This window comes from Tachypleus tridentatus, chromosome 5 (genome assembly GCF_004210375.1).
Source record: "Tachypleus tridentatus isolate NWPU-2018 chromosome 5, ASM421037v1, whole genome shotgun sequence".
Lineage (NCBI taxonomy): Eukaryota > Metazoa > Arthropoda > Merostomata > Xiphosura > Limulidae > Tachypleus > Tachypleus tridentatus.
In genome coordinates, this window is record NC_134829.1 from 21,993,369 (window position 1) to 22,137,547 (window position 144,179).

The following is a 144,179-nucleotide window of genomic DNA, read 5'->3' on the forward strand; positions in this document are numbered from 1 at the left end:
AGTTGCTCAATGTGATATCTGTGCTGTGTCCACTGCAGATATCGAGAGCCAATTTTGACATTATAAGCCTTCGAACTTACCGCTGTGCCATTGGTGTCTGTTTAGAATAACTGATTAAATTTCAGAAACACAAATTAAGTTTACTGTTTCTGGTCGCTTGTAACTTGTAACAGCTTGAAATGGGCACTCAAGAATGATACTGATTTTCTTCATTTCAGAGTTAACATGTTAAAATAGCTAAATGCCATGAATTTAAGGTAAATATGATTAATTATATAAAGAGTTTAGGCTTAGTGATGGATAGTTTAAGTAAAATGTGTTTTTAGTAACGTATACTAATGAAAGTATGCAATCGACTGATGTCATTGGTAGATTAATTCACTTCCAGAAAAATATACAAATTTACACGATTTCTTTACGTGTGAATACCACTGTATATGTATACCACTGTGCAAAAGTATTAAGACAAGAGAATATTCTCTCATTCATTCCATTTATGGGTCTAATTTTTCCATGTCATCACAGAATGTAAATTTCAAAAGTATGAGAAAGCTTCACTGATTCATGTTAACAACTGAATCAGCTTGGGTGAGAATACTTATCATTCTTTAGAATGTCTATATATTTGTACCAAGAGATCGTTGTTAATATTTTGCTTGAATGATCAAATCTAGGGTGTTAAATAACTGTCATGGTACTCCATGCAGTGTCTTAACAATACAGAAAGAAGCTAACACTGAATGATACTAAGTATCTTCGAGACAGAATGAAGACTGTTACTGATCTCAAGCAAGGGATAAACGATCAAGTACCAAATGTCAGAAAAGTATCCAGATCAACAGTATCAAGAAAACTCAATGAGAATAGGATATCTGGCCGTGTATTAGTTAAAAAAACCTTACTTCGATCACCAAATATTATTAAGAGACTGGAATTCGCTGAAAAGTACAAAAACTGGACTGTTGATGTTCGCGTTTCGTTGTCGTACTTTGTGGGTGCGTTACAAACACTACGATCATATTCAACTTTTAAATTACAGTAGTCGAACAGTAGGAAATATGTGATGTTGTCTTATGGTTTTTTCCCTAGTCCACCGGTTAAAAGCAGGTATCTATGATGTATCTCTATGTAAATATTAAAAACAAACTATTCACCTGATAAGTAACATGTTAATCTGCTGATCAAAAGGTTTAAAGTTTATACTTACAAAGCAACCCACGAGGTGTCGCTTACCACGCTCCATGTTTCCAACTGAGTGGTCGCTTAAAAGTGGGTAAGAAATAATTTATTTTTAAATAAGAATTTCGAGGTGTTGATAGTAATTTTGCAGAATGTTCCGCAGATGTTTCAGGAAGAGATTACAGTTGCTGTATTAGAACAACGAATGAATAAGTTTGTAAAATAGGTTTATGTTTATTCCATAGATATTTCCAGTTATATGATCCTATTAACTTTCAAGATTTAAGATATTCTACAATTCAGATTGCTTATTTACAATATAAAACTAAAGACTTCACATTTAAGCTTAAAGCAGGCTTAGGACGCCAGAAAGTTTCGATACCCGTGGTATTTCAGTGTCATAGAGAATGTTATAATCAGTGAGAAAAACAGCAACAATGGAGGACAAAAATTCGAGAGATTGCGTGTGACAATAACAAACGTGTTGCATTAAAACCACCACGAGCCAATGACAGACAAGAATTCGTTCGTAATGCAACAGGTAATTCTCTTTCTCTCGAAGATTAACATTGGCTATTGTTTGTCACGCTAATTAACGTTTATTTCGTTTAATCAAATATTACTTCCATATTTATATATTTGTGATTGGCCTCTACATAACAAATCAAAAGTTCTAAGAAGTGCTTGTAAGGCTGTAAATAATAACACTTTAAATGTTTCCGTAGAATTTTGACTTCACCTAGTTTATCGTGTAGATATGTATTGATTGCTTTTAGCTGTGAATATTTATTTGTTCTTCAATGTGTTAGAGGTGGTAAAACGTTTGTCATATACTCTGAGTTGTCTGCTATAAGTTTACATACTTTATGCAACTATCTTCTATTGTTTATAAAGTCATAGATCCCTAGTAATTCAGTTATAAAGCAGAGAGCTTATGTCTTTAAAACCCGGACTTTGATACTCGTGGTGGGTATAGCACATACAGCCTATTGCGTAGCTTTGTGCTTAAAAACAAACGTAAAGTTGTAATATATTGTAAATAGTGGAATTTTTTTCAACCAAGAAGTCATCCGCTAGTACAGCGGTTAGTTTACGGATTTATAATATTACAATCAGGGGTTCGATTCCCCTCAGTGAAATCAGCAGATAATCCCATGTGGCTTTGCAATAAGAAAACACACACATACTCAACCAAAAAGTATCTAAATGCTTGCAAAACATTGTGATTATACGAAAATAATGTAGCGTTAAAAACTGCAGGCCAGGACCCATATCAACTTTGTTCTCTTTAAAACACAGTATTATAATGTTATGTTTCTAGTAACATGAATAAAGAAGACGTTTCGCCGAAATGTAAGCATCGGTGGAAAGTAACAGTTGAGAAAAAAGTTCAGCAAGCTTAAAACACCAGAGAAGTTATTCATTCGTTAGTTGGCCAGGTGGTTAAGGCACTCGATTCGTAATATGAGGACCGCGGGTTCGAATCTCCGTTCCACCAAACATGCTCGTCCTTTCAGCCGTGGGAGCGTTATAATGTGACGGTCAATCCCACTATTATCTGGTAAAGAGTATCCCAAGAGTTGGCGGTGGTTGATGATGATTAGCTGCCTTCCCTCTAGTCTTACACTGCTAAATTAGGAACGGCTAGCACAGATAGCCCTCCTGTAGCTTTGCGTGAAATTAAAAACAAACAAAACCTTTATTATCAAACCTCTCTGTGTTTAAAACGTTTCAATTCGTGATTTACAAGCTGAATAGGATATCTTATTAAATAAAACATTTGGGGAAACAGGTGTCACTCATAGTTTCGTTTATTCTTCAATTAGGATCGTTATTATCATAACTTATTTTGTTTACACAACTAATAAACTCATTTAAGACGGCAATTAAAATGTGCAACAATTTTCCAATGCTGCCTATATATATATATATTTTAGCGAAAATAATTACATTTTAATTATAGTAAAATAAGTAAATTGATAAGGAAGGACTGCGTTATAAAAGCAACTCCAAAATAAGTAAAATCATAAGAAAGGGTTGCGTTAAAAAAGCAAATTTAAACCTCTGACTAATTATATTAGTTTATTATAACTTTTTTAAGTTATATAAAAAGTTGTAATGTGTGTATATGAAAGACTCACAAAGTCCAAACGCGAAGTACTCCATGAAAAGTGCAATCATTTTTATGACTCAGGTATTTAAAATGTGGTCGTAATCAACTATCAATAAGAACTAAGTAACCTATTACCATAGATTTTCGTTTAACCTCCCAAATTGTAAAATAAACAAGAAATAAAATATTTGTCTTCAACGCTTGAAATTTATGTATTTTAAATATTATGTTTAGCAACCGAACAAAGCAAGACGGCCTTTATAAATAATTGAAAATCTACAAAAATTCAAAAACATTCATATTTTAAAAGAAACATCCGGGTTTTTCATATGATTTACCTAAAAGTTAAGTTTCTCTAGAGCAACTTGTCAATAGTTTGGTTCGGCTGTTTTGGAGAAAAGCAGGCTGATATCAGTGAAGAAAAATTGCTTTTCCATTTTCCAAGACTTTTATTACTTCGAAACCTGAAGCAACGTATTATCGAGATTTCGCGTACTATTGTAGCTCCTTTATACCTCCCTTTGTCTACACTTGTCTAGTGAGCTTTACAGTTTGTAAAATAATGTTATAAAACGTTTCTCAAAAGCGAAATAAAAAAAGATTCGATTCCTCTGAAGCAGGTTTAAAAGCTGTAATTTTCTCACACGTTTGTAGCCATGATCGATATATATTATCAAAAGATGTACGTCAAGCCAGCAACTGATCCTTTAAGGTTGATAGTTATTATTAGAGTGCTGTTAGAGAAAATAGCGAATATCCACAAGCCTTTTCCTAACAAATCACGCCAGAGAATTTTCCTTCACTGACCCTTTAACGGATCCAACGTCTATATCTTCACGTTTCTCTGTAAGACAGTGAAATATTTATCAAAATACTATCATGTTATCAGAAGTTTCTGCTTCACTCGATGACTTGTGCTTGATATGGTGACCAAAAATACAAGTGAAACAATAACAAGGCCTTGCTTCATGCTGTAAAGAGTATGTTCAAAAAGGCGGTTTATTTGCCAGCCAAGCATGAATTAAAACGAGAAAATACATAAAAAATTACTTTGATAATATATTTGTTGATAATCGTGAAGCTGGTGTTAGAGTGTCTTAACACTATTTTTCTCTCTTCAGTACTCAATAGTATTGTTTATTTTCAAAATTGCTAATAAAGCGAAACTAGGGTACTGAGTCTGTATATGATACAACAAATACACAAGCAGCAAACTGCCATTCGAAGCTCACTTGAGTCAGAAATGATTCAATTCAACATATCACCAAAGCTTTTCAGAATTTGGTAAGCCATGTTAAGTTTATTAAACTGGTACAAAAGGTAGATATTTCCTTTTTTTAATCTGTGTTTGTGTGTTTTCTTATAGCAAAGCCACATCAGGTTATCTGCTGAGCCCGCCGAAAGGAATCGAATCGCTGATTTTAGCGTTGTAAATCGGTAGACGTACCGCTGTACTAGCGGGGAGCTTTGTTAATCCTCAAATGCTAGTATGTTAAACGTAAAAGTCACAGATATTTCAAAAATAGAATTATAAAGGTGATGTGAAAAAGATATAAAACATATCATGAGTACTAAGAAAGGGAAAAAGTTAAAAATGATTTTAACTGTCTAAATAAGAACACGCATTATGGTAAATCTTTTGTAGGACGATCTAGAAGAGAAATAATACGTTTATTAACAGATATAAAGGAAAACATAGTCAATAGTTGTAAAACTTTGTAAAAAAACAACTTCGGAACAAAGTGCAACTGTTGACGTCTGGAGTTGAAAAGACCCTTCCTTTGCAAGGTTTTAGTAACAACCTATCAAAGCAAAATAGTAGAAAAAAATGGTTGAAGAAATTTCCATTACACAATACACGTTCCTTCTGATACCTTTTAACTTTGTCCCTGTGCACAGGATACTGTGGTTTTTAATGGCTAAAAAAACTTTATAAAAACGTTTTCAAAAAGTGCATTTTCAAGCGCTGTGATACGAGGAATACCCTGTAATAATTTGAAAAAAAACCTCCCAGGCTTCATGACTTCCAACTTGTTTCTGTACAAGTGAAAGTACTGGATTAGTACACGCTCTATCTAGTGTCATCTTTAGTATATTAAGATGTTTATCTCAAGATACACTGCTTCGCAGAAGATATAAAAAAAACCAGTCGCTGTCGCAGATAACCAGTCTGCGTCAAAATGTAAAGAAACTTACAGGCTTTGAAGAAGGAATGATTTAAGAATGCACCAGTGATGACACTTCAGCCTGTCCACTTGTATTAATATAGGCTGGAGCGAAAGTCACTCTACAGTTTTTTTAATTTATAACAGTTTTGAATTTTAATCGTATTACTTTGAAGCAAACAAGAATTAAAGTGGTTTTAATTGAGTTCGTAACGTTTTTTTTAGTGCCAACTATATAATATTAGCTACTGCCCTATCCTCTAATAAAAGCAACCATGTTACCAACATTAATCATTATTTGATTCATGGAAGCTTTGAAATGTTTTCAAAACGATACCAGACGTTTAGTGTTAAATTAGTTAATCAGTACGTTGATTTTGATTTAAGGCTACACACTAATATATAAAACGTGGAAGGTTTATTTGTTCGTTTCTTTGTTTTTGAATTTTACACAAGCAGCCAATAGTGGGATTGAACTTCATTTATAATGCTCCCCCAGCTGAAAGGGTGAGCATATTTTGTATGAAAGGGATTCGAACCTGCAACCTTCAGATTACGAGACGAATCCCTAACCACCTGACTATGAGGAAGGAGTTTTGTGCCTTAGATCGAAATAGAGACGGAAAACAATGACAAAAGAACGTCATCTGAGACGATAAATAACTCGATATACCTCAGGATTTACAGTAACACAAATTTGAATGTCACAGTTTCGTCCCAGCCACAAGGGGTGGCGAGGCTAGTAACACGTTATAGGTTTGTTCTTGTTTTTTTGGCCTGAACTACTTGCAATAGTTAATATTCTGAGCAACAGTGTAGTACATACGTTGATAAAACTAAAAAAACAAAAAACTTCTTTCAGTACGATAATGTTGTATATCATACTGCATCAAGCATGACATTAGAGATACCGAAAAGTAATATCATTTTTGTTACCTTAGATTTTGTTTGTTTATGTGAAGTTAAGCACAAAGCTACACAATGGGATGTCTGTGCTCTCCCCGCCAAGGATGTCGAAACCCGGTTTCTAGCGTTGTAAGTCCGCAGATATACCTCTGTGAAACGTTTCTAATTATGAGCTTTCGTTTCTTTTCAAGTGAATCTGATTGGACAGGCAAAAAAACCTTCTTATTCATCAATTTTCTGTTACTAAAAATAGTTTTCTTCTAATCAGAGAAAAATGACTGACCACATTACTAACGAGAAACACATTCGATATTTCATGCTATATGAATTTCGTAAAGGTAACTAAGCAACAGAGGCAACCAAAATAACACATGGTGTTTTGAAAGATGTTTTCAGTATCCGCTAAAGGTGGTTCAGAATATTTAGACCAAGTAATACTGATCCCTCAATTGTCATTGTTCAGGGAGACCAGTCGTTGGACAATGACATTCTGAGGTCAAAGGTTGACTCAGACCTCCATCAAACCGTTCAACAGTTGTCAGAAAAACGTGATTCTTCATGGTCTATTATTCAGAAACATCTTAAAGGAAGGCCAATAGACAAGGATTTCGGGTTCTACACAAAATGCCAAATGACAAAAATCCCATCAAAGAACAGTTTGCATTCCTTTGATAATCAGACATGAGAGACGACAAAAGGGTTCTTTATTTCAACGCCATTTGAAAGAATCTGTGACTTAACCCTAGCCTGAACCCAGTTTCGGCAACCAAACCAGGTCTGCACCTGCAGAAAGTCTTGTTGTCTGCTCGATTTGACAGAATTACCAAAATTCACTATAAGATACCTGAAACTAAATCAAACTACAGCTGCAGACCTTTATTGCACGAGCCTTTCATTAAAAAAACGTACAACAACAATTATTATAAAAGGGGCCATTCTGTAGCATGACAGTGCAAGACCACATCCTACAAGACTCAGAACAAGACCACAGATTTAGATTGAGAAGTCCTGCCTCACCCTTCATACCCTTCTAACATTGTCCCTTCAGGAGACCATTTATTCAGATTTCTGCAGCACTTTCTCAACGATAAAACCTTAAGAATTATTGATGACCTCAAAACTGCTCTCCGAGAAATTGAAAACTTGACTGAAATATGGAGCATTGCTATTAATAATAATGGAGATTATGTAACTGATTGACAAATAAGTACCAACCTTTAAAACGATATTGTACTGTACAAAGTAAAAAAAACAAACTTATTTTCCGGTACCCCTAATGTACTTTGTTTGTTTGTTTGTTTTTGAATTTCGCACAAAGCTACTTGAGCGCTATCTGTGCTAGCCGTCCCTAATTTAGCAGTGTAAGACTAGAGGGAAGGCAGCTAGTCATCACCACCAACCGCCAACTCTTGGGCTACTCTTTTACCAACGAATAGTGGGATTGACCGTGCCATTATAACGCCCCACGGCTGAAAGGGCGAGCATGTTTGGCGCGATGGGGATGCGAACCCGCGACCCTCAGATTACGAGTCGAACGCCTTAACACGCTTGGCCATGCCGAGCCTTTTTTCAGCCCACCGAGGGGAACCGAACCTAATGTACACCCTGGGTAGTCCAGAACCCATTTTTAATCTTAATAAACCGTTGTTGGATGTTTAGGAGGACTGTCTAAAGAATAGGAAAACGAACCCCTGAAATATTTTTTGGAAATTACTTTGTAAGATAAGTTGTGGTCTATTTTAAGGAAGTGTGCCAATAATTACTACCAATAACTTTTCTTAAAATGGGTCTTTTACGATGTACCATGACACACATAGATAGAGAACATACATTAACACATGATTCTGATACTAACCAGTGTTGACCGTTATATGTAAAACAGTTTTAGTCATGCCAAGAATTTCTAAAATATAATAACGATCTCCAAAATTATTGGAATAATTAGTTAACCAAAAATAGTTTTAAGTACTAAAACCATCACTGAATAACTACACGTTTAAGTTTTTCAGAGGGTTACTTAATAACGTGAATATTGTTAATTATGCTGAGAATACTTATTTCTATTGAGACTCTCTCTCTTTCTATACCCACATACGTGACGTAACTAATCTTTAGATTAGAAACATTTAATCAAGTGTCTTACGTACCATATCACGCTTCTCAACCTCAAAAAAACACGAAGGCTATTGAATTAAGCTGTCCTCTTATTTTAGATTTAAATAATTAAAAATGTAATATATTTTAACGATAACGCAATCCATAGGGTCAGAGTTTGACGTGCGTGCAATAACATTCCTTATTCACATAAACAGACTAAGGCGATACTGTAATATGTATGTCCTCGCTTTTAAAAAACTAATAATTAAAAACGCAATATATTTTAACGATAAGGAAAATCCAACGGGTTATAGTTTGAAGTGCAAGCAATAACATCCCTTATTCACGCAAACAGATTAAAGTGATACTGAAGTCATACTAGAAACATCAAATGGTTCATTTGTTGTGTACTCTGCTATATTTTAGTTTTTAATTACCTTAAAATTACATTGTTAAGATAATTCCTGGGCATACGTAAAAGATAATCAGAAGTGTGAACCGTACAGCTACTTTGATCTTCTCTCAAGAGCTCCTAACTTTTGAAAGTTATTAATGTGCAGACTTTTAAGCTTGTTAAAATCATCAATGTGCATAGTTTTAAACTTCCTGAAAGGATATCAATGTGCATAGTTTTAAACTTCCTTAAAGGACATCAGTGTGCATAGTTTTAAACTTCCTTAAAGGACATCAATGTGCATAGTTTTAAACTTCCTGAAAGAATATCAATGTGCATAGTTTTACACTTCCTGAAAGAACATCAATGTGCATAGTTTTAAACTTCCTTAAAGGACATCAATGTGCATAGTTTTAAACTTCCTTAAAGGACATCAATGTGCATAGTTTTAAACTTCCTGAAAGGATATCAATGTGCATAGTTTTACACTTCCTGAAAGGATATCAATGTGCATAGTTTTACACTTCCTTAAAGGACATCAATGTGCATAGTTTTAAACTTCCTGAAAAGTCATCAATGTGCATAGTTTTACACTTCCTGAAAGAACATCAATGTGCATAGTTTTAAACTTCCTTAAAGGACATCAATGTGCATAGTTTTAAACTTCCTGAAAGAACATCAATGTGCACAGTTTTAATCTTCCTGAAAAGTCATCAATGTGCATAGTTTTAAACTTCTTGAAAGGACATCATTGTGTGTAGTTTTACACTTCCTGAAGGGACATCAATGTGCATAGTTTTACACTTCCTTAAAGGACATCAATGTGCATAGTTTTAAACTTCCTGAAAAGTCATCAATGTGCATAGTTTTACACTTCCTGAAAGAACATCAATGTGCATAGTTTTAAACTTCCTTAAAGGACATCAATGTGCATAGTTTTAAACTTCCTGAAAGAACATCAATGTGCACAGTTTTAATCTTCCTGAAAAGTCATCAATGTGCATAGTTTTAAACTTCTTGAAAGGACATCATTGTGTGTAGTTTTACACTTCCTGAAGGGACATCAATGTGCATAGTTTTAAACTTCTTGAAAGGACATCATTGTGTGTAGTTATAAACTTCTTGAAAGGACATCATTGTATGTAGTTATAAACTTCTTGAAAGGACATCATTATGCGTAGTTTTAAACGTCCTGAAAAGTCATCAATGTACATAATTTTAAACTTTCATCGACGATATTAAAACGTTCAGCAATATTTGCTTACTAGTTGGTATGTTCACAAATCAGCAGCGTCAAGGCTAAACTTAGGTTTCACAGCATTGCGTACACGGTTTTCTAAATCACACATATCCGAATTATGTAACGTAAAAGATAAACGGTCAAATCAAGACTGATATTTTTTAACAGTAAGTTGAGAATGAAAACAATGGCTCAAAATACTTTGTTGCTTCAAAGATCAAAGATCATATTTACAGTCGGTAAACGCCTTAACAACGAGATGGGAAAAAAATGGCTACCGTACACAAACTTGACAGCTATCGTCAGGTTAATTCACACTTCTCTCACCCAGTTCTCTGGTGTAAACAGACTTATTGAGGTCCTTGACCTTTGCAGCTGTCGCTCTCTGTGTTAGTTGTTTCGCTACTATCACGTTCTTTAGATAAGTATCCACTTCCATTAAGTATAGGTCACTGTTCACAGTTTCTTTCTCGGTTTTATACTATATATAACTGTTTCATGTGCTCACACTCCTGTCTTATTGTTTATTTCCTCTTTTGCGCTCAAGATGTGTCCAGCCCAGCGCACTCATCTGTAACTAATAATAGATATGCTAGTCGAAGCAACTCTATTATATTTTCTTTTCAGTTGTTGAATCTCACTAGCACAGACTGGACTACAGATGTTCTCGAGACAGTTGCTTCAATTCAAATCATCCTGGATCTTCGTCTAAAGTTTTTGTAACGTTTACTGTTTCCACTGCATGTGTTGAACCATGTTTTTCTGAACTAGCATTTCCATTGGTTGAACTAGCATTTCCATTGGTTGAACTAGCATTTCCATTGGTTGTCTTGTCTTCCCAGTGCCCCTCTTCATTTGTCATTTGTCATTTTACTCTTTTCAATCCAAACTTATAAAACATGGAGAAAATGTAAACGGCCTCGTTTAGCTCTCTTCCCACCCTTTCATTCATTTTTACATTGAATTACTGTTTCTATACAGACATTCAATTACCTTCGTTAATTCTGTAGGAATTCCAAAGTTTTAAAAATATTTCATAGGTCTATTACTCTAATATGTCTGTTAAAATCGATAAACTAGTAGTGACTTTCTTTGTCATATATCCATAACTATTTCACATAACTGTCAGTGCGAGAATATAAGACATTGTTGACCGTCTTGTCTAAGATCACATTGACATTCTCCAATTATATGTTATTGTTTGCAAATTTTACAAATATCTTATAATGCATAATAACAGTGAGCTTGGAGGATAGTTTTCACACACTTGTTTTTGTTTGTTTGTTTCTGTTTTCATTTTAGAGATTGGGATGGTTGTTGGTTTCCATCATTCTTTCAAGTTACTTTACGTCTTTCCTACCTGCTATATCAAACCCAATATTTCTTTACATTCTCCTACTTACAAGGAAAAGATATTCCAGTCAGCTGGACGTGTCTGACACTTCTTTCAAGACCTATCTAACAAGGGTGATTTTATTCGAAACAAATGTTTTCCTCAATGTAACTCTTGACGTTTGTTTGTTTGTTTGTTTGTTTGTTTTTATAGCCTAGCGCGTAAGGCGTGCGACTCGTAATCCGAGGGTCGTGGGTTCGCGCCCGCGTCGCGCCAAACATGCTCGCCCTCCCAGCCGTGGGGGCGTTATAATGTTACAGTCAATCCCACTATTCGTTGGTAAAGCCCGAGAGTTGGCGGTGGGTCCGAGACTTCTCAAACACCAAGTCATTAAGCCAAACAATTGTTTGTGGTTTAACAAGAAAACAAAACCTATGCCACTCACAAAGTTATTTCTCTTTCGTTTTGTGGTTTTATTTTCACTTTGGAAGTCAGTCAGTGGGATTCATCATGAAACGTACAAAACACAAACACGAATCTTTTTATCACTACCTCCACCCCATTTTGAAGGTTTGTTTTTGAATTTCGCGCAAAGCTACTCGAGGGCTATCTGTGCTAGCCGTCCCTAATTTTGCAGTGTAAGACTAGAGGGAAGTCAGCTAGTCATTACCACCCACCGCCAACTCTCGGGCTACTCTTTTACCAACGAATAGTGGGATTGACCGTCACTTTATAACGCCCCCACGGCGAGCATGTTTCGTGCGGCGGGAATTTGAACACGCGACCCTCAGATTACGAGTCGAACGCCTTAACCCACCTGGCCAAGGCGAGCCTAACGTCGATTGAACACACAAACTCTCCATCGTGTTCAGGTAACGCTTAAAAGAGAAAAGAAGCATTTTTTTTTTCTATTGCACAAAATGAGTAACACGTATAACAATTTGTATCAGTTGAATCATCACTAACTCCGCTCTTTCACTATGTTTTCTTTGTTTGTATATTTTAATCTATCATATATTGAAAATGTATATGATGAATTTTGTAAAGGTTAAGATTAATATACATTCTCTGTAAACCTATCGTCAACTTTACAAATAGGTGATATGATAAAGAACCAATATTTTTTATGCGCCACGTCGATATTTATTGATTATTCTTTCAGATATTCTTAAATACAATACATCAATCCCTTTAGGGATTTCTTGAAATAAAAATTTTATCTAAAATTATATGCATATTACAAAGGAAATGCGGTAATTTGTTAAAGATGAACAATTAACTAGATCATTAAACTAAAACAAAGCTTTAAATTATTATAAAATATTAAACCTCAAATTTATTAAAAATATTGTACGCTCTCCTTTTATACTGAAACAATTAGAATTTTATCTTTCAAATCGTTGTTCACAAGAGTAAACAATTTACAATAAACTTTAAACAGCAATAACAACTTCAGTTGTTGTTACTGTGACCACATATCAACTTATTTTTATTTATTTTTTATTAATGTTTAGAAGGTAGAATAAAATTCAAAGCTTAGTTTGTGAAAAGTATATTAAACATGTGTAGGGTATTATTAAGGTACCACCACTGGTACAGCGGTAAGTCTACGGACTTACTAAACACTAAACTAAACTAAACGGACAACACTAAAATCAGGGGTTTGATTCCAGTCAGAAATGTCGGCAAATAGCCCGATGTGGCTTTGCTATGAAAAATACATAGATACGCACACTTGTTAGGCCCAACAGAACTTAGAATTTGTAAAATTCACAGTTAACACATACACAACCACTTAAGAAATCTTAAAAACAGTAAAAAATAGTACATTCTTTTCACTGGCCCGGCATGGCCAAGCGTGTTAAGGCCTGCGAATCGTAATCTGAGGGTCGCGGGTTCGCATCTCCATCGCGCCAAACATGCTCGCCCTTTCAGCCGTGGGGGCGTTATAATATGACGGTCAATCCCACTATTCGTGGGTAAAAGAGTAGCCAAGAGTTGGCAGTGGGTGGTGATGACTAGCTACCTTCCCTCTAGTCTTACACTGCTAAATTAGGGACGGCTAGCACAGATAGACCTCGAGTAGCTTTGTGCGAAATAAAAAAAAAAATCTAATGCTAGGCGTTGTAGATATATACTTTTTTTTTAAATTAAATATAACACATACTCTCTCTGAAGTTTGTAATGTTTATTCTACTTCTTCTTGGCAATGAAACATTTTGGTAGAATAAACCTCAACAAAATACGAGGTTGTATGGTGAAAGTTCTACAATTATATAAACATTTTAAGAAATCTATGTAACTCAGCAAAAAAGCTTCAAATGACATAATTTTTATTGTATGTGTAAGTTTAAATAAAACTACGTTTTTAAATACATTAAAAGACAGATTTAGTTCACCAAGTTGAGAAGTTTTAAGCGCATATTTAAGTTAACAACTTAAGCAATTTAAGTTGAAAGATTGTTTGTTTTGAATTTCGCGCAAAGCTACATGAGGACTATCCCTCCTCTAGTCTTACACTACTAAATTAGGACCTAATAAGTGTGTATTTGTAGCCCACCGCAAACTCTTGGGCTACTTTTTTACTAAAGAATAGTGGGATTATTCGTCACATTATGATGTCCCCACGGCTGAAAGGGTGAGCATGTTTGGTGTGACGGGGATTCAAACCTGCGACCCTCGGATTACGAGTCGAGTGCTTTAACCACCTGGTCATCCCCAGCCTAAGTTAAAAGTATTCCATTGTTTTATCAGACTTGCTGGATTATAAATAAACTCTATAATTAGAAATCTGACTAGGATGCTTCAAGAACCTAATATCCTTACTTAGGTTCACTTGTTGATGCTCACGTTGAGCCTGCAGTGGCCATACTGATGTATATAATTAATACGTTGAATCGTTAGTGGCCATACTGATGCTATATAAATAATACGTGGAATCGTCAGTGACCATACATTGCATCAACAATCATACGTTTCCTGATATCTTTAAGTGTTTTTTTCTGCAAGGGGTAAGAAGATAAACTTGGATAAGTGATAATAAAGAATGAATTAACACGTCTAAATGACAGTTTTAATTTCATCATGTCATTTTATTTTTTATTATTATTTATCCACATTGTCCACAGATATGAGAAACTTTAGATAGTCCACTATATTTAAAATGTTAAAAATCTCAGTTTATTGGCTTTATCTGCCAAGGAAAGAGTGAAAAAACTGCCAAAACAATACGGAAGGAAAGTATAGAGTGTATATTAGAGTATAGAGTGTATATTAGTCTAACTTTCATTATTGATGTATCGGTGATCACTCAACTCAAGATTTTTTTTTTCTAATTTCAGTTGCGGGACAACAGAGTAATCAGGAATAGAAAAGAAAGGACTTCAACTTATTTCTGTAAATATAATGAGACAACTAAAATGTATCAATCAAATTGTACTGAGAAAACATTAATGAGATAGACCGAGACTAAAGTGTCCTTTCCATAATCTTGTCGTTGCATTAAATAAAGAACTTCCATTTTCAGTCGAAGTTCAGACGTTTCTTGTCATGATAAATGGCTTTAAGGCGACAGCGGTGATAAAAAAAACTTGATATTTCTCTGTATAAATCTTTAAACTATATTGTAGAATCCTCTACGTTATATATATATATATAACTTCAGCTACAACACGAAGAAAAAATGCTATTTTCAGCTTCTAAATGTCAGAAGCTCACCATTTGTTACAAGGAGGTCAATAAAATTGAAAATGACAAATTTCTCCAATCTTATTACTTGTCAAATAACTTTCTTCATGAAAAGCTATCAATATCTTTCACTTTCTTCTGACTTACATGTGAATATAACTATTAGACAAAATTTAAGAATGCTTATTTCATCAACTGCCTGACTGTCCAGTGTAATCGATATTTATTGTGACTTGTGTTTTAATGATTTATTAGACATTTTATCTACCACTTAAATGTTGTTTTTATTTTGTTGTTGTTTTTTGAAGAAAGAAAGTTTTTTATCTGGATTAATTCAGTTCGTCCATTCTGTAAACATACATGTTCCACTAGACAATCACAGTTGAGTATCAGCTATCTACCAAAATAAACCATAAGACATGTTCATGATTATTTCCACACAATACGTTCTTTGCCATAACATGTTCATGATTATTTCCTGACACAATAGAGGGATGAGAAAGTGGAAGGTGATTGAAGACGTTTGTGATGCTGTTTATAATAAAAAGTGTATGTGGATTGAATACGACTTTCTTCTTGTTTGTGATGCTGTTTATAATAAAAAGTGTATGTGGATTGAATACGACTTTCTTCTTGTTTGTGATGCTGTTTATAATAAAAAAGTGTATGTGGATTGAATACGACTTTCTTCTTGTTTGTGATGCTGTTTATAATAAAAGTGTAGGTGGATTGAATACGACTTTCTTCTTGTTTGTGATAATGGAAAGTGTTGGTGGATTGAAGACGACTTTCTTCTTGTTTGTGACGCTGTTTATAATGAAAAGTGTAGGTGGATTGAAGACGACTTTCTTCTTGTTTGTGACGCTGTTTATAATAGAAAGTGGAGGTGGGTGGAGAACAATTTCCTTCTTGCCATAACACTGCCTATAATGGAAAGTTTAGCTAAGTAAATAGAAACGTTTTTAACATGGCATTCTCTATAATGGAAAGGTTATATGACTAAATAACGACTTTCTTGACATGACATTCTCTATAATGGAAAGTTTAGGTGACTCAATAACGACTTTTTGACATGACATTCTCTATAATGGAAAGTTTAGGTGACTCAATAACGACTTTTTTGACATGGCATTCTCTATAATGGAAAATGTAGGTGCATTGAAGATGACTTTATTTTTGTCACGACACTCTATAACGGAAAGTCTAACAAGTGGAAGACAACTTTTTTGCCATGATTGTTTGTAATGGAAAATATTGGTGGGTAGAAAATAATCGTTTCGCAAAGACTTTCTAACTAATGGAGAATGTAGGTGGGTAGAAAGGGATTTATTTTCTTATCAGGCAACTATTACGGAAATGTAAATAGTTGGGAAAACCAGAGTCTAAACTCATATAGTAATTAGCAATATTTTGGAATCAAAAACATAATTTTGTATCTAAGCCTTTCCATGCTTACATCACACCGTAACAAAAGAAGAACAATGGTCTGTTTAGCTCCAGAAATACGTAACCAAAATGATGGTTTAATACTAGAATAGATAGACAGTTACCTCAGAGGAGTCGCCCTGATATATCATTTAAATATGATTTAATCTGTTGAAGAGAAAATAATAAACGCGCTTTCTCTCCCGATATATATATATATATATACAGTAAAGTGTTTGGTTGTTGTCAAACACGAATATCAAAACCTAGTTTTTAACGTTACTAGCCTTTAGACTTTGGGGCTATACAAAAGAAAGCACCAAAGAGTGGAAAAATTTTTTTTCGACAAAACCAATAATTTTTGAAGTAACAAAATATTTGATATTCCATTTCTTCATGGGGAAGGAAGATTTCACACGAAACAGCATCAACTAGACGCTGGTGAATAGCACTTGTGAAGCTTCACGATATTTCTTCACTACTGGGTAGTTAGAAAGATGCTTAATTCCAAAATTAGCTCTATGGCTGACATAGAATGATTTGCCAAGGTGCTCAAGTTGAAATTTTTGGATTAGAATCTCATCACTAAAGATGCTTGCTCTTTCAGATGAGGGCGCCACAACGTGACGGTGAATTTCATTTTTCGTTGGTAAAGAGTAGCCTAAGAGTTGGCGGTAGGTGGTAATGACTAGCTACCTTTCCTCTCACTTTTCAATTAAAGACTGCTAGCACAGATAACCTTCGAGTAGCTTTTTTAAACAAAGGAACATTCTTTCGAACTTTTCATTATTTAAAATTATTTGTTTTAATGTTGAATGCAGATGTTTATCCTTAATGAACATTTGTGTTGCACATGATTTTTTAAAATGTATGACAACATGGTTATTTATGCACAAAAAACTTCTTTCTAATTCATCTTCATTCAATTCACACTTTTATAGAAATTTCAAATACAAAATAATTATATATGTGTGTGTGTCAACAAAGAGACAGAAATGAATCATATCAGATGCAAAACTTTGTTTTGTACACTTTTACAGAGGGTGTGGTTTTTGCGTCAAGTTCTAGCACGAAGTTACATAATAAGCTATCTGTATTTTATCTGTTACTGGTAATCCAACCTTAGAATTTACCATTGTAAACTAAAGAGACTAAACATTGTAAACTGGGAGACTAAAGGAGAGTGACTGCAGTAGTAAACAAATAGTAAAGAGAAATTTAAAGTTCACTCATTCAAGAGTTCGGACTCAAACTCAATAAACTCCTGCATCGTCAATCAACAACACATCCTTCTCAACCGAACTGCTATTAAGAAGTGGCTTCCGTGTTCACAGATTGTCACAATATATGTATATAGCTTACTTCGTTTTGAAACCAGGTCAACTAAAATATATTTAAATAAATAAATATATATATTATACTAAACATTTACATAACAAGATAACAATATAAATCGAAATATATAGATACAGCCACATGCACTTAACTAAAATATTGGATTTTTATTTGTTTTTGTTTAAAATTTGACGTTTTTTTTTATAATAAGATAATTTGTTCTTGTAACGAAACATTGATAATCTAGTAGCGGAAACGGTTAGATAAGTGAAACTAAATGTAATCTTCCCTTTGCGGTTCAAATACTACATTCATTTGAAAGAAAAGTGGAAGATAAATTGAGAAGCTGTTAGAGTGGATGCAGAAAAATGCAAAATTAATTTTTTGTCGTAAGGGGATATTAAGGTTTAGGCATCAAGACAGAAAGAATCGTATTTCATCAGAAAATAAGCGTAAAATATGTGCATCATTTTTACTAGCTATCCTACTTTACTTAAAGTCTTATAATGATGTATCGGACCTATTTATATTTATCGGAAATCTCTTAAGCTATATGCCTCCCTCCCAAATTTTGAACTTCTGAACAAATGATTAGTATGCTTGATTGAAGTTAAGCACAAATTTACACAATGGGCTATCTGTGCTCTGCCCATCACAGGTATCAAAATCCGGTTTCTAGTTTTGCAGGTCCACAGACATTCCACTGAGCCACTGGGGGAGGGGGGGTTAAACAAATAAATGGTTGCCAGTCAGCAGCATCCTACTACTCAGACCCCACGCTAGAGGATTGACTTCTACTCATATGAAGCAGCAAGTTTTGTGATAACACGTTTCGAATCACAGAGCCTCAGATATCTAGCCCGGCACGCTAACAAATGAACTGCACCTATTCCAATGATTGAAAAAAAATACTGTCACCCACTCTAATTACATACAATGAAATATTTTTTTCGACAGCTAAACAATTTTCATTTAAAATATTGTTGTGTGAGATGATGTATTTAAAATTTCCAAGATGAGTTATCTGAACAGAACACTGAAATATGCACTGAGCAAAAGGGTTCATATATTCTATATCTTGATATTGTTCATATGTATCATTGTACAAATTATCCGAACAAAGTGTGACTAGTATTATATCGTGTTACAAGTTTCTTTTGTTATTTACTGAATAGATAAAGCAGGGTATATGTGATGTGCTACTCGACGACCAGGAGTATTTAGTTTTATCCGTAGGTTATTAAATAACTCGGCTAACCTAGGAAACATCATGTGCATTGCTTTATGCCATGTTGTATTTAGACTCCCTTTGTTGAATTAATAAATAAGTCACTTGTTTTGTTATGTCCGATTGAAACATTCAAACACAATATAATTCAGTATCTGATTTGTTATAACTACGCTTTTACAATCCTTTCTCTCTTAAAGACTAAAATTATAAGAGAATAGATTGTTACTTTTACGTGTAAAGAATTATAATTGTGGCACTTTGTGGTTGTTCTTGCTGTAAGAAGAATATTATTAACTCTATTAATGTCAAATATATATATATTTATTTATTTAGAAAAGCTAAAAATTAAAGATTTTTTGGTTTGTTTTGAATTTCGCGCAGAGCTACACGAGGGCTATCTGCGCTAGCCGACCCTAATTTAGTAGTGTAACAATAGAGGGAAGGCAGCTAGTCATCACCGTCCACCGCCAACTCTCGGGCTACTCTTCTGCCAACAAATAGTGGGATTGGCCGTCACATTATAACGCCCACAAGGCTGAAAGGGCGAGCATGTTTGATGTGACGGGGATTCGAATTCTCGACTTTAAAATTACGAGTCGTGTGCCTTAACCGCCTGGCATGCCGAGCCAAAAACTAAAGAAGGTAATACATTAAAAGAAATGATACCTCGAAAATTAGGCCCCATATCCAAAAGTTAGAACCCTTAGTTGCAAGATGGTATGTTTGCGGACTTATACCACTAGAAACCGGTTTTGATACTCATGGTGGTCAGAACATAGATAGTCCTTTGTGTAGATTTGTGCTTAATAAAAATAACAGCAACAACCAAACCTTAAATTAATGAGGGAGAAGAAAAATATCGCAGCCATGATATAAACATCCAAAACCAAAGCATAAATCATAAAGTGGGTCATAACATAAAGTCGCCACTTTTTTGACGTATAGGAAAGAAGGTAATCTCAAATTAGGTGGGGTGTACACCATCTATCCAGCTTAGCCTCATCTTTGCTGGTCTCACATAATAAAGAAAAATAATTAAGCAGATGAGGCATCTTTGATAATTTTCTCTCTGTTTAGAAGATTTAGAACAAGAGAGTATATTATCTGTTCCGACTACTATTATGTATTATAATCTATCCCTGTCAAGTTTCTGGATTTTGATACGGGCTTGCTCTTTTTCAGCTTCGATACGGGCTTGGTCAATCAAGATTTGTTTGAGTTTTAGATGGATTTCTAACTTATCTTTATCACTCAACTCTGATTGACTAGTGGAGACACTAGATTATTCCGTAAATGCTTCCTCAGACAACAAATCACTATTGACTAGTATTTCAATAGTATGCTTGTTCAGTTTTTATTTTCAATTGATTTCTTAACTTCTACTTCTATAGTATTGGCAATTTCAAGCAATTCAGTTTTGTTATAATTTTCTAATTGTTCGAGGGAGAATGATTCAAGAAAACTTTGATAATCAGACAGAATCAAATCTTGTTGGCACTGATAAATATAAATTTAATTATGATTTGAATTTTAATTTAGAAAGAAATTAATGTGTGATTCAGAACTCGGACACAAATCCTTTACTATTTCAGACGAGTTTCCGGTTTATTATGTTATAAATTTCAATTTAAAATAGCTTGAAATTTTAATTTACAAGTCAATTGAATGTCGAAATATATCAAATTTATATTATCCAACCCGATTGATACATATACTCTTCTTAATTAACAGAAATATGCAAACAATAATACAATTTATAATAACGATTATTAAAATAATGATGTATGTAGAAGAGTTTTACAAACTTACAAACAATATTGAATTTCCAATCTGGTCTGAAACTTGATCTTTTATTGACGGTTCAAGTTGAGCAAATTAATTCTTTGTTGATACACAGGTACACCTCAATTGACGGAAAACTAGCTTGCTTTTTCATAAGTGCAGTTTTCATGACGAAAATGTCTAATGGCCTCATAGAAATACTAGTGTCCGAAGTTAAAAGGTTTGTAATTTTCTAAATCAATAAACGTAGAAATACTAACATCCAAAGTTAAATCTCTGAAGTTAACTGGTCTTTAATGTTCGAAAATTATAATCGTTTCTGGTCAAATATCTGTAGTTTTCCAACTAATAAGCGTTTATAACAGTTATAGCTTCCGAGGTTTATAGTATACGAACTGTAGAAAATCAGTAACATTGACTGTCCCTCCGTTTGTTGCGTTGTTGCGATTGCTACCTTTAATAATCATTAGGCTAGATTCTCGAAGTTCCAGCGAGCAATAACACTGGCAATCACGAATATTTTACAAATACACATCGAACATTGTTGACTCTTTATGCTGTAGGTATAATATTGTACAACGTCAGAAAATAGGCTGGACTTTCGTAATACAGATTAAACTATACAAATTCAACGCATTTTTAAATAATTAGTTACTAAAACCAACATCGATATTAAAATAATTGCACAATAGTAAATTCGTTACATGACTTTTGTCTTCACTCAGAAAATTTTTATAAATTACAACATATTTCAAATTTATGGTTATCCCCTTCATTTGTTACACTCTATCACAATTTTTAACAAATAAAATAGACCCTATTCAAAGTGACACACTGTTTTAAAATATCCACTAGTATTTGTCACTCCTTTCGATTTCATTCAATAGATAACCCGATGTGGCTTTACTATAAGAAAACACACGCACACACACACACACACACTCTTTTCACTGACAAATAATGTCTTGAACTTAAATATCAAATTTAAAAAAAAAAATAATGGAACCACATTACACTCAAATTCATCTATGTTTAGTTTTTACGTCAACATTCAGAATAAAAATATATTTAAAACCAAAGTTTCTTAGAAGCTTGTTGCTGAAATTTCAATGTGCTCGAGTACGCGTAATTTATAGATGACGAACACTTTTATCAAAATAAGTGACATTGAAGTTACCACAAGTGCCGTTATACACGAATCATGAGTGCATAGGAATGGATAGAAACTATCTGCCTTCCCTCTAGTCATCACCATCCGCCGCCAACTCTTGGGCTACTAATTTACCAAAGAATAGTGGGATTGACCGTCACATTATAATGCCACCACAGCTGAAAGGGCGAGATTGTTTGGTGTAACGGGGGATTCGAAACCCTAACCCTCGGATTACGAGTCGAACGCCTTGATTCACCTGGCCATGCCGGGCCACCGTATCAAATATGTTCTTGGTATTATCGTATTTGTTTAGTATTTATCACAGACCTCCGTTTTCCGCCCAATAAATCAGTTACAAATTATAAAACAATACCGAATATCTTGTCCATAACAACGAAGCATATACAAGTAACAATAGAGGTTTTGACATCGTACTAACGTACATTTGCTACTTAAACAAGAACTTACTGATATAAAGTAAATTAAAACAGATAAAAGTTAATTCCACGATATTTAGTTTTACTGTTAAACAGTTTATTAAAATAAACTCTTTAACAGTAGACAAAAAGTAAGCGATTTTACATCCAGAAAATTCGTCGAATTTATCCTTTACAAATGTTTAAGTGCTTTTGATTTGTCCCCCCCATCTTCTTGGCCATCAAATTTAGAGCAAAACGAACACTTTTTTTTTTTCCTTTTGAGCAGAACGTCTATTTGACCATAATCGCCCCTATACATTTAAACTCAACCTTAATCTTCATTGGTCTGGCAGTACATCAGACAGACCTAATAATATTCACTATGAGAAAGCCAAGCATGGTCAGGTGATTAAAGTGCTCAATATTTAGTGAATCTCAGTTCTAACCCCAGATATAAATACAAAAAATAACGGCCTGGCATGGCCAGGTGGTCAAGGCAGTCGACTCGTAATCCAAAGGTCGCGGGTTCGAAAACCCGTCCCATCAAACATCTTCGTTCTTTCAACCATGGAGGCGTTACTGTGTGAGAGTTAGTCCCAATTTTCGTTGATAAAAGAGTAGCTCAAGAGTTGACAATGGGTGGTGATGAGTGGCTAGGTGCCTTCCTCTCGATCTTACACTGCTAAGTTAGGAAGGACTTGTACAGTTAGCCCTCGTGTAGCTTAGCGCGAAATTCAAAAACAAGCAAACACTACAAGATGATGTGTCTTCTCTTCCCTACCTCTCTTGCTATTATTCTAGTTGTTTTTAACTGAAACTGGCAGGAGAACACTTTTCTTGATGCTTGGCACCTGGCTATTATTCTAAGCCTAGAAAGGATCCCAAAATTCCTTCAAAGTATCGTCCAATTGCATTGATGAAATGTCTCTGTAATATCTCAGAGAGGATGGTTAATGCTCGTCCTGTTTGGTTCCTCAAATCAAACAATCTCCTCTCATCCACCCAGTGTGTGTTCCAGTGACAATACTCCACTGTGGATCATCTGATTCAACTTGAAACGTCGATAAGAAAGAAACCTTTCTCAATTGACAACATCTTGTGTTTGTATTCTTTGATCACAAGAAGACTCACGATACTACGTGAAAGTACGACATTTTGCGAGACTTTCTTCATATGGGTTATATGGCCATTTACCCATTCTTATAAAACAAATTTAATGGACCAGCGATTTCATTTCCAACGCTTTCCCGTTCTTCTGCACAGGAACTTGGAGTACCTCAGGGCTTGAATGTCACACTTTTCATTGTGAAGATTAATGCCATCACTTCACAACTTCCTTCTACTTTTGCAAACGGAATGTACGTCCATGACTATCATATCTCGTATCAGTTATCGAACATGAGGTTTATTGAGCAGCAGCTTCAAATGCTCTCATTTGTTTATTCAAGTAGAACAGAGCAAACAGTTTTATCTTTTCTTTCTCTAAAACCGTTTGCATTCACTTTTGTCATCAATGGGATATTCATCCTGATCCTGATCTCTGTCTTGGAGATGTTATTATTACTGTGGTTCCTGAGGCAAAGTTTTTGGAGCTTATTTTTTATCATAAGCTGATCTTCATACCATACATCCAGCAACTATGCATCAAATGTACAAGGGTATTGAACATCCTCCATGTCCTCTGTTTCTCCTCTAAAAGAGCAAATTGATGTTCTGTGCTAAAGATCTATCATGCTCTTCTTCGATGGAAAGAGCCCGGCATGACCAAGCGTGTTAAGGCGTGCGGCTCGTAATCTGAGGGTCGCGGGTTCGCATCCCCGTTGCGCCAAACATACTCGCCCTTTCCGCCGTGGGGGCGTTGTAATGTGACGACCAATCCCACTATTCGTTGGTAAAAGAGTAGCCCAAGAGTTGGCGGTGGGTGGTGATGACTAGCTGCCTTCCCTCTAGTCTTACACTGCTAAATTAGGGACGGCTAGCGCAGATAGCCCTCGAGTAGCTTTGTGCGAAATTCAAAAAATAAACAAACAAACAATCAATGGAAAATGTATTGTGGGTCTGTGATATATGATTCTGCCAGGACCTCAGCCTTGAAAATGTTGAATCCCTTTCACCATCTGAGGCTTTGGCTGTATGCGGGGCTTTCTGCCCTTCTCTAATCCAGTTATTACACCAAGTCTTCCTAATCTTCTCTGCACCACCGCCTTTTGTAATTTTCTTAACTACCTAGGGTTGCATAATTTTTCCTCAGTGAGCCATATTTTTTTCAGAATAGACTATCTGCCATTGTTCCTTTTGGCCTTCATGTCCAGGAGCAGCTGGTTGAATTAGGTCTGTCCTTGGATGACGTGGCTGTCACACTTTTCTCTATTGGTCAGTCCATGCCACTATGGGTTATTACCATGCCCACCTGTGACCTTTTTTTCAGTTATTTGAGGAAGACAGACACTCTTGATTGGATATACTGTCTGTTATTTGCTGAACATCTTTCGAACCATCCTTTCATTCTTAATTATTCAGATGGTTCGAAATCAGGTGACTCTGTGAGCTCTGCCATAATTATTTGTGGTACAGATGTTGCACTCAAGATCCTCTCTACAGTTTCTGTTTTTGCTCCCGAATTCTATTTCATTTGTTTTGTCCTGGATCATGTAAAAGTTATGTAGTAAACCAATTGTACTATTTATACTGACTGGCTTAGTTCTCTACTGGCTCTGGGATCGCTTCACATGAGTTCTCGCCTTGTTCTTATCGATATTCAAAACCGATTCTCGTCATCTTCCATTTCTATCTAGTTCTTCTGGACACCAAGCCACGTCGGTATTCGCAGCAATGAGCTCGCTGACACTGCAGCTAAGTCCATCTGCTCTGGTGCTATCACTGCCGCGTCTGTCTTGTATATGGACTATGGTTCTGTATTCAAGGCTCGGCTCCGCGCCATTAGGAAGTCGTCTTGTTTCCGTAAGAATTAGAAGGAGGAAGTTGTTCTAACTAGACAACACATTGGTCACAGTTTTTAACTCATCGTTTTCTTTTACCTGAGACAGATGCACCAATGTGTGGCCTTTTTGACTCTCAAGTCACAATATGCCACGTTTTACTGTCGTGTTGTCGTTACGACTCTGAACGACAGCACCATCTAGGCATGTTTTTACGACAGGTTTTTACGTTAAAATTTGTTTTTGAATTTCGCGCAAAGCTACACGAGGACTACCTGCGCTAGCAATCCCTAGTTTAGCAGTGTGAAACTGGAGGGAGAGTAGCTAGTCATCGCCACCAACCACCAACTCTTAGGCTACTCTTTTACCAGCGAATAGTGGGTTTAACTGTTACATTATAACTCCCACAGTTGAAAGGGCGAGCATGTATGGTGTGACGAGGACTCCAACCCGTGGCCCTTAAATTACGAGCCGAGTGCTTTAACCACCTGGCCATACGTGGTCTGCATATTGAGAAAACATTTTTGTAATTCTCTGCAACTGGTATTACTCCGATTATTATTGTTGAATGCCCTGGAAGTACTTATTACATGCATATATAAATATATATATATATCTACTAATAACTTTTATTATCCGTACGCGCAGGACAGGTATATTTAAAGAGATTAGTTTTCGTTATGTTTAATATGTGAAATAAGTGAATGTATATTTATAATTAACGAGACCCAAAGTTTTATTTCAAATATAAACCTGCGAAAATTCAAGAATGTTTATTATTTGATCAAAATATATCAAATAACTATTTTCTCCTAGAAAATTAAGTTTGATATTCACTTCTTATGTCTCTATTATTTTAAAATATAGAATGTTTGTTTTATAGCTCAAAATTTTGTTATTTTACAATGCTTTTTATATTCACCCATTGTTCTCTTATCTTTATTGATAGTTTACTGAGAATGATTGAAAATTGTCAAAATTCTAAGAAGATAATATATACTTAACATTAATTCAACATTTTTTGAAAAAAACAACATATTTTTAAAGGAAATTGTATTTATTCAGTATATAAACTAACACAAGCTATCTGTGCTCTTCGTTTTTTAACAACCACTGTTCAATGTACGAATTGGTTGTGCGACATGTGAAAATTATGTTAACTGCTTTCGAGTAATTATGAAACCAAAGAAATTTTTTTTCTTCTATCTCCTGATTCACTAAAAGCAACAAAAGCGATTTATTTTCTATAAGACTAATAGGCGTCAAACAACAAGGAAAATCTACTTAGCCATATTTTATTTATTCCAGCCAGTGTTCCAGAGAAATTCTTTATTATTCTGAGCATAGAAGTTAAGCCTTTTAATTACATTCATGATGTCTCAAGCAACTCACGACTCCAAGAAGTAAACAAGCATTTATAATTTTTAATTTTTGTCATGTAATCTTACATTTCCATCAGTCCAATATATAATTATAGAATATCTAAAATTTATAATGGTTTCAAAGGCACAAAAATAAATAATCTTAATAAATATTTTTGTTAGAGAAAAAATAACTCTCACAAAAATATGAGAAATCCAAAGCAACATTCTTATCATTAATGTCAACAAAAATTCAAGTATATCAAAAATTTGCTTTTCAAAAAGGTTTACTTGGTTTCTATGTATTACAATTTCAAAGCGATACGCTTAACAATAGTACTGTAGCTGCAGTGTTATTAAAAGTATTACCTTGAACTAGACATGATTTTTTTTACATGAAAACATATATAAAGTCCTTTGAAATTCAATGAATCGTAAGAGATGTTTAATCATTTAAAATTTTGGTTTCCATACACCAGAAAGATTATCTTAGTCGTATTAACGAATACGTTATTCGTTATAAATCTTCAGTGAAACGACAATATTGAATTCTTTAGTTTGTTTGTTTTTTACGAAATTTCTGACGCACGTGTTCCGATAGAAGTGAAAGGAATCATGACATACTGAAATATGTTATCTATATTCAGTTCTTATGTGTCTATTGTATTAAAATATAGAATTTTGTTTAATATTTCAACGTTTTTCAAACGTTTTGACTGTGCTAATGGAACACTGAACGTGCCTTAATCTCATGGCTAAGAACAGACATTAAATGTTTCGTAGTGTTACATCCAATTTAAAGGTTATAATTAGTTATATTACAAACTATTTATTCCAATTTATTACGTACTTTTAAATTTCAAATTGTTTGTAGAAGGTATTGGTACCACTGGAGGGCATCATTTATGTAAACAGGTAAAATCTTATATATATTTTAAGGCGACTTTCATTGCGTAACAGAGGTGGATAATTTTTTATATCATAAATGTGTTACTTATAACCTTAGATAGCACGTTTTTTTCTTCTCCAAAATACTTTTGTTCCTCTTTGTATCCTTCAGGCATTTTTAACCCCCTCACCCCACATATTCACATTCATATCATTCGTTCATCGTAAATGATGGTCACGTATATATCCTCTGATGGCTTTTCCTTCTTTTTTCTTTAAAATCATATATTGGGCCTTGGATTTCAGTCGCAAAACGTTGGCTATTACCATTCTTAAACGCCAATACATTTCATATACATATATACATATACTTACGTTCTTATAAACTGCCTGTATAGAAACAGAATAATTAGTCTACAGCTGAACTTTAGGATTTCACCCTAGTTGTGTCAATGTTTTTCGGAACTGAAAATTTTCACCTTTTCTGATTCACTATGTGCTTTATTTTGCTGTTTCATTGCTATTATTTGTATTTTATTCATTTAATTTATATATCATGTCCATCTTAGGTCGTTAGTTATCAAACACGTAATGGAAATATTTGTGGATTTATAGCTATTGATTTAAAAGTAAAAAGTGTTTTGAATGTTTTTATATATCTGCCTTCCATCAGTAATCAAAAAGTGTTTGATGACGTCGACTACAGTAAATGGTAAGTTAAACAGAATGACTCGTTGATGGCTAACATAGGTATTTTTATAATTACAGCAAGTAATTAGTTAAACGGTTTGGTTTGGTTTGAATTTCGCGCAAAAATACACGAGAGCTATTTGCGCTAGCCGTCCATAATTTAGCAGTATAAGACTATCAGGAAGGCAGCTAGTCACCACCACCCACCGTCAAATCTTGGGCTACTCTTTTACCAACGAATAGTGAGGTTAACCGTCACATTATAACGCTCCTATGGCTGAAAGGGCGAGCATGTTTGGTGTGACGGGGATTCGAACACGCGACCTTTAGATTACGAGTCGAGTGCCTTCACCACTAGTTAAATGGAGTGTTGGACTCGTAATTAAAACAGCATTAGTAACAACTAATAAATAAACTAAGTAACTCCAAAACTGTTTAATATCGAAATCTGAGCTCAAGGGAAGAGAAATTCAATCTACACTTTAATCAATGAATGTTATTAATTAATACTAATCACACTCCTTATCGGTAACCTTGAATTCATGATGATCAGAGAGAAAAATAAGTTGTAGCTATATCATAAACTATACCATAGTGTATTGCCGTCAAGTTGTGAGTTGATCAGTTTAGTTGGATTGCAAACACACTACTGTGCCACTAGTAGAAAACTGACCAATATGGCTGGATAGTGACTATAGCGTTTTGTAATTACATCAGTCTGGGTAACTTAAAATACTATATAATTATATCAACTAATACGTTGATAAAGTTTACTTGGTAATGGATGCAATACTATATAATTATATAAAGTATTAAGTTGATAATGGTGGCTAGGTAATGGGTGTAATACTATATAATTATATCAAGTATTAAGTTGATAATGGTGGCTGGGTAATGGCTGTAATATTGTATCATTATATAAAGTATTAAGTTGATAATGGTGGCTGGGTAATGGGTGTGATACTATATAATTATATTAAGTATTAAATTGATAATGGTGGCTGGGTAATGGCTGTAATACTATATAATTATATTAAGTATTAAATTGATAATGGTGGCTGGGTAATGGATGTAATACTGCTCAGCTATATTGGTAGCGAGCATTTCAGGGTGAATGGATTGTGTCTCTAATAATATGCAGTTAAGTCAAGCTGAAAACCAGTCATGATGATTGGATAATGGCTACAATACGGTGTAATTACGTCAAGTAGTCAGTATTTCATTGTGGATAAGAGGTGACTGCACACACACACATATATATATATATATAAATAGTTATTCATAGCTAATTATATAATTATCACAATTACGTAACAAGATGAAATATCGTATCATACGTATTAAACTTACATTATATAAGAGGACGTTTTTCTTCTATAAAGGTAAAAAAAAAAAACATTCAATATTTTTTGTTCTTCCTCCCCTACTGTGTGTTTTTCTTATAGCAAAGCCACGTCGGGATATCTGCTCAGCCCACCGAGGGGAATCGAACCCCTGATTTTAGCGTTGTGAATCCGTAGACATACCGCTGTACTAGCGGGGGGACTATATTCAGATACATCACTCGTATGTCATAAATGATATATATATATATCTTTTTTTCCCCTTTGATGGCTTTCCATTTTCTCCGTAGCCCCGTTTCTTAAATGACAATAGATACATAGACTACTACTGGCATGATTACGTATTTAAATTTTTAACATGCTAAAACTAATTTTTCGTGTTTGTTTTGATATGTGTTTTTAAGCAAGCAATTTCTATGTTTAATTTGCTAAAACCAAAATAGTTAAGTTAAAATCATTTGTCCCATTTGATGTGGATAGTTTTAACATCGAAGCTTATTTAACTTTATATTTTATTTAACTGTTTTAGTTAAACAAATGTATGTAACATCATGTAGCAGTCATAACAGAGATTCAATAAGTACCATCTATTTTAAAATAAGACATGAAAGGCAGTCATTGTTTCAGTGCTACTTCATTGTTTAACTTTGTTAAATTTATTTTTCATAATAGTTGTTCATTGTTTTTGGGAAGTATCATTGTTTGTTTAGTGATCTATAAAATACGTGAGATTTTCACCTTCAGCACACTTTCTAAACAGAACCGGAGCTAATCCGAAACATATATCAGAGGCGAAAATTTAAGAACTGTTACAAGTTATATTGTCATTAAAATTGCATGCACTCCTAATGTCTCATTGTTAACAAAAAATAAACTGCTGTCAATACATGGCTTTAACACTGTTATCTTTAGATTACAAAAAGTATGCCTAGCTAAGATTTGCTTTATTTTATACGCAATTTTAAATTTAAGTAAAAGAGAACGTATTAGGAAATACATTCAGATTGTTCAAGCAAATTTCGGGTCACAGTTTGACTTTTCGTCATTAATCTTGTATTTCATGTTTAGCCTAAATCATATAATTTTACTTTAGCCACATAAATTTTGAAAATGCGTGCCAACAAATTCGAAACTGTGAAGCGTTAAGCGTTACGCTTCTTGAAACCTATCTTTCAATATTTTCTCCTTACTCTTGTTAAACGCGGCGTTGAGTCAAGGAGCGCGGTCACGGGCCACTTCATTCGCTAGTAGGTTTCATCACGTGCATCCTAGTCTTGTCATGTTGATGTGCGCAAGGCATCACATCAACTCAATCAATGACAAGCGAACGTAGATGCTCGAAGTCAGCCGAATGACCCAAAGCCAGATTGGTGGGAAAATACGGGGCAGTTCGAAAGCATCGTTCTATAGTATAGCCGCTAACTCAGTAAATTCCCTTATAACACTTGGCAATATTAGTATTTGAATTTTGTAAGAAATGACTTTCTTTAGTTACGTTCTTGTCTGGTAAGCATTAAAATGTATTTAGTGATAAACTATTTGGCCCAATAACAATATATAGGTAAGAGAATGTTACACATTAAATTTGTGACTATGACATCTCCTAACAGTTGTGTGTGTATTGTATACTCATAATTTATCTGCATTGTTTTAAACTTAATTCGTGTTTATCTTCAAGTTACTTAAGGCCCCCTTTTAACCCAGAAAGAGTAAATTAATGTCAACATAGAAGCTGAACACCACAGAAACAAGAATACATGTGGAGAAACGATGTCCTTGTTGGATCATGGATAAAACAGGAAATTATATGTCTAAAAATGAAATTCATCATGGTGGCGAGTCTCAGAATTTTGCGACTTCAATTGTCGAAGATTTGGAAAAGGGAGTGGTGGAACGACGCCGAACTATGTCTTTGCCGTCTCGCTCCATTGGTTTAACGGCTGAGTTATTAGAAAGGTATCGAACTGTCCAGAGTTCTGCCAGTTGTACAACGTCTCCACAGAAGGTCACTGAAAGTGATCGGCCAAATTTGACAAGACAGTCTAATCTCAAATGGACGGACCCCAAAAATTCCACAATTCGGCAGCACTACTATCCAGAAGGTGGCTGGGGATGGGTGGTTTGTGCCTGCGCTGTTTTCGTGCACGGTCTTACGACAGGTGTCCATCTATCGTACGGTATGTTCTACGTGGAAGTTCTTAGGAAGTTTGGGGAAGACAAGAACCACGAAGCAGGTGAGTACAAATACCTCCGTCACTTTCTGATACGTCAACGTTAGATAACTCTGTATTGTGAAGGTACAACGAAGCATTAGCAAATGAATCGTTAAATCTGCACAATACAAGAACTTCTAACATCATTAGCTGAGGTTCATAATAGAATAACGTTTCATAGCTCTCATTTTCGACTAATGTACAGCTTGTTAAAAATAAAACATACTTTATACAGTTGCTTTATAGAAGAGAAAACTGTGCAGTAGGTTATTTATGGATTGTTTGATTAATAGAAATGTATATGTGAAATCAGTTTATTTTGATGACCATCAACCCACAAAGTCTTTGGCGTTGCGTTCTTTAGTGTTAAGGAAAGTAACCTTCTAAGATGGTAAGTAAATTATGGAAAGCTTATTTTGGTGACATTTATATGACGAGTTAAGGTACATTCTTAATAGAAATTGTGTTTTAAAAGTAAAACTTGTTGTGTCCTTGAAAACTTAATAAACATTACTGCACATGTTGGGAAACGAATAACGTCTTTAGTTCTGTTTTAGAGATAAATAACCAATAAATATTCACACGTTGTAGAACACAAACAAAATAGTTTTTTCCAATTTTTGGAGCATTCGAAGAAACCATTAATAAATTTTGTGGGAAACAAAATCAATATATATATATATATATAGAAATTAAATAAGTTGCAAATTCGATATCTATTAAACAGCAGATAACACGTAGTTCAACTAAAACAAGAAGACAACTTCACTGACACAACAAGGTCAAGTGTTTGGTACTCGATTTAGTCTCTTTTAAAATGAAAGTCGTGTAACATACCCTTTAATGTTTCTCTATATTACATTGATCCAAACAGCCTCACCTTAAGAAAATGTAAATTAAGTGTTTATGTATTTTAAATAAAGTACGTATGCTTTTGTGGAAATTTACAATTAGAAATACAATTGGAAATTACATTTCTAATTGTAACTTGGAACACAAAAATATATAAACGTGTTCAGTTAGATGCTGCAATACTCTGTGTTAAATATATCCTGCAATAAACCGAACATAATGTAAATACAGTTTGTATCAATTTATTGTCTAATATGATTCGTTCCCACTACCAATATACTTCCCAGTGGATTGGTGTACAAGTTACATGTCATGACACACTGAGAAAAAGGGTAATGCAGTAAAACTATTTTTACACACTGCAACACGTTGAAAGAAATAGGATACTGAAGCAAAGATAGTTAAACAGTATGATGTGTTGAAGTAAAAAAAAACAGTGTACCGTTACACTGTGAAGAGAAACGGTATAAATAAAACAGGAAGAATGATGAGATAAAAGGGAAATAGAGATTTAATGTCATTAAACAACGTGGAAGTAATGTTTAGAAGAAAATCATTCAGTAAACAACTTGGAAGTAATGTTTAGCAGAAAACCATTCAGTAAACAAAGTGGAAGTAATGTTTAGCAGAAATTTATTCAGTAAACAACGTGAAAGTAATGTTTAGCAGAAAACCATTCAGTAAACAACGTGGAAGTAATGTTTAGCAGAAATCCATTCAGTAAACAACTTGGGAGTAATGTTTAGCAGAAATCCATTCAGTAAACAACGTGGAAGTAATGTTTAGCAGAAAATTATTCAGTAAACAACGTGGAAGTAATGTTTAGCAGAAATCCATTCAGTAAACGACGTGGAAGTAATGTTTAGCAGAAATTTATTCAGTAAACAAAGTGAAAGTAATGTTTAGCAGAAAACCATTCAGTAAACAACGTGGGAGTAATGTTTAGCAGAAATCCATTCAGTAAACAACTTGGGAGTAATGTTCAGCAGAAATCCATTCAGTAAACAACGTGGAAGTAATGTTTAGCAGAAAACCATTCAGTAAACAACGTGGAAGTAATGTTTAGCAGAAAACCATTCAGTAAACAACGTGGAAGTAATGTTTAGCAGAAAACCATTCAGTAAACAACGTGGGAGTAATGTTTAGCAGAAAACCATTCAGTAAACAAAGTGGAAGTAATGTTTAGCAGAAAACCATTCAGTTAACAACTTGGAAGTAATGTTTAGCAGAAATCCATTCAGTAAACAACGTGGAAGTAATGTTTAGCAGAAAGCCATTCAGTAAACAACTTGGGAGTAATGTTTAGCAGAAATCCATTCAGTAAACAACGTGGGAGCAATGTTTAGCAGAAATCCATTCAGTAAACAACGTGGAAGTAATGTTTAGCAGAAAACCATTCAGTAAACAACGTAGGAGTAATGTTTAGCAGAAAACCATTCAGTATTCAAATAATATTTAATAGAGTTATGAGCATATTTTTATTAATAGAAGCTTTAAAAATGGAAACATACCTACTGCTATTAAAAGTGTTTAATGTGTGTGTGGTTTGTATACTAACTATCCGGCAATTGTTAATTTTTCAGGCAGTTTCCGATGAAATCTACAAAAAAAAGGAATTTCCGCAACTTTATCAAACTTATATTAAATTATAAAATGTAAGTTTAAGAAATGAGTATTTGTAAATCATTCAAGTTGTTTGTTTTATTAAACGCAGATGACAACCACACACACTTATATATATTTATATATACTACACATCTGTACAGTTTATAGCATAGAATCGATTATTTCCCTTCTTCCTCTTATTTTACGAAATGTATTGTAGCAATAGCGTATTTATTTACCCCTTGTGACTTTATCAGGAACAATGTTGATGAAAGTTTGACCATAAACAGCACATAATCGCACCTTTAAAAGGAGTTTTTTTTACGTTTTCTCCTCTTAAACTACACCTCCTGGTTCTCTCAAGCGTCGTCAATGGATTGCAACTTCAAATACGTGATATCGTAAAATCAACATTAGAATATTAACGTTTCGTATCTTTCAACAACTTATTATGATGCAGATTTCATTGTCATTAAGTTTCTGTGTGAGTGTAACCAATTATAAATATAACCTATTTTCTCACCTTTCTTTTACTATGCACATTTTTAATAATTCGACTTTCTTTTAGCGTAGCAACTAAAGCAGTAACGCTGTGTAAATATGTTTTTCAATATGTTTATTTGATTAATCTGTGCTAATTGAGCTGATTTTAAAATCAATAGCAAAGAATTTACTGTGATTTTAGTCAGTAGCGGATTTTCCCGTTGTGCATCTGAGCAAAATCAAATATAACTGTTCGTGTTACTGGTGCTGCGTAGGCGTACATACAAGTTATAGCACCATACTTATCTCCTGATTAATAACTCTGTTTTTGTATAACAATATGAGAAAAATCATAAACATCTCCTAAGTCCGTTGTTTAAAAGTGACAATAGTCTATTAAGTTAATATATTAAAACAATAAACAATGTCGGGAAAGAAGAGACAAGCCAGTGGAATCCAAAAGTGCACATTTTCTGAAATGAGAAGTTTGCATGAGTCTAAATAGATCAACAAAAATATTGAATCTGTATTTGCCGCTCAAAATGCTCAGTTGAATAATAATGATCAACACTCGGAAAGTGAATCTGTGAGAGAAATACTATATTAAAGTTTTATTTTGTTTATATAAATATCAGCTTGATTATAATATTATTTTGTAACAGTGAAGTAATAACGGTAGTATAATTTCGCTGATAATAATGTTTATTATAGCCCAACATGACAAAGGAGGGCTTTTTGTTTCCAGTACAGATTGAATTCACACAAGACATCATTACAACTGACAAATGTGTTGCAGTATTCCAGTGTGTACCTAGTTGGAAAATAATCGAAATGTTGCTAGTCTTATGCCCTCCCATGACCAAAGTGGTAATGGACAAAGAATGTTCAGTGTAATAGCAAATAGTATTTGAAGATTACAATTTTGATACCAACAAATGTGTTTTATACAGAACAGATGTACGACAGCTTGACAAGGACAGTACAGTTGCAACAGGTAAAGCTCTCATCTGCCGTGGAAGCAAACGTTCAAGTGTGGTTCTATGCACAAGTATTCAATTTATTTGTGATAAAGTTGACAAAGGTATGCGTTGTAGTGATACCATTATTAAAATTGTTGCAAAATGCCGCAGACAACTATACTTCAAAAGTTCCTGCAAGTGAATGGATATGTGGAAAAAGGAAACTGAGATCCAGTTAGGAACAGCTAAATCAAAAAGAATTGAACTGATAGGTGAAATACGTTGTCAAGGAAACTGAAGTGTATTAACAAGCGTATTCGGAACATCTACAGACCACTCTAAAGCTATTCATTCAGATCTCGTCAAGTGTCTGGTTATATTACAGTCACGTGATACTGCTACTAAAACAGAGACTGGAGGAATGATGAAGTGCTCTATGAGAAATGAAACAGTTATCACCATTCATACATACCATCATATCACACCTGTATCATGACCACTCACACATACCATCATATCACACCTGTATCATGACCACTCACACATACCATCATATCACACCTGTATAAAAAAAATCTTAAAATAAGCTGACTTGATTTACTCTAGGCATGGAATTAAATAGAGGAATGTACAGTTGAAACAAGAGGAACCACATGCGAATCGTTGTGTCAAACAAATGACCGAACTTTTGTACAATATTGATTGAATAGATCTGTATGAAATTGTGGACTGTGATGAAGTCAAGGTACTAGCTGAATTTTCTGTATAAAGGAAGAGAAGGCGGAAAGATAAATATGATGAAACAAGATCTGTAGGAAGTTACACAACTGTATGACATATAACTACGTACAGTATGGATACTTTCATTTTGGTATTTAATCAGGCAACAGGAAGTCTGACAAGACAATTTGCAGAATATAGTTTGAAAAAGGGTCTGTTTGTCTGTTGGATCAGTGAATTAGATTGATGAACGCATGCAACACCAAGATCTCACAAAAGAAATATCTGACTCAGACAACGTTGTAAATGTGTATCCACAGTCAAGTTAAAGTTTGGAAGAGTTTTGAAAGAGGTGTTGATTGAAGGAGGTGTCACCACTGATACGCAGGATACTGGCCACAGAGTATGACAAGAGGAGGTTACTTTGTGCAAATTTTTTTAAAGGTGAAAATGATATTTAACATGTGCTTTTAGGTTTCTTTGGAACTACTTTACATATAACAACTTACAAAATGTGTATCTCTTTCTTTTAACACTTTCTATCACTCATGTTCACTGTGAGAGATGTTTCTCGAAACTAAAGATTTAAAGAAATGCCGAGGAGCTCGGTGACAGACGAGCATTTCTAGGTTTGCATACTTATAAGCACTGAAACCACATTCTAACTGACATGTCAAACAGTCGAATCAAAGACATGCTCTCAAAATTATCTGATGAATTCAAACCGCTGATGGTGTATTATATTCATATTTTCAGAAAGTGTTAATACACACAAACACTCAAAACTTACATGTGTTATTTCACGTTTATATACGTATAGAACGGGAACATATTAATATATAAAGTATGCATGTATTTTAATTTTTATGCACACTAGACCTCTGTGTTTGTTTGTTTTTGTTTGTTTTGGAATTTCGCACAAAGCTACTCGAGGGCTATCTGTGCTAGCCGTCCCTAATTTAGCAGTGTAAGACTAGAGGGAAGGCAGCTAGTCATCACCACCCACCGCCAACTCTTGGGCTACTCTTTTACCAACGAAAAGTGGGATTGACCGTCACATTATAACGCCCCCACGGCTGGGAGGGCGAGCATGTTTAGCGCGACGCAGGCGCGAACCCGTGACCCTCAGATTACGAGTCGCGCGCCTTACGCGCTTGGCCATGCCAGGCCCAGACCTCTGTGAAGAACTATAATTTTACACATGAGTTTCGTTTACCACTGAACATACTAATATTATAAGTGTTTGTTATTTTGATTTTAGGGTTAAGGACTGTATTTAAAAAAACGCAAAATTATTCTGAAATACGTAAATCATAAATGAAATGGCCTTAAAAGGGACCCATTTCGCTACTGACATCAGCCAATTACCTTACTCACCTCTATGGCAACTCAAGACTCTAGACTCTCAATAATTGTATGTGAGGGCAAGTTCGAAAACTGCTGAGCAGATCTGATTCAACATTTATATCCTTCCAGAAAATATTCCCATGGGGTACAATGAGAAAATGTGCTTAGAATTATTTTCTTAGTAATGAAGCTGGGTTTGCGCTGTTTCCTTTAGGTTCTATGATTCAGTCAGTTGCCAAGAAGTCATGTTAAATGGTTAGTATATGTATGCAAGCTTCTAGTCGAAAACAGAGGTATCACAGAACCCTGGAGGATTTTACCATTTTAACTGTACAACTAAATGACACTAGTCTGTTTAGTGACCAAAATGCTCTGTATGCATTTGCAAGTAATATTTTAATACAAGTACGATTTATCTATTTGCATTTTTAAATTATTGAATTTAACTTTCAAATTTTATCATGGTTAACTTGATGAAACTTCATTCTTGATCTACAGGTTAGAATTATTTATTATTAGATTTTAAATTGTACTTTGTTATAGACCACTGAAGACAAAACCTGTCGTTGTTGTACGCAGGAAATTCATTATCAACAGTTATTATTTATTGAAATTGTAACTTTTCAATATAACCCCAGTAGCTCAGTTGGTATGTCTGCGGACTTACAACGCTAAAAACCGGTGGGTAGAGCACAGATAGCCCATTGCGTAGCTTTGTGCTTAATTCATAACAACAACTCGTTAATGTAACATTTCTTTCTGGAGTTTGTAAACAAGTATTTACTTAAAAGCAAAACTTTCTTTTGAATATTGTAAAATACATTTCCAAACATTTAATATTTCTTAAAATTATATATATTTTTTTCAGAATATTTTAATATGTCATTCCACTGCTATGTGATCATCGTTTTCGAATATTGCAACATCTTTTGTTTCCATTACGATACAAAAATACAGTATAAAAAATCATTTTTTTAAACAGTATGATTTAGTTGTAAACCTGTAACGTTCTCGGAAATGAGTATTATAGAGACTGTACAACATATGATTTTACGTATCAGTGCACTCATGAACACTTCGCCTTCTGCAACAGTTTTCATTTTGCTTCATATTTTACGAATGTTTTATAAGCTAAAAAATTTTCCCCTTGACTCAAGTTCCAAGTGCTTACTTTTTGTATTAAAAAATTAATGACTAGTTTAACCTGTTTACAGATTCACTGATGGTTGTTGCATATGATACGATAAAAGGAAGCAGAAAAGAATCTTTCTTTTCGTTATCTTTCTCATTTGAAAAACTGGTTATTTGATAAAATGTCTTTGATTAATTATGCCATCAGACTGAGGCTTATAAGCATGTTTCCTAATAGCCGAAATTGTGATTTATCATAATATCCTTATCTCATATGCCTTTATTAGTTTTTTGTTGTTATTGTTGAAGACATCACAGGGAAACTGGGAGCACACACTTTCGTGTGCAAATAATTTAAATGAGTAAATATTTATATATCTTCACAACCTATTCTGAGTGTGTTAAGGAATGTGTCAATATCCTGTGGGTGAATAGTATTTGAAAACTTAGCACTCCACTCTTTACATTCCTTTTGAAACTTAGATAGCACTCCACTCTTTACATTCCTTTTCAAACTTAGATAGCACTCCACTCTTTACATTCCTTTTGAAACTGATATTTTTTCACACTGTTGAAGTTATTACGTCTCTTTTGCTTTGTGAACCAAAGACGAAGGTAAAATGTGATATTTCTTGAAAACACGTCTTATATGGAATATACAAAAAGAGCAATATATTGATATTTTATTTTTTGTAGATATGGTTTGAAGTATATTTTTATTCATCTCATAATTAGATGGTTCACTAACTTGTGTTTTGTGTTTTATAACTTTCAAAAATAGCAACACAAATCCTGTCTGAGCACAGTAATCACTGGGAGTTTAGGCAAACAAACCAAAGTGTAAACAACAAGTGAAAAATGCTTATGGTCAAACACTTGTGTTGAACAAATAGAGGAATTTGGCTACTGCTTCAAAGTGCGGAATTTGTTTTAGACATCTAGGATGCGCCCGACGCTTCCTGTAATTTCAATCTCGCGAAGTTTCTTATCGGAAAGCTCTTGGCATTTATCAATGTTTTTTGTATATCATTCTTTTATATAAAAAAACTCTCTTTTACTGTTGTCAATAGTTATTCAATATTTTCTACGGCCTGACATGCTTAGGTAGTGACGGCGCTCGACTTGTAATCTTAGAGTCGCGAATTCGAATCCCTTTCAAATCAAACATGCTCTCCCTTTCAGTCGTGGGGGCATTATAATATTACCATCAATCGCACTATTCGTTGTTAAAAGAGTAGCCCAAGAGTTGAAGTTTGGTGGTAAAGATTAGCTGCCTTTCCTTTAGTTTTACTCCAAAACAAACAGAATTTCTTTTTTTCATTTTCTGGGTTTATGTTATTACTTAATTTTTAACCTCAGTGTAATTCGCAGTTATTCGTAATTTTCTGTATTTCTGTACAATGTAACAATTCTCGTATAATTAGTGCTTAGTAACGCAAAAAATAACGTCTTTTAAAAACTAAAAATATATTTTAAAGGTATAACAGCCTTGTATGATAGACATATAAATGCTAAAGTTCCATCTAAAATGGACTGAGTCTTAAAATACTGAATTTTTACTGTTACATAATTTACTAGCTTGAACCTAATGCAGAGTAAATTTACAATTAAGTAGTTCTGAAGTAAAAAAAACAACTTTTAGTTTGTAAGAAACCGATATATGAAAAAAAGACTGAGCTATTTTTATCTGGAAATCAAAAATTTTTGTCTGATCTATAACTCAAACATATTCCTATTAAAACGGTCTACACTACTTCAAAGGTAAGATCAAACTTAAGTACATAAATGTGACATCAAAGTTTTGACTAAGTTATGTCTAAATCAAAATAACTTATTTACATAATTTATAGTAAAGTGCAACTGAAGTACGAGTGGATTACGTATATATCGTACCAGATGATTCTTTTAAAGTATTTGATATAATCGGAGTTAAAAAGTTTAGAATATACAACTGTTATCGTTGTTTTAAGTTAAGCACAAAGATACACAATGGGATATCAGTGCTCTGCTTACCAAAGGTATCGAAACCCGATTTTTAGTGTTATAATTCCGCGGGCATACTGCTATACCACTATGGGGTGGTATACATCTGATGTAATTTGAGTTTCGCTCACACTGTAATGGCTGATTTCTAGACATTACTACCAGGGTGTTTTGAATCACAGATCAGAGACTATGGGTAGGAACGTATCTGCAGCTAATGGAAAGGTTGGAAAGACATTAAGTTTCGGAAACGGTGTTTATATATATGTATTTTTTAACCAACTTGAAACTTTCTATTAGGTGTAATGGATTTATATTATACGTTTAGTTTTACCTACGTTTGTTTAAAAATAGTTTTTTATTTATGTGATGCCTATTGTTGGATGTATATTGCACAAGTTTCGCGTATTCTCTAAATTTGTAGAAGATTCTTGAAAGTAAAAAATCAGCGACATTTGTTTGACGAAAACGTTAGCATGTTTACGAACATTGTTGAACTTCCTAGAATCTCGCCTTAAACTATATATACCAACGCGTCAAATGACAATATTTTTATCAGTGGTAAGCTACAGTTAGAATTCTAAAAGTCTCGAAAACTATAATTGTAATTAACGCTTATTAACGGAAAGCTACAGAATTTAACCAGGAACGTTTATAGATTTCGAACATTACGAACCGTGCGCCGACACTGAATTACATCGGACGTATTCCTACGAGGATATTAGATATCTATCTTCCTCTGTGAAAACTAAGCTTCTAAACCGCGTTAGACAAAACAATAAAAGAGCTAGCTAGCATTCCCGTCAAGTAAGGTATATACACTGCTGGCCAAAATCTTTAGGCCAATAAACATAAAGAAAAAATATGCATTTTGCGTTGTTAGACTCAACCACTTATTTGAGTAGAGCTTCGAAAAATAAAAATAAGAAAAGGGAAAATAAAAAAAACCTTTTATCATTTAATAGGGAAAATGGGAACACTAAGAAATTAGCCTAAATACTAGCTGGTCAAAAGTTTAAGACCATACTGAAACGAAGCGTTAATCGGTAAACACGTAACTGCCCCTCCTATGTTTGGTTATTTGTTTATAAACAATTTATTTTTGTTCAATTTACATAAAAAGTTATGTAGATGTGTGTTAGTATAATATGTATAATATACTATACTTTCATTATTCTAATCGTGATACTTTTTTAAGTTATGAGGTAAAAACTACTCACGACGCAGGGTTACGAACACTTTCTGTCGTAACTGTAAGAGAAAAAATAACTCCACCCTTCAGTTGCACCAGTTAAAATGTTGTACGGGGTTAAAAATAAGATTTTTCTGTCATGCTGTAGATCACACTAGATTACCACAAAACTACCAAAACAATTTAGATCAAAAATTTACTGAGATGCTTTCTCCCATCAGTAGTTTCCACTGATCAGTAGTTTGTTTTCGGAAGCACAACTCACGTTGTGATAATCGTAAACTTGACGTTGTCGAAGAGTTGGAATTTTCTGTACTGGTGCTTAGTCGGTTGTTTTACTAAAAAAAAAGAAATGGTTTTAATTACGAATCTCTTGCTTTTACAAACATCATCAATAAATTTTCCGAAACCACAGTTTCCTGAAAACAAACCAATCAATTACCGTGTTTGTCGAACGTTTGAATCGTCTTCTGTGACAAGTAATTTACTAGTTTCATTGTTTTCAACCTCACACATTTTATTAGTCATCAGCTATACTTACACACTTGAACTATGTACATTTCCTACATATTGAAAAATCTGAATGGGAACCAAGCGTGAGTGAGCTTTCATTTTCAATAATGCATGAATGTTTTTCAGGTAAGAAAAACGTATTCTTTACAAGATTATTCAAACATTTGAACTAGACAAACTTTTACTGTAACGGATAAGATCTTTAGCTGTGAAATAATCACGTCCAGTTGAAGTAATTAGATTGCTTTATAATAAATAAAATGCAAACTTTAGTACGTTATTTAAAACTATTCTACAACATCATCACATCGTTACAATCTATATCGATACGTTCAGGTCATACTCTATTTGACGGCAATATATGTTTACAATAGTTCTGCTACGTAGTTCTGTAGCAAAATAGTCGTAAGCTTGTCATGCTGAAATCATACACCTCCTTCTTATATGCGTTCCATAATCCATCTTTGTGTATAAAAATGATGGGGTTTTTTCAACGCTTCTATTAATAGTCTGATTGAACAGAAATCCTCATGCATTGCATCGGATGGAATAACATGAATATCTGTCTTATTCTCAAACTACTTGATGTGTACTGCTATTGAAAGTATATGTGATGAAAACAACTCGTGTCAATTTTCAAATAGCGATCTTTCTTTATTATGTTGAGTAATATGCCTGTGATAAGTGGACGGTTTTTGCTATGATTTTTGTGCCACATCTTGCTTACCTCGGCTGTGGTTCGACTTATTGTAAGTCCTTCTTTGGACGGTCCTCGTGGGTTCGTTTGATTCATATTCCCTTATTTTATAATTACATTAAATACAAGAGATATTACCATCTTGAAAATTCTAAATCATTAACTTGAATAGAACTTTATGTTCAACTTTAAATAGCTTCAGAATACTTAAGAAAAGCCAAAAAATATTAAAATGAAGTCCTGATGCATACTGTTCCACAAAAACTTCACAGCATCTGTGGTGTTACATGACTTGCTGATTCATTTATTCAAAATAATCTGAATGTAACGGTCATATGTTTACATGAACGCTTATGATATTTATATAATGCTGTTTTATTCCTTCTGTTGTTGGGTTCGGCATGGCCAGCTGGCTAGGGCACTTGACTCGTTATCTGAGAGTCGCGGACTCGAATCCCGTCACACCAAAAATGCTCACCCTTTCAGCCGTGGGGGCGTTATAATGTGATGGCCAATATCACTATCCGTTGGTAAAAGAGTAGGTCAAGAGTTGGCGGAGGGTGGTGATGATTAACATCCTTCCCTCTACTTTTTCACTGCTAAATTAGGAACGGCTAGCGCAGATAATTCTCGTGTCACTTTGTGCAAAATTCAAACAAACAAAGCAAGACTTCTCCCAGAGTTAAGCCTATTTTGGAATAAAAGTCTGTCATTATTTCTGAGTCCTATTTCACGTTCAGATTTCTATAATATAATAAAATACAATAATTGTAATTCACACATAACTGAAATTGTCTGCAGAACTAAATGCACTCTACTTAGGATACGCTGCAGTGTATGTTACGTAAGTCTACTATGCTGTATAACTCGGTCATTTATAATTTAAGCAATCTAACTTTTCTATATTCAGGGAAACAAGAACCTTTTTTTTTTTTTGTTTTCCTTCTTTGAACTCCTGTCTTTATATTGTTTTCTCAAACTGACACCGAACCAATCCATTTCTAAATGACCATGCACTTGTTCCTCATATATTGAATTATAACATATCTTAACTATAACGGGTCTTGTAGTCTGCATATTGCTGAACGTGGAAGGCGGCCACTCACTCTAGTCATTTTCTAATGACTTATAGACCTATGATTACCTAATATCACAGATCGTAAAAATGGACGAAAGATCTTCTGGTTTTCCACCTGCCTTAAATGTTACAAGTATTCCTTACCCATTATTCCATAACATATTTTTAAAAATTTCAGGTTTGACAAATATAGTTTTGTTTTATTATATTCTTGTTAACAACAAAACAAGAGACATCTAAAGATTTGTAATGACGTTATGGATCTGTCTCGTAAAATGCAAAAAAGGTGTAACATAACTAATGTTTTCTTTTTCAGGGGAATTGCATATAATTTTGTACAACAGACAGACGTTAAAGAAATCAGGTGTTTTGTATGAATTTGATGTAGCTATAATAATCAATGTGGATAAAAGCTTTTCTCAAACATTTTACGTTCGCCAACAATTCGTATTTCGTGAAAAAATGATAATAAGTAACGCTTTTATTGCATCATAAAACCCATTGAGCAACCTGAAAGTTTCAAATAACCTAAATGTTAATCATTAGCGATCAGAAGTCAGAGTAATGATTGATAAAGAAAACAATGAAAAATTAAGGAACAAACGATATAGGTAACAATGGGTATTGTGAGGGTGTGATTGGTATAAATAGTGACAAGAAGTCAGAGGAATATTTAATGTAGATAACAATGAAAAGACTAAGGAGCAAACGATATAGGTAACAATGGGTATTGTGAGGGTGTGATTGGTATAAATAGTGACAAGAAGTCAGAGGAATATTTAATGTAGATAACAATGAGAAGGCTAAGGAGCAAACGATATAGGTAACAATGGAAAGTATGTGGAATACTTCATACAACTTGAAGTGAGTAGTCTGAGAAATATAGTAGAATTGATATAGTAGAATTATTCAAGAAACCTCATACAGATTTTAGTAGGAAAACTGAGGAACAGTCGATTAAGTTTACTATTACCTGTTCTAAAAATATATCCAGACATTTGCTAAGCTTATGACGTAAATAATGGCTGATAGGATGTGCTCTACGTTTGAGTAAACACTGCTGAATTCACCGAAGAAGGGAAGGAATTAATATGGAGACTACTAAGCACTGGAAAGGCTAATTTCTTATAAAGTAAACAGGGAATATTACATCTATAAAAATTGAAGCTTGAGATCCTTATATGTTGATTTTTTACTTCCAATGTGGTTTATTAAATTAGACTTTAAGTATATTTAATTTCTTATCTAATTTCAAATTATGAAACTAGCACGTCGAAAATAGATAACGAAGTTTGGAAGTTTATTTTGTGCATTTATATAATTGTTTCTTCTATAAGCTTTTTCAACTATAAGAAGTGTTTCCTATACAAATACGAGTGTTGAATTTATTAGCAGTTGATGTTAAATAAGCTAATGTTAAATTGTGGACCAGGAAAGTTACGTATTTGTTTGTGACTGGCTACATTTTTCAAATCTCGGTGTACATGTTACCTAACGAACATTTTTTTGTATCAACATATGATGAAAGTTATGAGCTACAGTGGCATTAGCAACAGGAATATTTTTGTGTTGCAATAGGTTTCAGAGGTAATTTTGTAGAAAATCTTATAATAACTGGATATATCACCAGGAAACAAAAACTGCTAATGTTGGATTTAATATGTTAATTTGTTTTGTAAGATGTATTAATAATCGTACAAATGAAAAAGATCTGCAAACGTAGACGACGTTTCATCAAATTATATTACAAAAGCCTGAGATACTCTTGATACAGATAGCAACATCAGTGGCGAGGAACGCTTTAACGACTGCATGAGGAGTACGTCTTAGAGTGGTTGAAAGGTTATTACTCCCATGGTTCGAACAGAATTAAACAAATTGAGGACCACGTAGGCTAAGGAGATTTTGGTATGTGGAAAAAGAGAAATACCATGCGAGTCTTTGTGTAAGCTATACTGATGAGATTAAGGAGCACAGTATATGTAGTAATGAGAAGCACTTTATGTACATACTACTCTGTGCGCTGGGGAACATAATATGGACATTAGGAGGGAAGAATTGGGTTAATTTTGACCTGTTGTCATAGGTAAGTAGCTGTATGTATTAAATACGTGGAAGTTTGTTTGTTTTTTAATTTCGTGCAAACTTACACGAGGTCTCTCTTCCTTAGCCGTCCCTAATTAAGCAGTGTGAGACCAGAGGGAAGGCAGCTAGTCATCACCACCCACCGCCAACTCCTGGCTGCTCTTTTACCAACTAATAGTGGGATTGATCGAAACATTATAACAACCCATGGTTAAAAAGGCGAGCATGTTTGGTCGAGCACCCTCACCACCTGCACATGCCGGGCTTCTATATGTGGAAGAAAAACTAGGAATTAGTTGACGTTGGGTGGTTATGTAGCAATATTAACAAACATGTACTCTGATTACAATGATAAATTAAGGTATGAATATTAAGACATTATTAAGCATATAAAAGTTTATCTTAGATTTTCATCAGTTATGGTATCGCTATTGTTATTTACATTATGTATTTAAAGCCTAAAGACTTAATTCTTAGAAAGTAATAGAATCTCAAACAATGAAAAACAGATTATTTACGAACGTCTTTCTACATTTTATTCGTAAAATTACGCCGTTAAAATGAATTAGCCTCAAAATTAATTTGTTACACTTGCACATGTAAAGTGCATCCAACATTATACATAATAGATGACCTAATAAAAGGATCAAACTCTCCACTAATGCATTCATTAGTCATGAAATACGTATAATATTACTAAGCTGTTTTCACTACTACATTATATTTTCAGCAACAGTACTCTAACTACTGTATAATATCTTCCATAATCGAATAATTTGAATATACTTCTAAACACTCATTAGACACGAGCCATTTCAACCGAAGGGAATAATGGAGTAGAGAAAAGATGAAGTACAGGTAATTAATTATACGAGAAAAAATGTTAACTCCTTTTTATGTTAGTTATTCATTTACTTTATCGTTTCAGCACTTAGAAATCTGACTATCTTTCAGTTTGCTCTCTTTAAATTCGCTATAATAATGTACATCTGATAGCATTAGCCCGTGATATTCTGATGGTGTTGTATATAGCACAGTTGGGAGAATGAATGGAGCAGTTTTGATCGGTCGTTAATATGGGACTAAGATTAATTTTTGGTACTAAAATCGTGCTCTAGAGAATTGCTTGACCTGTTAATTATTTTGTAAACTATAAAATTTTGAGTGTAACTAGGCAAAGTCTCTAAAACCTTTTGTAAAATACACATTCCAGAATAGTTTACTTCATCAATGTTTCCTTGATTGGAACGATGTTCACACCGTTGAATTTTCTCAAAAACAGTTCCTTTCTATGAACACAGATGAATCGAAACTGTACTTTCCACAAACGTCTGGAGTGTTAGTAAACCTGGAATATGTACATTTCTTTTATTTGTTAAATATTCATTGGAAACAAAATAACAAACCACTTCACAGCGGAGAACGAAGCAGCAATAAAAATTCACCTGGGTAACTACAACAGAAAGCAAATTTTCTTCACCAATTTCTGGTGTGAAAAAAATTATATGTCATTTTGGTCCTTTATCTTAGGTTGTAACTGTTTTTGGAAATGCCACTTCTTGTTAATTATTCCAGCCTCCATAAACACAAGAGACAAATAGTTAACCCTAATCTTATATCTGTTGAAGGGGTTGAGAATGAATGATTCAGGTTGTTCCAAAGAATGATTTTAGATAGGGATTAACATTTCTGGTGTTTAATAGATATTAAACGTCAAAAAGTGTTGAAACCATATATGCTGCAAGATATTACCAAACCACAAAGTTAATAATGTTGTGCTTTATGGTATTCTGTTTGGTACGAGCGCTCCTGGATGCTTAGGTCCAGAAGAACGAAACTGCTTGTAAAAATAAAGCCTTTTTAATAGCTTAATTAAACCATACTCGTAAGTATAGACGTGATAAAAAAATTTTCCAGCACATGAAATTGAATAATTATAACGAGTTTTAAACATTTGCACGAACTGCAGAACATTATTCACAATGTATTAGTAAGAAATATTAGTGATATATGAATATTTATGAAACAATAAATATACATATACCACTAACATTTCAAATTATTCTCGTCTTATGATATGAAAAAGCACGTATTTCTCATTTTATCCCTAATTAATTATCATATTTCATTCAAAAATGTTTAATTTTCTGCAAGACCACAGTAAGCTTAACATTAACAAAAACAGATATATCCGTTTAAGCTGGTATTTGTTACCAAATTCTATTGCGAACAGAAATGTTAAGGAGAAAACCTCTGTCAGTGTAGCTTTCCGCCTAAGGTATTTTTAAAGAACTAATTACATCGGGTCTCTGAATCCCTAGAACCGCGATAAAAGAAACAAAAGTAAAAGTAAACCAAATTTAAGTGTTCTAATTAAGGGTTTCTTATGTCTGTTAATGGCTTACTTAGAACGATATGCCTGCCTTAGGGTTAGTTCACGATATATTTCTACAGATCTCGTGAAGGCAAGAATGTATAAGTAGCGCGTGTTTGTGTTTTTCTTATAGCAAAGCCACAAAGGGCTATCTGCTCAGCCCACCGACGGAAATCGGACCCCTGATTTTAGCGTTGTAAATCCGGAGACATACTGTTGTACTAGCGGGGGCGTGTATAAGTAGCAATTTTAAATCAACAAATCAGATTTGACGTTAAAAGTAAACGACGTATTCGCACGTTCCTACGTAATAAATACTGTAAGATTAGGAAAAATCAAGGTCTGTATGAGTTAATACGCATCGAATTATAATACAACAACAACGTTTCTGAAAACTTGAATGAGTTTGAACATAAATAATTTGTTTTTTAATTTATAAAACAACCACAATGTAGGGTTTGCCCATTTACAAAATCAAAACATAGTAACATGCTTCAATTGTTTAATCTAACTGATATTACTTTATTCAGACATAATATTTTCTTTCTTTCTAGTTAAGCACAAGGCTACACGATGCACTGTATTCTTTTCACCACGGGTATCGAAACCGGTTTCTAGCGTTGTAAGTCCGCAGACAAACTGAAACTTAGTGAGTAACGAAATATTTGTCTGTGGTTAAAATGTAATCTTGTTTGTTTTTTTAAATTTCACGCAAAGCTACACGAGAGCTATCTGTGCTAGCCGTCTCTAATTTAACAATGTAAACTAAAGGGAAGGCAGCTGATCGTCACCACCAACTCGCGGGCTACTCTTTTACCAACGAATAGTGGGATTAACCGTTAAAGTATAAACACTCCACGACCCGCAGATTACGAATCAAGCGCCCTAACCACGGGTCCGTTGCCATGTAATGTAATTTTGTAAAGTAGGACTAGATGTATGAAGATAAGAGATAAGAATACTGTAGTTATATATATAAGTGTGTGCGCGTGTCTTTACAAATTCTATGTAGTTCTAAATATTACTCAACAGTTATCTTAATCAAAAGTTAACTGAATAGAGGGCGCAAAACAAAATCCATTTCATTACCTTTAATGTTCTGAAACTTTTATTTCTTCAAAAGAAGGCCCAAATCAAAACAGATTTTTGTTTGTACGTTTGAAGTTAAGCGCTAATTGTATGAAAACTCGGTTTTTAGCATTATAAGTCGCTGTGTTACTGTGATAGATAAAAATCAAATGGATGAAACTAAGACAAGCAATGATCTGTACCACACAAGATAGAAATCCTGGCTAAAAAACTGCCTCAGATAGTGCTCTACTCTAGACATTTTCTGCTAGTCAGATTCATGCTGGTTACTAAGCTAGTGAATGTAGAGTTGATAGATAATACGAGCGTGTGAATGTAACTGGGTAATTTATTTTCCATAACGTCAAGTACGACTATAGGATACGATGTTGTAAAGTCAGAATCTCGAATTCTATGCGCTCAAGAGTTGGTTAGGCCTACAGGACAGTATTTTATTTATCACAGAACACTAAGTTTTCAAGTTTACACACATGGTTCATAAACTTCTAAAATCAGTACATATGGTTTCGCTCGCTCTTCTCAGTTCAATTTTACCTTCAGAGGAGAACCGGCATGGCAAGATGGTTGAGGCATTTGACTCGTAATCTTCGGGTCGCGGGTTCAATCCCATCACACCGAACATACTCGCTTTTCAGCCGTGAGGGTGTTATAATGTGACGTTCAATCTCACTATTCGTTAATAAAAGAGTGGCCCAAGTGTTGGCGGTAGATGGTGATAACTAGCTGACTTCTCTCTAGTCTTACACAGCTATATTATGGACGATTAGTGCAGATATCCGTCGTGTATCTTCGCGCGAAATTTAAAACAAACAAACAAAGAAACAAACCTTCAGAGGAAATTTCTCGGAAAATCGTTTGGTAACAAACGAACAAACTAAATATACTCAACTTCTTACTAAAATGTACCACTTGCAGGGCTGGGTAATAAACACCTAAACAATTTTAAAGCTTTTTAAGTTTCTCTTTTTAAAGTTCATGTCTAATATCTTGTTTCATCTGAGTTCTATTTATAGATTCCGGTTTTAAAATTTCATGTGGATCAATTTCAACTAGCAGAACATCAGGTCACACTTTCCTGGTGTCCAACCTTCTTGTTCCAAAACTCGTGTGGGGAAAACTTTGCTTATTTATTAGGGAACTTATATTCATATCATAACAAATCCATATCAGCTTAAGTACGCGAAAATGGAAAACGATATCCTGTGTCCATGACCTGCTCGTAAAGTAGCAAGGGTTCCGTTGAAAGACTTATTTTTTTGAGAAAGAATTTAGAACAAAATACGGTTCTCTCGTCAATTCGCTTTTATTCAGTTTAAGGATAATACTTGATGAAGCTCAAATTTCGTGAAAATCTATTCAGGAGAAATTATCGATTTCGTTGTATTATCATTTACTTATATGTAACATTTTCATTAATCTACGCGTACGATTACAAATACATCCTCATTATGATAAGGTTGTTGAATATAGTTCGAAATGTAATAAGTAATTAAACTGAAAGTCTTTAACTCTGTCGTTTTTTAACTGAAAGAAATATTTAGAATTTATTTCAATTTGTACGGAAAGCATAAAATTAGATCACTTCATGTTATATATTATATCTAATAATTTACCTAAATAGAGTTTATTTGGATATGTGATATGTATTATAAGGTTAAACTTTAGATTATATGAGCACGTACAAATTCTTTAAACACGTGTATTATCTTTGATCAAGATTTCACAAATAAGCCTGTTTGGAATGTGAACTAGAAAAAAAAATGCTTTTTGGGCTCAGAAAGAACATGTCATAAACACTTTTTTTTTTAATTTTACTACTATCTTTTATAACTTCTGTTTCCGTCTCCTCACTTACAGAAAAACCGTAACAGAAATTTTAAAAAATATATTCAATATTTATATTTAATGCTATATGTATACGGAATAAAATCTTGTAATATACATACACTGACTTTCGTGATTTATATCCCAAAACCTATTGCTTGGTGATTAACTAAAACTTTACAGATATTTAGAAATATAATAGATATCCACAAGTAACATTATTTTTTGTAATAAGTTTACCATTGTATTATTTAAAATATTCTACTAAATCTTATGATAGTTACAAGTCACTTGTTCTTTGTAAAATCTGTGTAACATTTAAAATAAATAATGGTTAATTCAGAAAATACACTTTTATCAAGTCCGTGTATTTCACTCTTTTTATATAAGTTTGTTTTGTATCGGGATAATAAAAGGAATTAACCACTAAATATCCTTCTCATGTAGTTGTTAGTGTATGTTGTGGGTTGTATGGGCTAATGTAACGTACAGATTACACAGATCGACGTTATTATACTCTCAACGTAAAGTCTGTAAAGAATAGAATGATGTAAATTATTACCAATCTTACTGTAATGTAGTACCATTCCATTAAATTATTACCAATCTCACTGTGATGTAGTATCATTCCTTTAAATTGTTACCAATCTTACTGTAATGTAGTACCATTCCATTAAATTATTACCAATCTCACTGTGATGTAGTATCATTCCTTTAAATTGTTACCAATCTTACTGTGATGTAGTATCATTCCTTTAAATTGTTATCAATCTTACTGTAATGTAGTATCATTCTTTTAAATTATTACCAATCTCACTGTAATGTAGTACCATTCCATTAAATTATTACCAATCTCACTGTGATGTAGTATCATTCCTTTAAATTGTTACCAATCTTACTGTAATGTAGTATCATTCCTTTAAATTGTTATCAATCTTACTGTAATGTAGTATCATTCTTTTAAATTGTTATCAATCTTACTATAATGTAGTTAAATTATTATCAATCTTTCTTTAATGTAGTATCATTCCTTTAAATTGTTTTCAATTTTACTGTAATGTAGTATCATTCTTTTAAATTGTTATCAATCTTACTGTAATGTAGTTAAATTATTATCAATCTTACTGTAATGTAGTTAAATTATTATCAATCTTACTGTAATGTAGTATCATTCCTTTAAATTGTTATCAATCTTACTGTAATGTAGTATCATTCCTTTAAATTGTTATCAATCTTACTGTAATGTAGTATCATTCCTTTAAATTGTTATCAATCTTACTGTAATGTAGTATCATTCTTTTAAATTGTTATCAATCTTACTGTAATGTAGTATCATTCTTTTAAATTGTTATCAATCTTACTGTAATGTAGTTAAATTATTATCAATCTTTCTTTAATGTAGTATCATTCTTTTAAATTGTTATCAATCTTACTGTAATGTAGTATCATTCTTTTAAATTGTTATCAATCTTACTGTAATGTAGTTAAATTATTATCAATCTTTCTTTAATGTAGTATCATTCTTTTAAATTGTTATCAATCTTACTGTAATGTAGTATCATTCCTTTTTAAATTATTACCAATCTTACTGTGATGTGGCATCATTCCTTTTTAAATTATTATCAATCTTTCTTTAATGTAGTATCATTCCTTTTAAATTGTTATCAATCTTACTGTGATGTGGCATCATTCCTTTTTAAATTATTACCAATCTTACTGTGATGTGGCATCATTCCTTTTTAAATTATTACCAATCTTACTGTGATGTGGCATCATTCCTTTTTAAATTATTACCAATCTTACTGTGATGTGGCATCATTCCTTTTACATATTAGTGGATCATTCTTAGCCAGTTTAGACATTTTATATCATAAAACGTGATGTTTATCTAAATCCACTCGGTTTGATCGTTTATGATATTGAATTGTCTACTTTTCGTTGGTTACGGTATATTCATTATATAATTCACTTTTCTAGATTTATCACTTATACTACTTAACTATCAACTTTTAATATAATCGCACTCACGTATTGCCTGTTTCAACAACATCATAAGAACAGGGAGAGTACACGTTATGTTTGAAATGGAACCCTGATATGTTACACTGCTCCTTCTCACAATGCTGGAATAATATGAACTGTCCATAAGAGAAGTGATACATAGAATGAAGCTGAGATTATATGTTAGTTATTTCATGTCACTTACAAACACGAACAGAATGTTTAATTACAGTTTAATAAGTATTTTTAATTCACCTCACGACGTGATGGCGACAAACTCAGAAAGATCGTGTGATAACAGCTTAAGACCATTACGTTTGTCCTTTGTTTTGTTTGTTTAAATTAGTGTGCCTGTCACATCGTTAACTCGTAGTAATGAGCTCAAACGCGGCAGTTCACTAGACTGTTTTGGAAGATTGTTTAAATTTGATGAAATACTTATGGTTGAAATGCGATTTTAATATACAATTATTTAGGAAAGGTTCTCATTATTGGACTTTTGAATTAGAAACTTGTGTAAATTGAGGAAAGTTTAATAAAAATTAGTATCTAGTTTGTATTTTACTGATACTATACGTCTTCTAGAATGTACAGTTGAAAACTTTCTATCCGAACCTCCTGAACAGAAGATGGCTTAGTGTTAACCAATCGAAGAGACTTGTCTGTATTTGAAATATAAGCATTATTCACTTATCATGAACACCATCAAATGTACACTTATATTTCAGGGAAAGTACTAAAGTACGCATACTTTACGCTTTTGAATAAAAATATATACTTCTATAAATATCCATATTTGCGTTTTAATGTACCACGTTGAGGCAGCAGTAAGTCTTCGGATTTACAACGCTAGAATCAGGGATTCGATTTCCCTCGGTGGACACAGTAGACAGCCCGTTGCGGCTTTGCTATAAGAAAAACGCACACTCTTGCATTTTAATAACAATTTCGAAATACACGATATAGATAAAAAATATCTTTCACAGAATAAAGACCGTTCTGTTAGTTAACTGTTGGCCCGGCATGGCCAAGTGTGTTAAGGCCTTCGACTCGTAATCCGAGGGACGCGGGTTTTAATCCCAGTCGCATCAAATATGCTCACCCTTTCAGCCGTGGGGACGTTATAACGTTACGGTCAATCCAACTATTCGTTGGTAAAAGAGTAGCCCAAGAGTTGGCGGTGGGTGGTGACGACTAGCTGCTATCCATCTAGTCTTACGCTGCTAAATTAGGAACGGCTAGCAAAGATAGTCCTCGTGCAGCTTTGCGCGAAATTCAAATCAATCAATCAATCATAGTTAACTGTCATTCTTTCTTCTATGTGACGAAACATTTCCGATAACAACAGCTGAGGGTTTGTGGCGCTGTGTTAATAATTAAATAACGCAAACAATGTAGACATAATTAATACAACTGTAGTGTGACTTAGAAAAGAACTGTTGTTTAAATTTAGATTTCAATAATGCATTAGTTGTTATGATATATATATATATATATACATTATCGGATATGATACCTTTCTGGTAGAGTCAAAATGTTGTTTATACAAAACACGATGGCATTCTATGATTCGCTGCACAATAAATAGGGCGCGTTCTATCCAGACTATGTAGATTGAAATTAATGAGCCTAGAGGAACTTACCCATTAATAACATCATACAATGACAATGCATAAACGAGTAATTTATTTGTTTGTGAACTTCTCAAACAAATAAATAAACAGTCTGTTGAATATTAGCAAATGATAGACTGCGAGAATATATCGCATGTTATTCAAACACCAGAAGTATATCAGGTTATCAGTGTTGAGTAGAGGTTTGTTTGCTTGTTTGGAATTAAGCACAAAGTTACACTATGGGCTATCGAAACCCAGTTTCTCTCAATTTGAGTCCGCAGACATGTCGCTGTGCCACTGGGGAGCGGCGAGTAAATAAAGAACTATACGTCAAAACTAAACCAAACTACTAACATGTTTACCCTTTAATATATAAAAACACGTATAAGTAAATGTATGTTAGTAAAGAAATTTCAGGATAATAGTAGATTTTCAATTCCTTATTAATTCTCTAACTTAACACAAAATATTGCAATTAATCATGTTGAGGATCCGTGCTAATAGCATCCTTCATTTACTTCCTCATTTCTGTAAGTGCTGTTGTTGTCTATTAATCAACCTGTTTTTGCCTGATGTTGAATATCAGATGAACACTGATCTACAAGTTAACGAACACCTTGGCTCACTCATCCACTATATAGAGTAAAAGAATCAGAGAAAAAAAAAGACTCGTTTATAGAAGTATTTTGTTCTGAAATTCGTCTTTAGAGTCATTAGGTGTGTTCCCCATCTTTTTTGTTGACATGTCCTAAAGGTAGGATTATGAATGATAACACGTGTGAGTAAACATTTTTCAGTCAACCTCCACATCTTAAAGCGTGTAAGTTGAATCATGGAACTATTAATCTCTTTATGGCAAAGAAAAAACTTGAGACATTGATATATTGCTAAAACATCAGGACTAGATCATGTATTTCCCTAAATAAGTTTCAAAATCGAAATTCCAAGAATTAATAATCAAAGAAAGAAATTGAGACATTAAAATATCACTAAAACATCAGGTCTAGATCATGTTTTTTTCCCCTAAAGAAGTTCCATAATCGAAATTCCAAGCTCTCTTTTTATATTACGAATTTGATAGATGAACAGCGAATGAGGCATTTGGCTGAAAATTTGAAAATCGCTAGTTTGACTCCTGTTCATGAAACAGGTGATGATAGCTGCTCTACAAACTATGGACAGTGAGAAACATTCTTCAGAGTCTGGTAAAAGAAGTTTTGCAAAATTCCCTAATGTAATATAATATAATAAAGTAACATCAACATTAAATCACGAACAGGAAACATTCCGTTGATGACATGTTACCTTTCTCCTTTATGTGTACTTATTGTTCCTAAATTTCAAAAGGCTTTTGATTAAGTACCACAAAAAGGATTAAGTAAGAAAATCATTCTGGTGAAATTAAGAGAAGATTTAAATGCAAGACAATGTTAATAATGAAGTCTAGTCAAACTAGACCATTGTTTCTAGTGGAATATGTAAGAAATTAGTATTTTAATTTTTCTTATTTGCCTTAATGATATAAACAGGCTCTCAGTTAGTAGTTTATTATAGTTTGTAAGTGATGTTAAAGCATATCCATCAATATTAGATAGCTCTTTTTATTAATCATCGGATATCTGCACGTTGATATTACAGTTGTCCGTAAACTGAAAACTTGAAACTTGCCAAAAAGCCTTAGTAAGAGAATGTATTAATTACTTCCTTAGTTTCTAGGTGTCTATTGTCATCTGCATCAAAAATCAGACAGGATAAGCGTGTTGTTTGTTTTTTGAATTTCGCGCAAAGCTACACGAGGGCCATCTCTAATTTAGAAGTGTAAGACTACAGGGAAGGCAGCTAGTCATCACCACCCACCGCCATCTCTTGGGCTACTCTTTTACAAACGAATAATGTGATTGACCGTCACATTATAATGCCCTCACGGCTGGAAGAGCGAGCATGTATGGTGCGACGGGAATTCGAATCCGCGACCCTCAGATTACGAGTCGAACGCCTTAACCCACCAGGCCATGCCGAGCCTAAGCATGTTGTGAAAGAAACTGTTAATTTGTTATTTCACTTCAATTGATACTCCACCTAAATACCAATTCTGAAGGATATTTGTTGTTAATTCGAACACGTTTAATAAATAACATTGAATTTCCTCAAGTAAAGATTGAAAAAATCACTTGATGCCAAACTCTTTTCAATCATTCGTCAAAGTGTAGTATTTATTTTACCATCTAGCATGAGCATTAAGGTTGTTACTATATATTTTTGACTAACTCAGACCATTACTGGAAAAAATCTTTAAACTGTGTATAATGTGAGCTTCAATTCTATAATAATATTTGTATTAAAGACAATAATGTTAATTGGCTAAAGAGTTTTCTTTGCTAACTGTAATTACTGCAAAGAAACTAATATAAATATTGTTTGTTTGTTTACTGTTAAAACTAAGTTGCATAATAATATATCTGTTCTGTGCCCACGGTGAGTATCGAAACTCGACTTTTAGTATTATAAGTCCTCAAATTTACCGTTGATTCACCGTAAGTGAACTAATATAACTGTGTAATATTTACTCACTGATCCAATAAAGGGAGACTCGTCATCACTGTTTTCACATAATATTTGGTTATTCAACTACACACTGAATGAATTCATGCATTTTAGTAGTGACATCGATAACAGATTAAAAAAAAACTACCATTTACTTTAATAGTCTTTCAGACAAATTAAAAAAAAAACTCATTTTAACAATCCGTTAAATAGATTTAAAAACCAACCACTAGTCTTAACAATTTCTTGGATTAATTTAAGAAAACAACCAATCATTTTAATAATTGTTTAGAAAGATATAAAAAACCCACTCATTTTAACAATCTTTTAAATAGATTTAAAAATAAGCTTAGAGTACTTAGTATCTACACCTACAGCAAACAGAGTAACTTATGTAACACAAATTAAAGTTGCGTAAAGAACAAAATCACTAGAAAACAGTAAATTATTTCCTGTTGCATGTGATAACATCTCTTAATAATTATATCAGGTGCCTGCAGTTTGGCTGTCTAATATAGACAAGTTTGAATACTGTACTCTAATAATGTTTATTAAAAGACAACAAAAATTGTATTTTCTAGATTTATAACGCTTTTTACTATCAGACAAATATTATGGACAACATCTCCAGTTTAAGTTTGACATATTTGCAGTTCAGATCTTATTTTTGTTTCTCTGTTTTGTTGGCATGACCACCGCAACATTGTTTGTAATACTAGTTAAAGTCAACGTGAATGACTGATTTCAATACCTGTAGACACAAACAGGGAATATGTTCTTGAATACAGATAAAGTTAATATGGCATCCCTGTTTTGAAAACTTTAGCTCAAAAATTCCAACTTAAGTAATTGTACAACTAACGAAAGTATTTTCGAGGATAAGCATACAGCTGTTTGCATGCCTGATATAAGCAGTTGTAAACGTGACTAGAATAAGTATTACGGCCCGGCATGGCCAGGTGAGTTAAGGCGTTCGACTCGTAATCTGAGTGTTACGGGTTCGAATCCCAGTCGCACCAAACATGTTCGCCCTTTCAGCTGTGGGGCATTATAATGTGACGGTCAATCCCACTATTCGTTGGTAAAAGAGTAGCCCAAGAGTTGGCGGTGGGTAGTGATGACTAGTTGTCTTCCCTCTTGTCTTACACTGCTAAATTAGTTACTGCTAGCGCAGATAGCCCTCGTGTAGCTTTGCGCGAAATTCCAAAACAAACAAACAAACAATAAGTATTATCGTTAAAGCACTCGCGGAACATATTTCGTGACTAATTTCAATGCTTGAAGGCACAACAAACATGAATGTGCTTTTAAATGCATTCTATTTTAGCTTATGAAAGAAAAGAAGATTCTGTTCAATGAATGTAGTGCTAGATCCACGTTGAAAGGAGTTTGGTTTGTTTTTAATTTTGCGCAAAGTTCACTCTTATTTTATTGATTTTTTTTGTTTCAAGTTATATGTGAATAAACACATTATTAATCCGGCATTGCTAGACTGTTAGGGGGCTTGATCGTAATCTGAGGGTCGCGGGTTCGAAACCCTGTTCCACCAAACATGCTCGCCCATACAAAAGTAGGGATATTATAACTTGACGGTTGATCACAGTATCGTTGGTAAAGAATACCCCAAGACTTGACAGTGGGTGGTGATGACACTGTCTTCTCCCCAGCCTTTCACTGCTAAATTAGCAGTGTGGCTTTGTGTGAAATCCAAAACAAACCAAACGCACTAGATATTGGAATGCTTCAGATATGTGGGTTCAGATGTTAATGTAGCCGACTGCTTATTAAGAATCTAAGTTTCGAGATGTAATGTTACTGAATAGGCCCAGTTCTTTCAGCTGACAATTCCATTCTTTCGCCCAAAGAAGCCAATAAAGCTGTTGTGGCAGCAAACGTTTCCAATTGGATGCCTTTCTTCTGATTGGTAGTTAAAATTAGAAACGAATATACATGAATCCTAGGAGTGTCTGATCCTGCAAAAGTTGAAAATTTGAATTCGATTATGTTTCTTCAGAAATAAATGGTATATTGGTGTCAAACCTTCATGTTATACTGGTTGTTGATAACTGTTAATTACCAACACAAAGTTAAAATGGATTCAAATAGACAAAAACACACCATTTTTCGTAGTGAGCAACACTTCACTTTTAGTTAAGAACACTGGTGTTTGAAATAAAACAGAAGAAAACTTAATGTAAAACAAGATATATTATTCGTGTTTTAACAACTTTGTTAAACATTACATACTCTGTAAGCAAATTTTGTAATCACAAAAACATGTGCAGGAAACAGCATTAATGCTATTATATATTGCTAAAATGTAATGATTTAGACTTAAATACTTAGGACTTGGAATTGGTTTATTGGACAAAATTCTTGTGAATATTTTGGACGAAACCTCAACTTGTAACTTTAAAAGCGGTTTTTTTACCTGTCCATTCTCATACATTACAAACTAAGGGCTACAAATTAAACGGTATAGTGACCAACACATAGTCTGAGGAATAGGTGAATTAAATTGTTCTTCCATTGTGGACAAAAGTTAAAATAAGTATATAAATATGTTAGCCTATTTAAAAATTTCCATTTTATTAACACAAATTATGTATGTAGGCATCGTTTCAAGTATAATAGCATTTCGGGAGACACAACACAGGTCAACACATAACACTTTGTTGATTTCAAAAATTTGTTACATATTTCAGGTTTTCATGTTGGTAATGCATTATTTTACTGAAGTAAAATATAAAACTAGGTTTCGTGTTTCGTCTCACTCAAGTCATGTTCTGAGCCTATTAGAAAATACGTCTTGTCTTCAGAGAGAATCAGGCTCAGAATGTCTTTAAAAGCTGTTCAGATATTTCATAATGAAGATTCTGGATTTACTTTTGATGAAAGCGTCGGATTTAGGTTAAAAACCTGTTGAAAATTTGGTCTTAAACCTTGGAAAAGGATTGGGTTGAATCTGTTATCTTATTGTAGTATTTAGTTTCTAAAGAAAACTTTGTGTATCAAACTTGCTGTAAACTCAGCTCCTGATTAAAATTGAGGTGCTCATTTTTTTGAAAGCTTGAAAGGCTAAATTCTACAGCTAACCAAGCAGTTCTGTCCAATAAGATTTCAAGCTGAGAGACTGACGTGTTACGTAATCTTGTACTATTGTACTTTGTGTAGCTCTTTATCCAATATTACCATATTTTACTTCGTAATGCTTTATATTTTTAGGACAATAGTGGAATTGAAGTTTTTCTCACACATCAAAAAGGGATTGATTACCTGAAAACGATATTAATCACAAATCGTTTTAGTTAAGTGAGAATTACCCACCTTTCATTTACAGAGTATTCATGCCGCAAATTATTTACTATTCAGATTTCAAGGGAAAGTAATAGGTAATTATTTTAGTTAATAATTGCGTAAATTTACTTGTGACAAACGTTTTCTCTCAAATTGTCGGACACTATCTGTACGCATATTAATGTATTGGAACAACGTTAGTTTACTTGAACTATTAATCCCAGAGTTAATAGTTCGCGTCCAGATACCACCAAAACGCACTCCGCATGTTGAGGTTCGGAGTGCGTTATAAGAGTGACGGTCAGAGAAGGGTAGACCAAGACTTGGCGACGAGTGCTGTTAACAAGCTATTTCCCTCTATATTTTCAGTTCAGTATAACGGAATGTTTTGTGTGGCTCTGCGCAAACAATAGTTTATTTAATTATATTCTTCCTTCTACGAAGTTATTTTATCTCAGTAATGAACTGACAGGTGTTGAACGTTTTGTTTTTGTTCTTGTTTTATCTCAGTAATGAACTGACAGGTGTTGAACGTTTTGTTTTTGTTCTTGTTTTATCTCAGTAATGAACTGACAGGTGTTGAACGTTTTGTTTTTGTTCTTGCTTTATCTCAGTAATGAACTGACAGGTGTTGAACGTTTTGTTTTTGTTCTTGCTTTATCTCAGTAATGAACTGACAGGTGTTGAACGTTTTGTTTTTGTTCTTGTTTTATCTCAGTAATGAACTGACAGGTGTTGAACGTTTTGTTTTTGTTCTTGTTTTATCTCAGTAATGAACTGACAAGTGTTGAACTTTTTGTTTTTGTTCTTGTTTTATCTCAGTAATGAACTGACAGGTGTTGAACTTTTTCAATCCATTCACGATGATATAATTACGTACATGAACTTTGTTTTGCATTTCATGATTAACATTTATTGAATGATGTTTCACTTTGAAGCGTCTTCCCCTCGGCGTCACCACTGATTTCTTTCTAACTTGCCAGATTTTGATATAAACGACGAATACATGCTCCGTGATATTTTTATTATAGAAAATAAAGCACAGCGATTAGTTTTGTGTAAGTGACACTGTATTCAATAAGAAAGTTCAAATAAAAAGTATATACTATATACACTGCATGGCCAAAAGTATGTGGATACCTGACCTTCACACCCATATGTGCTTGTTGAACATATAATTCCACCACCATAGGCATTAATATGGAGTTGTTCCCCCCTATTTGGTATAACAGCGTCCACTCTTCAGGAAAGGCTTTTCACCAGATTTTGAAACATGACTGCGGGGATTCACTCTATTCAGCCACAAGAGCAGTAGTGAGGTCCGGCACTGATGTCGGGCGAGAAGGTCTGGCTCGCAGTCGGTGTTCCAATTCATCCCAAAGGTGTTCGATAGGTTTGAGATCAGGGCTCTGTGCAGGCCAGTTAAGTTTTTCCACACCAACCTCGGCAAGCCATGTCTTTATGGGCCTCGCTTTGTGCACGGGGGTATTGTCATGCTGAAACAAAAAGAGCCTTCCCCAAACTGTTGCCACAAAGTTGGAAGCACACAATTCTCTGTAATGTCAATGTATTTTGTAGCATTAAGGTTTTCCCTCACTAGAACTAAAGAGCCTAGCTCAAACCATGGGAAACAGCCCCAGACCATTATTCCTCCTCCACAAAACTTTACATTTGGCAGTATGCATTCTGACAGGTAACGTTCTCCTAGCATCCGCCAAACCCAGATTTGTCCGTCAGAGTACCAGATAGTGAAGAGTGGTTTATCACTCCAGAGAACGTGTTTCCTCTGCTCCAGAGTTCAGTGGCGGTGTGCTTTACACCACTCCAGTCGACGTTTGACATTGCGCTTGGTGATCTTAGGCTTGTGCGTGGCTGCTCGGCCATGGAAACGCATTTCATGAAGTTCCAGACGAACAGTTCTTGTGCTAACATTGCTTCCAGAGGCAGTTTAGAACTCGGTAGTAAATGTTGTAACTGTGGACAGACGAATTTTACACGCTACACGCTTCAGCACTCGGCGGTTCCATTCTGTGAGCTTGTATGGCCTACTGCTTCGTAGCTAAGCTGGTGTTGCTCCTAGACGTTTCCGCTTCACAATAACAGCACTGGAGCAGCTCTTGCAGGACAGAAATTCGACGAACTGACTTGTTGGAAAGGTGGCATCCAATGACAGTGCGACGTTAAAAGTCACTGATCTCTCCAGTACGACCCATTCTACTGCCAATGTTTGTCTCTAGAGATTGCATTTAATGCCTATTTTATGCACCTATTAGCAATGGGTGTGGCTGAAATAACCGAACCTACTAATTAGAAGGAGAGTCCACATACTTTTAGCCATGTGGTGTGTGTGTGTGTATGTGTATATATACACACATTTATATATGTGTGTGTTTGTGTATACATATATATATATTCCTAATGATATAAATCAATAAAGTATAAATACCGTAATATCGCCTTCCTCTCTTTTATTAAAATACGAATATAATCAAACTGTCGATAAGATGTCCATGTGATTAATTAATATATTAGTCAACAGGGTATTCCAAAATTTGGTTCTGCCAGAATAGCCGTAAGAAAAAGTCACTTGTCGCAGGAGTACATGATATTGCAAGATATAGGTTTCCTTACATATCGAAACACAATTGTAAGTCACCCCATCGCTCCACTACAACCAGTTGATGGTATGCTAAGTGTTTAGCGTCTTTAAGTGTTACACACTCTGGAGTGTCACCCAATACACTTGACATGTCCACTCTTTCCTCACAAATAACAAAAAGATGTCTGCTCGTTCTTCTGATGTTTAAAACAATGGTTACCTCTGTAAACAAAACCAAAGAAAGATTTACGTATGTGAGTCAACACCCTGAGATTCGTATTTTTTCATAACTATTGCAGACATTACATCGGTAAATTATGCAGTAATTAAATCTTTCACATTCTATGTCTGCTTACATAATACTATGAATAATGTAATTTGTTATGATTGTTAAATGTTATCATTTCGTTTCATATGTTTTCTAAAATTATTAAGTAGTATTTAATATCAACAAATGTACTGTTTCATCTTAAAAATTGAATTACAGTGAAACAAATAGTGCATGTAGCATTTTTTTTCTTAAATGTTTATTGCGAAAGTTCTGCATGTTCTCTAAAATTTGTGAAAAAATTCTCGAGCGTAAGAATCAACAATATACTCTATGTAAAATACAAGTGTTGTTGCCTTAGCTGAAACGTTTGGAAAAGATCATCTCAAGTTTATAAAAGATAACTAACGCAACGCGAAGAGAGTATTGTTGCCTGGCTACAGTTAGTGTACCTCAGAATCTAAAACTGTGAAAAACGCTTATTAATCGAAAAACTACAGATATTCGACCAGAAATGTTTATACATATCGAATATTAAAAATCATTCAACTTCTATGAGAATATTAAATATTTTCGTCAGGAAAAAACTCACTTGTGAAAAAATTAGCTAGCTTCCTGTCAAGTGAAAAGTACCTGTGTATCAACATAGAATTTAATACGCTCAACTTAAACCGCCGATAAGAGATTCAGTTCCAGACCAAATAGAAGACTAAGTACTGTTTGTGTATTTGTAAAACTTCTATACATAAACCAATATTTGTAATAACTATATATATAACAACTGTTATTACCAGTTGCATTGTTGTTTCTACATTAAAATATATTTGTGCTAAAAAAGAAAATCCTGTGCATCAATCTTATTGGCAAATACAATAAATTTGATACATGTTAACATTAAATTAACTTTTAAATTAAAATTAAAATTTTCGAATATTTCAAATGGCAATACGTAACATAATAACTTGGAAGCTTAGTCGAGATAAACTATAGTCAGTAACATAATAATTTTGGGACTCGTCCAGGTTCTGTATCAGAGACAGAATTCAATCGAAATTCAAATTAAAATCATAATTCAATTTATATTTATCAGTGCCAACAAGATATTATTATGTCTGATTATCAAGGTTTTCTTGAATCACTCTCTTGAACGACTAGAGAGATATAACAAAAGTGAATTGCTTGAAACTGACAAAATTTTAAATTAGAAGTCAAGAATTGATTGTTTGTTTGTTTTTTAATTTCGCGCAAAGCTACTCGAGGGCTATCTGTGCTAGCCGTCCCTAATTTAGCAGTGTAAGACTAGAGGAAAAGCAGCTAGTCATCACCACCCACCGCCAACTCTTGGGCTACTCTTTTACCAACGAATAGTATGATTGACCGTCACATTATAACGCCCCCATGGCTGGGAGGGCGAGCATGTTTGGATTTGAACCCGCGACCCTCAGATTACGAGTCGAACGCCTTAACACGCTTGGTCATGCCGGGCCCAGAAGTCAAGAAATCAATGACAAAAATGAACTAAAAATGTATTGAAATACTAATAGATGATGCTTTTTTGAATGAAGAATCATTAGGGAAATATTCTAGTATCATCGAAAGCCAGAACTGAGTGATAAAAATAAGTTAGAAATTCAGCTCAAACTCAAACAAATCGATCCTGAACAAGCCCGTATAGAAGTTGAAAAAAATCAAGCCTGTATTTAAGCTGAAAAGTAGAACGAGCACCTCTGTTTTCAAGCTGAAAGTAAAAATCTCGAGGCGGAACAAAATTGTATCAAAACCGAGAAAGAAATTTTGCGAAAAAAAATGAAAATTAAACTCAATTACAATCAACCACGGATAAAATGACAACTATGAACTCAATCGATGTGTTAAGTTATCAAAATTTAATGAAAATTAACCCAATAAGTATTTTCAATATTTTGTTAATGTTGCCCAAACCATGGAGTAGCTCACCGAGAAATGGTCATTATTATTGCAGAGGGTTTTAACTGTTAAAACATAAGAAGCTCTCTCTCTAGAATATTTTATGGGTTATAATAAGGTTAAAGTATCTATTCTCAAAGCATGCGAGTTAGTACCGGAGGCTTGTCACCAAAAGTTTCGAGGTTATTGCAAGCGAGGTTTTCAAACTTATATGGAATTCACCCGCGAAAAGGGGGTTTATTTTGATTGATAGCGTAATTCTATGCATATTGACAAAGTTTCAACAAACTAATACAATTATGTCTAATTGAGGAATTTAAATACTTTACACGTAACGACCTCAAAACTTAGTCGGATGGAAAGAATGTTGAAACACTACAGGAAGCAGCTTCTATTGTCGATTATAATACTTTAACATATATAACCACTTTTCATATAAAAAATGCCTAGTATCCCGACAAAAATCTGTATCTTTTCAATCCATTATATTTGGTGACTCTTCTAAAAAGTCCAGTTTCTCTATTTTGAAATCTTCTTTCAGTCAGCATAAAGCTTCATCAAAAACCCACGTTTTGTCTACCATTTTTTATAAAACCTGATCACGTTATGTTTTATTATGTGTGTGTGAAAATAAAAAGAGATAATACCCAGTGCCATATGTCCACATATGCATATAGTTTTACCAGATCACTTAATGTTGTTGATTTGACTACTTATAAAAGGGCTGTTGTAGTTAGGGAAGAATTTAGACCTTTTGTGTCTTAGACAAATAACGATGTTAACCCTATACCCATATATATTTTATATTATATTGGGGTGACTCAAACATTCTTGTTAGAAGGTATACTGTCTTTAGATTTGAGTTCTACCACTGGTGAGTCTGTTATTGCTCAGGGTATTGAAGGTCACCTTTCTAATGCTCCTGTTTATAAGATTTATTCAGCATCAGACCGAATTTCGAGACCTGTTGTGGTTGGAGTAAGACCTATCCTGCCAATTAGGGGTGTATTATTATTGCTGAAAAATATTTGGCTGGAGAAAAAGTTATTGTCGAAACCAAAATTGTTAGCTACAAGATCACTGTTTGATCCAAATATTGTGTTGTTGAGAAGAACCTAAACGTGTTTCCCTCATGTGCTCAGGCTGAGGAATTAAATCAAAACCCAATGATAGACACGTGCTCACAGGATGAAATTATAGATTTGCTTCAGACATTTTGTGGATCCGACGTAAATTACGTGAATAACTGTCTTACTGACAACTCTTTGGTGAGTGCCAATGATGGATGTGGAAAATCTTTTTACCTGATGAAGTTTCGTCTGCTAGAAACAAGAAAATGATCCGCAGATCTCTTCACTATTTAAATATGCACACACAAAGAATGAAGTGCAGAGATTTCCAAATGGCTATTTTTCAAAAATTTTGTGCTTGTGAGGAAATGGAGACCACCAGAGTGCGAGCCTCAGAGGACTAGGCTTATAGTTTACCAAATAGTTGTTCGCAAAGCATATCATTCTGTAACATTAAAAGATGCCCATGGACTTCCCATGGGAGGTCATTTAGGTGTCAACGAGATATGTGATAAAATTATGAGACATTTCTTTTGGCCAAATATTAGGTACGATGTTTCTCAGTTTTGAGAAAACTGAAAATATGAAACCAGTTGTTATTGCTCAGGGTATTGAAGGTCACCTTTCTAATGCTCCTGTTTATAAGATTTATTCAGCATCAGACCGAATTTCGAGACCTGTTGTGGTTGGAGTAAGACCTATCCTGCCAATTAGGATAGGTGTTAGTGAATTAAACTATTAAAGTGAATAATTTGAATTACAGAGAAATATAAATAATTATATTTCTTTGTTAAAAACTATGTATTTTACTCGCTATTAATAATTTACCGTTTCCAACTATGTATTTTATTTGCTATTAATAATTTACCGTTTCCAACTATGTATTTTATTTGCTATTAATAATGTACCGTTTCCAATTATGTATTTTACACTCTATTAATAATGTATCGTTTCCAACAATGTATTCTATCATTCCATTTAGTGGAAATTTGTTTGACTTTCTGATTAGGTGTGTTTAACAGACTCCTTAAATAACTTTTATTTTAACATGTATGAAGGACCAAAAATACATTGTTTCAGGTCTTTATATTTTCATCGCTAGGTTAAAGTATTTTCGGTTTGATCAGTGTTGTTTTTTTAATTATTTTTAACTACTACCTACATTTCCTAAGACGTATAATATTTTAAAAACTGAATTATGCGCACCAACACTTAATAATCAGTTTAACCGAATTAACTGGTTCTCAAAAGCACTTTTAGTATGAGCACCTGAACATGATTAAATTCAGCATTTTGTATAAAAGGGAGCTGAATTAGTGGAATAGTTTAAAACACTCAGTTATTAATTAATATAATTTCTTTATAAATAACATTCATCTTTATTGTATGAGCAAGGTGATTCTTGATTTTTTTCACCGTAAGAAAACAGTTAACATAGAACAGATTCACGATGTTATTTTTGTTAAAACGGTTCTATTTACATGATTTCTGTTATATTACACCACTCTTTCTGTGATTATAAAATAAAAATATATAATAATTCATGACGTTTTAATTTAAAACAATCTACACATAGATGTCTCTGTAACATCTCTTCAATTTCCATCTTACATTTTGCCAGATTTTGTCCTATAAAGATTTAATTTCAAAGCAAAGTTCCATAAGACAAGTAGTAATTTTCAATCCTCGTGAAATAAAATAATACAAACCTACTCTGCTCATTTATAGGCAGTTTCTCTCCACTATTTGCCTTTTAAAGAGTTTTCAATTGTCCTTTATTTATACGTTAATTACACTCATTTAGTGCACAGTGCACAAAGCTAGAAAAATGACTCAGATTTCAAAATTGCACGAATAGCAGAATAATTTTAAATTCTTGCAAATGCACTTAATGAATAGGAACTACACATACTTAAATTTTTAATAATTTAAATTCTTCAACAAATTCTCACGATTTAGAAAATAATAATATTCATGCAAAAGCATGCAGACTTTTTACCGTAGAATTATTATTAATAGCTTAATACTTTCTTTGTTAAATTTGTGGTTTTCAATAAATTTATTTCACAAACTTGTATCTTACTATTACTTTTAGTGAAGTAAATTGTTTACCAGATTAGATTTAAAAACAGTGTTATAAAAAAGCTATTTCAGACAAACATTTACATTTTATTTGGTGTTTGTTTTTTTTTTTTTTGAGCAACCCAAATTTATCGGGACCCGACATGGCCAGGAAGTTAGGGTACTCGATTCGTCATCCGCAGATAGCAGGTTCGAATCCCTACCGCACCAAAAATTCTCGATCTTTCAGCCGTGGGGGCATTGTAATGTGAGGGTCACTCCCACTATTCGTTGGCAAAAGAGTAGCCCAAAAGATTATGGTGGATGGTGATGACTAATTGCCTTCCATCCAGTCTTACACTACTAAATTAGGGACGGCGAGCCCATATGGCCTTAGTGTAGCTATGCGCAAAATTCAAAGAACAAGCAAACAAACCAAATTTGCGTCTATAGGGTTGATGTGGCTTGTTTGTTTCTTGTTCCTTTATGTATAAAAAAACTAAGAATGATGATAAAAAATGAAGTAATTGGATATCATACGTCTTGTCTTAATTTGTCAGAAGTTCAAGAATATTTGATGTCGTTAACTCAAAGATTTGATTCGGAAACTTTACAATCGTTGTTGTTATGTTCACGACCTGCCCGTTGGCGTGTGATAGGATCCAGAAAATTACACAGACCATAGAGGTGGAACTCAAGATTTTCTCAGCTGACTAAACAAGTCACGTTTAAAACTTTCAGAGTCAAGTCTATAGCAACGATACAAAATTATCCACCAGTGTCTTAATGACAGTTAAATTACAGAGTAAACTTGGATGTATGTCAGGCTTCTACCGAACTTTCTTTCCTCGTCAATAAAAGAAAAAATAAGACAATGAGGTTTTAAAGGGAAAATACATATATATTCACATAAAGATAAAAATAAAAAATTAATTAATGCGATCTGTATAATTTATAATATTGGCAAATAAACTATTATCGATATACACATCGATACTGAACTGAGAAATTCACTTCATCCTGTAAAACACAGCTGAACACGAAAGTTTATATGAAAGAATCACTAGTTTGAATCTTCGGGCCCCTTGATGACCCAGCGGTAAGCTTGAGAGCTTGTTTGTTGTTATTGGATTTTGTATATAACCGTCTCTAATTTTGGATTGGTGGACAAGAAGGAAGATGGCCAGTTAACAACATCCATCTTGGGCTACTCTCTTCTAATTATCACAAGAAAGAAAAAAAAAGTGAGATAAACTTGTGTTTACACTATTTATGTTTTTCACAAAAATTATCTTATGCAGTATTTTTAAAATCTAAATTATGTATGTATTAGTTTATTGTTATTTTCGATTCTAACGTGATAAAGTATTTTGTTTGTTTGTTTTGGAATTTCGCACAAAGCTACTCGAGGGCTATCTGTGCTAGTTGTCCCTAATTTAGCAGCGTAAGACTAGAGGGAAGGCAGCTAGTCATCACCACCCACCGCCACCTGTTGGGATGCTCTTTTACCAACGAATAGTGGGATTGACCGTCACGTTATAACGCCCCCCACGGCTGGCGCGACGGGGATGCGAACTCGCGACCCTCAGATTACGAGTCGCACGCCTTAACACGCTTGGCCATGTCGGGCCCGTGATAACGTAAAAATATAGCTACTAAAATAGAGCATGCGCGTTTTAAGGTTATTTTACATTCATTATGTTTTTAACTATTTTCGTACAGGTTTCTTTTTTCTATTAGAATTCTACCCACCAGTAAATCCACTACCTTTTTGGTTTGGAGGTAAGCGCGAGAATACCCAATGTCCTATCTGTGTTGTGTCCACTGTGGGTTCCGAAATCTGGTTTCTATCATTGTAAGTCCGCTGACGTACTGCAACGCCACTGGGATCTCTATACTTTTGTAAAAAATTATTAACAAAGTTAACGATAAAAATATTTTGAAATTGAAATCCAGATCATAGTCTGACAAATACGTCTACTAAATGACACTTTACGGTTTAAAAAAACGGACTTTTTCTCAACATTATCATGTAAACATATTTGTTAGATTATCAGAATTCTAAAAAACAGTGACGTTGACACAAAAACGGGTTAACACTTAAGAAAAGAAAAAACAAACAATATTTGATATAATTGTCAAACAAACAATTCAAGCTAATTCGTCAATGCAAAGACAAATGGAAAGCTTAAAGAAAAAATGACAGTTTGGCGGGAGATAGTCTTTTTGAAACAAATATATATTTTTTAAATTCGAACCTTTAACTAAAAACTAACTGAAAATTTGTTCACCCTTTCTTAATTATTACATGAAGCACATGGTAAAATTACGTTACCAAAAGCCGCTGTACAAACAGAAATATTCGTTATTTCAGAATATATATATATATTAGTATTTTTTTGCAAACACATTGCAATACATGGAAAGTTTGAAAAATATACGTTAAAACATTTTGTACATTTCAAAGTTCGTATAAAAAGAAACTTACAATTTTAACTTGAGTTATCGATACGAATTCAGCTTTATCCATGTCGCTATAAGATTGCGTTTGTTTATTTTGAATTTATGCGTTAAGCTATTCGAGGGCTATTTACGCTATGTGTCTGTAATTTACGAGTGATAGACTGGAGAAGAGCAATCAATGAACACTACCAAAGCCCTAACTCTAGAGCTACTCTTTTACCAAGGAATTGTGGGATTTATCGACACCTTATAACGTCCCCATAACTGAAAGGACTATTACGTTCGGTGACAGAGTTTGCTAGACCGAGCGCTATAACCAACAGGCCATAGGATTACGTATATACTTTATCATAATAAATAAGTAAAGCACTGTGAACAAGGTACAAATTCTCAAGTGAAACTAATAAAAATTGTGTCCTGTCGCTAAAATGCAGGAGTCTTGCGGAATACGCGAGGCCCTCAAAGCCTGAATAATAAATAATCCACACTCTGTTTGGATGTTATAAAAGTAAGCCAAACTGTATTTGGGGAGTTATATATTCCCCAAGAAGCTCAGTTTGACCCTGAGTTTTGTCTTTGTTTTTGAATTTCGCGCAAAGCTACACGAGGGCTATTTGCAGTGTAAGACCAGAGGGAAGACAGCTAGTCATTACCATCCACCACCAATTCTTGAGTTACTCTTTTACCTACAAATAGTGGGATTGGTCGTAAGATTATACCGCCACCACGGCTGAAAGGGCGAGCATGTTTGGTGTGACGGGGATTCGAACCCGCGACCCTCAGATTTCGAGTAGAGTGTCTTAACCACCTGGCCATGTCGGGCCATTTTCGGTAAACTTCGTCGGCATTGGATATTATAAGTAGTGTGTGTGGTTAACACTTTTCACTCACGAGCTCTAATAATTAAATATAAATGTGTAATAAAGCACAAAGAGCTTAATATCTTATTGTTCCGATTGCCTGAGCAGTTTCATTGCAACATTCATATGTGTTCAAATAATATAGTTGTATGTGATGTCGTTTCACAAAAATTTGTAATGCAATTCTTGTATTCAAAACAGCGTTTTAACCAGGTCATTACAGAGCCTTCCTAAAATGTTGCAAACCATTTCTAAGTATATACTTCTATAACTCGTTGTTAAAAAGACAGACACGTTTTCAAATGTTTGCTCAAGATTGTAGTATTTATTATTCAACAAGTATATAACTATTGGGTGATCCATTAAAAGTGTGAAAACGAATTGCAATGAAAAGACATTCGCAGAAACAACACCCTGAAATCAACAAAAGCTGTGAGTTGGATCACCTGCAGTAGTTGTTGAAACAGGGCGGGAAAAAGGTGACCTCTCTTTGTAACGTTTCTCAGAGCCTACACAAATTATTATAGCTTTGTTTGTTTCTTTGACTCGAGTTAATGCTGGATTTGTTCAAATAATGATGGTTATTTTCTTCATTTTGTTTCCCTTTTATTTTACAATGTGACCTCAATTCATTCAAGCTACAGTGTTTCTCATTTGAGTTTGATTAATATGCAGCCCACACAGGGACGGACAAGTTTAAACAGTGGGTTTCGCTGTGTCAGTGATACATAAGTACTTCAACGCCACAAACATGTATATTCTAAAGAATGTGTAGCCATGTTCAATGACACATTTCATTCCATTTAAGGTGCTCTTAAAAAACAACAACAGAGAAATATGTCTTGCAACTTATAATTTCTTAACAAGTTAGATCACATGTTATCACCTACATAATCTTGTCTTCATTTTCTCTCTCAACTTTCGAACCGTCAAACCATTGTTATCTCTTACCCTCGATTAACCTGTATTATTTATGCTCAAATTATAATAATTTGTAATGAAACTGCTACTTAGTGGTAGAAAACTAAACACTCGTCTTTAGGGTTATACCTTAATTATGTAGTAGGTTAATACAAAGAGAGAAAGGAACATATTTAGATAAAGCGTCAGAGAAAACACTTCTATATAGCAGATTAAAAACGGCCATCTTTCAGAAACTGTATACTTTTAACCTTACTTTTAGGTTACCTCGTATTACCTAATTGCAAATACTTACTAATATAAAACGATTAGTTATTAATTAGTATGTTTGCTTTATTTAAAAGGGTTTGATTAACGCAAATATCTTGTTAGTGAGTCCTTTCGCCCACATATAATGAAGCAAGTTAAGGGCTTAGGCTTAAAATCGCTGCATTTAGTATGCAATATTGTATGAAGTTGATCTGCTGAAGACAAAAAAAGCGTATTTACAATAATCATTTCTTGGAACACAAAATTAAATTTTATTTTACACATAATTCATTTCGACCTTAGTTCCATCAGATTAAGGTTCAATCGGTATCTTTTTGTTAATATTTTTGTGAGCTAAATATTTTTACACTCGGGTGTCTAGCTCAGTTTTGGCTTGTTTTAAATTTCGCGCAAAGTTACACGTCCCAAATTTTGCAATGTAAGACTAGTCATCACCACCCATTGCTACTCTTTTACCAACAAATATGAATTGACCGTAACATTATATCGTCCCTACGGCTGAAAGGGCTAGCATGTTTGGTGTGACGGGGATTCTAAAACCCGCGACCGTCGGATTATGAGTCGAGTGCCTTAACTACCTGCCCATACTAGGCTGCTAGCTCAGTCAGTAATTATGTAAGACGAGCATGTTAAGTAAGGAGGTTTCGGACTGCAGTCTCGCAGGTTGCGAGTTAAGCACCCTAGCCACCTAGCCATGTTTAGGCCATTTTATACACATAAAATGTACAAAATGCTATATATATGCTAATTCTATGTCTCATAATATAGGTTCTGTTTTCTGTCTGTTAAAGATTTGGGATTTTCTCTAACACAAACAATAAAACATTGTTGCACATTAATAGAAACACATCTTTTTGAAGGTTTCAAATGTCTTCTTTGTTTGGAAGTATTGCAAGAAAAAGGGGACAATACAATAGTGTTCTTAAGATGTTATGAAAAATATTTAACATTTCTTGCAATGTAGATTTGTTGAATATACGACCAAATAATTTTTCATTAGCCTTCAACTACCGACTGTACCAAAGTATTTGTTGCAATAGATTACAAACAAAAAAATCCCAAATCACAGTTGTCATATCGTAACCTCACACATTGTTGCTCGTTTATCCCCTCCAGCGGCGAAAAATGGAATTACGTAGTTTCTTTCAGCGGAAAAACCTTTCTGATTATAAGAATTTCTACTCGTGATAAAATCTACAGAAGTATGAAAAAGTATCTCTTCGTAGCTTAATAATTGGTAGGCTTAAAGACACTGGCGATACGATTCATCATTTGTGAAGCGGGGACGTTTTATCTTTACCGTAACAGTGATTGTTCAGATAAAATAAACAGCTTGAAGCAAGAGATTGATATAGAACTTTGTTAAAGTCGTATGAATTCTACCATCCAAAAGATAACAAACATCTGTATATTTCCTACCTAATACAGATTTAGTGATTATCTTAATCAGTAACGCTCAATGACGCTACAGTTTTCCCTTTAATTAGTAACGCCTGATAGAACTACCAGTAACCCTACATTGAATCAAAACTCATTGATCCACAATAACAGTCATAGAACTCAGAATCTCTAAGAAAACGGACGTATTCGTTCGCTTGACAGTCTTTAGGGAAAACAAAGTTGTATTGGTTTGTTTTGTTTATTGAAGAATTGCGCGCACAGATAAACAAGGACTGTCTGCCCATTACCGTCTCTAATTTTGAACTAATGGACTAAATGAAAGAGAACTAGAAAACAGTGCCCACTATCAACACTTGAGCTACTGTTAAAGTCTATACCATGCCTAGTCCGATCATAATCACAATGAAAGGTGTTCCAACTACTTGTTAAGTAGATATTTTAATTTATAGAAACGCCATTAATATAAAGTATTTTAAAATAAGAAGGATTTGAGATATTAACTCATTTGCCACAGATAAATAATGTCAGAAAATGTTGGCATTCTAATTTTATCAAAAACTAAGTAATCTCACATATAAGTAAGTTCAAAATACCAGTACCTGAAAAGTGTTTATTACTCCCCGACAAAGAAGAAATCTGCACGAACTCTGAACAACTGATGTTGAATTAACGATACTCTAACAAATTTAAACTTACATATACTATAAATATTGTACGTATGAAAACTGTTATTCTTCATTCCTTAACAGATCTTGTACTTCACAAAGAGAATTGGTTTTGAATTTCGCGCAAAGCTACTCGAGGGCAATCTGCACTACCTGTTCCTACTTTAGCAGTTTAAGACTAAAAGGAAGGCAGCTAGTCATCACCGTCCACCGCCAACTCTTGGGCTACTCTTTTACCAACAAATAGTGGGATTAACCGTAACATTATAACGCTCCCACAGCTGAAAGGGCGAGCATGTTTGGTGCAACCAGGATTCGAATCCGCGACCCTCAGATTACGAGTCGAACGCCTTAACGCATTTGGCCATGCCGGGCCGTCACAAAGAGAAGCATCTTCTAATTTGTCGTCACAGATGATCCCGTTAAACAAAATGTGTGGCATTAATCCTCAAGTTTCTTTTTCAAATAACAGTAAATATTTTAATACTAAACATTAGAAATTAATTTTCTTGTTGTTTTAGCAAAAATCTGAGCAATTGGTTATTTGCGTTCTGTCTACTGTGGAAAATCAGACGCCAGATTTTTGTCATTCTGAGTCCGAGAGACTGATGATTTTCAGAAATTGAACAAGTGAGATTATAATGAGATGTTTTTAGTTTTTGTCAAATCAGATTTCCACTTATTCTTATAGAGCTAATGTGTTCAACTAGAGCTTGCAGTCTGAATTCTATGTATATTTCTGCCATGTCAACAATCTTTCGACGTGTTTATGAAACTATTTCTCTGTTAATAATCGCTCCATGTTGAAGCGCAAGATTGTTTAGTCTTATATAACTGATGTCAAGCAGTTAAAATTAAAACACTTTGAACATAAAAGCAAATGCTTAGAAATATACCAAAAGAACAAAAATGCATAGTTTTATAAACTGCTATCAGCTTTAGGACTACGCATCTACATGTAGGGTTAAATCTCAGGAGAACTATGCTTGTTATATTATACCCACAGTAACATAAGAGATGTATGTTGTAATACACGTGCTTTGTCCAAACACCCTCGTTTAACAAAAACACATGTCGGGAGATGTACAAAACGAGAAGACATTACAGACCTTTATGCAAAATCGCAACGATTTTCAAAGTAGCCAACCAAAAAATAATAAAAACATTTACCAAGTTTACAGTGGATACATTCAACCGTGTGCGGTTCCTAAATTAAACATCTAGTTAAGTTGAGACTGTCAAACAAAAATCTGCAAACGTAAAGCAGGAGAAACGAGATCAGTTATTTTGTGGGGTTTTTTCAACTTCAAAATGCACAAGTTAGAAACCAGTTTCGGTAAGGTGGTATAAAAGCGATTACAGTTTTATCTATATAAAAGTCTATAATTTTAATTAACTAAGTTTTCACCATTTGTGTTCATGCATTTAAGAACACCAATTCAGTTAGTAACAAAACATTACAGAGCTATGCGGGAGATTTCAGTGTTAGTGCAGTACATAATCTGAACAGCTGGACAAACCCTCATTAAGATTTAGCCATTAGTCCTAGTTTAGAGCTGGTGATCGAAGAGTGTGCAATCAGTTAGCAGCAGTAACTTTCTAAGTGGCCACTCTTAAACGAACAGCAGTGTTGACTGCCACAGTTATAACATCCCATAGTTTAAAGTACGGAAGATGTTTAACAGCATAACGCGGCTCGAGCCTTAGAACTTGCGATCCACAAGCAGCAAGATAACCTACAGATCACAACCAGGAGATGAATATTAAGTAATGGGTTATAACACACCTCTGTGGTTTAAAGCTTGTTTTTTGATTATCTTATTAAGCCTTGATATTATATATAACTTTTATTACATTAAATCTGCATCATGCTGGATCGATATGTGCAGATTTTTACAGAATGGTCTAAACGGGACGTTAAGTGTCAGCATAACAATATAGCAGTAAAATCCAAATCTCTTTATATTGTCGTTCCACTTGAACTACATCACTTTGCGACAACTATATTAAAGTTCGGGCACTTTATTATAGCTAAATATTCCAGTAAATGTAAGAAGAGAACTTCAAAAATACTGCTATGAGAAACTATAGCACAGAGATTGTGCCTTGACATGCCAGTACAATTTAACAGTGCATGACTGGATGCCAACCATCTCAAGAATGTGAATTTGAGGATCAACGCGCTTTGCGCTTTGGATCTGTGGGTGCACTATAAAAGTGACCATCAAATCCCAATGTTCAATATTTAAATGTCAAGTAACATATTGTATAAATTTGGTTGATGATTCACAACCGCCATGACTGACATGGTGGTCCTGAATACCTCAGATGAAAAAATCCCACGATAAGTTAAACGATACGTTTTTTTTTCCCACCTTTTCTTTTCGTCTTCTACGTTAAAGAAGAAACCAGTGCAATTACAATAACAATGAAACACATTCAATCAAACAATGTTTGTTATACAGTTTTTACTTTTCTATTGATATCAATTTAAAAAAAATCATTCTCTACAATGTAACATTTGAAATTATGTATTTCTCTTTTTGTTTTGTTGTTTACACCGACTAATTCGATACGTTTGTGTTTATGGTTTTCAGAGCCACGGAAGTTTATGAATATATTTGTTTGTTTGTCTTATGTGTTTATTTATTCGCTCCTCAAAAAAATTTTGTTTGAGAATTTATTAATCATTTTCAACTACTTAGATTTCTACGAAATATGTTTCTGTCAGAATGTGAAAACTCATAACGTAAAGCAGAATATTTGGGCGTCTTTTACGCAACCTGTTTTTAAAGGTAAACGCTCTCGAACTGTTTCGCTTGGATTAAGAATCGTGCAATCACGATAAAAGACTTATTATTCAGGTACTGTATACTAGGTACCTGTAATTAATGCTTGCTATATTATTTTCTAGTTTGGGCGGGAGCTCTCTCGATGTCATGTGGTTTCTTCGTTCCTCCTGTGGTTGTTGCTATTTGTCGAAGAAAGAGCACCAGACTCACAGCTGTGTTTGGAGGACTAATGACAGCTCTTGGATGCCTTTTTACTTCATTTGCCTCTCAAATGCATCAAGTGTTTATGAGCTACGGAGTTTTCATGGGTTGTGGAATTGGGATTGTTAGAGAAACTTCAAATATTATGATTGGACAGTACTTCAAGCGCAGGCGTGAATTAGTGGAACTGTTTGTCCAATCGGGCACAGGACTAGGAATCGCAGTCATGTCATTACTGTTGGCGAAGCTTATCAGGTAAGTAACGTTAATAAATCAGTTTTCTTGCCTTTAAGATAATTAGTAATTAGTAATTAATGGATAACTTTCAACGACCACTAAATCATATGTGGGTCTTTGACCTGTTTATTTATTTATTTGTTGAATTTTATGTTAAGTTACTCGAGGGCTATTTACTCCAGCTGTCCGCCATTTCGAAGCAGTAGACTACAGAACCAGCAACTAGTCAAAACCATCTACCGCCAATTCTTGGAGTGTGCTCTTTACCAAAGAAAAGCTGGGTAGACTGTCACATTATAACATCTGCAGGCTTGAAAGGACAGTAATATTTGGTGACGAAATTCGAACACGCAACCTGCAGGTTGAAAGCCGAGGACCTCTAGTCATCAGGTTTTTCTTCCATCAGTTCTATATTACAGTATTATATTCAGTCCTAACATATGTGGATTATAAATCAGTCAATTACGATGATTTTTTTCCAATAAGCTTTCGGACAAGTAATGGCTTTAAACGTTTAGTAAAGGTTAGAATATTAGTTAATATTTCACCCCCCACCCTCCAGGGGCACAGTGATATAAATGCAAGAAACTAACTACCGATACTCTTTGTGGGCAAAGAGCAGATAGCACATTCTGTAGCTTTGTGCTTAATTACAAGCGAACAGATAAAAGTTAATATTTTTAAAATGTGGGCATGTTATCTTAAACACAACCGGTCAGACTGATTCCTTCCCAAACTAATTCATTTTCATGTTTAATTTTTGCCTCTTCATAATGACGATAAACTTCAGCGTGTTGTCTAAGAAGGCCATCAATGTGAGTTAGCAGGACGAGTCCCTATAACCTGGAGTCGCTGTAAGCAGAATACTGTTTCATTTTACGAGCAAGTAATTTAAATAAAAATGTTTTATTCGATTATAAAATTGTAATTTCTTAACAGGAAAGAGACTCCTGAATTAGAAAACTTTGTATTACACTTGATATAAATATAACTTGATTTTTACTGCAATATATTAACTTATATACACTTGTATACTGTAATTCGCTACAATATGACATAACAATGAAGCTTTTTGGCATCTTATAACCTTTTAGTCTTCTCTAATGTCATTCTGTGAGACAGAGTTGAGCCCCTGGAGAATAAAACCAACTTTTGATAGGAATCTCGCGTTGTTTCCCTATCAACGCAACCACGTACAGATGTTCCATCTTAACGCCAAGTTTGAATTATGCTAGAAATAAAAACATTGTTTTAAAAACACTAAACTATCAACACAGCAGAAAAAAAAAAAGCTCTTTTCTTGACCCATCTCTCTCACACCCACATGTACATATATTACTGTGCATAGGTTAGAAACCACCTCTCGGTTTCCCTTGCATGTGTTAAGAAAGAAACGTAGTAATGATGTCAGTTTAAAACCTATGTTTATTTGAATACCTTTTAAATGATATGTTTGTTTTAAGCAAATCCTAAAACATTAGAAGCAAGAATATCAGAACTAAGAATTTTTACGTTTCTGAAAACTTGAGCAAGTAGCTTTTAGACCATATAGATCGAGTTCTGGACTCTTCCCAATTTAATAAATGGTCTTCCTTTTGGATGTCGATTAGTGAAATAAGTTTCGTTTTTCAGCATGATCACAATGCCAAACATACAATAAACGTAGTAAAACGGTATTTTATAAGAAAGGTTTTAGATTGAAGCCTTGCATCTTTAAGCCTACGTAGAATGCACACCTCACTACCGTCAAGTTTATGTGGTACTATGATATATTGATCTGGACAAACAGAAAAGTCATGCAGCAGATATCAAAGTATTTTAAGAAGATTAGAAGTTGATTCTTATTGAATTTCTTCAACAGCTTGGAGAAAATATTCTTTACTCGCTTCTGGCGGTGATTTCAGATAAGAATGGTCACAAAAACTGTTCAGAAAATAAACTCTGAAAGATAGGTTCCCATAACAGCTGCTGTTGGGCATTACTATGAATTTAAATCACTGTAACACACATGATAGCCTGGCGTGTATTGACTACAAAAACACTTCTATTTACCTTCAGAGTGCTATTAAGAAAGAAACACGTACATGAAATCAGAATGTTATTTTTGTAACTTGCAGAAAGCACAAATATAGCGAAGATAAAACACTTAATAGGAGCATGTATTCTCTTGTATATTCCATATTTTCGTCGTAAAACATTTCTCAAATGTTTATTTAAATATAAATATTCGAAAATTGGGCGAAGACCTTGCATTTGAAATGCTATATCTATTTTTCAACTTTGAACTCTAGAAACATTTTATTGGACTTTCAGACATTTCTACAAACCAGTAGAAGATTTTTTTAAAGGTAGAAAAAAAGAAAATTGATTCATGCTAGAATTTATTGCGTAAGTTTTTGAGTTCATGAAAACATTCTACATCAAATATTTTGTAGTTTTAGTCATGTTCGAAAAATAAACAGGTAACAGAGTATTTTATAACTGATATTAAAGCCGGATCCGTTAAGGCTAGATAGTTTCAATATAACAGTGTTACTCCCATGCCTCATTCCAAATAAACATTGATATATTTATCTTCAGAGTCTTCTATCAATAGAATGGTTTATTCGTTTGTTTATTGTTAAACACATTACTATATAGGTTGTTTTGTCTCAGTTAACTACAGATCTCTAACTTCGAGGTTTAATATTATAATCCCTCGGACATACAGCTGAGCTGAGCTTCGAATTAAAGGAAAATTAATTTCTCTAAAACATTGACTCCTTGAAAATACAAAAAAAAAAAATCATCTCACATCATTTTTGACTCCACGATGGCTCTGCTGTAATGTGAGAACTTATAAAGCCAAAATTTGGGATTTGCTCCTTGTTGTGAGACGAGAATAAATAACCCATTGCACACTTTTACATTTAAATAAAAAATAAATAAAAGCATTGTTTACGTGGATGTAAAAGTAATATAATCTAGAAATTCGTTGCTTTATATAATGAATAATACCAAACGGTATGACAATGTTGTTATACAGGGTGTTCGGAAAGTCACTGTACAGTTTTGAAAGCACCGATAACAGCATTCATTCAGTCTATTTCAAGCCAGCAATTGATAGCGGTGTTTGGAAACAAAATAAGAAGGATCCAAGCCTGCATTAATGCCAACAGGGGTCACTTTCAACATTGTTTATAATTGTCATTCATATTTACCTCCTGTATTCTATATTGAAACATGTCTGTTAATAAATATAAAAGTGCACAATGACTTTCCCAACATGGTATAGTTTCAAAATGTGGTTCATCAGAAAAGCGCCGATCGTGCTTGAATTGTGAATCCAAAGTTCATAATTCACCGTTGGGTGTACTACAACAGTGACGCATAAATCCAACTATCCTTTTGGATAAAAGTAACCAAAAGTTGATGATTCGTGCTGTTAATTAGTTGATTCCCTCAAAGCTATCAACTCAGAATTATTTACAACTATACGTATATCGTCTTTGTGTAGCTGTGCACGAATATCCTAAAAAAACAAACAACAATTCATCATGAAAATTGTTGGAAAATAAAATGGGTCACAGCAGTTACCGAAATAGATTTTAACTACGTGTTAAATGGAAATGTATCGACTAGTTTATTTTAAATTTTAATAATATGTATGTTAGAAGGGGGTTAAAAATTATCTTTCCTAATTAAATGACTAAACAAATAAAATGAACAGTTTTTTTACATCTTGCAGCCCAACAGATCAGTTTTTATTGTCAGTAGATTTCCACGTTTACACCATGAGTGACTTTCAACATGTCTAATCAATATTAGATTTCAGTCCATGTTCGCTGGAAGATTTTCACAGTTACATTGTATAGCATCCATTATCATAATCTATTCTTCGAGATAATTGCTGTAAGTATGATGATGTCCTAAACATACCCCTAAGAAAGAAATCTAGAGAAGTAATGTCTAGTGAATGTGGAGCCAATGGAATTGGCTCACCACAGCCATTCCAGTTCTTGCACGGTTGCCACTCTTGGGGGTGACACAATTCACTGGATATAAAAAATAAAAACATGACAGTTAACATTTTTCGTGTTGGGTTACAAAACGTTTAAATACTTTGATATGTCTTTAATTATTTCATTTAATTATCGAATTTAAAAAAAAGAAGGAAAGATAATTTTCGACCACCCAGGATTTTAATGTAAACTTACCAAGGAACATTTTTCTTGAGATTATTTTGTATTAAATAATAGTTTTTGTTCGTTTTTAAATATTTCACGAGGTTTTAACGAAATCAATATATCACTTACAGTGTGCATATATATTACATGCTACAGATACATTTTAAACATGCAAGCACCACTGACACAGCGGTGTGCCTTCGGACTTACATTGTTACTAACAGAGTTTCGATACCTGTGGTGAGCAGAACAGATATTGTCCAATGTATAATTTGTGCTTAATTACAAACAAACAAGCAAACGGTATAAACATGCAAATTAATGCTACCAGATGGTAGATACAGTTTCCTCGTACTAATCTAGCTACACATTAGATTACATATTTATTGGATTAACACATGAGTGTAAAGATCGAGTTATTTATGTTTAAACACTACATTTTCTACATATACTCAGATAGTAAGTTTCAAAGAATTATATATTTCAGTCCATGTTCGCTGCAACATGTACAGTGGGATACCATCCATTTATTACGATCTTTAGCTCCGTGATATTTGCTGTAGGTGTGCGATAAACGATGTCCTTAACATATCCCCAAAGAAAGAAATTGTTTCTTTGTTTATTTTCGAAATTCGCGCAAAGCTACACTAGAGCTATCTGCGCTAGCGATCCCTAATTAAGCAGAGTAAGACTAGAGAGAAAACAGTTAGTCATCACTACCCATCGCCAACTCTTGAGCTACTCTTTTTACTAAATAAGTAGGACTGGTCGCACATTATAACGCCCCACGGTTGAAAGCATGATATTTTTGTGACGGGGATTATAACCCGCGACCTTCAAATTACGAATCAATCGTCCTAATCACCTGGCCATGCCGGGCCATAAAGAAAGAAATCCAGTGGAGTAATATCAGGCACATTATATTTGAATGTAGTTTCTAAAATTTTAAAACCCGTTTTATTATATTTTCAGGTCGTTGGATTGGAGATTGGGACTACACGCTGTAACAGGTGTCATGTTTTTAACGTTTTTTCTTGGAATTTTTTACCGATCAGCCTCCTTATACCACCCTCAGCGAAGAGCAATACTCCATTTGAAGAACCAGAAACGAAAAGTTAAAGATAAAAACGTTTCTCAAGAAAAACCTCCTTTCCTGGACTTTTCATCTCTTAAGACAAAAACCTTGCAAATAATCGTTCTTTCAACTTCACTGTCGTCGTTTGGATTATATACACCATATTTTTACCTGGTACGTTCGACCCTAATACCGAGAAAATACATTTTATCATTGTTTATTACCAATTGTTTTAAATACATCAGTATGGTTAATTCGTATTTTCAACGTCTTTTTGTATGACTACAATGTTAGATTGAAACCGGTACTATGATTTGATTTTCTCTCATTTTAAGTTCTCACACCAGTCATGCTCAGCATGTGAAAAATATATCTGCCTCAATAGACTCTTGCCACAGAAAAATGTCTTCCTCATAGAAAATGGAAAATAAAAATTTGGTATAGGAATGCCGCAGGATGCTGCATGTAAACATCATTTCCAAGAGTACCAGATGAGACTGTGTGTTTTAATAATCATATTTTCTGGAAGAAACAAACTAGCGAGCAGTGTGCTTAATGATGAAATATTCAAAAGCTGGTAGTTATATCTGTACAAAAATGCATGATTGTGCCGTACGATTTAAATTTGTTTTTCTCATATCCTTCCAAATCCCTACATCAAAGACTGACGAGTTATTTTACCAAATATCTGTTATTTCTTGTGTGTATGTGTGTAAGAAAATGTGACTAAAAATAACATAATTCTTTAATAATTTCACCCCCCATTCTCCCAGTGGCAGAGTTGTAAGTCTACGGACTAAAAACGCCAGAAAACGGTTTCGGTAACCCTGCTGAACGGACCACAGATTGCCCATTGTGGAGCTTTGTGCTTAATTACAAACAAACAAACTTTTAGAATTTGTTTACCTTTTGTTGTTTAACACTGTTGGTTAATGTCAAGGAGAAATCTACAAATTATGCTATCTGTATTCTGCTCACCACGGCTATCAAAACCCAATGTTTGTTTTTTGTTTGTTTTGAATTTCGCGCAAAGCTGTTCGAGGTCTATCTGTGACAGCCGTCCCTAATTTAGCAGTGTAAGACTAGAGGGAAGGCAGCTAGTCATCACCACCCATCGCCAACTCTTGGGCTACTCTTTTAACAACGAATAGTGGGATTGACCGTCACGTTATAACGCTCCCACGGCTGAAAGGGCGAGCATGTTTGGTGCGATCGGGATTTGAACCCGCGACCCTTGGATTACGAGTCGAACGCCTTAACACACTTGGCTATGCCGGGCCCAACCCAATGTTTATCGTCGTAAATCTGCAAACTTACCGTTTAGCTATTGAAGAATAGTTCAGTAGTGACAGCCCAGCATGTTACCTTCAAAGCCTAATCTATATCCTCTGTATTTGTATCTATATTTACGTTCAAACTACTCATTCTAATTTTGAAATAAGCTGTGAGGTCAGCACATACATACAACATTTGATTACGTCATGCTAGGTGAATATTTAGTTGTTCCACGAATGTAAACAGTTGAAGATGGCATGTACTTTCATTAGAACATTTGATTATCTATACTAATATCAGTTCGAAGACAAGCCTACTCACGGCGGTTATATATAGCTTTTTATATTACAGATACAGGAAAGAACTTACAAAGTTAACAAATAGACATTTTCTTTTAGTGGTTCTTTAATTCTGAAAAACGTTTTACGTCTGGCTAAAACTTCGTGCGTCTAACATTATTGTCGCCTAATCTATAGAAAATTTTGATAGTGAAACTGTCTGGTTTTTTTCAAATTTTGTTTTGATCTTTTTAAGGACTCGTTCTTCTGACAAATCGGCCTAAGAGTATTAACTTAGGAAAGTCTTCTTTGTTGTGAATGTAGTAACATTCGTGTGCTAGTCTGACTGATCTCTCTGCTGGCTTTTCAAAAGGAGTCGCTAACTTTTGAAACACTCGTCGTAGCAAACAGCTCACAGCTCAGTCGCTCATCCATCCCGTTAAACAGCCTTCTAAAGTATCAGAAAACATCTCTGTGCTACGTATGCATTTATGAAACGCCAAGACGCACTAGCCACGCAAGAAGAAACTCACTTTTTTACGTTCTTAACGTGCATTTTATGTACGTGTTGCTTCTTCTAGCATTACAATAGCTTTTGAAACGGAAGACGCTGAGTGTGTCTATATACGTGAATGCGCGTGAATGAAGTTGTAACAATACATTTCAATGAAAAAGATGGCGCTCTTTTATTTTGATAGGACGGTGATATATATATATATATATACAATTTGAAATATCTTCAGCTGTTTGAATTAACTATCATAATGACTCAGTAAACTTACGGCTTATAAAATTATAGTTGGTGTAATAGAAAAATTGTACTATTTCTCTATTAAGTAAATTGATATTTTAAAATTTTAGGAAAAAATTTCCTAAACAAATTAAATATGCATACCAGACTTTTAGTGTTAGTGTTCGTAATTACTACAGGTCCAGGTTGAAAGTTAACACAGTTAACACTTTGTTGTTCCTTTTTTTTTCTGAAAGTTATAATACGTGTTTTCTGCTCACCAGTAATTTTTTCATATATAATTGAAAATATATTTACAAATAACATTTCTAAGTAACGAATTTTATAATTTTCTATTATTTCTAATAAACATATTGTTATTCAAATAATAACACTGACGAAATATTGAAAAGGAAAATTGATTGATTATTTGCGTAAAACGTTCTACTTGAAATATTTTTTGCTGTTCATGATAAACGCTAGATCTTAGTAGAAAGTTGAGTGTCTTATATCTTACCCTCTCGGTGGACACTGCAGATAGCCTGACGTGGCTTTACTATACGAAAACACTCGCCTTATATTAAAACAGTTTTGAATAATAAGCAACTTCTATAACAACCACAGCCAATACGAAGTCTCGGTGGATCTGCACATTTCAGAACTACATTTTATGATTGTTTGGTTGTTATTTAAGTAGTATACAGCTGCAGAAAATTGACCACATTTTAGAAAGAATACGTAACAGCTCTTTCAGACACAAAATATTCATACACTCAGATCGTAAAGATGTGTCCAAGTCAGGAAGCTCGAGTTTCCAAGACAAGAATGTCCCTTATACTTAACGGCATTAGAAAATAAAATGATATATATCAATACGTCGTACCAGGAGCTTTCATAAACTGACCTTGGCAAGCAAATTAATATGCCCTCAAACACAAAGGTCAGCGGCAAAAGTCGTCTTTATGTTCCACGCAATAGTAAGCAACATAATTATGAATTATCTCGTCTAGAAACTAGGTCGACATGGTGTTGATTTATCAACATAAAACTTCCAGTCATATATCCTGTTTAACCATCGCCTACGTCATGTTAATCCATATGAAGACACGCATGTTAAGTCGCCAAATATAGTGCTTAGGGAATTTTTATTTGATGGACTATTGAAACAGAGTCTCAGAAGACATTATCTTTGTACACTAGATGAATTATGGAAAAGATGTAGGGAAGAGTTATGTGATTTGGACAGCCTTACAATAAAACGTTTTTTTTTTTTATCTGCAGAGCTATTATCAAAACATATGATCGTAAGATAAATCATGAACGAATTGAACAATATGGAGTATAATAATGTGATAAATACTCCAAAATCTATATGACATAATATATATAGCAGGATAACACAACAAAAACAAAGAACCCGTACCCCCACCCATTTCTAGGGACTTACTGGTACCATAGTACTACTTAACAACATTCTTGTATTATATCTAACTCAGAGCCTGCATGCATTTTGTAAGATATCAGGAAGTGTTTAATAAATGGAATATTTTTTTCATGTCAAAGAAACAAATGTAGGCCTATCTGTTGCGAGCATATACAATTCAATAATATTCTTATAGAATTTATTTTTTAACTGTTGGTTTAAAAACTCTTATCATTTTATAGGTGGAAGCAATATGAATTACTTCAGTATACCACAGTTATTTACTACATTTATAAAGAATCTTTTCAAATACTATATATCTGTTTAATCTTGTATGAAAATAGCTGAAATAGCTAAGATCAATAAACTAAAGTCCCATTGAAGCAACATTCAATAGCTAAGATCAGTGAACTAAGGTCCCATTGAAGCAACATTCAATAGCTAAGATCAGTAAACTAAGGTCCCATTGAAGCAACATTCAATAGCTAAGATCAGTAAACTAAGGTCCCATTGAAGCAACATTCATATCAAAAAACAAATAATTAATAAATAAACAAATATGTTGGCATGGTAATAGCTTAGTTCAAAAAATATTTGATCTTTTAATTTTATTGTCCTGATGTTAGAATATTCAGTTTTACGTTTAGTGATAGAATTTTATCATCCTGTAGAAAAAAGGTTTAATGAAGGGAATTTATTGTCCCAATGAAATAATATTTAATTACGGGATTTTAACTTCCTGATAAATGATAATAATTTATTGTCCTAATGAAATAATATTTAATTACGGGATTTTATCTTCCTGATAAATAATAATAATAATAATTTATTGTCCTAATGAAATAATATTTAATTACTGGATTTTATCTTCCTGATAAATAATAATAATTTATTGTCCTAATGAAATAATATTTTATTACGGGATTTTATCTTCGTGATAAAGAAAATTTAATCATGGATTTTTTCGTCCTAATGAAAGACATAATTCATTATGTAATTTTACCGTGCTGATGAGAAACATAAAAGTAATTCTAATTTTTCGCCTTAGATGTTATACTTTAGCTACAATCGTATACTAGTGAGAAAACGGTTTTATATTTTTTTAAAATTTTATTTATTACTGAAACTTAGTTGATTCACATGTGAGTGTAATCCTTTATTACTGACGAAAAAGCAGAGTTAGAATACTTTCGTGAAGCAGTCATGTATTATGCGATGTAATATTTTTATCTTCAGATGATACAACTAATTCAAAATACAATATTTTTAACCAGTTCCTGTATGTTTGTAAACAGCTCCTCTCAAGTATAGTACCTTAATCTTTATAGAATACGAAATTCTCGAATCTTTAATACCATACGTCATGAGTCTTAGATAAAGAGCTTTTTTACACTATGAATCTTTTTTTGTAACCAGAAACTAATTACAAGAACACAATAAAAACAGTCGAATCTTATACTTAAGTTCTCAGTAGGTGTTAGCGTTGACAATAAGAATATTTATTCCAAAATAAAAGATGCTTGTTACATAAAATCTTCCCTCTGATTTGATTTCACTAACAACGAAAAATCGTTAGAGTAATAAAAGAAATATATTGTCAGTGTGGTAAATAAATTATTTTTTCACTTGTTTTTCAGGTTCATATAACTAAAGATGAAGGGATGGAAGATGGTTCTATTCTACTTCTCCAGATTTTTCTAGGCTTAGCTTACGTGATAGGATGTTTTTCGTTTAGTATGCTCATCTTGAAAAACAGTACACACTGCATGATAGCTCGTCAGTACTTGTGCCAGGCCTCCATGTTTGGAGCAGTAATCGCCATTTTATCCTTTTTTACAGTGAATGAATACAATGGATATGTGTTATTTGTCTTCATCTACGGAATCTTTAGTGGTGGATACCATTATAGCTTAAAAATGTATTTGTACGAGAAGGTCAGGCCGAGAAATTTTGACCGCTCTTGGAGCTATCTCCAATGTTCGCAGTCTATACCCGTATTACTTGGAATTCCTGTTACAGGTAAGATAACCATTGTATATTTTATACTTGTAATACTCGAGTTTCTCTTATAGGTAAGAAGACCACCTACATCTTTGCAGTCTGACTTGATATAAGTTCCCATCACACGTAAAATGAATATATGTCAGATACATTTTTGTATTATACTGAATTTCTGTTATATGTCAAACACTTTTATCGCTTTTAACATCATTGCTCTCAAATGTATCATACAGTTAGGGTAAATTCCTAAATACAGACCAATGAGACCAATAAAGCTCTTTTTTTTTATCTGAGCCTGACAGCTGACTATGGGAAAATAAAGTAATTTCATGTGATCACACAGTCACATGGGAAAATATTTTACAAAAGATTTTTATCAAGCATGTAATTCCGAGTTCAGTAAGTTTCATTGTTTTATCATTGCTATTCTTAGTCATTCCAAAATAATCGGCCCAGTATGGCCAGGTGGTTAAGGCACTCGAGGGTCGCGGGTTCGAATCTCCGTAACAACAAACATGCTCGGCCTTTTAATCGTGGGGACGATATAATGTGACAGTCAATCCCACTATTCGTTGGTAAAAGAGTAGCCCAAGAGTTGGCGGTGGGTAGTGATGACTAGCTGCCTTCCCTCTAGTCTTACACTGCTAAATTAGAGATGACTAGTGCAGATAGCCCTCGAGTAGCTTTGCGCGAAATTCACAACAAACCAAACTGAAACTTAGCTAGCCACCCGAGTGTAGAAACATTCATTGTTTTATCATTACTATTCTTAGTCATTCGAAAATAATCCCTTTTTGGGTACAGTCTTCATTTTCTATCACAAGTTTTTCGTTAAAAGCATAATTTATTTGAAGAAAAGAGAAAAATATATTTCTTTGGTAACTCTTTTTGACTCGCATATTGTTTTACTTCCAAGCACAATAACTGAGGGATCAAATGACGTTTCTAAAAGCTTTGTTTACTCATTCTTCTGTAATAATTAAGTACTTGATACACGTGATATTGAAAACAAAAGACGTCGACAATTAGTTTAAATATTCGTTCAGAAAAATTTAGGAAGACTTCATTTTTTAAATTTCTTAATCTACTGTGACAGGAGCTATTTTGGGTCTTTATAAGCAAATCTGAAAATTATTTGCAGAAAGATTACAAATTTAAGTTATAATTATATTAAGGATTTTTTTTATCTTTTCACCAAAGATAAAATTAGAAATATAATCTGTGACGTAGAGACCTAATGCATTATTTTATGAGCCTCACCTTCCACTGTGGATTGTAGTTTCGCCTATTCAAAGCTCATAAGCACGACTTGGGTAAGCAAACCAAAGTAGAATAAGGCCTCTTATAATGGTGATACCTAACATAATAATGTATCCTTCCTCCAAAAATTCCCATCTGAATAAGTTTATTCTTATTTTTCTGAAGCTTACATCAACAGAACCAGGGGGCCGAAGATGGGTTTCGTGTTTTCTTGTGGGTGTATTTTGGCTGGAGCTCTTGCTCTTTTTCTCATGAACCTTCGTAGGAACGTCAATAAGAAATCCCATCAAGCAATAGCTAACAGCGTAGATGACCAAAACCGCTGTGAACTTGAACGATCTTTCACCTTACGTAACAGTGACATCTGCACTTGTGGGAATAACGCAAGCCGCATGAGGGTGCCGCCACTAGAGGGATGTCGGAGAACTATTTCCTTTGCAACGTCAGTAGAGATGGCTCATGACGAGAAACGCCCAGAGCTTTTGACATGCATCTCCGAAGAAGGCCTTGTTGATCTGGGAGAAAATAACCTTCTGGACGAGTGGTGTGGTGCTGAATGTATTACCTCTTGTAATAAAGAAGAGAAGTTCCTAATGGTTAGTGAGTTTGAGAACAACATGAATGAAAACATCTTAAGATTCGACAGACGGTGGGACAACTCTCCAAGAAGAACATGCACCCATCCTGCACTTTATGACATCACGAGGCACAACCACTGTGATGACACGAGCATCCAATGTGGATCAAATAAAGCAATTTCAATTATTGAAGAAGTCACAAGTTCTGTTTAAATGAACACCTATTTTCATTGTTGTATCTTTGTATTCGTAGGATAAGTAAAACGTAATAATGCCTCTTGTTAAGAGACGTGTACATGAATCTCGTTGTGTATAATCAAGTGTAAAATATACCGAAAAAATATTACTTTAAATAAATAAAAGAATTTTCATTTGGATTCACTGTGGCAAAGTTCTTACCCTCCACCACTTAACACGGGTAAAGCCTGCCAATACAAATATGAAGAAACGAATAAAATGTGAAATATTATATATTAATTAAAATTAACAAAAATGAAATGACTACTCTTGACGTAAGCTAGCTAACACTAAATGCTTTAGTTTCACATTCGTTCATCTACTCCCTTAGTTTTACCTTTGTTCAGCCAGTCCCTCAGTTTTGCCTTAACTTTTTAACGTCTCGCTGTTTCTGTTTCCTTTAATAAATAAACTCTTACTCTAAGATGACTTTATTCTGCGAGTTTTCTATAGTTTATTACACGTTGCACAAACGAGTGAGTTCAAATAAAAAAATGAATTGAAACGAGGGTTGAATCCACTGGCAAGACAACCTTTTCCCGTCTAGATGTGCTCTTTTGTAGCAGATTAATGTCGTCGTTGTTGTGCTTTATGAGTGACTTCCTGATTTAAATGTTATTTTCCTGAATGATAGTATAAGTGCTATTAAAGGAATAATTTAATTATAAATATGTCATTACGTGCTGCTTGCTATATAATTGAAATCTTTCGAGTTAGTGAATAGAAGAATAACAATAATTATAATACAAACTAACTGTGGTGACCTCCCAAAGTACAATTTACAAGTGCATTAAACTTTCTCTTCAACCACAGAAGGCCCAGCATGACCAGATGGATTAAGACGTTCGACTCGTAATCTAAGGGTCGAGGGTTCAAATCCTCGTCGCACCAAACATTCTCGCCCTTTCAGCCGTGGGGGAGTTATAATGTGACAGTCAATCCCACTATTCGTTGGTAAAATAGTAGCCCAAGAGTTAGCGGTGGGTGGTGATGACTAGCTTCCTTTCCTCTACCCTTACACTGCTAAATTAGGGATGGCTAGTAGCTTTGCGCGAAATTCAAAACAAACAAATCAACCATAGAAATGTTAATAATTATAATACAAACTAGCTGTAACACCCCCAAAGTCCAACTCAAAACAACTGTGTTATACTTGCTGCTCAACCAAATAAATGTGGTGTAACATAATGACAAATTAGCTTTTAAACCACAACAGTAAAATCATGTTTCAACACCCTAAACGTACAGAATATACTGAAATAGTCAAGTGTTAAACTGTTTGTTTATTCCAGTTAGCTGTTACCTCTATACCTTTCTCAGGTAATCGCTTTTTTATTTAATTCTTTATTTTTGCGTGTCTGTTTTTTTTTACATTTCTTAGGTAACTGCTTTGGTCCTTAAGTGTTCATTTTCGTAAAAGAACAAATAACGCTACGCAACGGATTCTTACCTTACGGTATTAGAAGAGTATCTTATACAAAAGGCTGAGTGCGTTATATTAAAACGTCGTCGATACAGTCCATGTCACCACGTTCATTCATGCTCTTTCACATTACAATAACACTTGACATCGACAAAAACTCCGTGGTAACATCCAAAACAAATTACTTCTTCGTAATTCTTTCTATAATCCATCATCATACGGTTTTCCAGCTTATGTTTCATTAGTTCAATTACACAGAATATCATATACTTCACTAGAATACGATAAATCTGCTTTTCATCCTTCAAGCTCTCCAGTGGCTCAGCGTTATGTCTGCGGACTTACAACGCTGAAAACCCGGTTTTGATACCCGTGGTAGGCAGAGCACAGATAGCCCATTGAATAGCTTTGTGCATAATTCAAAACAACAACAACTTCATCCTTCAACTATTTGAAATGCTCAACGGAAAATATGTTCGTCTCGTTTCCATATGGATGTCTTTCATCATTACGTTCCATTCTGTTACCTGAGGCACGTGGATGGCTCTTTTCTTCACCTTTTTTTATATTCGTGCATTTTCGTCTTTTACAAAAACCGCACTGTTATCATAGTATCTGGGGTACGACTTGTCGCAGGTCTCTTTCTGGATGATTCTGGTATCGCCATCTTGGAAATTCTAAATCTTAACTTTTGAGTACATGAGTACTATGCATCGACAGGTTTGTTACACACATCTCCCAAAAATAGGATATTTTCAGTAGCCTCACACTACTTATAAAATGCCAAACAATGCCAAAATGTAATTCTAGTACTTTTCGTTCCACTGCAATGTTATATCGTCGGTAGTTGTCACGTGACATAATCATTTGCATATTCAAAATCGTTGTTAACTGACGTACTCACTCCTTTACTATCGGTTCGTGATTATTATTTCCGTAAGTGGCAAATTTACACAAAGGGAGTAAACCAATAGTAGTTATCTGATCGGTTAAAATGTCTTCAAGGCTTCATAAAGAACACTATTTTTATCAACTGGCATGTTATTGATAGCAGAAAAATTTTATTACGACGACTTCCTACACAAAATTTGTTTCTATGCTTACAAACGTATCATCTGTGTGTTTGTTGTGAAGTACAAACCTACGCAATAAAGCAATTTGCTCTTTTCCCAACACGGGTATCGAACAACGGATTTTAGTCTTATAAACCTACAGACTTACTGCGGTTACCAGTAGGAAGAGCCATTTATTAATAACCATAAGATAAATATGCATAAGAATAGCCGTCATTGCATCTGAATTATTCTAGATCACAAGCTGTGAAACAAAATCCCTGATGATTAAGGAATTCAAGGACAGTGCACTGGACTTCATTATCTCGATGGTGCGAAACTAAATGTAGAAAGATAACTTCAAATTATTACTATTATATCACTGGAAGGGACTAGTTCTGACGTTCATGGTGATTTACTGCATATGTTTTTTTCTGGCATTCATGGTGGTTCTCTACATATGGATACTTCGACATCCATGATGGTTCACTGCATGTGGTTACTTCTGACATGTACGTTAGTTTATTGTTTGTGGTTACTTATGAAGTTCATGTCAGCAAATATATATAGTTTCTAAGTTTTGAATTTCAGTTTGATGTCTATTGAGTACGAAATGACTCTTATAGTGAATTTTCTTTCCTAGTTGAGTAAATAATCAAGACTAGAAAAAAGTATTAGACTTGTAATTTTATACATTAAGAGGTGTATCATTTTTACAACTAGTAAGCATATCCAAATTGGACTATACAATGTCATTATTATTATAACGTCAAATGTTGTACTTTATTTTATATCATTTCACGAAAAATGTAAAAACAGCTTCAAATTAAAGTGAAATGACATGAATTTAAAAAATAAAACTGAAAATACCTCATAACAATAATTATCAAAGTAAAAAATATAAATTACTTGACTTTCTAAATCACTTACAAACGTGAAAGACGTAGGGATCTCCAAGATATGACATAGTGGAGTCAAATCCAGGTGCTGACGACACACCAATGGGAGTCATAAGGGCACGTACCAGGTCGGCACGGTGACAGTAGTTCACTAGTTATAAGCCATCACATACATACTTTTGTCAAATGATGGTTTAGAAAACACCTAAACTGATAAAACTTTATTTGCTGATTGGTTATTTATGTGATAAGATCACAATAAAGCTGATAATAATTCAATCACATATACTTTCACTTACTTTGTACGGGTTTCCAGTAAGAAGAGTGTAGACCCATACAAAAATTCATTTTTAATAACCAGATAGGAATCAGAATTTTGAGGTAATATCAGCTCTTGCCAGCACAGCTAAGTTCATGATAGATGGTCTATAATAGACATTTACAATATCAAATATCATCCGTCCAACTAAGTTGGTTATAAATGTTCTATGATAGACATTTACAGTATCAGTTATTATCAGCCCAGCTAAGTTGCTCATAGATGTTCTGCGATACACATTTAAAATATCAACTTATAAATTTTATTATGTATTAGACACTATAAAGTACATTGCTGGGGCCACGAAGCAGCACAAGAGGCGCGTTGGTGTGTTGTACGCACAGATAGTTCGCTAGCAAACCACTAGAGGATGATATAAATCAACGTGTTTCGACTTTATAGCAAAAATCAAAGTCTTAAAAGTAATAATTTAATCAAATTTGTATATTATAGTGTTTACAGTTATCAGTACTCAAGAGTAATTTATCCCAATAACAGTTTTACTTTGTAAGGAAAACATTAAATATGTTTCACAAAGGCGGATGATGTTTCTATAGGCTGATGATCTTACTAAGGTTGGTGTTTACATAGTCGGATGATGTTATTAGGTGGACAGTTCAATAGGATGATCAACTGGTCACATAGTGTCTCAACATGTAATCAATGTTTAAATTTTTATTTATTATATTTCTGTGTGTATGTGGCCCGGCATGGCCAAGTGTGTTAAGGCGTGCGACTCGTAATCTGAGGGTCGCGGGTTCGCATCCCGGTCGCACCAAAATGCTCGCCCTTTCAGCTGTGGGGGCGTTATAATGTTACGGTCAATCTCACTATTCGTTGGTAAAAGAGTAGCCCAAGAGTTGGCGGTGGGTGGTGATGACTAGTTGCCTTCCCTCTAGCTTTACACTGCTAAATTAGGGACGGCTAGCACAGATAGCCCTCGAGTAGCTTTGTGCGAAATTCCAAAACAAACAAACAAAATTCTGTGTGTATGTGTGTTTTTTATAGCATAGCAAAGCCGCATTGGACTACCTGCTGAGTCCACCGATGGGAATCGAACCTCTGATTATAGTTATTGACAAAATATTTCATAGGAAAATTTTTCAACAAGCGAATGATGCAACTGAGGACAATATTACTACATTTAGCAGAATTATCGATCAATCAATAGTATTTCACCTTGTTTGCAAATAACTGTCATCTGTGTTTGTGTGTTTTCTTTAAGCAAAATCACATCGGGCTATCTGCTGTGTACACCGAGGGCAATCGAAACCTTGATTTGTAAATTCGTAGACTTACCGCTGTCCTAGCAGACTGTTCTAAAAAGGACGTATTATTCTCGATAACTAAACATCGTGCAGTAATTTAACACACAATCTTACTGTTTCACTAGTTTGGTTTTATGAACTAAATATCTTCTTATGCTATTCCTCTAACCAAGTAACTACAGTTTGTATTATGTTTTACAGTAAATTTGTCCTTGACAAAATATTTCATTCGACACATTTTCACTCATGTATTACATATATATATTTTACAAAGGCCAATAGTGTTTGGGTAGGTGGATAGTGATACTAGGGTTGCGATGTTATTAAGGTTCTACAGGCAGATGGTGTTACTATAGGTAAATGTTATTGCTAGACATTTTGTGCGTGTGTTTTACAAAGGTTGTTAGCGTTATCAGGCAAAGGATCCTATCAGGGATAATGTTCTTGAGCGGATAATGTTTTTACAAATGGATAGTTCAATAGTAGATTAAGCTCATTGTAAGAATGTCTCCACATCTAATTACGTCCCAAACATTGTACTCTGGGCTTAATCATGTCTTCTAAAAGGTTAGAAATAAAATCATTATTTGAATGAGATAATTATTATAGCAACGAGTATTATACGCCTCAGTTTATATGGCACACAATATCTCTGTTTATCCAATATATGGGCACAGCATGGCCAAGCGCGTTAAGGCGAGCGACTCGTAATCCGAGGGTCGCGGGTTCGTATCCCCGTCGCGCCAAACATGCTCGCCCTTTCAGCCGTGGGGGCGTTATAATGTGACGGTCAATCCCACTATTCGGTGGTAAAAGAGTAGCCCAAGAGTTGGCGGTGGGTGGTGATGACTAGCTGCTTTCCCTCTAGTCTTACACTGCTAAATTAGAGATGGCTAGCACTGATAGCCCTCGAGTAGCTTTGTGCGAAATTCAAAAACAAACAAACAAAACTTATCCAATATATGAACGCAGCAAATAGTATACCATTTCAATATTTATTTTACATACTTTTAACGTTATCTGCTGTTAAATTTGAAATAAATTAACATCTTCGGTTTTGTTAAGTTTTTGGTAAGTCTGTAACTACAGAAAATTTAGAAATCGTAACTCTAACTGTGATTTTATAACAATGTTTTTCGGTTTGAGGCCTTTATCAACTCATCAGACTACTCTCATCTCATGGAATTTTCAAGTGGCAAGATATTATTTGATTTTTCTACCATCTAGATCCCATTTCCTTTCTTTTGTCGGTGTCGATTTTCAGGGTTTCATCTGAAATATAAAGAAATAAAATGGTACTAAAGTGTAATGTAGTTTCATTGAATCATTTTCTTATCTACTGTATATTGATATGTATCCAAACTGTAGTTTTTTCTGATCATTTGTATGGGATTGGTTATCCATTACGAGAAAAAATATTTTGAACAATAGCTTCTACTAGAAAAAAAGATGCCAAAGATGAATTATCCCCTCATCCATTAAATACTTCATTTATGATAATGAAGGTTTTTACTTTTATTAGAAACTTTATTATCCTCAAAACATTGGAATGGACATCGCAGTGACACTGGTAATGTTATTATTTTTATGATGCAGCCGACGGGGCCTTTCGCACAATATAAGAGACTTTGACTGGATTCATTGCCGAATGTCAAAAGCTCTGTTATTAATTGAAAGGCCTCATTGACAACGACATATATGGATGTTTTTGTAATAATTAATAATAAAAAAAAATCATGAATGAAAAACCTCTCTGAACCCATTCAGCAAGAATGAAAAACATGGTTAAATCCTTTCGTTATGACTGATACTCGAGATATACTGGGTTATAAAGGAACAAGGCGACTTCTTATGACTTATTTGTCTTAATCGCTGGCGCCACAATAATAATGCATAATCCATAATAGATTTGAAAACGTAGTCACTAGTCCAAATGAGCTATTAAACTGGTTAATCTTTTATTCTATGATTGGCCTCTTCACGTAAAGTCCTCCGATTTCTTTTTCTTTCGAAAAAAATACAGTAAAAAGATCATAGAATGGGTGATATTCCTAGTCTACTGTGGTAGAAGAGTACATTAAGCCTGTATATTGTTTTATACCCCCACCCATCTCTAGAATATGAGTAAATGTCGCAACTGCTGCTTAAAAACAAATTATGATATCCACATCAGACATATATTACATGAAGATTTAGCTTTCAAGTACATGAATTTCTAAAACAGAGACGATAGATCTCAGAGATTGGAACGATTTAGCTGACATTTACTACTAATATGTAAGTAATATTAAGACTGCAATAAGTAGAATTCCAACTATGGCTTTGTATTGAGCAAAAGGCAGTGGCTTACAAAATGCGTGGTTCGGCGGGAATTCCGTTATATTCTCTTCTTACCGGAAACCCTACTGGGCTGAAATAGGATGCTCTGATTACTGGGCTGTAATAGGATGGTCTGATTTAAATTCTCACCAGTTTTACTGCATTGAACGTCACAAACGTAGTGATGAAATCGATAGAAACTATATACAAATCATAAGATAAATGAGTACCTCATTCAGCATTATAAAAAAACTAATATTAGCTGATCCAATAAAACATCATTGTAATAACGTAACGAATAAGTTACTACAACCAGACTTATTTAAAAAAAAAAAGTTATTCCTCAGAAATTGTAGTCAAAGCGTGAAACTCTACTCGTTTATTTTACTTTGCACAGAAAAACTATTTATAACAATAATTCATATGGAATAATGACAGAACATTTCAGTTTGTTTTTCATCTTGAACTGTTCATCTGAGATGAAACCAGAAACTATTTTAAAATTTATTTGCAGTATATATGTATGTATGTACATAAATATATATATGACATCCGCTTCTAGCTCATCTGAATATTTTAGAGAAGAATTATACTGTTTACATTAAAGCTTGTATTTATTTTAAATGATGATGCACCCAAAGTAGGGTTACAGTGACATCACTTCAGCAACTAATGAATGATACTTTTGTATTTGGTGGAAACTCGTTTTGAATACACTTTTTTACGACTTAAAGAGTATTAATGATTCCACAAGAGCGTTTTATCTACCACTTTTTTGCTATTACTAGATTTATTTATTCAATATACTGCTTTAAAATATCAGTGAATAAAGTTTTAGTGAAATTATTTAAATGTAAATATAATTATTTGAAATAAAAATATATTATATTACTCTTTTTTGATAATAAAGTGCTTAAAAAGTATTAAAACTTTTTTTCAAAAATTCAATATATTTCATCTGGTGTGACAATACACTGGGAGATACAAGTTCAAGTTGCTAATGGACTTTTGAAATATTCTATTAGACTTGTTGGATGCATACAGATTACTTATGAATAAATATAATTTAACATTTAAATTAAGATAACAGGAACACTAAGCTAAGGTCCTTTAAGATTAAAAAGTCGAATTTTACGATGAAGCTTAATATGTATGTGTTTGTTTATCTCATTAATCGTACGTACATTTCTTTGTTTGACGAAAGTAAAGTGAGTAAAATTATTTGTTGTTTGTTACACAATACCCACAAATGTAATTAAAACAGAACATATAACACTTCAAATGTAAGTTATAGGATCTTAGCAACATCTTGTTCATCACACTTTTATTAGTCAGCTTAATATTTTCTATTTATTCTTGCTGCTTCTTGGGGCTCAATTTCTGGAAGGTTCAGCCTTGATAAACATTATTTATATTATTTACTTAACCCCTTCGAACCCCAAACAATAAACGGTTCTGTCCGTCTAAGAGGCAAGAAAAGGAATTTCTTTGTCTGTTAGTTTTTAAATCTCGCGCCAAACTACACGAAGCTATGTGCACTAGCTGTCCCTAATTTAGGAGTGTAAGACAAGGAAGTCAGCTAATCATCACCACCAGATTATTAGTCAAGCGCCCTAACCAACTGACCCACGAAAAGAAATACATTTAGTTCAAATTAAACCTCTCATATCTGTTTGGATTTTCCCTGGATCGTAGTTACTAGTCCTAAGGTTAATATATTCGTCCATGGAGACTCCTGAGAATAACGCCAAATCTAATTAAGTCTCTTTAGTGAATCTCAGTTCTAAACTCTAGTTATAAGTACAAGAAATAACGGCCCGGCATGGCGGTCTACTCGTAATCCAAGGGTCGCGGGTGCGAATTCCCCTCACACCAAACATGCTCGCCATTTCAGCCGTAGGGGCGCTATAATGCGACGGTCAATCCCAGTATTCGTTAGTAAAAAAGTAGCCCAAGAGTTGGCGATGGGTGGAGAGAGCTAACTGCCTTTCCTCTAGTATTACACTGCAAAATTAGGGATGGATAGTGCAGATAGCCCTCGTGTAGTATTGCGCGAAATTCTGAAACAAACAAACAAACCAATAAATAACCACCAGATAACTGTACTTGAATAAAATGCACTTGTGGTAAGCAATAAGCAATAAATTATCTGCTAGTGGATGTTCATTATCAATTGGTGAACAATAAGTAAATATTGAAACAAAATATAGCTTTCAAAATTTTTTGATTTCTGGGATTAATAAACGATAAACATTCTCATCAATTGAGAGCATGAAAAAGTGATGCTTTTAATTGTGGTTTAATTTAAACAATCATATGTCGGAGGTAATTCAATGGGTGCATTAGGTATATCAGTCTACAGCATGTTTTACAATGGAGTTAATATTTCATTTTTGTCTTCAAACATAAGCAACGCTTTGTAACAAATTATTAATTAGCTTTCTGTTTCGAGACATTTTTTACTTAAATGGTTAAACATCGTTGTTATTAATGATGATTTGTTGTTGTTTTTGTAGTGTGACCGACAAGATGCTGTAGTCTTATAAATAAATACACCAAGATGCTGTAGTCATGTGAATAAAGAAAATTGTAATAATATGAAATGATAATTTTCATATTACTTATTAGAGGTTTTAATTGTCTAAATAAAATAATACTTTTAATTATTAATTTATTTACGTTTTTTGCTGTAAATCTTGTGTTTTTGTTTCTGCTATTTAAACAATCCACAAATCTTTGTGCGTGTTTGTTACTTATGTTTGTAAACAATAAAACTCTCATTAAATATAATTTGTAATAGGCCTATCTTCTTGATAACAATCATCGAAATAACGTTTTTTTATAATAACATATTAACGGATTAGTAAATACTTGTGTTAATCTGGATGTTATAACCGTTACATAACAGTTTTCATACGAATTTTTAATTCGAAATTTTAAGTGCAAAACTTTAAGACCTGACTTCTAATAAATATACAAATTATTATGGTAATAATAGAAATAAAAATTGTTTGAAAAGATTAGATGAAAGGTGTGAATATTATTTCAGCGCGGGTATCTATTTTTCCACCCAGTTTCTTCAGTATGAGCCCGGCATGGCCAAGTGTGTTAAGGTGTTCGACTTGTAATCCGAGGGTCGCGGGTTTGCATCCCCGTCGCACCAAACACGCTCGCCCTTTCAGCCGTGGAGGTATTATAACGTGACGGTCAATCCCACTATTCGTTGGTAAAAGAGAATTCCCAAGAGTTGGCGGTGGGTGGTGATGACTAGCTGCCTTCCCTCTAGTCTTACACTGTTAAATTAGGGACGGCTAGCACAGATAGCCCTCGAGTAGCTTTGCGCGAAATTCAAAACAAACAAATTCAGAACAATTCTTCAGTATAAAACTATATCTAAACCCTTTTTACGACTTAAACTTATCCAGAAATGTGTGAATAACACAAAAAAGTCTATTTACTGATATTTGAAACTTTCATGGAAATATTTTGCAATCCTCGGTATCTATGAACAACATCGAAAGGTCATTACATTCGATAATAATGCTGTTTTATAGGAGTTTGTTTTCAGATTGAATTTTTTCTTATCGCTTCCCACGACACAAACAAGTTTCACTTTATCAGAAAAGATTTTTACAACGTGTTAAGATCTGGTTCCTCACGAATTAAAAATTCTTATGGGTCTTTTATTTATTCTAAAATGCTTTTGCATGGGGTAGAAACAATGACATAAATCCTAGTTAAATTAATCCACGCTACTTCAACTGATGCTATCTTTACAAAAACCGACTTACCCTAAAGTAATAAAGTTAGCATAGCTTATCTACCCTAATAACGTGAGTGAAACATAACGAGAAAAGGAAGAGAATTCGAAGTTTACTGTTCAACTGAAGGAGACTGAGGGGGGTCCAGTCGAAACACGTGGGGATTATTTAAATATGATAATTTAATTTTTATTAAACTGTTAAAGTAACTCATACAATGATGTATTAAATAGGTTGTTATCAATTAACTATTGGTTACGTTAGTTAATATATCGAATGTAATTAATTTCTATTTTCCCTTGTAGTACATTATACTTTTTCCATAAAGATTTCTTTTTTTTCATTCATAACTTAGAAATTTAAGTATTTAAGACTAAACTATATTATCTTAGCTGACAGAATCGAATGAGATATTAGTGGAATTATGGACGAAAATAAGATATCGTTAGCAGCGAGGTTACAATACTTATGAAACAATGTATTGTCGTATTTGTAAGTAGAAACGTAATAAAAGTATACTTAATTCGCTGTGTTGATGGCCAAGATAATTTTAGTTTTGTTTTAAGCTTACTCTCACAGGAAGTTATTATTACGCAGATCAGTGTAAAAAATATGAACCATTTTCTCCAGATGTCGTTAATAAAAATGGTTTCGAAAATTTTATGTAATTGTTTTTCTTATATTAGTATCAAAGAGCTCGGTATATTATTCCATACATTGCTTTGACTATATGAAGCTTTAAAATAATTTGACAGATGTTGGTAAGAATTCAGACTCGTCCTCGTATTTCTTCCCTATGTTTGTTTATATTTACTTTTTTACAAAACCTTTAAACAAATTCATGATAATAAAGATTTCATATATAAAATAGTCTGTTCAGATTGTTATAAATTTCCTTGAAACCGTAGTCATATTCTACGTTCTTCTTATAAGCTATTTTATTTTTGTAACTGATAATGTGGTTTAATTTGCGAGTTAATAACAGTGTTATTAACTAAATAATAAACCCGGGATGACTAGGTGGTCAAGACGCTCGACTCGTAATTCGAGGATCACTGGCTCGAATCCCCGTCACACCAAACATGCTCGCCCTTTCAGCTCTGGGGGCGTTAAAATATTACACTCAATCTCACTATTAATTGGTAAAAGAGTCGTCCAAGAGTTGGCAGTGGGTTGTGATGACTAGCTGCCTTCCCTCTAGTCTTATAGTGCTAAATTACGGACGGCTAGTGCAGACAGGTCTCGTGTTGCTTCGCGCGAAATTAAAAAAAACAAACAAGTAAACTAAATAATAATATTATTTCTTATTTACCTTAGGCTAGCAACAAAAAAGATTGTGTTATAACAAACTAAAATTTAAAAAAAAAAATTTAAAACTGTTAATAAACAAATTGTTGGAGGTTGTTTTGTATTTAACTTTCTTTGATCACATGGCTACACAATCTTAGTGTATTTGTTGGATTCAGGACAATGCCTTATCCACATGATTACGGACTCTCTCTTGAAAATAAACTAACTTTTGATGTTTCATTTCTATTCATAAATACAGATATTTGCAAAAGTTGGCATTACTTTGATACAGCATTATATGCATACTTTGTGAAAATTTATACTTGAATGCGGTAATCAAATGAAGTCAATCACCAAAATTTATCTAATTAATATTCAAGAAGTTTTTTAAACGATGTATCAATTGTGAGCAGTTGCTTTTTCTTTACGTGAACTGAATCGCCATATTTTTGTTTTCTGTTCAGACAAAATTTGTTGTTGTTGTTTTTCGTACAAGTAAGACTCTTGTATTTTCTAAACATTTTTGACAAAAATATTACCCTCTTGTATTCGACTGAAAAAAATGCGTTTGACATGTTTTCCGGAAATAAAACAATTTTTCTTTCTAATGAGACGCCAATTTTATGTAACAAAGTGCCGAAATTTTTGCAATAATGTATAATTTCTCATCTGAAAAATACACGTTATAATTACCAAATTACCTACCTAACTATATCCTCACTTTAAAACAAACAACCTTTCCAGATGTCTTTAAAAATAAGTAATAAAAATAAACAAAACGGTAGTGTATATAAAAAATTTTGGGTGAGACATCGTCTGTATACCATATTTATTAAACTGTGTTGTCAGTGTTTTAACCACCTGAAGTTTCCTTGAAAACAAAGTGATATTCCATGTTCATTTTTAATTTTTTATTCTTTTACTTTTTAACTGGTAATGTGGTTTAACTTACTATAAACTACAGTGTTATTAACTCAATAATAATATTATTTCTTATTTATCTTAGGCTAGCAACAGAACAGATCATGTATTAGAACAAACTAAAATTAGCAAAACTTGCAATCACTATAAGAGAAACAAGGGAGAGTGAAATAAGTTACTGTTGATACTTGTTTTGTTTGTTTTTTGAAATTTCGCACAAAGCTACATGAGGGTTATCTGTGCTAGCCCTCCCCAATTTAGCAGTGTAAGACTAGAGGGAAGGCAGCTAGTCATCACCACCCACCGCCAACTCTTGGGCTACTGTTTTACCAACGAATAGTGGGATTGACCGTTACATTATAACGCCCCCACAGCTATGAGGGCGAGCATGTTTGGCGCGACGAGAATGCGAACCCGCAACCCTCAGATTACCAGTCGCACGCCTTAACGCGCTTGGCCATGCCGGGCCAAATTTATTTATCAAAGCTACTCTGGATCCAGGTGCGTCTGTGTATATATAGTATGAACATGCCGGGCCAAATTTATTTATCAAAGCTACTCTAAATCCAGGTGCGTCTGTGTATATATAGTATGAACATGGCGGGCCAAATTTATTTATCAAAGCTACTCTGGATCCAGGTGCGTCTGTGTATATATAGTATGAACATGCCGGGCCAAATTTATTTATCAAAGCTACTCTGGATCCAGGTGCGTCTGTGTATATATAGTATGAACATGCCGGGCCCCTGTTGATACTTATTAAAATATAAAACAAATTTCAGTTGCTCTAAAGAATAATAAAATTTAGACAACCATCTTATTTTAACTTGTAGAAACGGTTGCCTATTCTAATAAAACTTCTTTGTTTTAAATTTTTATGTTTTGTTTGTCCGAACTACAATGTTTGTCACTCTCTATATTTACAGAATACGTACCTCAATAGTGAACGAGACTGGCATAGTCTGTTGGTTACAGCGTTTGTTTCGCAATCTGTGGGCTGTAGAATCGAACGTTCTCGATCCTTCAGTGATGGATCAGCTCTAATATAACTGTCGATTCAACTATTCGTCGGTAAACTGCAGCTCAACGGTTGGAGGTGGGTGATTTTAACTAGCTGCTTACCATCTGGTTTATCACTTCAAAATTAGAGAAGGTTAGTGCAGATAGCTTTCGAGGAGTTTTACGTGAAATTCAACAAAACATATAAACAAGAAAACGAACTTGAAACTTCTCTGTATCCATTCCTATAGAATGAAATTGAAAATGTAGTCGTTTAATAAACTATAGAGATAATAATAATTGCTTCGTTCTGCCAGCTTGGCGATTTAAGCAGTATTTTTTTATAGCCAAGATGAATAAAGACTGTTTTTGACATAACTGAATCATGACTGGATGGCTTATGTAGTTTTAAAGCAATGCAGGCTTAAGACGAGAATCAAACGTTTTTGTAAAACTAACTGGATGGTTTAAAGATTACAAAATGACAAAATGGTGCCTAATTAAAATTAGAGTAAATATTCCATTTGTGAATCATGAAGGCTGACAGAAAGATTGGAGCAGTACTTCATTACTGCTGCCTTGAGACTAGATGACCCATTTTCTATCATTCTTGTTTGGTAGATAAATTAATTAATTATTCCTTTATCCTGGATTCGTCTCCTGTAATCTTTGGATAACTGAAGATTTTTAGACAGCATTTTCTTGTTGCAACCTTATGATAAAAAAGATTCGCCTTTTCTCAATCTTATTGTGATAACTGATAGAATTGTGTAGTATACTTAATTGATTCTGGTTTAAGACTTAGGGTAAATACGTTTTTGCTTTCCTTGTTTTGACGGTCGAATGATTTGGGCAGAAGTTTCAATTGACCTTATTTAAAACTTAGGAGAACAACCATGAGTGATTGAATGAGTTAAGTAACATTTAGTTACTTCTAGTTTGGATTTTCAAAAATACATTTGATAAACATAAAAATACTGTTTCTAAGCAGGTACAAAATAAATAGTCTAATGAAGTTGTTGGTTGACAAAGAGATTACAAAACTTTAAAGTTATGTAAATATATTAGCATTTAAATAGATATTTAGAGACTTAAAGTAAGTCGCTTCACTTCTGTTCTTGTACGTGTGATGTACCGTCTATCCAGATGAATGAAGATAAATCATACACACACTCTATCCAGATGAATGAAGCTAATCTATACATACACTCTATCCAAATGAACGAAGATAATCAATCCATACATACACTGTATCCCGATAAATAAAGATAAACCATACATACGCTCTTTTACTCACGTTCAGCTATAGCTCCTGAACAACAGCCCTAGAACAAAACGGAATGCCGGTTTATCTACAATTCATTGGAATTCTCTATTGATCTTTAAGCTTTAGGAAACTGGCACTGGTCTATTTTTAACTGCTCGCGCCAAATAGTTCTGCTTAATAATCACCCGCTTTATGTGCCCAAATGTCTTTTTCTTCCTCTTCACAAATCTGAGTCTGGCTTCCATCTACTATTCAAGTAGGACACATGTAAACCTGGCTTCTGACTGAAAACCGAATGCAAACATGATTGTCTTATATATAAACTCTTATGCTTAAACGAGAAGATATTATTATAAACCGAAAACATTTTTGGTCGTTTTACAGATTAATAAGAAGGTATTATTGGAAACCGCATGCAAGCGTGATTGTCCTACAGATAAACAAGATTTTATAATTGGAAACCAATCACAAACCAGATTAAGCAAGAAGATATAATTAGAACCCGAAAACATGCCTGGTTGTCTTACAGATAAACAAGGAGGTATAATGGAAACTGAACAAAAGCCTGGTTGTCTTACAGACTGACAAGAAAGTATGATGTGAAACCAAAGGCATCTTACAGCTGAAGAAGTATGTATGATTGGAAATCAAGCAGAAACATGTCTTCACCACTAAAGTAAAAAAATATAAAAAGAAAACCGATCGCAAACCGGTGCTCTCTTCTAAGTAAGAAAGTATAATAAGAAACTGATCACAAATTATATTTTCTACTGAAATAGAATGAATAATCGAAAATCAATAAAAAAAAAAGTTCCTGAAGTGATCAGAATTTTTCTGATCACGAATTCGAATCCTGTAAAATTTCGAAACATATGTTTTATTAACTCGAGTGAAACCGTAAAGACAATTTTATATCGTAAGGTAACGTATAGGATAGTAATGTTCTGTTTCAATATTTAGTAGTAGTGTTACAGAACTAATTCATTGTTGTTATTTTATTTAGTCTTAGAAGAATATTTAACTAATTGCTTTAATAACGACACCTTGGTTTATTAAAGTGCAAAGAAAACTTTCCAATGTAATCAAACTTACGTGATAAGAAACTTATAGTGAACAATTTGGTGAAAAGTGATACGTAAATTAAGGCATCTATCTTCCTTCCCAATCTCCAGTTTTAGACTTATGCATAGTGCTGATGTGTTATTTGGTGTTAACACCTTTTATGACGGTATTATTAACAAACCATTTAGCATTGTCATGATCTTTATTTTAATAATTGTATCTCGTTGTCCCTTCTGTCATGATATTTATATATGTCAAAACGGCTAGTTTGGGTTGAGAAAATTTTTTTTATGCAGAGGAGCGAACAACGTTTCGACCTTTTTCGGTCATCGTCAGGTACCCAAAGAAAGGAAGAGTTAGTTAGTTATTTTGCGCAAAGCCATTCCAGGGCTATCTGCGCTAGCTGTCCCTAATTTAGCAGTGTAAGACTAGAGGGAAAGCAGCTAGTCATCACCACCCACCGCCAACTCTTGGTCTACTCTTTTACCAACGAATAGTGGGATTGACCGTCACATTATAACGCCCCCACCGCTGAAAGGACTAGCATGTTTGGAGCGACCGGGATTCGAACCCGCGACCCTCGAATTACGAGTCGAACGCCTTAACATACTTGGCAATGCCGGGCCAGAAAGAAAGAGATAACTGATCGATAGCTGACCACATGTTTGAAGAGGGTTGTGTAACTGAGTGTAAAAATGTAGAAAGCATGCTTAGATGTTTTATTATATGTGGTCCGCTATCGGTCAGTTACCTCTTTCTTTCTTTGTAAACTTGACGATGACCGAAGAAGGTCGAAACGTTGTTCGCTCCTCCACATAAAACATTTTCTCAACCCAAACCAGCCGTTTTTACATGTATATTTTTCTCTACAAGTGGGCTTTCTCGTCATCACTGATTATTATGTCATGATCCTTATTTTAATATTTGCATCTCATGGTCCCTTTTGTCATGATCTTTATTTTAAACATTGCACCTCATGGTCCCTTCTGTCTTGATCTTTATTTTAATAATTTTATCTCATTGTCCCTTCTGTCATGGTCTTTATTTTAATCATTGCATCATATGGTCACTGTTTATGTGCTGTGTTCTTAATATTTCAGGGAATGGTTTTCAGCAAACTTCGCTATATAATAGTGTGTTCCGTTTCCAAGTTTTCGTTTGCAAGATATATGGAAAAAGTCATGCTCTAGAAGAAAATATTAGAAGTTGTTTTTTTTTCAAAGTAACTTCTGTTTCCAGTTTCACTCAGCAACTAACTGAGGTTTCTAAAGTCATTCTTAAAACATGACCACGATTTCAAAACCTTTTCTAAGTTTTACTGGTTGTTTTACAAAAACAGTTCGTTACGTAAACTCACGAGAATCTTAATTAACCACACACCATTCATAATGACTACATTTGCAAGAGACCAGTTTGTATTCTTATCAGGTCAAGTTGTCTTTGAATTCTACTATTTATAAAGAGGCAGTTGTAGCCGCAAGAGCTCACTATGTCTCGAAAAGCTGACAAAGTCATCAATATCAACAAACACGGTTTCAAAAAGCGTTTTGCAACTCGCTTATCCGTCTTTGTTCATTACTAGTTAAAAAGCAATACTAGATGATCCTTAAAGAATGTTTTGCAAGAAGAATGTTAATGTCTATTTGCAGCTTGGTTTCTCATAAATTGAGTGAAATGATATAGTCTACATATCTACATCAGATATGGTGGACCAGCATCGCCAGGAGATTAGGGCATTCGACTCATAATCTGAGGGTCGCGGATTCGAATCCCCGTCACACCAAACATGCTCGCCCTGTCAGCTGTATGGACGTTATAATGTGCCGCTCAATCCTACTATTCGTTGGTAGAAGAGTAGCCGAAGAGATGGCGGTGGGTGGTGATGACTAACTTCTTTTCCTCAAGTCCTACGCTGATAAATTAGGGACGGCTAACGCAGATAGCCCTCGTGTAGCTTTGAACGAAATTCAAAAAGCAAACAAACACGATAGTCTGATCCATACAGACGTCCCCCAAATTTTGAAATATTATATCCCAGAAGGCTCTAATTGGTAACAAATATACTACTTGACCCCACTATTCAATTTGTTATTTAAATTTGAAATCGATGAAGTATGGAGAAAGACAACTGTAAATAGTAATAATGTTTTTAGAGGCTTCAGTGTTTCCATCATTTCCAGAATCAATATAATATATTTTGCTTTCTTCTAATCTCATTCGATTTTGACTTTTCAGGACATTTGTTAATCTTCGTTCTTCATTTTCATGTTATTTATTTACTTCCAGTTGATATGATTTGCTTTATTCGAACATGAATCCAAAGGTAAGCTACATCTGCAAATACCACAGACTACACATTCTCCTTTCTCTCTATGTTCATGTTCCTGGCAAGACATATTACAGATTTTACTTATGAGTATATTTTTCTATCAGAAGAAGAAGCCTTCTTAGATTGTATTATTGGATGAGTTTTACGTAGCCTGGCGCCTCCAATCTGTTTTTAAACTCTGACGTGTTTTTTTTTCTTTAATTTAGGTCGATTTTTCGCGACCAACAATCTTAAAACTATGTGAACGGAGAATTTTTATCATACGAATAAAGATACGTGGGAACAAGTTATCAAAGAAAACAGGGGGATACTCTTGATCGTATGAATTTTCTATGTATCTATAGATCATAAGATGTAAGCAAAATATCACGAGCTGATGAGATTTCCCTTTAAAGAAGCTCCTATTATAACAGTTACAATGTCCACGTCTGGACTTTGTTAATACGGGACTTTGAGACATCTTTTAGTGGGTTACACTAATGTTAAAACTCTAAAGAAACTTTAGAAACATAAGATTTGATCTTCCAAACCAAAAATTACCTTTCTTCTTCCCACGATTAGAATAGAATTAAAGATAATAACCTGAAACAAGTACCAGATAGGAAGCTTAAAACACAGAACTTGTGTATAAGTTTTAAATAACGTCTTTTATGCAAATATGTATAAATAAAGCCAAGGATATGTTTGAACATAAAGCTATCAGTTTCTATGTATCACATTTCTAATCCAATTACAGGTATTCAGATTTTACATGTAATACTCTTAAAAATATACTGTTGTGCATTTATTATAGCCCCTATACTTGTTTCTGTGTGGTTTTCTTTTTTTGCCTGTGACGTCTATTCTTAACTGAGAATTGCACAAGTCTCGCCTGCTCTCCAAATTCGTAGATCGTTCTTGAAAAGGATAATAAATAATACTTTTTTGACGAAAGCGTGAGAGAATTTCGTCGAAATTTCTACAAATTCGTGTGATTCTTATAAAAAATGGCTATCCGAGAGATGGAATAAGTAGAATATTATTGGACAGCTACAGTTTGTACGCTACAGGCCTCGGAAGCTATAATGGGGATTAACGTCTTGTAATTAAAAAACTACAGAATTTGACCAGGAACATGATAGATTTCGAACATTACAAACCGTTCAACTTGATTGAATTACTTCGGATGTTAGAATTTATACTAGTACATTGAATATCTTCTTCAGTAAGAAGTAAGCTTTCAACCGATGTGAGGCTAGCCGAGAAAGACATTGTTCGCTTAAGCGATGTGTGACAACATCAACTCAGAATTAATTTACTCGCCATAGACCTGGACCATCGATAAAATATTCGGTTCTAAACCAGATAAAAGTCTCAGTATAGTTTGTATGTTTGTAAAACTCTTGTATATAAACCATCATTTGTAATAATTACTAGTAGTATCCGTTATCATAAGCTGTATTGTTTTTATATTTGTATATTAAAATATATTTGTATTAAAAAAAGGAAATTGTATGTATCAATCTTGTTGGTAAATAACATAAATTGAATAGATATTAACATTTAATTAACTATTAAATTAAAATTTCCGGTTATTTGAAATAGTAATACGTAACCTACGCAACATAATAAATTGAAGGCTCTTCCGAAACAAATTATAATGAGTAAAAATATATTTTCAAAACTAGCGCAAAAATGACCGACTTTTGTTTTGTTTACCTTAAGTTTTACCGATGTTACAGTCTACCCAATTTAGTTTATTCGTGTACTGTTATATGTTATTTAGATTTCAGCAGATGTGGCTTTGCTATAAGAAAACAAACATAGTGTATTTTAATTCCCACTTTCTAATGGTTTCTGCAAGATAAGTTTACTTTCTGTGATTTTTACTAAGTTTGCTTTACATGATTGACTTATTTCCTTATTTTGGTTCAGTTTGTTCGTAAGCTTATTACAAGGGTAGGTGGTTATGGCACTCGACTCGCACCAAACATGCTCACCATTTCAGCCGTGGGGTCGTTACAATGTGACGGTGAATTCCATTATGCGTTTGTAAAATAGTAGCCCAAGAGTTAGCAGTAAGTGGTGATGACTAGCTGCCTTCCCTCTAGTCTTGCACTACTAAATTAGGAACTGCTAACGCAGATAGCCCCCATGTAGCTTTGCACGAAAAACAGCTTTTTACTATTTATAGTACGCCTAATAAAATCAACAGATACAGTTTGATATGTGGTACGAAATGTGAATAATTCCATATCAAACCACATTCGTTTCTGAAAAGAAAGTAACTGAACAACTATTTGCTTATTGTTGGAAAAGCCAAATTTCTCCTATAACAACATGGTAAAAATAACTAACATTTATTTTACTTATTGTATGCAAAATCAAATATCTCCTATAAAAACATGGTAAAAATAACTAACATTTATTTTACTTATTGTATGCAAAATCAAATATCTCCTATAAAAACATGGTAAAAATAACTAACATTTATTTTACTTATTGTATGCAAAATCAAATATCTCCTATAAAAACATGGTAAAAATAACTAACATTTATTTTACTTATTGTATGCAAAATCAAATATCTCCTATAAAAACATGGTAAAAATAACTAACATTTATTTTACTTATTGTATGCAAAATCAAATATCTCCTATAAAAACATGGTAAAATTAACTAATAGTTATTTTACTTATTGTATGGAAAATCAAATATCTCCTATAACATGCTAAAAATAACTAAGTTATTGATTCTCACTTATTTCACTTATTGTTTAGAAAAACAGGCTTCTCTAGAACAATGTGCTAAACTTATCTGAACAATAATTTTGTTTAAAAAACTAAACACTGCTGTTTAACAACACAGTAACGTATCTTACATTTATTTTACTTATTACATAGAAAGTCCTTAATACCTGGTAAAACAAAAAAAACACAACTCAAGAATGTTTCCAATTTCCCTTCTTTACCAGTGTTTTGGTCAATAAACCCATACGTTTGTTTTTACAGCATTAATAGACAAGAGGTTGATTTACGTTTTCATTATTGTCCTTTTTTAAAATCCAAGCCGTTATTAAATACGTAGAAATCTAATTCAATAAAACATGTCGGATTGATTAACGGTTTAAGTCATATATTACATCAGGAACAAATGAATTGAATTTAATATGAAATCATTACTTTCTGAAAACCTGACGTTTGTACTTACGTTTGCGTAAGGATGTTTTATGCAGCCTGATGAAATTTCATTTCATTTAAATACAGAAAATTAATTACACTTTATAAGAGTAATTTACATATGCAAATACGCTGGTCCGTTGCCGCAGATGTGAGTCCTGGTGCTACGAACAACATTTTTATCGTCTATATATTTCGTTTAAGGAGGAGTCCCGACCGTTCGATTTTGAAATACCACTATGGATAGACATATAGATGCAATAATGCACAAGCCTTTCCAAAAGTTCTGGTATAGTTCGGTGGTTAGAAGCATTCTACGGGTCTCGGGTTGGAATTCCCTTCAAAGAACATGCTTGCCGTGTAGGCGTTATAATGTTCGGTCAATCCCACTATTCATTGGTAAAAGAGTGGCCCAAGAGACGGCGGTAGAGCTTGTTGACTAGCTATCTTATCTCTAGGTTATCACTGCTAAATTAGTAACGGCTAGCGCAGATAGCTCTTGTGAAAAGCTTTGTGCAAAATTCAAAACAAACCTCTCTGGAGAAAAAATCTTACTGTGATATTATTTATGAAGTAGAACTAAAAGACGCAACATTTAAAAGAATGGATTATGGACACAGTAAAACTGGTACAGCAAAATGATTACGAGAACAACTGGTTTTTAAACCATATCCAAATAAAATCAATAATATAGCCTTCATTTGCAAAGTGAAATATTCGGTTAAGAAGGAGAGAAAATTTTCTGACTCAAAGAAAATGAATGAAATTGGGAGTATAATCCCAGTACTGTAAACTAGATAATAGACAAAATTCGAATTTAGCAAAACCTCAAACTAATGACTATTTTCACAAAAAAAAACGTACTAAAACGAGTGCCCCAGTATGGTCAGGTGGTTAAGGTGCTCGACTCGTAAATCGAGAGCCGGGGGTTTGAATCCCCGTCGCACCAAAAATGCTCAGGTCTTTCAGCCGTGGGGACTTTATATTATATGGGGACGGTCAATTCCACTATTCTTTGGTAAGGGAGTTGGCGGTGGATGGTGAAGACTATTTGTCTTTCCTCTAGTCTTGCACTGCTAAATTAGGGACGGCTCGTGTAGCTTTGGGCGAACTTCAAAAACTAACTAACGTATTTATTTTTCATATAACATATGTTTATGTACTTTATAGCCAAACCACATCGGGCTATTTCCCAGGTCCACCGAAAGGAAATCAAATCCCTGATTTTTAGCCTGTAAATCGGTAGACTTACCCTCGTCCCAGAGGAGAAAGTTTGCTTTAATAACTTATTTCGATTATCTGAACAGAAAAAGTAATTTGGCTGGATGTTTGTTTAATACTGGATTGGTTTCCTTTTCATTTTGTCTTTTAAAAAGTTCAGTTTGGTTGGATAACTTAGATACAACACGTTAGAATCCACCAATCATACTGCAGACGATTCTTTTGTGAATTTTAACAATTTTGACACTTTTTTCTAAACTTCTCAGTCGTAGCTTAAAGTAATCAAAACAGTGCATCTTTGCACTTGATACTCAAACTAATAATTTTTTTTATTATCAAGCTATATTTTATTATTAAATGTATAATGTGTATATAACTTAAACTAAAAATTAGCAGTTACTTATATGCAAGTACTTTATATGAGTACCTGAAAATTAAAATACTTGTTTCAAACGATAATTATGAATTATTTGACATTTTATGTTCTTCTAATTGATGTCGTAAAAATATTTTATTAGTTAAGTCCGTATATTTAAATACGGTTAAATGTTAGAACAAAAGAGAATTTATTACTTTACACAATAGATACTTTGATTTGATGTTACGTTTCTTTATTTATGGGCAGAGTACAAACAGCCCACCATGAATATCGACACCTGGTTTCTAACGTTGTAAGTCCGCAGGTGTTCCTCTATGCTACTTAGCAGCATGTAGGTTTTTACTTAAAATAAAATACTTGATTTAATTCAGTCTTTGGTGTTCACATATTGCTCAATAGATGGCACTAACATATCTCATATCTCAAACCAAATTGGTATTTCTTAACTTTCACATTGGTCGATTGACGAAGTTACATTTTGATATCATAGTAATATAAAATAAAGTTTTATTAAAGAGAAATTTAAACAAGAACATATATGGTAGCAAGCTCCCACCAGGGAAGTTTGACTAAAGAACATTTTACCATGTTTCATTTTCCACAGAGTACTCAGCTAAACCAAGTTTCTGCATTTCTTGTTATATTATAGGTGGCGATAAACAAATGACAACCTTATTAAACAGATGAAGTGTTCAGTTTAATTTCATTAATTTCCATTGTTTATTTCCTAAACATTTAATAATACTGCAACATCCGTGATAGTACTTTTGTTCAATTGTCTTCAGGCAAACTATAATTTGCTTCTTCGAAGTTCAAATGTAATTTTTCACAATAGCTAATCAGCCTGGGACAAAATAACTTACGTTTTAACGTCTTCTATGCTCTACAATCACAGTTTCTTGTATCTTCCCCAACGGCACGTTCTGTTGATTCGCTGAATTAAAAGAAACAAAAACGCAAATCAATATTAAAGATTTTTGTTCCCTCTTACCTCATTTCTATTAACAATAAATCATTGAATGAATTACTTCAGATATGAGCTATGTTGAAGTCTAGGAAAGCCTTGATGTTGTTTCATTTATTGCGTCATAGCGTTTAAATGAAACATTTTTCTTGCGTTTAAATTATTAGAGAACTAACTGAAAAGAAAAGCTCATTTATTAAAATCACTTAAATATACGTCACGAAACCAAAGCGGTTTAATGTTAAGATATGCACAATTGGCTTAATAGAACGGGCTAAAATTGTGGATTTAAGATGTGGTGCTATGAAACATGCTTCGCACTTTCAGCTAGGGGTATTTAATAGGAGAGGCATACAATCTAGCTGTTCGATTAAGGTAATTCCCTTTAGGAGACAAGTGTAGTAGCTGGTTGCCTTCTCTTTGTTCTGCAATTAACATGGTCATTTAGGTCCTTGTGTGCGCTAGATGTTGACCAGGTGAATTAATATAATGGCCAGAACTAGAGAGAACTCTACGATTTGTAAGTTCGAATCATGTTACTGAACATGTTCACCCCTTTCAGTCGGGGGTGGGAGGATATAATGCTACGATTAATTCCACTATTCATTCGTAAACAATATCCAGGATTTTGTCGTGAGTGCTACCTTCAAGTTGCCTTATATATGAGTGGAAGTTCAAAATTAGGACCACCTAATGCAATTGGGCCTCGGGTAGCTTTGCACCAAATTCAACAAAACATACGAATGCCGGCTTTTCTGTTAATGTTGCTAAACAATGCAGAGAAGTTCTCTGTTAACAGTCAGTTTGAGATAGCGAGTTTTCTTAGTTTTAATATGCAGCAAAAAATAAAAGAAAATACATTTATGTATTCAACTGAGAATAGTGAGTTGATTAAAATAATCAAACGTCCAAACAACAAATAATAGCTCTGGTTATTTTACTGGACGTTTTCGGCGTAAACAGTTCCTAAAGAAAGGCTTAGGATCCAAATATTAAGCAAAATAATCGACATTGCCAATTGTTCTTGGACTGTTTATTCATAGTCCTAAGGGCCCGGCATGGCCAAGCGTGTTAAGGAGTTCGACTCGTAATCCGAGGGTCGCGGGTTCGAATCCCGGTCGCACCAAACATGCTCGCCCTTTCAGCCGTGGGGGCGTTATATAGTGACGGTCAATCCCACTATTCGTTGGTAAAAGAGTAGCCCAAGAGGGAGCGGTGGATGGTCATGACTAGATGTCTTTCCTCTAGTCTTACACTGCAAAATTAGGGACGGCTAGTGCAGATAGCCCTCCTGTAGCTTTGCGCGAAATTCAAAACAAACAAACAAACAATCATAGTTCTCAACTACGTATTTCCAAGTCAGGATGAAAATTATCTTTCGTTTTTCAAATCTGTTTCCATAAGACAAAACAAATCAGATTAATACTTTTTTTTGTTGTTTTTTTCCTGAAATATTTGATTGCAGGTTTTATGGCAGCACATGGCTCTTCTTTCACCACAAAATTTTCTAGTTCTATCACTGTAATAGACAAGATGGAAATGTGTATTTTTCAGTACGGATTACACTTAGAAAAGACCTGGCATGGCCAGGTGGTTAAGGCACTTACACGTAATCTGGGGGTCGCGGGTTCGAATTCCCGTCACACCAAACATGCTCGCCCTTTCAATCGTTGGAACGATATAATGTGACGGTGCATCCTACTATTCGTTGGTAAAAGAGTAGCCTAAGAGTTTACGGTGGGTGGTGATGACTAGCTTCCTTCCTTAGAGTCTTTATCTGCAAAATTAGGGTCGGCTAGCGCAGATAGCCCTCTTGTAGCTTTGCGTGAGATTCAAATCAAACCAAACCACCCAGAAAGACGGCATACCTTGAGACATCTTTAGTCTGGAGTTTACGAAATAAAATCAATAGATAAAGCTTGTACAATCATTGTCTCGTGCTTTTGTAGAACTGCCTCAAAGTATTAGGTATGAGTTGGAGACAGTTGCCATGTTAATAGAAGTGCAGCCTCCCAGTGACACAGCGGTATGTCTGTGGACTTACAAAACTGGAAACAGGGTTTCAATAACCATGGCGTACAGAACCCAGAGAGCCCTTTGTGTAGCTTTGTGTTTATTTACAAATAAACAAACAGAAGTTCGCAAGAGTTGCCTCTCACACTTTTGAACATAAATGTGTGAAGAGAATTTAAATAACTAATATATACTTTGTAAGATTTGATGAAATAGATTCCTAGGAATACAAGTCTTGGGTAAACGTTTGTACTCCTGCCAATTATTATACGGTAAATGGTAAATGGGTTTATTTTACTGGGTTTTAAATATCCGCAAAAAACTTAAGATTATTTTTTCCACAAATTAAGGTTTTAGTGTTTTAATATATTAAAGTTATATGCATCGATTGATAAGCTTACATAAAATCACATGATGTTTTCAGTGATTAAACGTCAAAAGTTTAACTTATAAACTAAGTTTTATTATTTTATATTGGACGTGACCTTAACATAAGTGGATGAACTCGGCGGCTATCGACTTCCGTTAACTAAATCACAATGAAAGATCAGACTTTGAAGTAGCGTAGTGATTAATCTGCAGATTGAAAAGTACAAGGTTCGTGCCGCGATACCAATGAACACATTCTGCAATTCATTTGAGGGTGTGTTATAAGAGTTATAGTCAATTAGACTCAAAGCTGGGTTAACTTCTTGAGACAAAGGATGCGGTGATTGGTTGTTTTCTGGTTATCTGAATACCAGATCAAAATTAGAGGCAGGAGTGCCTGAATCGTATAACTCTTTGATCTGGTCTTTCAATCCATTTATGTTGTAAGATGCCGTTCAGGCAGAAAATACTGGTAAAATAGAATGATTAAATAGTCACTTTGTGCAGAAGTTTGCATAAGTAGATGAACGTGGAAAGTTTATTTAATGGGTGTGCACATTTGAAATTGTATTTAAAACTACTTATGACTAAGTTTCAGCTCGAAAATTATGACTAAAGTTAGATGCATCACCCGTTGACGATGACACTTTTTATAACAGTCACTTTTTTAAGAGAGTTATGTTGCTCCGTGTAGGTTATGTTGAAATATTTACTTATCCTACCTTCTAGAAACTCTCTCATATTGTGCTCATGAATATCTGGAGATTTTACACTTCAAGTAATCTGGAGATTTTACACTTCAAGTAATCTGGAGATTTTACACTTGAAGTAAATTGAATTAAACTGTTCATCATATTTCAAATTTGTTTTAAATTCATGAAGTTTCTTTTTGGTCTTTTCACTTTGATAGACATAGTTTTAGGTCCATTGTCGATCCAAAAAGTGATCCGGTAACCATCTATACGTTACTCAGAATAGCCACCATATGTTAGATCATTGTATTGAACTATAAATTCACTGTCATATTATAGTAAAACACAGACATATCAAGTTTACCAAGAAAGTTACTCCTTTTGAGAGAAGTATGGATGGTGTTCAAAGATGTTAAATACGTCAAGCTGATGACAGCTGATTCACTCAGAATGTATTTGATTGATGTTCTATGAGTGAGTTATATTTTATTTGCTGTCATGTAATACGTGTCCAGAATAAGATAAGCAGTGTAACGGCAAGTTTCTTTTTGTGTTCTTTTTTTACCGGGAAAGTTTCTAGATTCTCTCTGAATTAGCAGATTTCTATTATAATACTGAATGATTCATTTTTCATAAACATATCATTTTTTGAGAAACGTTTCACTTTGGTTCTTTCTAAAGAAATGCAGTAAAAAGAATTACTTATTTCGATGTCCAGCCCATATGTTTAAAAACAATGAATCAATTTTGTAAAAATTGTGGTTTGTAAAACCACATCCATTAAGCTAATCTTTTTTTTTCGTATAAAAAGGGCACTTTCTTGATCTATCGTGACTTAATCTTGCAAAGTTAATATAAACCGTAAAACTTAACTACAAACTTCTTTTCGGGAATTATGGGAATTTTAAATAATCAGTCAAATTACCTCACTAGCGACATCTGATGGAATAAATGTACGGGTCTAGCTCTTGAAAATCTTGAAAATAGCTTCACCCAGGTCAGCACGAGTATCCATAAACATTGTTATCGAACCTAAGTGCTTTTAATAATGCTGTAACTTAAAGAGTTTCAAAATCCAACGTTTATCCTTGGAGAAACTTCAAACGAGTCGTTGTTGATTTTGTTTTTTGTTGTTTTTCTCATAAAAAAGGATCATAACTGTACCAGATTTCCTTTCAAAAGATTTATTTATTTTTATTTTTGGCAAATAAAACATATTATCTGATTTAATCTAATGGTACTTTATTTACAATAGCTAATTGATACCTTGTTAATAAACTATGTCTCTGACATTCGTCGTTTCGGAGTGTTAATATTGCAAACAATTATATTTATTGAGTGTAAAACAGTAGCTCCATTTTAAGATGTCTTTTTACATTTTAGCAGGCCCGGCATGGCCAAGCGTGTTAAGGCGTGCGACTCGTAATCTGAGGATCGCAGGTTCGCATCCCCATCGCGCCAAACATGCTCGCCCTTTCAGCCGTTGGGGCGTTATAATGTGACGGTCAATCCCACTATTCGTTGGTAAAGGAATAGCCCAAGAGTTGGCGGTGGGTGGTGATGACTAGCTACCTTCCTTCTAGTCTTACACTGCTAAATTAGGGACGGCTAGCACAGATAGCCCTCGAGTGGCTTCGTGCGAAATTCCAAAACAAACAAAACATTTTAGCTAATATAGATACTTTTGAGCTGTCACCAGTGTCGTTTGTTACTAAATAAAAAAGAAGCAGAAATACATTCGCATATATTTTTAATATGTGTGTTTTATTATTTTTACAGTTTGTAATCAGACCATCCAAACAAGACGAATAAGCACGAATAAGAAGGCGAAAGAGACATAGTTGGTAAATATATGATTGGAGGGAGAAAAGAGAAAAAGTGGTCCAGACAGATTAATAGTAAAATCAAAAAGTGATGAGAGAAACTGTTGATACATTACGTAAAGAGTGACATAGCTGGTGAATATAACATGACAGTAAAAAAAACACACGGGTGGATGGACAGTAGCTCAAGTATGTTAACTTATTGAGCTAAAGTGCAATTGTCCGACTGCTTTTAGCCACACAGCAGAAGATCAAGATCTTTGTTTTATTTGTTCCTTTTCTGAATTTCGCGTAAAGCTACACGGGGACTAACTGTGTAGTCATCCCTAATTTAGCAATGAAAGACTAGAGGAAAGGCAGTTTGTCATCACCACTCACCACCAACGCTTTGGCTACTCATTTACCAACGAATAGTGGGAATGGCCGTCGCATTATAACACCCCCACGGCTGCAAGGGAGAACATATTTAATGCGACGGTAATTTGAACCTGCGACCCTCAGATTTCGAGTCAAAGGTCACGCTGGGCCTAATTCAAGATCTCGTGAAAATAGAAAAAGAAAGTAAAAAAGAAAAAAAAAAATTTTTACAAGTTTCCAACCGTCTAGGACACGAACCAGTAATAATATAGAGAGTGATTCTAAAAATACTTTTGTATATAAAATTATCATGCTCTCGGGAACTACTTTTTTGGTGAAAGAACACCATGAATAATACATCTTAGTCTGGACGTAACGGAATGCTTCAAACGCTGTCATAGAAGGTGCTCAATACACTTTCCATTATTTTCATTCAGCGTATTGAGCCTATCCTAAAATTAACGTATTGCAACCATCATTTCTTCTAAATTTTATCCATTGACTATTATAATAATCTGACTCGCTAAAGCACATTTCATTCAAACCACTTATATTTAACTGTAGAGACAAAGAGAGAAATCAAAGTAATGCTAGCTTGCAAGGAAATGCATTTGGGTGTTCAGCATAATAGGATTTTAAAACATCTTTTTCCATGTCCAAACTTTTTCAATAAAACTTATTCAATGTACTTATGACCAAGTGTATCTGGTTAGGAACATGTAGATTTTAAAATAATCTTTCGATTTATATTTGCGATCTTCTTCGTAACTAAACTCGATATACACAAATCTATATATATAATAATTATAAGCAAATAGTAACTAAGTCTAAATTCGAAGCTAGTTTAAATTTTTAAGGTTCACATCAGAGAAAATATTGGTATAAAGTATGATATATTCACACATAAAGTGTTAGAACTAAGCTATTCACACATAAAGTGTTAGAACTAAGCAATATAAATACGCACGAAATAAACTATAGAACAACTGTAATGGTGAGGTATCACTCTGGTACCTTTGACAAAACGGTGTTCCTGGTGTTATAGTAAGTTTCAAAGTCCAGTTAACAATAATTATATTTCTCTTTGTTTTGAACTATATTTAAACACCTCCGAATGAAAATTTTGAGTAGCATTGCTCTTTTCTTTATATCAGTGTAACCACTGTTGTTAATACTACTATAACAGTGGAAGATGAATGGTTTGTTATTTTATGATGTTGATTATTCTTTACTAGCGTAAAGAACACAGACTTCGATGATTAGATAACATTTATTTCATCTTTCTGAGAGTGAATCTATAGAAGCTCGAATCAAAATGAAAGTTTACGAATAATAAACAAAATGGGTAATCCTGACCCAAAATAAAACAGGGAAATTCCCACACTTTAAGGCTTTTCATGCAGAATACACCCTTAAATCTAGAGAAATTTGTTTCCAACCGCGAATGAGAATATGAAAAGAATCCTTGTTTTGTTTTTAATCAGCGCTCTCTATTGTCAACCGAGACTAACGAAATTTACTCCGGAGGCGACTTATTTGCGAATATTAAATAAAAAGTATATCATTTCTTTGTAAAAACTGTTATGATATTCAGTTTATTTTATATTCTACAACTTACATATCTTCTTTCTTTAAATGGTTCTCAACATAAGTTAAATGTCAAACAAGCAAGCCTGAGCGTGACTCTCTTATCACAAACCTGTTTTACTATAATTTCAAAGTGATAAAAACCAGGCAACAACTTGAAAAACTTACTTCTTACATACATCACACTTTTAACATATTCCCCACACAATACTAAAATCTGGCGTTCGATTACCCGCGGTAAATACAGCTGATAGATTATTGTGGCTTTGTCATAAAATCAGTGTCTAAGCCTGGGTTGTTTTTTGTTACTGACTCCAGTGACCGTTTGTTACTCTTAATTGTAGTTTTATTTAGTGTGGTGGTAGAACACTTTCAGGGAACTTACAGAAGTACATCTAATTGCTACATCTGATCTTTCGTCGTGTTCATAAAGAGAATAGTTTGGTTTGAATTTCATACAAAGCTATATGAGGGTTAACTGCGCTAGCCGTCCGTAATTTAGCAGAGTAAGACTAAAGGGAAGGCAGCTAATCATCACCAACCGCCAATTATTGAGCTAGTTATCTACCAACGAATAATGGGATTGATCGCACATTAAAAAGCTGGTATGGCTGAAAGTGTACATGTTTAGTGTGACGGGATGTGAACCCACAACCCTCGGATTACGAGCCGAACGGCTGAACCACCTGGCCAAACAGAATATAAAAGGAGTAACAGAAAAACAAGTTTAAATCAATAATTAATTTAATGCTAGCTGTTTTTAGTCAATAATTTAAACTCACTTTGTTAAACGCAAACAAGTTAATCGTCACTTGACGAAATAGAATTTTTGTGGAAGATATGATAAGAAACGGGTGATCACTCCAGAAAGTTTTAGTGTTGTTGTTCATTGAGAAAACTTCCTTCATTTTTAGTTTCCTTTCGAAATAACGAACCCAACTGGGAATAAAAATGTGAAACCGAAACGTCAAACTTGAAAGCATACGCTGTTTTTTTAAGTTAAATTCAAATTTTAAAGAGTTAAAAAGTAATACATTATGAAAATGCATTTAGGACTTACACATATAAACTTTTGGAAGAATTTATTTTTTAAATGCAACAATTACGAAAGGTCACTGAATTAGGAACATCAAGTTTAATTTATATTATATGTATGGATTCATTTCTCATATTCTAACTCTTGCCCCCCAGTGGCCCAGTAGTATGTCTGGGGACTTACAACGCTAAAATCCGGGTTTCGATACCCCTGATTGGCAGAGCACAGATAGCCTATTGTGTAGCTTTGTGCTTAATTCAAAACAACAACAACTAACTCTTAATAATGCGTCGTATTGATGTTATTTTATTCGTTTTTGATATGTACTTGTAGTTTACTTGGGTGCTAATAACAAGCAACGAGGACAGTAATAACTAATCATTAGAAGTACTTAATAATGATGATATAATGTTAGAGAAGATAAACTATTAGTGATAAACAAATTATTTTGGATTTAAAATAAATGTATGTGTCTTTTTCTTATAGCGAAGCCACATTATGCTATCTTCTGAGCCCACCAAGGGAATCGAACCCTTGATTTTAGCGTTGTAAATCCATACTAGAAAGGTGTAAGATAAATGAAGCAACAAACATGCCAGAAATACATCAAACATTCATCGCACGTGATTTTAATATATTCACCTATTAATACATTGCTTCTAAGGGAAATTTACGAAGAACGTGTGTAACAACAAAGCTCAAAATATCGTAATAAAAACTGATAAATCCCTGTGTGATATTTATAAGCATATACCATAATAAAAACAGACAAAAATCTGTATGTTATTTATATGCGTATGTCGATATAAAGAATACTTAAAACATCTGTTCCAAGTATACTGCCATGTGGAATTAGGATATTTTGTCTATTTTTCTTTTTAAAAAATAACTAAATAATTCTGACCCTTTTATTGTGAAAATAAAGATATTTTATCAATCAAAAAATGAGGTAAGTGAAGTAAAAGCTCAGCCTCTGAAAACTTTAACCATTAAATTCAACTTTACACTCAGAGAGAAACTGATGTAACTTACCGAACGTATTCTATAAACAGTTTGGTGTATGTTATGTTTAATAATAATTCAATCACTTAATGGTGTATCTAACTTACTCCAGTGCACAGAGAGAGGAACATTTTTAAGCAACATAGGGTCTCCTCTACGCTTGGTAACAGAAGCTGTGAAATGAAGAAAAAATATTTGGTTTTAAGTTTAGATTTCCAAGCCAATATCAGCTAGAATTTTATGTTTGTTTATTGTTAACTACATAGCTACTGTAACGGATTTAATTTGATTTTAATATCAGTGTTCGTTTCAATTTAATAAATATTTATATATCTATGTAACTTATATTGTTAACTACATATTACGCAAGTCCCGCCTGTTCTCTAACTTTGTAGAAGATTCTCGAGAGTAAGAATCAACAATATATGTTTTACGAAATCCCTAGCATATCCTAGCCAACCGAAGTTTCTAGAATTTTGCCTAAAGATTATATATCGACGCGCAACAGACAGTATTAGAATATTGTTAGTTTGCTACAGTCCTTATATTACATGCCTTGGAAGGTATAATTGTTACAAACTCTTATTATTCGAAAAACTGCAGACATTTGGCTAGGAACGTTTACCGATATTGAACATTATGAATCGTTCACCTTCAGCGAATTAATTTTGGACGTTAGTATTTCTACGAGGACATTAGATATCTATCTTCCTCTGTGAAAAGTAAGCTTGTAAACCGTGTTAGACCAGACAAGAAGAGAGTTAGCTAGCATTCCCTTCAAGTGAAGTATATCAACATAAGATTAATTAGCTCGTCGTAGACCTGGACCGTCGATAAAATATTCAGGTCTAAATCAAATAGAAGACTATGTATAGCTTTAAGTTTGTAAAACTTTTGTATATAACTCATTACTCCTAATAACTATTATTATAAACTGTATTAGTGTTTGCATATTAAAATATATTCGCGTTAAGAAAGAAAACTGTACGTATCAATCTTGTTGACAAATATCATAATGTTGATACATATCAACGTTCAATTAACTTATAAATTTAAATTTCCGGTTATTTGAGATTGTAATATTAACACACGTAACATGATAAATCGGAGACTAGTCCGAGACAGATTATAATATGTAACATATTAAACTGGGGATTGTGTCCGAGATATGAATCAGAGACAAAATTCGTTTTAAATTCAAATTCAAATCTTAATTCAATTTATATTTATCAGTGAAAACAAAATTTCTTGGATCACCCTCTTTCGAACAACTATAAAAATTATAACAAAAGTAAATTGCTTGAAATTGTAAAAATTTTAGAATTAGAAGCTACAAAGTCAATGAGAATGAACTTTAAAAACATATTATTGAAATATTAGTCGATGATGATTTGTTATCTGAGAAAGCATTATGGGAATACTCTGGTGTATCCACTAGCCAATCAGAGTTGAGTGATAACGACAATTCAGAAATCCAATTAAAACTCAAACATCGAAACTGAAAAAGAGAAAGAGCAAGCCCGTATCAAAGCAGAAACTGAACAAGCCCGTATCAATATGGAAAGAGAAAGTAAACGTCTCGAGGCCAAACAAGCGCGTATCAAAGCAGAAACTGAAATTACTCTGAAAGAAATGGAAATCAGCGTAAACTCTGATTGACTTGGACAAAATGAAAACTTTGAGTCAATATATTGTAGTACCACAAATTAATGATAATGAAGATGACAAATATTTTCAACATTTTTCGAAAAGTTGCCCAAACCATGGCCCACCAAAAATATACATTATTATTACAAATTATTTTAGCTACTAAAGCACAAGAAGCTTATGCTGTTCTCTCTCTCTGGAAGATTATACAAATTATGACAAGGCTAAAGCAGCTATTCTCAAAGCATACAAATTAGTACAAGAAGCTTATCACCAAAAGTTTTAAGGTTATAACAATGAAGATAACCAAACATATAGGGTATTTTCCCACGAAAAAGATATTTATTTTGATAGATGCTGTAATTATATGCATGTTAGCAACAGTTTTAACAAATTAAGACAATTATGTCTAATTGAGAAATTTAAACGTTGTACAAGTGATGACCTCAAAACTTACTTGGAGACACTACAAGAAGCAGCTGCTATTTCTGAATATTACACTTTAACACATAAAACAACTTTTCATACAAAGAAATTCTTGCCATCTCAGCAAAATCCTGCATCTGTTCAATTCACTAAAGTTGAGGATTTTTCTTAAAAATCCAGTTCTTCTAGTTCGAAATCTTTAGACAGTCAAGATAAAACTTCGCCAAAGTCATCAAGGTCTGCGGGGCCATTTTTGTAAAAAACGTGGTCATGTTATATCTGATTGTTTAAGTTTGAAAAAAAAGAGGCAACACCCAGTGTGTCTACATGTTGACATAGTTTCAACCCGATGCTGTTGATTTGGCCACTGATTAAAAGGTTGATGTGTTAGATGCCCTACCTGCTCTCTAAATTTGTAGAAGATTTTTGAAAGTAATAAGAATCAACAATACATGTTTCATGGAAACACTATCGTATCATCGAATATTGTAGAGCCAACTGACCTTTCTAGAACTTTTCCTAAATATTATGAATCAATACTCCAAGAGACAGTAATATAACATTGTTAGTTTGCTAAAGTCCATATACTATATGACTCGGAAGCTGTAATTGTGAGGAATGTTTATTAATAAGAAAACTACAGATATTTGACCAGGAAAGTTTATAGATTTGAGCATTATGAACCGTTCAAATTTAGTGAATAAACTTCGGAAGTATTTCTGTGAGGTATTAAATATCTGTCTTCCTCTGTGAAAAGTAAGCCTGTAAACCGTGATAGGCTAAACAAGAAGAGAACCAGCAGGCATTCTCATCAAGTGAAGTGTATCTATGTATCAACATAAAATTAATTTACTCGTCGTGGACCTGGACTGTCGATAAAATATTCAGTTCTAGATCAGATAGAAGACCCAGTATATTTCAGATTTGTAAAACGTTTGTATACAAATCATTATCCGTAATAACTATTATTATAAACTATATAGTTGTTTGTATATTAAAATATATTTGCGTTAAGAAAGAAAACTGTATGTATCAATCTTGTTGGTAAATATCATAAAGTTGATAAATATTGACCTTCAATTAACTTCTAAATTAAAATTTCTGGTTATTTGAAATAGTAAGACACAACGTACGTCATATACTAAATCGGAGACTCGTCCGACATAAATTACAATACGTAACACTACACAATGGGCTGTTCGAGCCCTGTTCACTATAAATATCTAATGTTAACATTGTAAGTCCTCAGACTTATCACTGAACTACCGGAAGAGTGAAGAATATATATTTGTGTACTAAATGTATATGGATTATATTCCACTTACTTGTATAAAGAATTATTTTATACGCATAATGAGATTAAATTATAGGTTTCTTAGGAATATCGAACCACAGAATCTGAGAAGTGGAAGTTCTTTTTCCACTTGATGTTACAAGTAATTATTTGAGTAATTTAAAGCATCTTCAATCTTAAATATTTTTTTTACAAATAAAACTACTCATCCCCAGTAAAGTGAAACGTTGAAGTTAATCTATCAATTTAAATTATTTCATGGACCTTCAAAAGGTTACTTGTATTACACTTCTACTTCACTCATAGCCAAAGCTCTTTGCTACTTGTACTGCCCACAGCAAAAAGTAATTGTTGAGCATTTCAGTTATGCAGCTCAAACTGAGTGATAGAGTGATTAATTCATAACAAATGAATACAGAATATTCTGCTTGTGAAATGAAATTTTACATCATCGTTATTCGTGGCTGTTCTCCTTCCATTTCAAAAGTAAATGTTGAGCTTTTCCCGCGTGAGCACGTATTTAAAACAGAAGAAAGATAAACACACAGATAGGGATCGTGGCTCACATAAGATATGCAAAATCATTAACTAAGTACACTCCTGAAAGCCCTATTAATATAAACTCTAATTGAAAATATTTAGAAAACCCGAAGGTGTAAGCCCAATTTAGCAGTGTAAGACTAGAAGGAAGACAGCTAGTCATCACCACCCACCGCCAACTCTTGAGCTACTCGTATACCAACGAATAGTATGATTGACCGTCACATTGTAACGTTCCTACGGGTGAAAGGGCGAGCATGTTTGGTGTGACGGAAATTGTGAATTAAATAGTTTGGTGGTCGTTGATAAAACGTTGCTAAAGTTTACTACCTCTCTTCTTGAAGAGAGAAACCGGGTTGTGTAAATAATAATCTGAAATATTACTCAAAGTAGTTATACTGGAATATATCCGTTTCTTTTGAAAGATGATAAAACAGTGTAACTGTCTTAGTTTGTAGTCACCACTTCAACACGCATTTCATAAAACAGTGTAACTGTCTTAGTTTGTAGTCACCACTTCAACACGCATTTCATAAAACAGTGTAACTGTCTTAGTTTGTAGTCACCACTTCAACACGCATTTCATAAAACAGTGTAACTGTCTTAGTTTGTAGTCACCACTTCAACACGCATTTCATAAAACAGTGTAACTGTCTTAGTTTGTAGTCACCACTTCAACACGCATTTCATAAAACAGTGTAACTGTCTTAGTTTGTAGTCACCACTTCAACACGCATTTCATAAAACAGTGTAACTGTCTTAGTTTGTAGTCACCACTTCAACACGCATTTCATAAAACAGTGTAACTGTCTTAGTTTGTAGTCACCACTTCAACACGCATTTCATAAAACAGTGTAACTGTCTTAGTTTGTAGTCACCACTTCAACACGCATTTCATAAAACAGTGTAACTGTCTTAGTTTGTAGTCACCACTTCAACACGCATTTCATAAAACAGTGTAACTGTCTTAGTTTGTAGTCACCACTTCAACACGCATTTCATAAAACAGTGTAACTGTCTTAGTTTGTAGTCACCACTTCAACACGCATTTCAATTAGTTTTTAAGCTCATTTAAGGACACTCTTCAACAGCCTGTTCTGGCCGGGAGATTAGAGCGCTCGATTCATAATCTGAGGGGTGTGGGTTCGCATCTCCATCACAACAAACATGTTTACTCTTTCATCCTTGGGGACGTTGTAAGGCAACAGTTAATCTCGCTATTCGTTAGTAAAAGAGGATCCCAAGAGTAAGCAGTGGGTGGTGATGATTATCTCTAATCTTACACTTTTAAATTAGGGACAGATAGTCCTCGTGTAGCTTTACGCGAAATAAAAAAACACACTAACATATTCTGTATTACAGAATTTTGTGGTACAAACCTGTGAATCGTGACATTTTAGCTTAGTGAAACTTCGTTGCTTATAAGTTAGGAGGAAGTAAGAAGGACATTAATAAAGAAACCATGGGTCTGTGATGAGTGAACTACGTCATGCATTCCACTTACACTCGAGTATAATATACTCTTGCTAATAAGTGTACTCGCATCTGTTACTGAGTAACATACTAAACATTATAAAAAAATAAATTTAGTTTTCAACGTTTCGTTCCTAGATATCTCGCATGAGTCTGAAATGTGGAATATTTCAGCTCCTATACCTATAGTTTTCACAGTCCTGGTAGTAGTTGTATATGGTCCGAAGCGAGGTTAATTGTTTTACTGGTTGCTTTCCAAATTGGTCACTAACCATATAAGATCGGAGTGACGGAACTTTGAAATAACCACAACGGTGTTTCAATAGATTATATCCAACAGCTCTTTTACCCATGGGCCCGGCATGGCCAAGCGTGTTAAGGCGTGCGACTCGTAATCTGAGGGTCGCGGGTTCGCATCCCTGTCGCGCCAAACATGCTCGCCCTCCCAGCCGTGGGGGCGTTATACTGTTACGGTCAATTCCACTATTCGTTGGTAAAAGAGTAGCCCAAGAGTTGGCGGTGGGTGGTGATGACTAGCTGCCTTCCCTCTAGTCTTACACTGCTAAATTAGGGACGGCTAGCACAGATAGCCGTCGAGTAGCTTTGTGCGAAATTCAAAAATAAACCAACAAACAAACTTTTACCCATTAGAACTTGCCCCTAGTGAGTCGGTATCAAGGTAATATACTTACAATGCTAAAATCTCGAGCTCGATTCCTTGTGGTGATTAAGAGCCTATCGAAAAGAACCTCATGTTCTTGAGAAAGAATATTTACTAAATTGATGAAAAGTTCTAGTGATTCTAAAACAATCACCTGTCTTTTCTTCTCTCCACATCACGAACTTTTCACACAAATAACGCCTGATCGAAACATAGTACATCATTCTCGTGATTCTAAAACAATCACCTTTCGTTTCTCCTTTCCACATTACGAACTTTCCACACAAATAACGCCTGATCGAAACATAATTACGTCTTGGCACACTCCGGCAGAGAGAGGAGAATTTTTTTCTTTAATATTATAGTCTAAGTGCATACGGGAAATAAAACGAGGGATGCTAACAAAATGTGGGTCAGGTTTGTCCTCGAAGCTCTGACTTATAAATCACACTACATTTTGATGCAACTCACGTAAACTAAAAAAAAAAAAGTTAATGACGTAATCTCGTGAAGTTGTAAGTATAAAAACCGCTAGGAAAGACCCAGTTTTGGATATTCAGCGAGGTGCCGTTGGTTTAAGACAACTCAGTATAGAATGAGCAAACGTTCCAGCTAACATAGTTCCATAGACTGAATACTTGGCTGCGTTAGGGCTCATTGTGTTTAACAGTACTGCAGCTCGCCACCTAGTTCTAGCAACCCTCTTAACACGATGGTGTTTTATTCTGAAAAGTTCTCATCACTCGTACACTCGAGAATATCCCATCGAGTAAGTGTCAATTTTACCCACTTCGTATTACTCTCTTTGACATCTTTTAATTTACCTATTTTATATGTGTGTGTTTTTTGAGCATAGTTCCGAGTTCATAACCCATTACCACTACAACAAATGTTAATTTTTCAGAAATATGAATACACAGCAGGCACATTTATTTAATGACTTCATTTGCTTTATCATTACTCAATTTCCCTTCTTATCACCTCCAAGTTCTTAAAAAAACGAACTTTTATTTGCGTAAAATAAACACCATATTACTGTCTCTTACCCATGATAACTTTTAATTTTTGAAGAAATACGATATACTTAAACAAATGAATCAACTCTCAAAGTTATGGAGTACAATAATACTGTATACTCTAGCTAAAAGACAGCTTTGAAAACAATATATTATTTAAAAACTTTGAGGCTTGACGAAGCTGACTTAAAGTCGCCTTAATATGTTTTCAGAGAACTAATATTTGTTCACTTATTGATAAGCATGAAGTTACACAAAAAACTGTCTGTGTTCTGCCCACAGCGAGTATTTAAACTCGATTTTCAGCGTTACAAGCCTCTAACTTGCTGTTAAGTCACCAGGGAGAGGTCTAGTATGACAACATATGACAATATTTATCATCCTTAGATTTAAAGTAAAACTAAACTCTTAACAATGACAACTCGAAAATGTTTATATTTTGGAGAAGTAGACAAATCGTGTAAAAAATTTTTAATAGACTAATATTCAAAATTATGAAAAAGAATGCATTCTTATTAACATAAATAAGAGGTAAAGAAATAAACATTTTAAGTTTTGATAAGGAAATAATTCTATTGTTTCCTGTTACTACTAATACAAACACCACATTCAATAGATACAGAGAAAGTAAACGTTAACTGCGTTATTTGATAAAAACAGTAGTCTTTAAAGTAGAAAAACGAAAGAACTTTGAACAACAAAATTAAACAATAGTTTCGTAAAAAAAAAGTATTCGATAACTTCTCTGATAGATAAAAAACATCATGCGCTGATCATCATGTGTGGGGCTATCAGTTCGGAAAAGAAGAGAAGACGGATAATAACTAATAAATATAACTTGTTTTAAATTAATGTCGCACTTAATATTTTTCACACTTTTCCTAGTTGTATCATAATATAATCATTACTCTATCTTTTTGTGCTGTAGATATAAGAACATGCTTTGTAGTTGTATATTGTTGATATAAGAACATGCTTTGTAGTTGTATATTGTTGTGTTTCCCTGTGAAAGAGTTTCTTCACAATGTCATACTTTAAAGTATAATTCGAAAAACTAAGTTTCTATATTTATGTATTGTTGTGACAATATAAAGAATTTTTTTTACATTAAAATATTGTATTGTACATTATGATGAAAAACTAAGTTTCTATATTTATGTATTGTTGTGACAATATAAAGAATTTTTTACATTAAAATATTGTATTGTACATTATGATGAAAAACTAAGTTTCTATATTTATGTATTGTTGTGACAATATAAAGAATTTCTTTACATTAAAATATTGTATTGTACATTATGATGAAAAACTAAGTTTCTATATTTATGTATTGTTGTGACAATATAAAGAATTTTTTTATGTATTGTTGTGACAATATAAAGAATTTTTTTTACATTAAAATATTGTATTGTACATTATGATGAAAAAAGTTTCTAAGTTTCTATATTTATGTATTGTTGTGACAATATAAAGAATTTCTTTACATTAAAATATTGTATTGTACATTATGATGAAAATAAAGAATTTCTAAGTTTCTATATTTATGTATTGTTGTGACAATATAAAGAATTTTTTTACATTAAAATATTGTATTGTACATTATGATGAAAAACTAAGTTTCTATATTTATGTATTGTTGTGACAATATAAAGAATTTCTTTACATTAAAATATTGTATTGTACATTATGATGAAAAACTAAGTTTCTATATTTATGTATTGTTGTGACAATATAAAGAATTTCTTTACATTAAAATATTGTATTGTACATTATGATGAAAAACTAAGTTTCTATATTTATGTTGGATTATTTTACCTGTCAGAACTTTTTTCTGTGTCACACAGTTTCTTCTTTTTGGTATATTCGTGTCGTATAAGATTTCATATATTTTCGTTTTGGTTCGTGTTTTTGAATTGCATAGCTTGTAAGAAAATATTTATTTGATGTTTGTTCTTAGGAAGTATTTTTTATTTGTTGTGTTACTTGATCGACGTCCAGGGTGAGTTAAGGCGTTCGACTCGTAATCTGAGGGTTGCGGGTTGGAATCTCCGTCGCACCAAACATACTCGCCCTTTCAGCCGTGAGGGCGTTATAATGTGACTGTCAATCCCACTATTTGTTGGTAAAAAAAGTCGCCCAAGAGTTGGCGGTGGGCGGTGATGACTAGCTGCCTTCCCTCTAGTCTTACACTACTAAATTAGGGACGGCTAGCACAGAAAGCTCTCGAGTAGCTTTCAGAGAAATTTGAAAAAAAAACAAAACAGTCTCACACTGCAAACAATCAATCACTTATCCTTAGGCCCGGTATGGCCAAGCGCGTAAGGCGTGCGACTCGTAATCCGAGGGTCGCGGGTTCAAGCCCGCGTCGCGCTAAACATGCTCGCCCTCCCAGCCGTGGGGGTGTATAATGTTACGGTCAATCCCACTATTCGTTGGTAAAAAAGTAGCCCAAGAGTTGGCGGTGGGTGGTGATGACTAGCTGCCTTCCCTCTAGTCTTACACTGCTAAATTAGGGACGGCTAGCACAGGTAGCCCTCGAGTAGCTTTGTGCGAAATTCCAAAACAAACAAACAAACAAACACTTATCCTTATAAACGCCACTTTGTCGCCCTCTATTGATAAAATACCGTGTTGTTTTATTTTCTGATCATATACTCACGAAAACACTTTTTCTAGAGCATTGGGTGATGTAACAGTTATCGACTTTTGTGATTCTAAACATTCTTTAGAAACATGTATCTATGTGAGGAACGCGCACAATGTTTGTTTTGCGCTCTGCTGCTAAAGTCTATTCTATTCAAATCAGTTTAAGTTCAGTGTTATAAGTCTACAACAATTCAAGTAAAACATAATAATTCATTCACTGCCTTTAAATAATCTTACGAAGACTATAGATTACGGAATGTTTTGTCCTGTTTACTTTAAGATTAAGAACAGAGGCGCGATTTGGTTAAGATTTTATAACTGTTTGTTTTTCTTGTGTAATTGAGCGAAAATCTACACAATGGGCTATACGAATAGCCTCTCTTTCTATCGTTATAAGTTCACAGAATCACCGCTCTGCCTCTGTGGAGTTGCCGTCACAACGATGTTACTGGATAAAAGTCTTACTTAGAAACAAGTTACATAAAGCATTGAACAGTACTTATGTAAGTATAGTCTTAGAAAGTATTGTTTGTTTGTTTGTTAATGTGAACAACACTTTACGCACACAGTGAATTAAGCGGCTCAGGCATAGTCGTTCCTAGCGTTGAATTGAACCAAAATGTTTGCTTTTTTTTGTTTTTTTAGTTAAGCACAAAGCTACACAATGGACTATCTGTGCTCTGCCCACCACGGGTATCGAAACCTGGCTTTTAGCGTTGTAAGTCCGCAGACATGCAGCTGAGTCACTGGGGGGTAGACCAAAATGATAGATACCAGCCGACAGCATTCACCGCCTGAATTAGCTACCCATAATCATCTAGTGGCATGGTCTGTCACTCTTACAACGCATCCTGATGTTACATCACAAGAAATATATCCTTAGCACTACGCCATATGAAATATATCATCCATGCTACACCATATGAAATATATCCTTTTTGCTAAGTAATGTCTAGCTACAATTCGTCTAGTGCATCTCTCGAGAAGAATCTACTTGTCTTTCATTTATATGCAAAAACGGCTCGTTTGGGCTGAGAAAACACTTTTACATAGAAGATCGAACAACGTTTCGACCTTCTTCGGTCATCGTCAGGTTCACAAAGAAAGAGGTAACTGACCGGAAGCTGACCACATGTTTGAAAGGGGTTGTGTAACTGTGTGTCGTAATGTAGAGGGCGGTATTAGATGTTTGAATATATAATTTTATTTATTTTATTATATTAATATAGGTATAAAGGCGTTCCTTTATATTGGTTTATTTTGGGTTTAAGTTGTTGTATAAGTAAGGCTTCTTTAATTTTGCGTTTGTTTATGTTTGTTTCTTTATTTAGTATTTGAGTGTTTTCTATGGTTATGTTGTGTTTATTTGACTTGCAGTGTTCGAAAACGTGTGAAAGTGACTTTTTATGTTCTTTGAATCTGGTTTCCATTTTTCTACTTGTTTCTCCAATATAGAAGTCGTGGCAGTTATTACATTGTATTTTATAAATAATGTTGGTGTGGTGTTTGTCAGTGTAGTTTTTACATAGTATAGACCTCAGTTTTGTGCCGGGTTTTTGAATAAATTTGGTATTAATTGAATGTCATATTTTGTTACTAATTTTGCCAAATGTTGGTTATTTGTTTGCTGATGTCAGGAATATATGGTATACAGCAGTATATGGTTTCGTGGTTTTTTGATTCGTGAGCTGTATTTACTTTAGTTGGTTGATTTTGCTTTCTGTCTAGGTGGGTGCGTATAATGTTTTCTACGGTTTGTGGAGGAAACTTATTGATGTTGGTGAAGTATTGTTTTATTTTGTCTAATTCATCGTTAATTTTATCTGGTGAGCATAGTTTTATGACTGTGTTTATTTGGTTTCTTAGTATGTTGAGTTTTTGTTTTGTTTCATGTGCTGAGTCCCAAGGAATGTATAGTCCAGTATGGGTGATTTTTCGGTGGATTTCTGTTTGAAATTGTGTATCAGTTCTTGTAATTTTGAGGTTAAGAAATGATATTTGATTGTTTTCTTCCTGTTCATATGTGAAGTTGATGTTGGGATGTATAGAGTTAATGTGATTGAAAAAATTAAGTATGTGTTCTGTAGATTTGAATCCCGCAACCGTGTCATCTACATATCTGTACCAGTATAGTGGTGGATGTAATGCTGTGTTAATTGCTTGTGTTTCAACTTGTGTCATAAAAATATTGGCTAGAACTGGTGATACTGGGTTGCCCATGCTTAGGCCATTTGTTTGTATATAGTTTTGGTTGTATACTGTATACCATATATTCCTGACATCAGCAAACAAATAACCAACATTTGGCAAAAATTAGTAACAAAATATGACATTCCAATTAATACCAAATTTATTCAAAAACCCGGCACAAAACTGAAGTCTATACTATGTAAAAACTACACTGACAAACACCACACCAACATTATTTATAAAATACAATGTAATAACTGCCACGACTTCTATATTGGAGAAACAAGTAGAAAAATGGAAACCAGATTCAAAGAACATAAAAAGTCACCTTCACACGTTTTCGAACACTGCAAGTCAAATAAACACAACATAACCATAGAAAATACTCAAATACTAAATAAAGAAACAAACATAAACAAACGCAAAATTAAAGAAGCCTTACTTATACAACAACTTAAACCCAAAATAAACCAATATAAAGGAACGCCTTTATACCTATATTAATATAATAAAATAAATAAAATTATATATTCAAACATCTAATACCGCCCTCTACATTCCGACACTCAGTTACACAACCCCTTTCAAACATGTGGTCACCTTCCGGTCAGTTACCTCTTTCTTTGTGAACCTGACGATGACCGAAGAAGGTCGAAACGTTGTTCGCTCTTCTACATAAAATATTTTCTCAACCCAAACGAGCCGTTTTTGCATATAAATTTCTCAACAAGTTGGTTTCTCGTCATCACTGATTACTACTTGTCTTTCGTTATAGCGTGAACTATGATAAGCCATGTTTGTGAGCGTCCTCAAACTGCAACTCGAACTTAGAATACAATAGCAAAATGAACTAATTTTTTCTGGAATTAATGATCATTTATCATTTATAATGATGTCGCTGGTACTCTGGTCTGATACAAACTTTAAAATTTAAAACAGTGCCTTTTATTAAGTTGATAATAACGAGACACCAATTGTTGATGACAGTTTACTTGTTTACTGTTTTTTGTTTTTTAATAATAATTTTATTTTTTTTTTTCTTTACAGGCTAAAGCTAATATTGTTATGTGGCTAATGTGGTTGCAAGCCGTGACGTCAGTGTTCCAAGACACTTCTTTTCATTCCAGCAGAGAGATGAGCTATGTTATTCGAAATCCCGATGGAACTTACAAGTATGGATACAACACTGGAAGTGGACCAAGCCAGTCCTTCAGACATGAAGAGAAAGCATACAACGGTACAGTTCGCGGCAGGTGGGGATACATAAATCCTTATGGTTATCTCAAGGTAACTGAGTATGAGGCTGATGACACTGGTTACCACATCATTCGACAGCGAACCGTACAACTTAAAGTTGACAAAATAGTGATGTATCCTCCACGACCTGTGGAAATACCATACGGACCATTTATAGGGCCTTTACCACCATTTATCCATCGACCCACTTCCTCTTTTGACACAGTGAACAAACTAACTTGAGTACTTTTCTCTCAGCGTAATTTGGAAAGTAACGTAGTCTGTATGTTCAGAAACGATAACTGAAAATAGCCCATCCGCTCGAAATTAGGTTTTATTTGGTTACAAAAGTATTAAAGTGTGAGAATAGTTATATCACTTTAAAATTTCTATATTATTTCCCTAATGAATCGTTTAGAAAAATGTCAAGTGTGTAATGTGAAGCTTCCTCTGATTTTATTGGCTTATGTATTTTTCAAGTCAGGTAAATTCTATTTTTAAAAAACCAACTTTCACGTGTTTAGTATTCGTGATAAATATAGTTATACTAACGTTGTAATGGAATTGTTGTGTTCCAAAAACTATTCGAATTTATATTTTAAAGTTCAGCTTGAATAATACAAAATAATCACATAAAAATACCCCTCCTTCAGTGGCACAACGACATGTTTCCGGACTCACAACGTTAGTAACCGGTTTCGATACCCGTGGTTGGAAGAACACAGATAGTCCGTTGTGTAGCTTCGTGCTTAATCACAAACAAACACATAAAAATATCAAAACTTTTGAACAAAATTATGTGTATATTATAAAACTTGGACAAAGCTTTGTATCTATTAAGAAACGGCGATACAGCAGAAAACACGTAATAAATGTCCTTCGTATCTCGAACGATTTAAACTCAGAAAAAGCCACCACTGATGTCACTGTTCTGACGTCATGACTTCATCATTTTAAAACATGTCCATTCTCACAAAGTTTAATAGGAATTTAAAATATGGTTTACTTAGTGGGGTGTCTATACCTGTTAGTTTATGGACACACTCGTTGAATGGATTTCCTTACATTTGTCAGTAGTGAAATTTGTGCACATAAAAACACGCAACATACTGAATTGAATCATATGATTTTATAATTAATAAAAGAAAATTCCAGGATTTAGTTTAGATCAGAAGATTGTCGTGTAGGGCAAGGCTCTAAATCTAATTATGATGTTTGTCTTTTATCACTTATGGTAAAATCAAAATTCTGTTGTGAACATAATAATTATCATTTAAACAAGATCCAAGGTTTAGGGTGAATACAATTGCAGTTGTGTAGAACAAATTTTAGTCGCAAAAATAAAGGCGAACGGAGCTCGATTTCTAGAATCATATGATTATAATCTTGTAAGTCAAAGTTCACGTGCTAATATGGATACGGTGCTTATCGTTTCGAACAAGATCCAAGACCTGGTGACGATACAACATCCGAAGTGTCTGTAGGTGTGTTTTTGTACAGTAACATCGTATTGGGCTATCGGCTGTGTCCACCGAAAGGAATCGAATTCCTGATTTGAGCTTGTAAATCTATAGACTTACTGCTATCGTTATGTATGGCAAGACCTGATTATAACGAATGTGAATTGTAATTACTGTCTTAATAGATAAATGTCTCCGTGATATAGCGACAACATAAATGTTTTATATGTTTGTTCCAGTCTCCGTGATATAACAACATAAATGTTTTATATGTCCGTTCCAGTCTCTGTGATATAACGACAACATAAATGTTTTATATGTTTGTTCCAGTCTCTGTGATATAACGACAACATAAATGTTTTATATGTTTGTTCCAGTCTCTGTGATATAACGACAACATAAATGTTTTATATGTTTGTTCCAGTCTCTGTGATATAACGACAACATAAATGTTTTATATGTTTGTTCCAGTCTCCGTGATATAACGACAACATAAATGTTTTATGTGTTTGTTCCAGTCTCTGTGATATAACGACAACATAAATGTTTTATATGTCCGTTCCAGTCTCCGTGATATAACAACATAAATGTTTTATATGTCCGTTCCAGTCTCTGTGATATAACGACAACATAAATGTTTTATATGTTTGTTCCAGTCTCTGTGATATAACGACAACATAAATGTTTTATATGTTTGTTCCAGTCTCTGTGATATAACGACAACATAAATGTTTTATATGTCCGTTCCAGTCTCCGTGATATAACAACATAAATGTTTTATATGTCCGTTCCAGTCTCTGTGATATAACGACAACATAAATGTTTTATATGTTTGTTCCAGTCTCTGTGATATAACGACAACATAAATGTTTTATATGTTTGTTCCAGTCTCTGTGATATAACGACAACATAAATGTTTTATATGTTTGTTCCAGTCTCCGTGATATAACGACAACATAAATGTTTTATATGTTTGTTCCAGTCTCCGTGATATAACGACAACATAAATGTTTTATATGTTTGTTCCAGTCTCCGTGATATAACGACAACATAAATGTTTTATATGTTTGTTCCAGTCTCTGTGATATAACGACAACATAAATGTTTTATACGTCCGTTCCAGTCTCTGTGATATAACGACAACATAAATGTTTTATATGTCAGTTCCAGTCTCTGTGATATAACGACAACATAAATGTTTTATACGTTTGTTCCAGTCTCTGTGATATAACGACAACATAAATGTTTTATATGTTTGTTCCAGTCTCTGTGATATAACGACAACATAAATGTTTTATATGTTTGTTCCAGTCTCCGTGATATAACGACAACATAAATGTTTTATATGTTTGTTCCAGTCTCCGTGATATAACGACAACATAAATGTTTTATATGTTTGTTCCAGTCTCCGTGATATAACGACAACATAAATGTTTTATATGTTTGTTCCAGTCTCCGTGATATAACGACAACATAAATGTTTTATATGTTTGTTCCAGTCTCTGTGATATAACGACAACATAAATGTTTTATATGTCCGTTCCAGTCTCCGTGATATAACAACATAAATGTTTTATACGTCCGTTCCAGTCTCTGTGATATAACGACAACATAAATGTTTTATATGTTTGTTCCAGTCTCTGTGATATAACGACAACATAAATGTTTTATATGTTTGTTCCAGTCTCCGTGATATAACGACAACATAAATGTTTTATATGTTTGTTCCAGTCTCTGTGATATAACGACAACATAAATGTTTTATATGTTTGTTCCAGTCTCTGTGATATAACGACAACATAAATGTTTTATATGTTTGTTCCAGTCTCTGTGATATAACGACAACATAAATGTTTTATATGTTTGTTCCAGTCTCCGTGATATAACGACAACATAAATGTTTTATATGTTTGTTCCAGTCTCCGTGATATAACGACAACATAAATGTTTTATATGTCCGTTCCAGTCTCCGTGATATAACAACATAAATGTTTTATATGTCCGTTCCAGTCTCTGTGATATAACGACAACATAAATGTTTTATATGTTTGTTCCAGTCTCTGTGATATAACGACAACATAAATGTTTTATATGTTTGTTCCAGTCTCTGTGATATAACGACAACATAAATGTTTTATATGTTTGTTCCAGTCTCTGTGATATAACGACAACATAAATGTTTTATATGTTTGTTCCAGTCTCTGTGATATAACGACAACATAAATGTTTTATATGTTTGTTCCAGTCTCCGTGATATAACGACAACATAAATGTTTTATATGTTTGTTCCAGTCTCCGTGATATAACGACAACATAAATATTTTATATATCCGTTCCAGTCTCCGTGTTATTACAACATAAATGTTTTATATTTCCGTTCCAGTCTCCGTAATATAACGACAACATAAATGTTTTATATGTCCGTTCCAGTCTTAGTGATATAACGACAACATAAGTGTTTTATATATTTATTCCATTTGTAAAGTAGTTTTAACTTCAGTTCCTTGCGTATCTCTCAACTTAGTTTCATAACCGGTGAAACGGAAATCAGTCTACGGCCTTACAACGCTAAAAATCTCGGGTTCTATTCCTGGTTGAGGACACAGTAGAGATCTTAATTTGGATATGCTCTACAGCAAAACAAACAATTTCAAATTCAGTTCTTCTCACACCTTTTGAATTTAGTTTATAACCACATAAACTGTGATAAGACTTTTCGTTTTATTCTACGTTACACTTTGTTACAGCGCTGTCTACCCACCCTGAATAGCTGGCAAGAAGAAAGCATGGCGTCTGTGAAATTAAAAACAAGCACCATCTAATGACAAACGAAAAAAGACCATAGTTTTAATAGTATTTGGCTCTTTTACTTAATTAGAAATTTTAATGAAATATTCAGTAAATCATTCAGTAATATATGGTTAATTTAGGCTTAGTGTCATGAGTACGTTTTGTTAATAAGGCTATACTTATATTGTGTGTATACTACATGGAAAGTTGATCTAATTATGAGTGTAAAAATAATAGTAATATTTTCTTTAGTTTTTGTCTAATGTTTGCATTTGAATCTTATTTTCACTTGCCAGTCGATATCTTTCTGACATGCAAAATGCACAAACTGAAAAATAAACATTAATTTAAAAATTGATCTATATTTACTATATGAGTCAAATTATCCATATTTACTGTATGAATCAAATTATCTATATTTACTATATGAATCAAATTATCTCTATTTACTATATGAATCAAATTATCTATATTTATTATATAGATTTTAAGATAGAATCGTTTCTCACATGCGTGGATTGTTTTTGGATAATATTGTTTTCAATGAAATTTATTAATGATTTTTCGTTGATGTGCTCTTTCACTTTCGCTGAGACAGCTGCAGATCTATGGTTTACAACTCTAAAGTCAAAGGTTCGATTCCTCTTGGTGGACACAACAGATAGCCAGATGTGGCTTTGCCATCGTAAAAACACACATACACTTCGGATGAATAAATTCAGTTGTAAATAATATCAATAAAGACGATAGCGACATCTAGTGGTGGAATTGAAAGACAAAAAGAAATTGATTGTTATCCAAAGTTACGCAATGGGCTCTCTGTGGTCTGCCTACCATGGGTATCGAAACCCAATTTTAAGTGTTGTATCCCTGCAGACTTCTCACTGAGCCAATGAGAGGCAAAATGAAATTGCTTGTTCTCTAAAAGCTACACAGTAGACTCTCTGTGATCTTCCATGTATCAAAACCCGATCTTTAACGTCGCAAACATGCAGACTTACAACTGAGTCAGTGAGAAGCAAAATGGAATCACGTTCACATAAATATCCACAACTATATTTCCTTATCCCAAGTAAGTTTTCTCTTCTTAAATATCAAAGTGTAAATAGAAAACAAGTTAAAACTGAAATAACTCTCTAAATACGATTATATTGATTCACTTGTTACTGAGAAGTAAAACTAAATTTTGAGGAATAAGTTACTACATTTTTAAATAACTCATTTGCAGATACAAACGAACAGGCTACTTTT

General features: G+C 33.9%; 2 protein-coding genes across 2 annotated transcripts; both read left to right on the forward strand.

Annotated features, from left to right (window-relative positions):
* The first annotated feature begins 30,983 nt into the window (after positions 1-30,983).
* On the forward strand, positions 30,984-92,160 carry LOC143250687 (monocarboxylate transporter 10-like). The gene is made up of 5 exons (XM_076501586.1): positions 30,984-31,914; positions 78,702-79,035; positions 84,156-84,432; positions 89,602-89,983; positions 91,391-92,160. The coding sequence occupies exons 1-5, from the start codon at positions 31,467-31,469 to the stop codon at positions 92,014-92,016; spliced, it is 2,067 nt and encodes a 688-aa protein (XP_076357701.1). The 5' UTR covers positions 30,984-31,466; the 3' UTR covers positions 92,017-92,160.
* Positions 92,161-132,140: 39,980 nt separating this feature from the next.
* LOC143250688 (uncharacterized) lies at positions 132,141-140,520 on the forward strand. The gene is made up of 2 exons (XM_076501587.1): positions 132,141-132,359; positions 138,490-140,520. Exons 1-2 carry the CDS (start codon positions 132,303-132,305, stop codon positions 138,919-138,921), a joined length of 489 nt encoding a protein of 162 aa, XP_076357702.1. The 5' UTR covers positions 132,141-132,302; the 3' UTR covers positions 138,922-140,520.
* Positions 140,521-144,179: the final 3,659 nt, after the last annotated feature.

Coding starts and splice junctions, on each gene's coding strand:
- LOC143250687 (XM_076501586.1), top strand. CDS start 31,467: ATGGATAAAACAGGAAATTATATGTCTAAAAATGAAATTCATCATGGT. Junction 84,433..89,601: donor ATACACCATATTTTTACCTG/GTACGTTCGACC, acceptor CTTGTTTTTCAG/GTTCATATAACTAAAGATGA. Junction 89,984..91,390: donor ACTTGGAATTCCTGTTACAG/GTAAGATAACCA, acceptor ATTTTTCTGAAG/CTTACATCAACAGAACCAGG.
- LOC143250688 (XM_076501587.1), top strand. CDS start 132,303: ATGGTGTTTTATTCTGAAAAGTTCTCATCACTCGTACACTCGAGAATA. Junction 132,360..138,489: donor ACTCGAGAATATCCCATCGA/GTAAGTGTCAAT, acceptor TTTTCTTTACAG/GCTAAAGCTAATATTGTTAT.